At 41.8% G+C, this 122082-nt stretch overlaps 2 protein-coding genes and 1 pseudogene across 2 annotated transcripts; 1 reads left to right on the forward strand and 2 right to left on the reverse strand.

Moving 5' to 3' along the window:
• Positions 1-10342: 10342 nt before the first annotated feature.
• LOC121449161 (cytochrome P450 2B1-like) lies at positions 10343-31343 on the reverse strand. Its single transcript, XM_041653418.1, is given in 9 exon segments — positions 10343-11376; positions 18175-18316; positions 18489-18676; positions 20511-20654; positions 21068-21266; positions 22017-22177; positions 24633-24782; positions 24920-25082; positions 31165-31343. Coding segments are annotated over 9 exon segments (1500 nt in total). The 5' UTR covers positions 31336-31343; the 3' UTR covers positions 10343-11194.
• A 16317-nt stretch (positions 31344-47660) lies between these two features.
• LOC121449160 (cytochrome P450 2B2-like) lies at positions 47661-77355 on the reverse strand. The gene is made up of 9 exons (XM_041653417.1): positions 77179-77355; positions 64541-64703; positions 64254-64403; positions 62290-62450; positions 61407-61583; positions 60870-61011; positions 58827-59014; positions 58513-58654; positions 47661-50490 (listed from the first exon to the last, which is right to left on the reverse strand). The coding sequence occupies exons 1-9, from the start codon at positions 77347-77349 to the stop codon at positions 50309-50311; spliced, it is 1476 nt and encodes a 491-aa protein (XP_041509351.1). The 5' UTR covers positions 77350-77355; the 3' UTR covers positions 47661-50308.
• Positions 77356-78703: 1348 nt separating this feature from the next.
• LOC121449942 lies at positions 78704-111651 on the forward strand (annotated as a pseudogene).
• Positions 111652-122082: the final 10431 nt, after the last annotated feature.

A 122082-nucleotide genomic window follows, 5' to 3' on the forward strand; every position in this document is an offset into this window, starting at 1 on the left:
CGAAAACAGGATCCAACATTCTGCTGTTTACAAGAAACACACCTCAACCACAAAGACAGGCACGTACTCAGAGTAAAGGGCTGGGAAAAGGCTTATCAAGCAAATGGACCTAAGAAACAAGCAGGTGTGGCCATACTAATTTCATACAAAGTTGACTTCAAACTTAAATCAATCAGAAGAGATGGAGAGGGACATTTTATACTCATAACAGGAACAATTCATCAGGAGGAAGTCTCAATCCTGAATATCTATGCCCCTAATATAAAAGCAACCACTTATGTAAAAGAAACATTACTAAAACTCAAAGCAGTCATCAAAACACACACACTAGTAGTAGGAGATTTTAACACTCCTCTCTCACCAATGGACAGGTCATCAGACAGAAATCTAACAGAGAAATTAGAGAATTAATGGAGGTAATGAAGCAAATGGACTTAACAGACATCTATAGAATATTCCACCCAAAGAGGAAAGAATATACCTTCTTCTCTGCAGCTCATGGAACCTTCTCAAAAATTGACCACATACTCGGTAACAAAGCTAACTTACACAGTTACAAAAAAATATTAGTAACCACCTGTGTCTTATCAGATCACCATGGATTAAAGTTAGAATTCAACAACAATGCTACACCCAGAAAGCCTACAAACTCATGGAAACTGAACAGTCAACTACTGAACCATACCTGGATTAAGGAAGAAATAAAGAAAGAAATTAAAGTCTTCCCTGAAATTAATGAAAATAAAGAAACAGCATACTCGAACTTATGGGACACTATGAAAGCAGTCCTAAGAGGAAAGTTCATAGCACTAAGTGCCCACTTAAAGAAAACAGAAAAAGCACACATTGGAGACTTAACAGCCCACCTGAAAGCTCTTGAAAAGAAAAGAAGCAGACTCACCTAGGAGGAGTAGAAGACTGGAAATAATCAAACTGAGGGCTGAAATCAACAAAATAGAAACACAGAAAACAATCCAAAGAATCAATGAAACAAAAAGCTGGTTTCTGGAGAAAATCAACATGATTGATAAACCCCTATCCAAATTAATCAAATGGCAGAGAGTGAATGTGCAAATTAATAAGATCAGAAATGAAAAGGAGGACATAACCACAGACACAGAGGAAATTCAGAGAATCATTAGATCTTACTACAAAAGCCTCTATGCGGCAAAACTGGAAAATGCAAAAGAAATGGACATTTTTTTAGATAAGTACCATATACCAAAGTTAAACCAAGACCAGGTGAACAATCTAAATAGACCTGTTAGTCGTGAAGAATTAGAAGCTGTTATCAAAAACCTACCTTCCAAAAAAAGCCCAGGACCGGATGGTTTCAATGCAGAATTCTACCAGAACTTCCAAGAAGAGCTAATACCTATACTCCTTAATGTATTCCACAATATAGAAACAGAAGAGTCATTACCAAATTCCTGTTATGAAGCTACAGTTACTCTGATACCAAAACCACACAAAGACTCAACCAGGAAAGAGAATTACAGGCCAATCTCACTCATGAAGACTGATGTGAAAAATCCTCAATAAAACACTGGCAAACCGAATCCAAGAACAAATCAGAGAAGTTATCCATTATGATCAAGTAGGCTTCATGCCAGAGATGCAGGGCTGGTTCAACATACAAAATCTATCAATGTAATCCATCATATAAATAAACTGCAAGAAAAAAACCATATGATCATTTCATTAGATGCTGAAAAAGCTTTTGACAAAATTCAACATCCCTTTATGATAAAAGTCTTGGAGAGATTAGGGATACAAGGGTCATACCTAAATATAATAAAAGCTATATACAGCAAGCCAATAGCTAACATCAAAATAAATGGAGAGAAACTGAAAGCCATCCCACTAAACTCAGGAACACGACAAGGCTGTCCACTCTCGCCATACCTCTTCAATATAGTGCTTGAAGTTCTAGCAATCGCAATAAGACAACATAATGGGATCAAGGGGATTCGACTTGGAAAGGAAGAAGTTAAACTTTCGTTATTTGCAGATGATATGATAGTGTACATAAGTGACCCCCAAAACTCCACCAAAGAACTTTTACAGCTGATAAACACCTTTAGTAATGTGGCAGGATACAAGATCAACTCCAAAAAATCAGTTGCCCTCTTATACATAAATGATATGGAAGCAGAGAGGGAAATCAGAGAAGCTTCACCTTTCATGATAGCCACAAATAGCATAAAATATCTTGGAGTAAATCTAACCAAGGTGTTGTAGTACGGAGCTGCGGGCTGTGTCCCGCCACCCGACTAGCTTTACCCGAAATAATTACACGGAAACTGTATTCTTTTAAACACTGCCTGACCCATTAGTTTCAGTTTCTTATTGGCTAGCTTTTACATATTGATCTAACCCATTTCTATTAATCTGTGTAGCCCACGAGCTGGCTTACCAGGAATGATCTTAACCTGCGTCTGTCTGGAGTGGGAGAATCATGGCAACTCCCTGACTCAGCTTCTTTCTCCCAGCGTTCCATTCTGTTTACTCCGCCTACCTAAGGGTTGGCCTATCAAATGGGTCTAGGCAGTTTCTTTATTAATAAGAAATCACTCCCACATCATTTCCCCATTTTCTGTTCAAACAAAAAAGAAAGGCTTTAACTTTAACATAGTAAAATTACATATAGCAAAACAGTTATCAAGCAAGAATTACAGTTACAATATTTATATCTATTTTATCTTTTATCATAACTAAGGAAAACTATAACTATCTATTCATTCTTCAACTCCATCAAAGACTCCAGAAGGATATAATACTACCTAAGTAAACAAGAAATAAGAAAACTCTAGAAATGACAGAGACACCTTGCTGCCTGGACAGTCACCCAAAGTTCTTTTGTATGGTTGGGGCATCCATCTTCAGCCTTCAGGCCCATAGTATCCAGCAGACATTTCCATGAAGCAGGAAATTTCAAAGACAGTTCAGTCATTATCTGCTGTGTCCTGCAGAATGTCTCGCAGACTCTTTCATGAGTCATGAACCCCAAAAGACCGTCTCACCTTTAGGCAAGTTCAGCAGTCCTCTTTCTGCGGGTTCTCTGTGTCCATTTTATGCAACAGTCCAGGCAAGAGCAGTTTCTTGCCCAAATGGCTATCCAACTCCATAAGGATCCTCTTCGATGCCCATCTTCCTCTCGAAGTAGATTGGTGCCACCAGGAGCAGATATGTCTCATTGTCATGAAAAGTCCTAAGTTATTAAAACATTAAATGCCATATTCTGTCAATTCTAGAGTTTTGGAAGTTGCTTACAATGCATCTCCTGTTTACTTAAATAATATTGTATCCTTCTGTAGTCTTTGAAAGATATGAAGAATGTCTGTCTAACTGAAATGCATCTCTATATATCTAGAAAATCCAATTAACATGACTACAAGCTTGACCATTATTGATGATTAACCATTAACCTACATTTTTTAATTATACATTACATTTTTAAATGAACTACACAATCACAATACCCCAATCAAGATCAGAAATACATATACATATAACAAAATTGACTGTAAAATCCACACCAATGCAAATTACTTATACCTATATCATTTCCCCCTTTAAATGTAAAAGAACATTTACAAACAATATTTTGGGAACATGGGCGCAGTTTTTTCTCTCCAAACTACTTTCTGCTGAATGGGGGCGCTGTTAATCAGATCGTTTAGGGTGTAACCTGTGTGTCAGGTTCATCTCAGTTGGCAGTTGAGTGAAGTAATTTTGTGAAGATGTTCACAGCAACTTTTCGGGAGGTCGTGGTCTATCATACCAAATTGGGATAGAAGAAATCCACAGGGTCTGGTCCTCTGTGAAAACAAAAGAAGACCCTTTCCAAAGTATCATATCCTTAGACCCAAATTTTGAAATCGTAATACCTTTATATCCATTATGGTTTAGCTTGGCAGCCCATGTAATGAAATGTCTGTCTGTACTTAGCTCCTTTACAGTCAAAAATTTTAAAGAAAACACAATGTACATAATCCAGACTCTCTGTGAATTTTCCATTTTTACGTGGCTTATTTTTCTTTATTTCTTTTAATCTTTTAACTATCTGTACTCTGTCTTTTTAAAGACTTTACCCTTTTTTTAAGACATTTGCTTTATTCTCTATATTCTTATTCTTCTCTCTCTCAAGCCTATGTACATTTATCCAACTCTGTGATCCACTGAGGTCTGTTATGTCTGAATCTGTTTTATTGTGAATCTGTAATATTTTTACTATCCAGGAGCATTTCTTAAAATGTTAAGCACTTCTTAAAAACTTAAGTTGCACCATGTACAGGTAATATGGTACCACCTGTGTCCTGCCCAGTCTAAACCTTAACTGTGCTGTTATTATGGTAATTACGGTAGTTCCTGCCAACCAGCACAGTTTAGCAAGGAGCAGCCGCTCATGCCTCAGATCCATTTGGTGCCCCTGAGCTGTGCACAGTTCCAGGCGCACAGCAAGTCCTCATTGGAGCTGCACTCAGTAGTTTAATTTTGAGACTGAGCATGCAGCACAGAAACTCTTTTTAACCAAGTTACAACCAAATCTGACACGCAGAGCACTGCGCAGTCTGAAAACACGTCTCTTTCACCATGCTCTTTCGCCTTCCTAAGCCTGATTCTGCCATCTGCCCAGGTGCAGGCGGGGAGCGCTGAGAGCACTCTCCTTCCGATCCCAAGCGGGAACACAAACATCCAGTCCCATAAAATCCATTGAAATGCTTTAAAGCAAGAGTTTGCACTGGCGGCACAGTCCCAAGAAGCCGCACTTTAAAATGACGCAGCTTTTTTTTCTGTTGCTGTTGCCGAATCAGGAAATCTCTCTACAGCACGCCACCAACAAACAGCAAAAATCTGTGTTAAAGTCTCTCTCCCTTATTTTTAAGCCTTTTCAGGTTTTTAAGTGGATTTAGCCCCACGTTGGGCGCCACTCTGTTGTAGTACGGAGCTGCGGGCTGTGTCCCGCCACCCGACTAGCTTTACCCGAAATAATTACACGGAAACTGTATTCTTTTAAACACTGCCTGACCCATTAGTTTCAGTTTCTTATTGGCTAGCTTTTACATATTGATCTAACCCATTTCTATTAATCTGTGTAGCCCACGAGCTGGCTTACCAGGAATGATCTTAACCTGCGTCTGTCTGGAGTGGGAGAATCATGGCAACTCCCTGACTCAGCTTCTTTCTCCCAGCGTTCCATTCTGTTTACTCCGCCTACCTAAGGGTTGGCCTATCAAATGGGTCTAGGCAGTTTCTTTATTAATAAGAAATCACTCCCACATCACCAAGGAAGTGAAAGATCTATTTGACAAGAACTTTAAGGCATTGAAGAAAGAAATTGAAGAGGATACCAGAAAATGGAAGGACCTCCCTTGATCTTGGATTGGGAGGATCCACAGAGTAAAAATGGCAATTCTACCAAAGGCAATTTATAGATTCAATGCAATCCCCATCAAAATCCCATCAAAATTCTTCACAGATCTTGAGAGGACAATAATCAACTTTATATGGAAAAACAAAAAACCCAGGATAGCCAAAACAATCCTATACAATAAAGGATCATTTGGAGGCATTATCATCCCTGACTTCAAACTCTATTACAGAGCTACAGTAATGAAAACAGTGTGGTACTGGCATAAAAACAGAGAAGTCGACCAATGGACTCGTATAGAAGACCCGGATTTTAACCCACAAACCTATGATCACCTCATTTTCGATAAAGGAGCTAAAAGTATACAATGGAAAAAAGAGAGCATCTTCAACAAATTGTGCTGGCAAAACTGGATGTCAATCTGTAGAAGAATGAAAATAGATCCATATCTATCACCATGCACAAAACTCAAGTCCAAATGGATTAAAGACCTCAATATCAATCTGAACACACTGAACCTGATAGAAGAGAAAGTGGGAAATACCCTACAACAGATGGGCACAGGAGATCACTTCCTATGTATTTCCCCAGCACCACAGACATTAAGGGCAACATTGAATAAATGGGACCTACTAAAACTGAGAAGCTTCTGTAAAGCAAAGGACACTGTCACTAAGACAAAAAGTCAACCCAGTGACTGCGAGAAGATCTTCACCAACCCTGCAACAGACAAAGGTCTGATTTCCAAATATATAGAGAACTCAAGAAATTAGACTTTAAAATGCTAATCAACCCAATTAAAAATGGACACTGAACTGAACAGAGAATTCTCAACACAAGAATTTCAAATGGCCAAAAGACACTTAAGGTCATGCTCAACCTCCTTAGCAATCAGGGAAATGAAAATCAAAACAACTTTGATATATCGTCTTACACCTGTCAGAATGGCTAAAGTCAAAAACACCAAGGATAGCCTTTCTGGGAGAGGCTGTGGAGGTAGGGGTACCCTCATCCATTACTGGTGGGAATGCAATCTTGTGCAACCACTGTGGAAATCAGTGTTTTGGTTTCTCAGGAAATTCGAGGTTAACCTACCCCTGGACCCAGCAATACCACTCTTGGGAATATACCCAAGAGATGCCCTATCATATGACAAAAGCATTTGTTCAACTATGTTCATAGCAGTTTTATTTGTAATAGCCAGAACCTGGAAACAACCTAGATGCCCTTCATTGGAAGAATGGATGAAGAAAGTATGGAATATCTACACATTAGAGTACTAAGCTGCGGTAAAAAACAATGACTTCTCGAATTTTGCATGCAAATGAAAGGAAATAGAAAACACTATTCTGAATGAGGTATCCCAGACCCAAAAAGATGAACACGGGATGTACTCACTCATAATTGGTTTCTAATCATAAATAAGGGTCACGGAGACTACAATTGGTGAACCTAAAGAAGCTAAATAAGAAGGTGAACCCAAGGAAAAACATATAGTTATCCTCTTGGCTATGGGAAGTAGACCAAATTGCCGGGGAGAAAATTGGGATCTTGGGGGTGGGGTGGGATGGGGGTAAGGGGAGATGGGGAGAGAAAAGTGAGAAGGGGAGGATGGGGGGAACTTGGGGAAACAGGAGGATTGGGATAAAGGAAGGTTGGATAGGGAAGCACAGAAGCACAATTCTTAGTTAAGGTAGCCACCTTAGGGTTGGCAAAGAGACTTGACCCTAGAGTGGCTCCCAGGAGCTCATGGTGATGTCCCCAGTTAGTCACTTGGGCAGCTGAGAATAGGGAACCTGAAATGACCCTATCCTAGAGCAATACTGACGAATATCTTGCATATCACCATAGAACCTTCATCTTGTGATGGATGGAGATAGAGACAGAGACCCACACTGGAGTACTGGACTGAGCTCCCAAGGTCCCAATGAGGAGCAGAAGGAGGGAGAACATGAGCAAGGAAGTTAGGACCATGAGGGGTCCACCCACCCACTGAGACAGTGGGGCTGATCTATTGGGAGCTCACCAAGGCCAGCTGGACTGTGACTGAAAAAGCATGGGATAAAACCGGACTCTCTGAACATGGCGAACAATGAGGGCTGATGAGAAGCCAAGGACAATGGCACGGAGTTTTGACCCTACTTTATGTTCTGGCTTTGTGGGAGCCTAGCCAGTTTGGATGTTCACCTTCCTAGACATGGATGGAGGGGGGCGGACCTTGGACTTTCCACAGGGCAGGGTACCCTGACTGCTCTTTGGTCTGGAGAGGGAGGGGGAGAGGAGTGGGGGGAAGGGGGAGAAGGATGGGAGGAGGGGGAGGGAAATGGGAGGCTGGGAGGAGGCGGATACTTTTTTTTCCTGCTGGCTAGAAATAAACCAAGCTAAGGCTGTGAACTCATAAGAAAAAAGACAACAACAACAACAAAAAAAGTAAATAAACAATCGCTTCTGCCTTTGAAAAAAAAAACGCGTCATTGACTGCTGATCTCTGTGAAGAAAAGGGAGTAAGGGAGAGAGATACCATTGAGCTCTGTAACTCAGAGCCATACTTTCTTGTCCAGAATAAATTATAATGTTTTATGGAAAATTATGCTCCTAAAGGCTATAGTCTCCTATTTAAAGGAGAAGAGGATCACATGAGTTGAAAATACTTCTTCAGCTAGTTTAGAGCACCTCTTAAAATTTTCACATCATATCAATGTCTAAAATTCTTAACATATGCATTAAATCCAAACATTTACAGTATGTGTGAAACCTTTCTGAACATCTATAAGTAATTACAAACATTATCAGGTCAATACCATAATTCTCAGCATTATTGGTCAATACCAACTTTTCTCAACACCTTATATACAGTTACAAATATCATCATTTTTAGGTCAATACAGTAACAATAAATCAACAATTAAACATATCATAATTTTCTTAAGTCCACATTAATCAAAAGAGAAGAAAAGCTTTTCTGATGGGTAAAAGTACAATGACATTGCTGTTATCAAATACCAGTTCCAGTATCTGAGTAGCAGGTAAACCCTTAGACTGTCCCCCTTCTTAACTGAAGAGAGGTTTTAGTCATTCCTTATTCTGAGTCTTTCTTTCCCTAAGGGGAAAGCTTAGGTTTTAGTTCTCGGGTCCAGTATTTTAATGAAAATGATTAACATATGCATTAAATCCAAACATTTACGTCTCAATGATTAAAACAGTCAATGTTCAGTCTGAATCTCAGCTCCAAAGCAAACAGGATTCAAACTGCAGAAAAATTGTAGTCATCATGGTAAGGTCATATCAGCCGGGCCTCTGGGTCTGTGTCAGTGTGTCCCAAGTGTCTGGAAGCAGCTCAGCATCTCTCCCTCAGAGCAGCATGGCACCTTGAAGTGTAGAGTGTTGGCAGAGGTCCTGGGATTAGGCACTCCTCTCTGTGGGGGTGGGAAGACTGGGTCAAGGATTCCTTTCTAACTCCTTTCTTGAACGCCTATATGGGGGAATTTGCAGCTACGATGTCATCAGGTCTGCCACTCCTTTACTGTATATGTAGTCATCTCATCTAGCTTTATTTTATCTCTGTGAAAAATAACACAAACACATTTTCAATGCCAAAATTAATATAGGTCAGGTCTTTTCATAATTCATTGCAAGGGTTATTTTTCACGTTACCTTAGTAACGGTCATCATCCTGCCATTATGCCAGATCTGTCTGCAGAATTTCAGTTTGCAACTTTTATCCTTTTAAGTTGTTTTCACGGAGCCATATTATGCTCCACAATTCCTTTTCATTATTAGCCATACATGCAATCCTTCTGTTGGAAAAGCCATTTGTAAAATTCAGCATAACATCTTTTCATGGATTATTAGCTATACCATTAGCAAAATATAGCTGTGTGAATTGCAGCAATGTTCATTTGGAAAAAGACCATTACTATGGCCATTGAATTGAGCAAATACAATTGTCCAAGAATCAATATCTTAAAATTATTAATTAATATATTGCTTAGTATAAGAAACATTGATCATATTCAATTCTCTGCTAAACTATCTCCTAGACTTTATCCTGTTCTTTTTATTAGACAAGATACTGCTTTAAGTTAAAAGTTTAATAACTTAACTGGCAAAAATGGGAATGTGCAGACATAAAAAGAATCCTGGTTTTTTTTATAAAAGTTCTATAGAATAAGTTTTATACTTAATACACACACTTGGCATAGCTGAATCATAATTGTTATACTGTGCGTGCTGATTATTGTATACTCTACCTGTTGATCTATACTCAACCTGCTCGAGTACCCGTTAGTCAGGTTTTATAAGCTCTCTATTGGAAATTGGCTCATTGCTCCCTTTAAAAATTTTACTTTGTAGCTCAACATCTCCCATAAGAATATTACAACTAAGGCTTTAACCATTATATATTTAGTTAAAAGTTTGTAAACTATCCTCTTCTTAAGTTGCAAGTTTTCCTAGCTGAAAATGGAAAAGGAAAGCATATTTAACTAATGATGCTGACCTAACTAGACGTCAACATACAGAATAATGAAAAAGTTCCAACACTAAACTGAAATCCAAATGAATCAAAGTCCTCAACATAAAACTAACCACATTGAACCTTATAGAATAAAAAGTTAGAAGTACACTTGAATGCATTGGTAAATCTCTAACATAGCCTATGTGGCACAAACATTGAGAGAAATAATAAATGAGATAGATCTCCTATATTGAGAAGCTTCTGTATAGCAAAGGACATAGTCAACAAGACACAAGTCTTCAGGGTGCACACCTATATCAGCAATTTGAGGTCAGGAATGGGTGCAAGAAGTTAGTCATCTGTCAGCTGGCAATAACTGGGCTGTTTTGTATTTATGAATCTAGCCTAAATGAATCAGCAGTTCAGCTATGTGTCTTCTGAATGTTAGATTGATTTTCTGGAGTAGTTTATCTTAAAAGCACAATGATCAAGGCATCTGGTGCAATCCAAAGTTATTTTGAAGCTTTATTTCAACTAATGGTGCACACTAAAACCTGTGACACATTTCTGAGCATTAAGATTCAAGGAATTTGAGACAGCTGGCTCATTGTTTTTCTTAACTTGAGTTGGGATCTGTAGCAGACCCTCAGGAGGAACTCATAGGCAATGTCTGTATATTATCTGCTTGTGCTCACTTTTATTTATCAAAATTCTGTATAAGCTAACATTATATCAATTAGACAGCACAGTTATGGAAGAACCATCTTCTTGACAATCCACAGATAAAAAAGCCCAGTATATCAGGTTTTTTTCATGAGAGAAACATAGTATGTTACAGACAGTAGGGTCTCCTCACATCTACTCATACCAAGCCAGATACCAGGGAAAGATTGTAGCAACAAACATGTAAAAACAAAGTAGAATCAACAGATATTGCAGAGTCTTTGTCCTCATAGTCTGGAATAAAGCATGTTAAGCCATCACAGAGTTTTCCTCATGGTGAAATGACACCTTGAACGTCAATTTCACCTGCTCATCATCTGACATGGCCAGCATCTATTAGATTAGATGATGGACACCAGAAGTCTCTACATGGAAACTGTGGTTGCTGGGTGCAATAGAGGACTGACTCAGCATGAGATGTGGCCTTCTGAAGTCTCTCAGTTCACACATCAAGAAAGACACTGAGTGATTTCCCCAGTGCCATTCTCAGGGCAGAAGAACACCCCTTGGAGCTTTGCAGAAGCTGCATTAAGGTAGAAGGGTGTAAGCAGTGACCTACAGCCTGGTTGGCAGCAGGTCTCAGAGGCAGAAGATGGGGCCATTCTCAACAGGAGTGGGGACACCTGGCCACCGCAGCCCAGTCAGCGGGGCAAGAACTGGATCTGGTATGTAGGAGCCACTTTGGTCAAGCCGCTCTCCTTGGGCCTGAGGTCAATGTCCTTAGGAGCCACGGGACTGGACACAGAGAAGTTCTGGAGGATGGTGGTGAAGAAAAGGAACAATTCGTTGTGGGCAATTCCTTCGCCAAGACAAATGCGCTTTCCTGTGGGCACAGAGAATGAGCCATGTGAGCCCCAGCACAATATATAACCTTCAGACTGTTTCATGCCTAAACTCAGACAACCCTCCCATTTCAATGGATAAGAATAATATTGATCATCAACCTGCAATTCAAGTGAGAACAGTAAGACTTTTACAAAACCTTAAACAATTGGTGCAAGGGTCAGTGAGACTTCTTAGCATGAAAGGCAGCCTCCTATTGTAGATTCCTTGTGTCCCTGTGTCTCTCTCTTTATTGTAATATGTCTCAGTCTCCAGACCTCTCTATTGTTGATTTGTCTCAGTTTATTTTTCACATCCCTGCCTTCCTACACTTGGGACAGTCATATGAACAATTCAGGAGCAGGACTAAGCTCAGGGACACTGAAGTCACTTGGAACTCAGGACTAGAAATTTCCTAGAGGAGACATGGCTCAGCAGGAGAACACTTGCCTGAAATCCCTATGTGAGGGGAAGAGGACAGACATGCTCAGCAGGAGAGCATCTCTAGAATGCACAAGGGGGGATCTGGAGGTGTAGACTCTAGAATAGAAGAACTTGTTTACCATGGTAACACATAGAATTGGGCTCCATCTCTAGCATGATGGGGGGGGGGGGCAACTAAAAGCTAACCAATTGTTTCTAGAACCTTTCTTTCTATTTGTATTCAGATAAGAAACCTGAACACAAATTTTCTGTTTACTCCCATAGAGTCCATTCAACTGAATTAAATTTGGGCAGATGCAGCTTCTGTACTTAACAAAGTAACCAAACACCAGCAACTGAACAACACACTAATTTGACATTATATTCTTCCAGTGAAGAACAAAACTCAGTCACTCACAGCAGTTGACCTATGGCTGCCAATGACCTCAGCATGGCCAAGTGGGGCAAAAGCAGAGCTGGAACCCATCAAGCTGTTTGTCCATGCCCAATGCCCATTGGTCTACAGACACCGATGGGTGCTGTAACTCTGACCTTTCTCTAGTTCAGGAGATTATCCATAATGAATGGGTTCTTAGAAAAAATAAATGTTAGTAATTTTGATCTCTCTTAGAGTTTAACAAGCCAATGAGTATTTAATACAGACAAGTGTGTCAGGACATGCCTCATCTCCCCAGTGCTCACAGATAAATCCCTCCCTAGCCGAATGCCTTACAAGCTCATGGCAGTTCATAGATGATGTCATTTCTTCTTGTTGTTGTTCCCTAAGAAAAACAATTCGCACTCTCTCTGCTAACCCACACTCCACTCCTGCCCTGGGTCCAGGTGGACTGACTGCAGATCTTCACCTCTCCCTCTGTCCCCCAAGAACCAAACCCCAGTCCTCATCCCACCTCTGCAACAGAACCCTTGCTGCAGCCTTCCCTACCCACATTCCCCATCTCTTTGGATTTCCCTGATCTTCCCCATAAGACACCCTTTACTAACCCAAAGGCCACAATGACCAGGGAAGCAGGTAGGCTGACAGAGAATCCACACTTCTCTTTCTGATTCTCCAGATCCACCCCTACTGTCCCCATCTCACCTCCAGCTCTGCAGCAGAATGCCTGGTGTGCTCTCCCTTGCCTCCCTGACCCCATCCCCAATGAATCACAAAGATCTTCTCCTCCAATCTTCCTTCTCCCAACTCAGCCCATTATCCCAGCCTCCAACACCAGCAGGCATTCCTTAGGAACACACCAGGTGGGCAGGGCAGAAAAACAGTTCCAAAGAAAATACACTAAGAGGCAACACACAGCCATCATGCTAACCTAAAACCCAGAAACCAAACACCCACCCAAAAAAGACAAACCCAGAAATCGGCACCTAGATCTATAATTACCCCAAAAGCAGATTCCTGGATGCCAGCATTAAAACACAATCAGGAACAGCCAGGACAATGTGTCTCCACTAGAGCCCACCAAGGAAATCAGACAATTTAAAGAACATATTTAAAAAACTTGTATTCCACCAAATTGAAAACTCTAAAAGAAATGGATACTTTTCTTGATAGGTACTACTTATAAAAGTTAAATCAATGTCAAATAAGGAATTTAAACAGACCTATAGTCCCTAGAAAAATAGAAACAGTCACTGAAAGTCTCTCAACCTCCCCTCCTCCCACATCTCAGGAAAAAAAAAAGAAAACCTAGGAACAGAAAGTTTCAAAACAGAATTCCATCAGACTTTCAAAGAGGAGTTCGGGTCAATACTCCTCAAATTATTCTACAAAATAGAAACAGAACTAATATTGTCCAGTTCATTTTATGAGACAACCGTTGCCCTGACACCCAAACCACAAAGAAAGAGAATCACAGACTAATTTGCCTTATAAAGGCAAAAGCACTCTATAAAATCCAAGAACACATCAAAAAGATCATCTACCATGATCAAAGGTTTCAGTCCAGAGATCTAGGATGGTTCAATATATGAAACATTAATAAATATAAATAAAATGAAAGAAAACCCATGTGCTCATCTTATTGGATGCAGAAAAGACTTTAACAATAACGAATGCCCCTTCATGATAAATGTACTGGAGAGTACAGAGACACAAGGGACATACCTACACATAACAAAGACAGTTTACAGCATGCCTACAGCCCACATCAACTTGAAGAGAGAGGAACTCAAAGCAATTCCACTAAAATTCAGAACAAGACAATGTTGTCTAAAATCTAAACATCTATTCAATTGAATACTTGAAGTCATAGCTAAAGTAATAATACAACTGAAGGAGACCAAGGGCATACAAATTGAAAAGGAAGAAGTTAAAATACACTTATTATCAGATGATATAATTGTGTGTGTGTGTGTCTGTGTGTCTGTGTGTTCCAAAAATTTCCACTGGGTAATTCCTACAGCTGATAAACACTTTCAGCAAAATAGCTGAACACAAAATTAACTCACAAAAACCTTGCAATATACAACTGACAAACGAACTGAGAAAGAACCAAGGGAAACAACACCTTTCACAATAGCTTCACATAATATAAATATCCTGGGGTAACTCTAACCAAGCAAGTGAAAGTCTTGTGCAATAAAAACTTCAAGTCTTTGAGAAAGAATTGGAGAAGACATGAGAAGATGGAAAGACCTCCTATGCTGATAAATCAGTAGGATTAGCATAGTAAAAACAATGTCCTTCCAAAGAAGCTAGAAATACACACTGGGAAAAAAGACAGCATCCTCAACAAATGGTGCTGGTCAAATCGGATGACTGAATGTAGGAGAATGCAAATAGTTCCAAACTCTCCACACTGCACACAACTCAACTTCAGATGGATCAAAACCTTAACATAAAACCAAATACACTGAGTGTAATAGAAGAGAACGTGGGGAATAGATTTGAACTCATTCACACAGGTGATGACTTCCTGAACAGAACAAGAATAGCACAGACACTAAGATCAACAATTTAAAGTGGGAACTCATGAAAATGAAAACCTTTTGCAAGATGAAGGTCATCATCATTAGGTCAAATGTGGCAGCCTAAAGAAGAAGAAAGACTATTACCAACTCCACATCAAATACAAGACTAATATTCAAAATATATTAAGAACTCAGGCAATTAGACATAAAAAGAGATAATCCAATATAAAAATGGCATACAGATTTCAACAGAGAATTCTCAATAGAGCAAACTCATATGACTGAGAAAAATTTAAAGAAATGTTCAGCAGCTTTAGTCATCTGGGAAATATTAATCATAATGAGTTGGGGTTTCCTTCTTACACCTTCAGAATGGCTAGGATCAATAACACAAGTGACAGCTCATGCTGGAGAGGATGTGGAGTAAGGGGAACAGTCCTCCATTGCGGGTGGAGTACAAACTTATACAGCCACTATGCAAATCAGTGTGGCATTTCCCTATAAAGTTAGGAACCCACCTTTTTCCAGATGCAGCTATACCACTCTTGGGCATATACCCAAAGGACGCTTAATCCTACCATACAGACACTTGTTCAAACACGCTCATTGCTGTTCTAGTATTAGAAGCCAGAATTAGAAACAACCTACGTATTACTCAAAAGAAGGATGAATAAAATGTGTTACATTTATACAATGGAGTATTATCCAGCTGTTTAAAAAAACAGACCTGAATGGAGAGGGGAGGACCTTCAACTTCCCACAGGGCAGGGAACCCTGACTGCTCTTTGGACTGGAGAGGAAGGGGGTGGGGAGCGGGGGGAGGGGGAGAGAAAAGGGAGGCGGGGAGGAGGAGGAAATTTTTAATAAATAAAATAAAATATGAATTCTATGTAAAAAAAAAAAACAGCATCATGAAATTTCGGGCAAAGTGATGGAACTAGAAAAGAATCCTATGTGAGGTGGCCCAGACCAGAAAGACAAACATGGCATGTACTCACTTACAAGTGGATATTAACCATTAAATAAATGATAACTAAACTGCAATCCATAGACCCAGAAAGGTTAGATACAGACAAAAGTACTAGGAAGGGAATATGAATCTCCCTGGGTTCATGGATAGAGAAGGGACAGGAATGGGATGTTTAAGTTGGTGGAGATATGGGCTTAAGTAATAAAGTATGTGGAGAGACAGCTAAAATTGAGGGGCTTTGAGTGTTGGTTTGGAAACCTAGTACAGTAGAAACTTCCTAAACTACAGAAAAGCAATTCAAATGAAGTCTCCAAATAATGAGAGAAGACATGGTCCCAACTGGCCATCTCTTCTCACTAAATGAAGCTTCTAGTTTCAGGACTGAGCTACATTCATTTGAGTTGCTGGCCAAAGGGGTCCCATGGAAGACCCCAAACAACCCAAGGCTGTTTCCAAGACAATAGGTTGACTCCACAAACTGACAACAAGGCCCATTGGGGAAGAGAATAACCCAAACAACTCATTGTACTGGAGACATCTAGCTGTTGCCTATATAGAACTTTCACCCTGTGAAATACATAGGAAGGTGTTCTACAGGCTACTAAAAGACAAATGTATATGGTGTAGGAGTTCCTTCTGTTTGTTGCTTTCATTGGTTAACGAAAAAGAAACTGCGTTGGCCTAGTTAATAGGGCAGAATTTAGATAGGCAGAGAAAAGAAAACTGAAGGCTGAGAGGAAGAAGGGCAGAGTCAGAGAGAAGCCATGGATCCTCTGCCTGAGACAGATACCAGTTAGAATCTCCAGCAAGCCAATGCCACGTAGGGAAACACAGATGAATGGAGATGGGTTAAACTAATACGTAAGAGTGAGCCAGTAAGAAGTTAGAGCTAATGGCCAAGCAGTGTTTTAATGAATACAATTTCTGTGTGATTATTTTGGGTATAAGCTGGCTGGCCAGATGGAATGAATAAGAAGAACTTCCTTTCAAACATGTATATACCAACCCAGCCACAAAATCTGTGATGAACCATATGATATACTAGGGCTCAACAGTGGCACAATGCAGTGCATTGTGGGAGTAATTATCCAATGTATGGTTTGAATATGCGGCATTTCTTGAGTGACCAAGAACCAGGGACTAGATAGCCCAGAGACATAGGATAAAAAATGCTATTGCTCAAAAGGAAAAAAATAACAAAAAACTCTTAAAGATATTCTGCTACACTCATGAATCAATGCCTTCCTTATTCTCTGGTGGTGACCAGAGAAGCTTCCTCCTGCACCAGATGGAAACAAATTCACAGAGACACAGCCAGACGTTTCAAGGAGAGAGAAACCTTGGAACACAGAGATCTAAATGGAATGTCTTTGTCAAAACCCTCTCGTCAGAGCTCAGAGAACCCAGAGGAAGAGGAGGCAGAAAGAGGGTAAGAGAGTGGATGCAGAACACCAAGAGAACGAGGCTCTGAACCAACTGAGCAAAGCTCATATGAACTCAGACTGAGGCAGCAGGCACAGGGCCTGCTCGGGTCTGCACCAGGTCCTCTGTGCACATCTTATAGCTTTCAGTTTAGTGTTCCCATGGATTCCTGAGTGTGCAAATGAGTGGGTCTCTGGTTCTAGTGCCTTCTCGTGGGCTCTACTTTTTCTGTTCATTTGCACTGTATAACATTGAAGTGATGGTTTTTGTTTTATCTTCTATTTAATTTCATCATGTTTGGTTGTTGTCACTTAGAAACCAGTTCTTTTCTAATGAGAGACAGAAAAGGACCCACGGTGGGGTGAGAGAGTGGAGAGGAACTGAAAGGAGAAGAGCGAAGGGGAAACTGCAATCAGCATATATTCTATGAGGAAATAATCTATTTTTAATAAAGGTAGAAAATTCATAAACAGAAGTCTAATAGGAAAAGAAAGAATTGATGGATTTGATGTAACCAGAAAACAACAGATGGCTTATTTTGATCATTGCAATTTCTAAAGTGGAGGAACTGTCTTCTACACTTTTGAGGATTTTACGTGGGCATTGCTACATTGATATAAAGACATCCCGAACGTCTTGACCTGGGAATATTTGTGCTCCCTTCCTCTCTATTAATTAATCTGTTTTTTTAAGGCTGGGAGCGGTGGGAGGAGCCTGGTTGTGCTCTAAGCTCATTGTGTTCTCTGTGAACATTCTTTCTTCTTCTGTGTCAGCCATTTAATCATGATTAGAGACAAATAGTTTCACTCATTTAAAAAGGTTCTCCCCTGATAATAAAATAAATAAGAAAATGAATTTGCTCAGATTTAGAGACTTTTCAATACCTCTCCAAAATCCTCCTGAGCAGGATGCACCTTTAGTTCAAGAGACCCCTCCGGGACAGTAGCCAGGTCCAGTGGGTTCCAGGCTGGAATAAACTACACCTAGTCCTGACTGTATCCTGGAGGGTAAGCCTGCCCTCTAGTGTCTGGGAAATGAAGTACAGGTCAGTCTTACCTATAGAGAAGGGCATAAAAGCTTCAATTTTCTTGAGAGCCCCACTGGCATCCAGGAAGTGGTCAGGATTGAAGGCATCTGGTTGTTCAAAGTACCGTGGGTCATGGAGAGCTGAACTCAGGATGGGGTACACTTCAGTGTTCTAGTAGACATTGTGAGAGGCAATGATATTAGCATACCCTGGCTCCCATCTGCTGACAGTCAGTCCTTAGAGATCCAAGGAATGCCCGGAAACCACAAATAGGCCTACAGTGGTGATTGGGAGAGTGGAGAATGACCATGGCATAGAGATGTGGAATGGCATCTGGTCTCACCTTGGGGAGCAGGTACCCTCGGAACAAAGTGTCTTTGGTGACTTTGTGAGGCACTCCAATCGGGAGAATATCTGCAAATCTCTGGATCTCGCGAATGACAGCTTCAGTGTAAGGCATTTTGGTGCGGTCATCAAGGGTTGGTGGGCGGTGTGAGCCAATCACCTGATCGATCTCCTTTTGGACTTTCTCTGCACAGAAAAGGGAGACAGCAGACAATGCTTGCCCCCTTCACAAAGGCAATGCACAGTGACCCTGTTTATTGTAAGCAATACCTTAGGGCAGTGCAGAGCCAGGAGAATCTGTTGAGAAAGACACACTGCACTCTGGGACATGCACACCTACACTTCTCTCAGGCATCTGTCTCTCCAGCCACACTTGGAGCTGTGTTAGAGGCTCTCTCCCAAGCTCCAACCTTGCTCATAAAAGAGAGAAAAGGAAAACCCATAGCAAAGGGCTATTTATATCTATCAGTCTAAGGGCTGGAGGGGAAGATGGTCAGAATTCTCTGCATGTGAAACGGAATTTTATAATTTGTGTTCTTGCATAACAGGAGAGAGAGAGAGTTCTTTGCATGGAATTTATATTTAACAATTTAACAATCCAGGAAGCTGGAGAGAAGATGTCTCAGTGGTTAAGAGCACTGGATGCTCTTGAAGAGGACCCAGGTTAAATTTCCAGCACCATCATGGAGCTCACACTGTCTGTGACTCTGGGTCCAGTGGATCCACCACCCTCACAAAGACATATATACAGACAAAACAGCAATGAACATTAATTTAAAAATTAAAAACACAGGCTAACAATCTGAGGCTATATCCTCAGTAATAAAAGGGAAGTAAATAAATCTGTGTATAACTGAACACAGAATATGAACACATTGGTGAATATGATGGCCGATGAAAGGGCTCAGTCAGCAAATGCGTTGATTTCCATCCTGATTGCCTAGCTTTGACATCAGAACCCGTGTGAATGTGCAGGAGAGACCCAACTGCACAAAGTTGTCCTCCCACCTCCACACATGAGCTGCAGCAGACAAACTCACAACAACATCATATTGATTTCAAATTCTTAGAATGTGAGTGTGTAAGTCAGCCAAGAAATGGATGAGTTGGGTACTAAAGGAAAGATTGCTGAGTGAGTGAAATGAGCAAAGCAAAACTGGATGTCCATATTCTATTTCTTACTCTCTGTATTAATCAATTAACAACTCAAAAAATGGAGCATACACAAATGCATCAATGACTACAACTAACCAAACATAAAGCAAATATGTGGATGAATAAATGAGCAGTTATAGGAAAAAACAGGTAGGTTGTTGAATGATGAGAAAATTACAAATAAATAAATGAATTTGTAAATAAATACATGGAGGAATAGATGGACACATGAAGGGTTAATTCAAAGGCCAGTTGAAAGGCTTAAGGAAGATTTGTATATGAATGAACCAATGAATAAATGACAGAGAGCCTGCTCAAATAGCTGTGAAAGAATAAAACTCACAAACTAATTCATCCAAATAAATGAATGAAATATAAATCATTGTGTCAAACAGAGATGAAAGAATCAAGGATTAAAAATCTATGAGTATAGAGAAGATGGGCAGAGTATTAATGGTGGGTGCACAGGTGTGTAGAGGGAAAATGAATATATAGATGTTAGATAATGGATGAAACACAAATAGAATGGTAAATAGATGAACGGGTGGATGGACAGAAAGAGGAGTGAGTATCAGAAGGATACAAAGACAGAAGGAAGGAAGGAAGGAAGGAAGGAAGGAAGGAAGGGAGGGAGGGAAGGAAGGAAAAGGGGATAGATGAATCAACCTTCAAGTTATAGCAGAAAACATTGGAAATGGACCAGCTGAGTGTTCATTCACACACCGCCCACAGCACTGCCTTAGGTTAGAAGTTGAGCAAAGCCTTCAGAGCTCCAGATGTAAGAGTCTCATGTCTCTCTTATCCTCACAAACCTCTGCAGAAAAGGGTAGCTAGAAGATCCCCCTACTGGCCGCCTGTGGCTCACCTGCTACATGGGGGTATTTTAGCAGAAGCAGGAAGCCAAAGCGGAGCGTGGTGCTGCTGGTCTCGGTGCCAGCAAAGAAGAGAGACAGCACGGAGATCATGAGGTTCTGGTGATGGAACTCTGTGTGTTGGTTGGACTTCTCCTGGTTCCCGATGGGAAAGAGAAGGGAGGGTCAGGGTGCCTGGAGCCTTGCAGGGAGATGCACACACATCCTGGGAACTGTTCTTCTGTCTCACTATCTGGACCACATGGCATTTCTCAGTCTTCGACAATGTTACTTGGTCTCTGCTCTGTCTTCTCTCTCTACTGTGTTCTCTGGTAGTTTATCATTTTTTGTCTCCCAGGCTCTTTTTCCTCAGAGGTCTTTTCTGCTTTTTGTCTTTTGCACTGTGTTCCCTCCCCAGCCTTCTTTCTCCCTACCACATTTTCTCCTTTTTATTTTCATCATTTTCCAGATGCTTCTGCATATCCTCCACTCTATTTCCTGTCTCTCCTCCCCATCCTCTGTCCCCTCTTTTCCTCCATTCACATCCTCAGCCTTCACTCTCAGCCATCCCCTCTCATTCACACAGGACTTACCTTCTCCATGCGTATAAGGTAGGTATCGATGAAGTCTCTTGGATTGTTTGGGTCCAAGGTTTCCTGGTGCTTCTCCACGCTGTGGCCAATGTAGTCAAGGACTTCACGAATCTTTTGGCAGATTTGTCGGTGGGCACCAGGAAAGAATTTCAGGAAACCCGAATAGAGCTCAAACACCTGCGAGAAAGAAGGACTGATGAGATCACCTGGAACGAGCAGGTCTCAGGTGACCAGTGTTTCTAGGTCCACAGATATCATGAAGGAATGTAGACACACACACACACACACACACACACACACACCCACACACATATCCACCCACACCCCCCTCTCATACATGCACACCATACGTACACATGCCTTGAACTGTATCTTCAAATCAGTCTCTAGCCTTCAGTTTACATCTCTGTGTCTCCCTTTCCTCTCCTCTGCGCTCTCTCCCATCTTCCTTGCTGTTTTGTCTTAATTTGTTTTAATTTATGTCTTACTGTATTTTGAACACATTAATGCCACACAGGCTTTAAATTCAACATGTAGCCTAGGATCAGCCTAAATTTCTCATAGCCCAGTCTCCAACACCAAAATGCTGGAATTTCATGTGTTGTACACCACAAAGTCCTGGGGATGAACTCAAGGGCTTGGACATGAAGTACTGTATCCTCTGTCCTCTAAGTAACAGCTGTATCCCCTTGTCATCATTTTCTCATGTCTAGACGGCTCTGTATTTCTATATCCAGGTCTCTCTACCTTGCTCAACATCCCTCTCTCTTTCTGTTCCTCCTTCCTTCCATCCCTCCAGGTCACAGACTCCTTGTTTTTCCATGTTTTCTCTGTCTTTCTTCCAGCCATAAGACACTCCCTTCTATACTCACTAAGCAGCCTTATCTTTCCTCTGCCTTCAATGCTCCTCTCTTCCCACCCACTGACCTGGCTGGAGAATGAGCTGATGAGCGAGAAGATCTGATAGATCAGGTGCAAGAGGCTCAGAAACTGGCGGTCTTTGTAATCAAAGCGCTCTCCAAAGACAATGGAGCAGATGATGTTGGCTGTGATGGACTGGAAGATGAAGGTGGGGTCCAGGGGGGCTCCTGGAGGAGGATACAGGACAAGAGACAGGGAATACAGAATTAGGGGAGTATTTGGCTTCAGCCCCATCTCTGTAAAGCTGTCCCCACCACTCACTGCTCAATGAAAAGCAACACATTTGCACATATGGCGCACATAAGAGCTTCGGCTCTTCACTCAGAGATGCATGCATCCTTTTATTTTACTTCCCTCAGTACTGTACAGAATATGGGATGCTATTTCTATATACAGAAAGGGATGCACCTTCACCAAAGAAGCTCAGCTAATCATGGCTGGAACATTGCTGCAATTAGGATTCTAGGAACAAGACATAAAGTGAGTGTAGTCAGTCTGCACCTGATCCTCCTCCCAGGACGACATCCTTACTCTGAACTGTTAGCTGAGGGGCCACTGGCAGGAATGGTGCACAGAAGAGTTCAGGGATGGCTGTGTCAATAACAAGCCCTGTACACTCCACGGCCATCTGCCTGTCTTCATCTATTTCTTCTTAACTTCCTCCAACCCATCTGTAAATTTCCACACCCTTCTCTGACTTTCACTCTACTTTCCTGATTTCCTCCATCCCTTCTCTGATGTCCTCCATCCCTTCTCTGATGTCCTCCATCCCTTCTCTGATGTCCTCCATCCCTTCTCTGATGTCCTCCATCCCTTCTCTGATTTCCTCCATCCCTTCTTTGATGTCCTTCATCCCTTCTCTGATGTCCTCCATCCCTTCTCTGATGTCTTCCATCCCTTCTCTGATGACGTCCTCCATCCCTTCTCTGATGTCCTCCATCCCTTCTCTGATGTCCTCCATCCCTTCTCTGATGTCCTCCATCCCTTCTCTGATGTCCTCCATCCCTTCTCTGATGTCCTCCATCCCTTCTCTGATATCCTCCATCCCTTCTCTGATATCCTCCATCCCTTCTTTGACTTCCCCCATCCCTTCTCTGACTTCCTCCATCCCTTCTTTGATGTCCTCCATCCCTTCTTTGATGTCCTCCATCCCTTCTCTGATGTCCTCCATCCCTTCTCTGATTTCCTCCATCCCTTCTCTGATGTCCTCCATCCCTTCTCTGATATCCTTCTTCCCTTCTCTGACTTCCTCCATCCCTTCTTTGATGTCCTCCATCCCTTCTCTGATGTTCTCCATCCCTTCTCTGACTTCTTCCATCCCTATGTTCTCTGACTTCTTCCATTTCTCTCTTCTCTGACTTTTGAGCTCCATGGTGTTCCAGAATCCATCAGCCACTGCTGCATGTAGCCTTTGTGTGCCAGGTTCAGGCATGGACTCTGGCAGTGGTAGGGCTGTATCAGTGTAACACTTTTAGGTTACTCTTTTCCTTCACCCTGAGTCTGGCTTGTCTGTGGTCTCTATGAGGATACTTTTCTGGGGCTCAGCAGCTTCACTCTTAGTCCCTTTTGAGCTTGATTCTCAACTTGTTTCTCTTCCTCTGGGTCCCTCCATCACTGACTTCTTTCTCCCATTGTTCTTCTCACCCTCTGCACCTTTCTTCCCTCCACAGTTCTGCACTGACATCCCAGATCTCCAGAGAAAGGTCAATAAGAAATCGCAAATACCCCGTATAAAGAAATGGAGGTGGAAGCAACAGTCTTGTAACCAATGTGCCCTTGATACAACAAACTTAAAATACCCTCAGAGTACCTCTGATTTTTACCAAAATCAAACTCCCATTAGCCTCTGTGCTCACTGCTGCTCACCAACACACTCACAAGGAAGAAAACACAGTTCCCTGCTTAGCCCATGTCTGCAGGTCCTCCTGCTCCCTTCCCTTCATTGACTTAAGGTCTGTGTTTGCCTTTGATGAGACGGTGGAGGGGTGCAGGGATAGCGGGCAATTACGAACATTAAGTCAAAATGGTCTTGAACATTTTGTGCAGTAGAAGAAGAACTTGGATGAACACTTTGTGCAGTAGAAGAGGACCTTGGAAATCTCATCCTCCTGTCTCCACCCCTGGAGTGCTGGGATTACACACATGCAGGACCATGCCCACTGTATATGGTGCTGTAAGCTCTGTACAACTCAGCCACAGCCACATCAAAGGCAGGACCTCACACTGTAGACAGGGCTGGCCTTGATCTCATGGTCATCTTGTTTCAACTTTTGAGTTCTGAGAGGATGGGTGTCCACCAAAACTACCTAATTGACAAAAAGAATTAACACAGAGACTGATTTTCTGAAGAGAATTGACCACCATGGGCAGTACGTGCTTCTGAGTTATTTTGGAAACAATATACCTCACGTTTCTTTCCTGCTCTTGTGATTCTCTCTTTCTACCTGTGTCCTTTTCTCATCCTTTCAATGTCCGTGTGTGTGTGTGTGTGTGTGTGTGTGTGTGTGTGTGTGACTGTCTGTCTGTCTGTCTGTTTCTCAGCCCTTGTCTTTCTCTTTCTTAGGCTCTGCACTCGGATCACTGTGTCACCATCTTCCTTTCTGCTCATTCTCTGGGACTCACCCTGGGATTTCCGCAGCTCCTCCACCATACATCGGGCCTCCTCCTGAATCCGCTCTTCCACACTCCGCTTGCCCATTCCTAAGTCCTTCATGGTGGCCAGAGAGAATCGCCTAAGGGTCTTCCAGCGTTCCCCATTAGCAAAGATCACACCTAAGTATGTAGGGGAAGCATGGCTGGGTTATCATAGAAGTTCAAAGACCCTGAGTCCTTCCCTGCAGCTCGGGCTCCACCTCTCACCCACATCGTCCCAGACCACATCTGCCACTTCATCCTGCCCCGTATCTCACCATATCCCTGCACAACTGGCTCAAGCACAGCAATGGTCCCCCGGCCAGAGAAAGCCTCAGCTTGGTCCACCAGAGCCTCCCTTATGGCCTCTGTCCCACACAGCATGACCACGGGCCTCGGTCCCAGGTGCACTGTGAACACGTCTCCATATTTTTCTCGAAGCTGCCAAGCACAAGGGTATGACGGTTGTGGTTAGTCAGTGCAGACGTTGTTACAGTGTAAAAACACCGAAACACAGACTGGTAAATAGGTATCCCTCCGCTGGCCATCCTTTCTTTCCTGAGGACCTAAAAGGTGAAGGTTAATTCACCAGTCTCACCTACACATGACCCTCTCTCAAAAATAATAGATACAGATGTGGATGCAGATGTTGGGCTATATAAACCCTACAAAAAGGTATAGAGTAGAAAGAAGACAAAAAGAATAGAGAATAAAGAAGGAAACCATTGAGGGAGTATGTGAATGTCTTTCTCCATAGCCCCATTGGATAGATAAATCTTAGGTTGCACTGACACCATGGATTCCTTTCAAGTCCTGTGCTTCAGTAGACCAGACCCCAGTCAGTAAAAATAGAGTTTACTTATTTAAAAAAAATTAAGTGTTATTGTGACACTGTAGAATTCTAGTGGTTTCTAATCCTATTAGTAGCTTTGATGGTCCAGCTCCTCTTTGTGTCTCTACCACTGGTCAAAAGAATGTCGTCATTAAGACTCAGATTTTGTAACAAAAACACCATGATTAAAGTCAACACAATAATCTTACATCAACACAGATGATCTTAGAACAACACAGACGCCTAGAAGAGATCTCAGCTTCTTGAGCCACCAGAGATTTCAAGAGACATTCCAGAGGGCTTCCCAGCTGCTGCCTCACATGCATCAGCAAATGGGTTTGGAGAACACAGAGCTGACACAGTCTTTGGCAGCTGTATTTGAGACAGGCTCCTGGCTCATCCACAACACACTTGAGAGAGTCAATCCGGTTGTGTCTGGGTTTCACCACAGGACATCACTACCACATGGCATCCAGACGCATCTGTCTGGACCAGCTGCTCTTTCCTCTTGCCTGTTCCATGTGCTATGCCTTCACGGATTCTCTGCTGCTGATTTAGTCCCTAAAATGGTTGTGTTGAGAAGTGTCAGAGCCCTGGGGAGCTAGAACCTAGTGAGAGGCACTGGGTCTTTGGGGCAGATCCATAGAATAGGTTAATGCTGGTCTCACAGAGAGGACTGGGTTCTCAGAGAATGGATTATTATTAAACAATACCAATCTACATGGTTCTCCTCTTCTGCATGAACAGGTTTTCCTGTCCTCTACTGTATTGTGACACACGAGAAGGGTTCTCACTAGAAGCTGGAAAAAGAGACTGTTTGATCTTAGACTGTCACACTGCACAATTTTGTGTAGGATAAGCCTTTAATTTATAAAGAACTTAGCCTCTGGAATTTTGTGGTTGCAACAGAAAAGAGATAAAGACATGAGGAAGCTTTCTCTTGCCTACTTAGTTGAATCACTTCAGTTCTTGCCATCTTTGGCTCACACCATGCCAGTTTATCCCCCTGACCTGAAGATTCAGTGCCGGCCTCTCTTCTGTCACACTGTGACCTCATCCACCTGGCTCCACATTTTCCCTAGCACCAGCTGCTGCTCAGGAATGGCTTCTTTTCCGTACCTGTCATCTTCCTAGAAAGTCTCTGTGATTTGTTCAAGTCCTGTCTCTTACGTAAGTCTGTCTGAACTCTCAACCAGTCTTAAAATTCTTATTGATGTGGGATTCTCCTCTGTATGCTGTGAATAACATTGGTTAATAAAGAAACTGCCTTGAGCCCATGATAGGATAGAGCAGAGCTAGTCAGGGAAAACTAAACTGAATTCTGGGATGAAAAAGGCAGAGTTAGGGGGAAGCCATGGAGCCACTGGAAACAGACACCGGGAACATTAGCTGGGAAGCCACAGTCTTGTGGAGATACACAGATTACTAGAAATAGGTTAAACTAAGATGGAAGAGTTAGCCAATAAGAAGTTAGAGCTAATGGTCCAAGCAGTGATTTAATTAATTTCTCTGTGATTATTTCAGGGCTGAGCAGCCAGGAACCAAAAAGCAGCTTCCTCCCACATCTTCTTGTTTTACTTGTATCCAGTATCACCCAGATGAGCAGATAACTTGACTAATTAAATTTTATGAGTTTGTTCTACATCTTAAACAGACTCTTATCTCCTGACAGTCAAGGAGGTCAGCTCAGCTTCCAGACATTGCCACATACACTGAGTCGTGGATTTGAACAATTCTTTAAGGAGTTCTGTAGAGGGTAGCAATTCCCTTCCCAGAGCACATTGCCAACACCTGGTAACCTTGTTTGCAGATGACATGATAACTGTCCCTACAGGGAAAAGATACAGCATGTTGTGCTATCATGAAGGATGTCACCAGCCCTCCCTGTGAGTCTCTGGATAGTTAAGGATGCTGGGGGAAGTGCCACTTTCTTCAGGAATGTAGCTGTTCGTAAGTTGATCAACTTCCAGTCAATTGCACTCACATCCATACTCACTCAGGCAACCATATTTACCTTCAAGTAAGAAGGGCCTTTAGACACAGAGAAAAGGACAGAAAAATGAGAAATGAACGAATTAGACTTTCGAGGAATAAAAATTAATCCCAGCACTCAGAAGGCAGAGGTAGGTGGATCTTGATGAGTTTGAGTCTCTCTACAGAGTGAGTTCTAGGACAGGAAGTACTGTTTCACAGAAAAACCCTGTCTCAAAAAAATCAGAAAGAAATAAAAGGAAAATAACAATAACAAAGCAACCAAATAAACAAACAAAAAATAAAATATAAATATGATGTTAAGTTGACATTTACAACATGTGGGAAGCACATTTTAAAAACACTTCTGGTCAGATACACCACACATCTTTAAATCCAGCATTTGAGATGTTAAGTCAGAAGGATCATTAGCCTGAGAAAAGAGGATGATCTTGTCTCAAAAAAATAAAAAATAAAAAACAAATGAATACATCATTGGTCCACATGGGTGATATATTAAAAAACAAGTGGTATTTTTTAGAGATCAGACCTTTATCTGATGTGGGGTTGGTGACGATCTTCTCCCATTCAATAGGTTGCCTTTTTGTCTTAATGACAGTGTCCTTTGCTTTACAGAAGCTTCTCAATTTCAGGAGGTCCCATTTATTCATTGTTGCTCTTATAGTCTGTGCTACTGGGGTTATACCTAGGAAGTGGTCCTATATCCATGTATTGCAGGCTACTTTCCACTTTCTTTTCTGTCAGGTTCAGTGTGGTCAGATTTATATTGAGGTCTTTAATCCATTTGGATTTGAGTTTTGTGCATGGTGATAGATATGGATCTATTTTCATTCTTCTACAGGTTGATATCTAGTTATGCCAGCACCATTTGTTAAAGATGCTTTCTTTCTTCCATTGTATAATTTTAGCTTCTTTGTCAAAAATCAGGTGTTCATAGGTTTTTTGATTAATATCCTGGTCTTCAGTTTGATTTAATTTGTCAACATCTCTGTTTTTATGCCAATACCAAGCTGTTTTCATTACTGTAATAATGATGTACATCTGTAATAGAGTTTGGTGTCACGGATGGAAATGCCTCTGAACGTTCTTTTATTGTACAGGATTGTTTTGGCCATCCTGGGTTTTTTGATTTTCCAGATAAGGTTAATTATTGTTCTCTCAAGGTCTGTGAAGAATTTTGTTGGGATTTTGATGGGGATTGCATTGAATCTATAAATTGCCTTTTGTAGAATTGCCATTTTTAGCATGTTGATCCTATCAATCCAAGAGCATGAGAGATCTTTCCATTTTCTGGTATCTTCTTCAATTTCTTTCTTCAAAGTCTTACAGTTCTTATCAAATATATCTTTCACTTCCTTGGTTAGTGTTACCCAAAGATACTTTATGCTATTTGTTGCTATCATGAAAGGTCCTATTTCTCTGATTTCCCTCTCCACTTCTTTATCCTTTGTATTTAGGAGGGTTGCTGATTATTTTGAGTTGATCTTGTATCCTGCCACATCACTGAAGTTATTTATCAGCTGTAAGAATTTTCTGGTAGAGTTTTTGGGGTCACTTATGTACACTATCATATCATCTACAAATAACAAAATTTTGACTTCTTCCTTTCCAATTCGAATCCCCTTGATCTCCTTATGCTGTCTCATTGCTATTGCTAGAACTTCAAATACTGTGTTGAAGAGATATGGAGAAGAGTGGACAGCCTTGTCTTGTTCCTGATTTTAGTGGAATCACTTTGAATTTCTCTCCATTTAATTTGATGTTAGCTGTTGGCTTGCTGTATATTGCTTTTATTATATTTAGATATGATCCTTGTATTCCTAATCTCTCCAATACCTTTATCATAAAGGGGTGTTGAATTTTGTCAAATGCTTTTTGGGCATCTAATGAAATGATCATATGGTTTTTTTCTTTCAGTTTATTTATATGATGGATTACATTGATAGATCTTTTTATGTTGAACCAGTTCTACATCTCTGATATCCAAAATACATAAAGAACTCAAGAACTAGACATTAAAATTCTAAATATGCCCAATTAAAAATGGGGCACTTACTGAACAGAGAATTCTCAACAGAAGAATTTCAAATGGCCAAACAATACTTAAAGACATGTTCAACTTCCTTAGCTATCAGGGAAATGCAAATCAAATCAACTTTGAGATACCATCTCATACCTGTCAGAATGGCTAAAATCAAAAACACCAATGATAGTCTATGCTGGAAAGGATGTGGAGTAAGGGGAACACTCATCCATTGCTGGTGGGAATGCAAACTTGTGCAACCCCTTTGGAAATCAGTGTGGTGGTTTCTCAAAAAATTCGGGATCAACCTACCCCTGGACCCAGCAATACCACTCTTGGGAATATACCCAAGAGATGCCCTATCATATGACAAAAGCATTTGTTCAACTATGTTCATAGCAGCATTATTTGTAATAGCCAGAACCTGGAAACAATCTAGATGTCCTTCAATGGAAGAATGGATAAAGAAAGTATGGAATATCTACACATTAGAGTACTACTCAGCAGTAAAAAAAAAAAACAATGACATCTTAAATTTTGCAGACAAATGGATCGAAATAGAAAACACTATCCTTAGCCGGGCGATGGTGGCGCACGCCTTTAATCCCAGCACTCGGGAGGCAGAGGTAGGCGGATCTCTGTGAGTTCGAGACCAGCCTGGTCTAGAGAGCTAGTTTCAGGACAGGCTCCAAAGCCACAGAGAAACCCTGTCTCAAAAAAACAAAAAAAAAAGAAAAAAGAAAAAAAAAAGAAAACACTATCCTGAGTAAGATAACTCAGACCTAAAAGTATGAATATGCTATGTACTCACTCATTAGTGGATTATAGCCATAAACAAAGGACTTTGAGACTATAGTTCACAAGCCTAGAGAAACCAAATAATAAGGTGAATCCAAAGAAAAACACATATAGATCCTTCTGGATATTGGAAGCAGACAAGATCGCCAGGCTAAAGTTGGGAGCATAGGGGTGTGGGTAGGGTGGGGGAAAGTAGAGAAGGGGAGATAAAAGGGAGAAGGGGAGGATTGGGAACAGCTTGGGGGAGTGGGATGGTTAATAAAATATTTTAAAAAAACAAGGGGTAGCAGAAGTCGGGATTACTGTCACTAAATCAGTTCTCTAAACAGGAAGTGGAGCCAAAGATACTAAGTGATTATTAATAGAGAAGCGGTAATTGAACATGAAATCTCAAATGTGAATACTGGTAGAGATGGTTTCAGGGTCGGCTCCTTGGATGGTCCTTGTGTTTATAACTGATAAGCTCTCCCTACCTACTCCACCTCCTGACCTGCCTCTCATCCCCTTTGTTCCTGAACACAGCAGGCTAATCCCTTGTATTGGCAGAAGCAAACCTTATCTGTGGATGCCTGTGACATTTTTGTTTCTTTTTTGAAACAAAGAAACATCAGATAGGAAAACTGTAAGCCCTTGGTGCACGCAATGACACCCCAACACCTTTCACACTCCAAGCACAGAGTCTCACAGTGTTCCACAGCGAGGACACACCTGTCAACCTGAGCACCATCCACCACCAACCAGCACCTCACCTTTCACTCAGCAATCTTCCCACCTGACCCTACTGCCTGGAAGGAGTTCCTTCTTTACCCCAAATGAGTGATCTTCAGGAGTAAACATGGGGCTAATCCCATACATCACAGGCTGTGGGCATGTCTGACCTGAATAAAGGAGTTGAGGAGGCCTCTTCTGTCCATCTGAAGGAGGTTTCCCAAGAGTGGCAGGGGACGGGGTCCTGGTGGAAGGTGGCCACGGGCCTTTGGGTGGCCCCTGACCATGAGTAGTAAGAAACCCACAAGGAGAGCAAGGAGGAGCAGCAAACTGGGCTCCATGGTCCTGGTCTGAGCAGCGTCCACTTCCCTGTACACTCCAGCAGGACTTTTATGCTGGACCTGGATCTCCACCCAATTATGCAACTTCATCTGTTCCTGCCTCCTGTCTCCTCACTGTCCAGGAGTGTGAGTACCATGCTTCCTGATTGGGCTGTCAGTGACCTGCTCACTCCCTATCTTCTTACCTCCAACCTACATGTTGGCAAGAACACCATGATTAAGATACACAGGACAAAGGGCATAGGGAGTAATGTGTCTCAATTTCTGAGGGTGAGTGTACATATGCCATCTCACTTCTGTCTGTTTATTTTCTCAGACATGGAACCTGTGCATATTTACTGTGTGCTTTATTTATAAAAAGTCATTTCTAATATGAAAATGCAGTTTGATGTTTCTGTGTTAGAGTCTAGATGTGCTTTCTGGTCTATTCTTACGTATCTTGGGGGTCTGTTTGCATATAATTTTAAATTGTGTAGGCCTATCTGTATGTTCATAGATTCATATGTGAATGTATTCACATTTAAGTAAGAGAAGAGTGTTGCGTGGTCTTGTGTGTGTCTCTATGTATCTGTGCAGTCCCTGGCCCAAGTCTCCAAGGAGCTGCAGATGAGATTTCTTGAGAGTCCGCATGGTATCTCTGGCTGGTGATGGCCAAAACTGAGAGAAATAGGAGAAGCAAGAGATGCAGGAGTGGGGAGATCGGGAGCCAGCAGAGGAGAGCCTGAAACCTGGCAGAGGAGCCTCTGGAAGCTCTGGGTAGCTCTGATGGGTTGCTTTAATGTCAACTTGATACAAGCTTAGGTCATTTGAGAAGAAGGAACATCAGTGGAGAAAAATTGCCCATAAAATCACACTGTGGTCAATCCTGTAAAGCATTATTTTTAGTTTTAGAAATGGATACTGCTTGTTCATTTCCTGCCCATACAGACTGGAATAATCACAAAGAAACTATATTAACTACAACCCTGTTTGGCCAATAGCTTAGACATACTCCTAGCTAGCTCTTACATCTAAATAAATTCATCTCTATTAATCTGTGTATTACCATGATGATGTGTCCTACCAGTAAGTTTATGGCATCTTTCTCCTTTGGCAGCTACATGGCATCTCCCTGATCGTCCTTCTTCTCCCTGCATTCAGTTCAGTTTTCTCCACCTAGCTCTATTCTACAATGCCATAGGCCAAAACAGCTTCTTTATTAATAAAACATATTTTCATTATACAAAGAAGAATCCCACATCAATACCTTTCTCTGTCTAAATCAAAAGGAAGGGTTTAACTTTAACATAATAAAATTACATATAGCAAAACATGTATCAAAAAAGAATTACACCTACAATGTTTAGTCTATTAGTAACTGCAAAGTTTCATATCTAATTTATTTTTATCATAACTAAAAAAACTATAACTATCTGCCTTCAACTCCATCGAACTTCACAGAAGGATATAATATTGTCTAAATAAACAGTAAATGCATTGTAAGCAACTTCTAAAACTCTAGAAATTGATGGAAACATCTCGCTGCCTGGACAGTAATCCAAAGTTCTTCTGCAAGATTTAGGTATCCATCTTTAGCCTACAGGCCCATAATATCTGGTAGGCTTTTCCATGAAGCAGGAAACTTTAAAGACAATTTTTCCTGTATTGGCAGTTTGTCAGTCACTTTATTCTGTGCCCTGCCAAATGTCTGGCAGACTCTTTCGTGAAGCAGGAACGCTGAAGGATTGTCTCGCCTTTTTTAGGCAAGTTCAGCAGTCATTTTTCTGTGGGTCCTGTGTGTCCGGTTCATTCAGCATACCATCAAGCAGATCAGGCAAGAGTAGTTTCTTGCCCAAATGGCTAGCCTTGTCATATTGAAGGCAAATTCCATAGTGAGTTTCTTCAATGATTAATAATGTCCCTGAAGAAGTTGGTGCTGCCAGAAGCAGACATGTCTTACTGTTGAGAAAAGTCTAAGTTCTTAAAATATTTTTTTGAGACAGGGTTTCTCTGTGGCTTTGGAGCCTGTCCTGGAACTAGCTCTGTAGACCAGGCTGGTCTCGAACTCACAGAGATCCGCCTGCCTCTGCCTCCCAAGTGTTGGGATTAAAGGCGTGCGACACCATCGCCCAGCTCTTAAAATATTTTAAGTGCCATATTCTGTCAGTCTTTGAAGTGTTGAAGATTATCTATCTAACTGAAATGTATTCTGTATACCTAGAAAACATAACTAACATGACTATAGGCTTGACTATTATAAATGACTATTAATCGGTAATTTTAAATTATACAGTTAATTTTAAATGAACTGCACAAACACAATAACTTAAATAAGAGCAGAAATAAAGATATACAGTCTAATGAAATCAGTCCTAAATTTGTATCAATAGTCTAAGATCCATACTAATGCCACGTATGCATCTCTATATCATATCACCCTTTTTAAAAAAGAAATTGACTGTCACCATAAACTATTTATACCCAACCACTTTTCAATGAAAACAAGCATTTATAAACAATCATTCTGAGAATCTGGGTGTTGCTTGCTCCAAACTGCTTCTGGATGTTTATTGGTCAAAGTATTTTGAGGGGTTCTTGGAGACCTTTCAGAGGGTTTTGTTCCATAAAACCACATTAGCTTGGAAGGAATTCACAGATTCTAATCTTCTGTGGAAACAAAAGCAGAAACTCTTTTCCAAAATATTGTATCTTTAGACTCAAATTTTGAAGTCAAGATACTTTAAAAATATATAGGTTAGTTTAGCATAGCAGCCCCCAGAATCAAATTTTTTCAGTTGTTAATTCATTAGCACTCAAAAATTCCAATGAACACACAATGATATACATAATTCAAACTCTCTGTGTATTTTATATCTTTGCATGCCTTTTTATACTCTATTACCTTTAATATTTATCTTATCATCTTTACTTCTTTAATCTATGACTGTCTGTACTCTTTTTTTTCTCTCTCTCTCTCTCTCCTAAGCCCATGAACATTTATTTAACACTGTGATCCATTCAGAGGTCTTTTTCACCTGAATCTGCCTTAATTGTGTATGTGTAATCATTTTCTGATCAGGAGAGCCTTTTTTGTTCAAATGCTAAGCAGGCTTGGCTATGACTAATACTACGGCTTTGTATGTTGGCTTTAACAGTTCAGTATGGCAAAGGTATGTTCACTACCACTGCAAGCCACTTTATCACCCCAGCTCCAGAGACATAGCGGGTCTGTTCATCATTAAGCAGTTTGTAAAAGCTGCTCACAGACCCCTTTTTAAATGCTGAACCTCCCAATAGAGCCAAAGTCTATTGTGACACCTTGCCAAGGTCAGAAAAGTACAGGTGCAATGTCTGAAACCACCATGGTTTCCTTCCATGAATCACCTTTCTCCTTCCTGAATCACTGAACTATAACTCTGCTGCCAAAATCAGAAGGCATTGGCTGAACTTCACAAGAAGGATGCAGCTTTCCCTCCCTCACCCAATCTCTCTCTCTCTCTCCAGTAAAGAGAAGTGAAATCTTTTTAAGGAAGGGACACCTAAGGAAGGACATAGCCACCCTTTCTTCTCATCTCTGCATTAGGAAAGCTGAGATTAAGCATCACCCATTGCCTAAATAACTTAGGAAGACCCTATGTTTAAATAAAATCTTTAAAGACTGGGTGACGAACCACAGTGGTAGAGCACTTGCCTGGTGCCTTAGTTACTTTTCTATTGCTATGAAGAGGCACCATCCTAACCCACAAGCATGAGGCAGAGAGAAAGAGAGCTAACTGGGAATGAGTGGACTTTTGAAATCTTAAAGCTTACCTCCATGACACACTTCCTATAAAGGCCACACCTCCTAATCCTTCCCAAACACTGCCACAAACTGGAGACCAAGCACTCAAACATATTGGGAATCTGGTGTAGTTATAATGAGCTGTATTGTAGTGGGAATCTAATAGAGTCATGGTGTCAAAACATTAGAATGTAACAGTTGTTTCTAGTTGTATCTAATAACAATAGAATGTAATAGTAAGAAGTTCTTAGACCTTGAAAAAATCATAATCTGGAACAGTGATTGTTTTTCATGATTTAAAGAGTTGGGTTTTTTGATGGAGTTTTCCATCTGCTGCATGATTTTGATGACAGGTCCATCTTGGCACAACTGGAGAATCTTAAATTATTGGTTACTGCAGACAGTACACAAGAAGGACTATATTTCAGGAGTCTTATGGTTTCCTTCAGCAAACATGCAGAACAGATCAAGAGGGTGTTGGTACGAGGATTTGTTTTACCCATAAAACAACTTTTCTCTAGCAATCAATAAATATGCTTTGGAACAGCAGTTTGACATTTGGTCCATCAAAGACTGGACCTGATTTCTGCTGAAAAGCCTAAATTGTATTCACCTTCTTTGAATATCCCACTGACTACAGAACACCCATATGCATGAGCATTGCTTTTATCTATAATCTAACAGCTAGTTTCTATCATCATTACAGACATTGTTGGATATAAGTCTAAAAGAATTCATTGGTTTCTTATTTTCTTTTCCCTCCTTCCTCTTTTGCTGTCTTATTTTGGCGTAAGTATTTTTCACTATTCTATTTTGTAACTTATTCTACTAACCATATTCCTTGTTCTGTTGGTGTTGTTAATCTTTTAAGGTACGAAGTTTAAAGTTCCAACTTAATAGATATCTTTATGGCTCTATTTGGCTTACTAGCAGATTGTTCTTTTCATTATTGCTTTGGGGATCATAGTATACATATTAAACTTATCATAACAGGCAATCGAGTAATGTTTTATGACCCCACGTTACACATGGGAAACCCCACTGTAGAAGAGAACATCCTGGATTCTCAGGCTATTCAGTTCATACATTTTACTTCCATAAATATTATAAACTTCACACAGAGACAGGGTTGGAGAGGTGGCTCAGAAGTGAAGAGCACTTACTGATCTCCCAAAGGACCTGCATTTGATCCCTAGCACCTACTTTGTGTCTCATAAGTGCTTCTACCTCGAGTCCCAGTGGCATGCATGTGGCACACAGACATACATGCAGACAAACATACATACATGTGTAATTGAAGCTTTTAAAAACCAGACTTCTCCATTCATAAGGGCATCTCTCACCCCTCATCCAAGAAGTTCCTTTTCGCAATAATCTGAAATCATTACCGAAAGACAAAACTAGTAGAGTATAGAGATCAGCTCACTGTGGGCTGCCTTTCCCCAGTAAATAAACTTACAAAATAACCACACAAATTCCCTGAGGTTCCAGGAACATCACAGAAACACTGTAAGAGCCAGAGGACTAGACAGCTACTTCAAGATAATCTCCTTTACAGCCTGGTCTACAAGAGCTAGTTCCAGGACAGGCTCCAAAACCACAGAGAAACCCTGTCTCGAAAAACCAAAAAAAAAAAAAAAGATAATCTCCTTTAGAAGAAGTGGGGAAAGAAGAGAAGGAGAGAGAGGAAATGACTTTGAGATTTCATCTTAATCCAGTCAGAATTGTCGAGATTAATAAAGCAGATGAGAGCAGATGATGGCAAGGATTCAGGACATGAGGTAGACTACTCACGGCTGATGGGAGTGTAAACTGGTACAGCCACTATGGGAATCATTGTGGAGGTTCCTCAACAAGCTGAAAGTAGATCTGCCACAAGACTCCAGCTCCACCACTCTTGGGCATGTCCCCAGGACACAGCATCTTACTACAGAGATACTTGCTCATCATGCCCGTTGCTGCTTTATTCATAACAGCTGGAAGTTGGAAATAGCCAAGATGCCCATCGAGTGATGAGTGGATAATGAAAATGTAGTTCATTTACAAGGGAATATTATTTGGCCTTAGAGAAGAATGAAATTATGAAATATTCAGGTAAGTATAGGGATCTAGAAATGATCATCCAGGGCAATGTAATGCAGGCCCAGAAAGACATTGCATGTTTTCTCTTCTATGTTACTTTTATTATTTCAATATGGATGTTTCATTTACAACACCCACAGAGATTAAGTAGCTGGTAAGGGACGGAGTGGGGGATCTTTCGGGGATGGGGACATAGCACATGGTGCTATAAGAAGTAAGTGGGAATTAGAACAAGAGGATTAAATGGGGAAGGGGTGACAGCACAGAGTAGAGGGGAATGAGAGGAAGGATAACCAACACTGAAGGCCTTTTGAAAAGCCACATAGAGTCCTACTACTGTGGAAGTGTCCTAAGATATATACATGGATTAATGATGTAGGTGGGTCTTCTATCTATCTGTTGCTTTCATTGGTTTATTAATAAAGAAAACTGCTTGGCCTGATAGGTCAGAACATAGGTAGGTGGGGAAGACAGAACAGAATTCTGGGAGGAAGAAAGCAGAGTCAGGCAGCCGCCATGGAGCCAGCCACCAGGTCAGACATGCTGAATCTTTCCCAGTAAGCTACCATCTTGTGGTGCTATACAGATTATTAGAAATGGGTTAATCAAAATGTGAGAATTAGCCATTACGAGGCTGGAACTAATGGGCAAGGCAGTGTTTAAAAGAATATAGTTTGTGTGTTTTCATTTCAGGGCATAAGGTAGCCATGTGGCCGGGAGCTGGGTGGCAGGAACACAGCCTGCAGCTCCTTCTACAGAGTAAAGGAATTTAAATTGTGTTGCCATATAAGGAGGAAGACAACACCCAAACAGGCATCATATGCCACCCTTAAAACCCCCATATTGATTCTTCTCAACTCCGCCCTGCCCCCATATTCGCCCTTTTGTACACAGTGCCCTTGGGATACCAGGCATCCCTATTTCAGTGCTGAGGAGTTCCATCCAAATGGGTGAGTGTGTGCTATCCCAGGTTGGCCTGTCCTAGAAGAGAGCACAGCTCCCCTCCCCCAGCTGCTGCTGCAGGGGTGTCTTTGTTACACATGACCCTCCCTCCCCCAAGCCTGCCCTATTGTCTACAAGGTTCTTGGCTCAGAAACAGTTTCATGCTCCTGCACTAAGGCCATCCACCCAGAGGGGTGAGTGTCTGCCTCCCAGGAAGGCCTGAAGGTCCCTGCAAGGGAGCGTGGGCACCCTCAGCTTGTGCTGCAGGGTCTGCTATGTTCTACTCAACCCCACCCTGGTTCCACATTCACCCTTTTGTCCCAGGTGTCCTTAGGCTACCAGGCATCCATGTTTCAGTGCTGAGGAGTTCCATCTGGATGGACAGGAACAGTTCCTGCTCCTGCACTAAGGAAATCCACCCAAAGAGTCAGTCACAGCAAAGACTGGAACAAGACACCTAGACTCTCCTGGCTCCATTTGAAGGAAAAGATGGGAAGGCACCAATGCAAGAATTCCTCCAACAACCTGAAAGGCAATATGACATCACCAGAATCAAGGGATCCCAAAACAAGAAGAATTGAACACCCTACTCTAGAAGAAATAGAAGAAATTGACTTTAAGTGGAGCTACATGAAAATAATTGAGGACCTTAAACAGGAGGGGAAAAAAACGCCATAAAGAAATGGAGATGACAAACAAAAAAGTAGATGAAATGAATAAATCTCTCAAAGATACCCAAGAAAAACAAGAAAAAGCAACCAAACAGGTAAGGGAAACAGTTCAAGACTTGAAAAATGAAATGGAGGTAACCAAGAAAACACAATCCGAGGGAAAGCTGGATATGGAAATTCTGGACAAACGAACAGGAACTACAGAGACAAGTATTACCAACAGAAAACAAGATATAGAAGAAAGAATCTCAGACACTGAAGATACTATAGAGGAAATAATCTCACTGTTTAAAGAACAAAACAAACCAACAAATTCTTAACACAAAACATTCAGGAAATCTGGGACACAGTGAAAATACCAAACCAAAGAATAATATGGGTAGAAGAAGGAGATGAATTACAGCTCAAAGACACAGAAAATATATTCAACAAAATTAGAGAAGAAAACTTTCCCAACCTAAAGAAGGATACTTCTATGAAGGTACAAGAAGCATACAGAACACCAAATAGGCTGGATCAAGAGAAAGGGTCCCCACACCATATAATAATCAAAACACAAAACATACTGAATAAAGAACAGATATTAAGAGCTGCAAAGAAAAAAGTTCAAGTAGCATATAAAGGGAAACCTATCCGAATTACACCTGACTTCTCAATGGAAAACATGAAAGCCAGAAGGTCTTGGATAGATGTGCTGCAGACACTGAGAGAACATGGATGCAAGCCCAGACTACTATACCCAGCAAAGCTTGCATTCACCATCGATGGAGAAAACAAGATATTCCAGGACAAAAATAGATTTAAACACTACATAGCCACAAACCCAGCCTTACAGAAAATACTAGGAGGAAAATCACAAACCAAGGAAGCCAAGAACACCCATAATAGCGCAAGCATCTGACAACCCTCCACCAGCACAACTCAAAGAAGGGAAACACACAAACTCTACTACCAAAAAACTAACCGAAGTTAACAACCACTGGTCACTAATATCACTAATATCAATGGACTCAATTCACCTATAAAAAGGCACAGGTTAACAGAATGGATACAAAATCAGGATCCAACATTCTGCTGTTTACAAGAAACACAACTCAAACTCAAAGACAGACACTATCTCATAGTAAAGGGATGGGAAAAGGTTTTCCAATCAAATGGAACAAAGAAACAAGCAGGTGTGGCTATACTAATGTCTAACAAAATTGATTTCAAACTAAAATCAATCAGAAGAGATGGAGATGGACACTTTATACTCATAACAGGAACAATTCATCAGGAGGAAGTCTCTATTCTGAATATCTATGTCCCTAATATAAAAGCACCCACTAATGTAAAAGAAACATTATTAGAACTCAAAGCATACATCAAAAACAACACTCTAATAGTAGGAAATTTCAACACTCCACTCTCAACAATGGACAGGTCAACCAGACAAAAACTTAACAGAGAAATAAGAGAACTAACAGAGGTAATGAATCAAAAGGACTTAACAGACATCTATAGAACATTCCACCCAAACAGAAAAGAATATACCTTCTTCTCAGCATCGCATGGAACCTTCTCAAAAAGTGAACACATAATTGGTAACAAAGCAAACATCCATAGATACAAAGAAATTGTAGTAACCACCTGTGTACTATCGGATCACCGTGGAATAAAGTTAAAATTTAACAACAATTCTAACCCCAGAAAGCCTACAAACTCATGGAAATTGAACAGTCAACTACTGAAACACACCTGGGTCAAGGAAGAAATAAAGAAATAAATTAAAGTCTTCCTTGAATTTAATGAAAATAAAGAAACATCATACCCAAACCTATGGGACACTATGAAGGCAGTGCTAAGAGGAAAGTTCATAGCACTAAGTGCCCACATAGAGAAAATGGAGAAAGCACACAATAGAGACTTAACAGCACAGATGAAAGCTCTAGAAAAAAAGAAGCAGATTCACCCTGGAGGAGTAGAAGACTGGAAATAATCAAACTGAGGGCTAAAATCAATAAAATAGAAACACAGAAAACAATCCAAAGAATCAATGAAACAAAAAGCTGCTTCCTGGAGAAAATCAACAAGATTGACAAACCCCTATCCAAACTAGTCAAACGGCAGAGAGAGATCCTGCAAATTAACAAGATTAGAAATGAAAAGGGGGACATAACCACAGACACAGAAGAAATTCAGAGAATCATTAGGTCTTACTACAAAAGCCTGTATGTCACAAAATTGGAAAATGTTAAAGAAATGGACCTTTTTAGATAAGTACCATATACCAAAATTAAATCAAGACCAGGTGAACAGTTTAAATAGACCTGTGAGTGACGGGGAATTAGAAGCTGTCATCAGAAACCTCCCTACCAAAAAAAGCCTGGGACCACATGATTTCAAAGTAGAATTCTACCAGAACTTACAAGAAGAGCTAATACCTATCTATATTCCTTAAGGTGTTGCACAAAATAGAAACAGAAGAGTCATTGCAAAACTCTTTTTATGAAGCTACAGTCACCCTGATACCAAAACCACACAAAGACTTAAACAAGAAAGAGAATTGCAGACCAATATCACTCATGAACATCGGTGCAAAAATTCTCAATAAAATATTGGCAAACCGAATCCAAGAACACATCCAAAAAATTATACGTTATGATCAAGTAGGCTTCATCCCAGAGAGGCAGGGCTGGTTCAACATAAGAAAATCTATCAATGTAATCCATCACATAAATAAACTGAAGGAAAAAACCATATGATCATTTCATTAGATGCTGAAAAAGCATTCGACAAAATTCAACACCCCATTATGATGAAAGTCTTGAAGAGATTGGGGAAACAAGGTTCATTCCTAAATATAATAAAAGCAATATACAGCAAGCCAACAGCTAACGTTAACTTAAATGGAAAGAAACTCAAAGCCATCCCACTAAAATCAGGAACAAGACAAGGCTGTCCACTCTCTCCATACCTCTTCAATATAGTGCTTGAAGTTCTAGCAATAGCAATAAGACAGCATGAGGAGATCAAGGGGATTCGAATTAGAAAGAAAGAAGTCAAACTTTCATTATTTGCAGACGATATTATAGTGTACATAAGTGATCCCAAAAACTCCACCAAAGAACTCCTACAGCTGATAATCACCTTTAGCAACGTGGCAGGATACAAGATCAACTCCAAAAAGTCAATTGCCCTCTTATACACAAAGGATAAGGAAGGAGAGAGGGAAATCAGAGAAGCATCACCTTTCACGATAGCCACAAACAGCATAAAATATTTTGGAGTAACATTAACTAAGGAAGTGAAAGATCTATTTGACAAGAACTTTAAATCTTTGAAGAAAGAAATGGAAGAGGATACCAGGAAATGGAAGGATCTCCCTTGCTCTTGGACTGGGAGGATCAAAGTAGTAAAAATGGCAGTTCTACCAAAGGCAATCTACAGATTCAATGCAATCCCCATCAAGGTCCCATCAAAATTCTTCACAGATCTTGAGAGGACATTAATCAACTTTAGATGGAAAAACAAAAAACCCAGGATAGCCAAAACAATCTTATACAATAAAGGATCGTCTGGAGGCATTACCATCCCTGACTTCAAACTCTATTACAGAGCTACAGTATTGAAAACAGCTAAGTATTGGCATAAAAACAGAGAAGTTGACCAATGGAACCAAATAGAAGACCCGGATTTTAACCCACAATCCTATAAACACCTGATTTTTGATAAAGGGGCTAAAAGTATACAATGGAAGAAAGAAAGCATCTTCAATAGATGGTGCTGGCATAACTGGATGGCAACCTGTAGAAGAATGAAAATAGATCCATATCTATCACCATGCACAAAACTCAATCCAAATGGATCAAAGACCTCAATATCAATCTGAACACACTGAACCTGATAGAAGAGAAAGTGGGAAGTACTCTACAACATATGGGCACAGGAGATCACTTCCTATGTATTTCCCCAGCAGCACAGACATTAAGGGCCTCATTGAATAAATGGGACCTCCTGAGACTGAGAAGCTTTTGTAAAGTAAAGGACACTTGATGTGGGAGTGTCTTATCAATCTGTTGCTTTCATTGGTTAATTAATAAAAAAACTGCTTGGCCTGATAGATTAGAACATAGGTGGGTGGAGTATAGAACAGAATGCTGGGAGAAACAGCAGATGCCATGCTGCTGCTCTCCAGAGCAGACACGATGAAGCAAGCCGCCAGGTCAGACATGCTGAATCTTTCCTGGTAAGACTGGTGCTACACAGATTACTAAATATGGGTTAGGCAAGATAAGTCACCACTTCATGGTACTACACACATTAATAGAAATGGGCCAAGCAGTGTTTATATGAATACAGTTTGTGTGTTGTTATTTCAGGGCACAGCTAGCCAGGTGGCTGGGAGCTGGGTGGCAGGAACGCACTCTGCAGTTCCCTTCAACAGACATTGTCACTAAGACAAAAAAGCAACGTACTGACATGGAGAAGATCTTCACCAATCCCGCAACAGACAAGGGTCTGATCTCCAAAATACATAAAGAACTCAAGAAACTAGACTTTAAAATGCTAATCAACCCAATTAAAAAATGGGGCACTGAACTGAACAGAGAATTCTCAACACAAGAATTTCAAATGGCCAAAAGACACTTAAGGTCATGCTCAACCTCCTTAGTGATCAGGGAAATGCAAATCAAAACAATTTTGAGATACCATCTTACACCTGTCAGAATGGATAAAATCAAAAACACCAATGATAGCCTTTGCTGGAGAGGTTGTAGAGTAAGGGGTATACTCATCCATTGCTGGTGGGAATGCAAACTTGTGCAACCACTTTGGAAATCAGTGTGGTGGTTTCTTAGGAAAGTCAGGATCAACCTACCCCAGGATCCAGCAATACCACTCTTGGGAATATACTCAAGAAATGCTCTATCATACTACAGAAGCATTTGTTCAACTATGTTCATGCAGCATTATTTGTGATAGCCAGAACCTGGAAACAACCTAGATGCCCCTCAACAGAAGAATGGATGAAGAAAGTATGGAATATGTACGCATTAGAGTACTACTCAGCAGTAAAAAACAATGACATCTTGAATTTTGCATGCAAATGGATGGAAATAGAAAACACTATCCTGAGTGAGGTAACCCAGACCCAAAAAGATGAATATGGTTATGTACTCACTCATACGTGGATTTTAGCCCTAAATAAAGAATATTGACCCTATAATATGAGATCCTAGAGAAATTAAATAAGAATGTGATCCCAAAGAAAAATATAAAGTTATCCTCTTGATATTAGAAGGAGACAAGATTGCCAAGCAAAAATTGGAAACTTGGGGGTTGGGGTGGGGTGAGGGTAAGGGGAAATGGGGAGAAAAAAGTGAGAAGGGAAGGATGGGGAGAGCTTGGGGAAATGGAACGGTTGGGATGGAGGCAGGGTGGATATGGGAGTAGTGGATATCTTAATTAAGGGAGCCATTTTAGGGTTGGCAAAAGATTTGACTCTAGAGGGGTTCCCAGGTGTCCATGGAGATGTCCCCAGCTAGATCCTTGGGCAGCTGAGGAGAGGGAGCCTGAAATGGCCCTATCTTATAGCCATACTGATGAATATCTTGCATATCACCATAGAAACTTCATCTGGCAATGGATGAAGCTAGAGACAGAGACCCACACTGGAGCACTGGACTAAGCTCCTAAGGTCCAAATGAAGAGCAGGAGGGAGAACATGAGCAAGGAAGTTAGGACCATGAGAGGTGTGCCCACCCACTGAGACAGAGGGGCTGATCTAATGTAAGCTCACCAAGGCCAGCTGGATGCTGGAGCATGTGATCAAACCAGACTCCCTGAATGTGGCTGACAAGGAGGGTTGCCTGAGAAGCCAAGGACAATGGCACTGGGTTTTGATCCTACTGCATGTAATGACTTTGTGGGAGCCTAGGCTGTTTGGATGCTCACTTTCCTAGTCCTGGATGGAGGGGGGAGGACCTTGCACTTCGCACAGGGCAGGGAACTCTAACTGCTCTTTGTACTGAAGAGGGAGGGGAAGGGGTATGGGGGAGCGGGAGGGATATGGGAGGAGGTGGAAATTTTTAATTAAATAATAAAAATAAATAAATAAAAATGATAAAAAAGAAGTCAAAGTGTTTTAAAATAAAATAATAAAATTTTAAAAATAAATAAATAAAACATGAAAAAAGATACTCAACCATACCATAAGGACATGTGCTCAACTATGTTCACAGCAGGATTACTTTGTTATAGACAGAATCTGAAAACAACCCAAAATGCACCTCTTCTACACATATGATAAATGAAAGACATCATCTTTACAATAGCCATAAATACCATAAAATGTCTTAGAGTAACTCTAACCATACAAGCTGAAAGTCCTGTATGATAAGAACTTTAGATCTTTCAAGAAAGAAATTTAAGATATCAGAAAATGGAAAGATTTCTTATTCTCTTGGGAAAGTAGAACCAACATAGCAAAAATTACAATCATACTGAAATCATCCTACAGATTCAATGCAAATGCCCATAAATTATAACAAAATTCTTTACAGACCTCAAAAGAACAATCATCAACTTTATAAGAAAAGATAAAAACTCAGGATAGCCCAAACAATCTTAAACTCCTGTACAATCAAGGAACTTCTGAATGCATCATAATCTCTGACTTTAAAATTTCCTTAAAGAGCCACAGAACTGAAACCAGATTAAAATGGATAGATGTATCAAACAAACTGATATCAGTCCACAAAGCAACAAACTACATATTTTTGACAAAGAAGCAAAAATTGTGAAACATAAACAAAGCATATTCAACCTGCTTATCTATTTTTAATTGTCCTGAAGCTTCAGTTCCCTGAGGTTAGCTTTTCTGCAAACATGCCTGTCCAACTCCTAGCTAAGCTGGGCCTCAGGGCAGGGGGAGTAGCACACAGCCTCTCTCCATTTGTAACCTGCCCTCACAGCTCTGGCTGGTGTAGCTGCACTGATTTTAACTATCTTTTTATTTTAACTTGTAATCATAAAATTAGTAGAATTCCTGAATCCTCTCCTTTTTTCTCTTGACTGACTCTGGACATCTGACTGTGTAGGGTGAAATTTGTTCTCTAAACTTACTCTGTCTCCTGCTTGCCTTTCCCCCGCAGGTGGGTTAGATTTATCTGGCTACTGCACCTGCATGTGGCTCCCCAATCTCAGTGGTAACCAAGGCAACTCTTAGGCCAAAAGCAATACTCCCTTCACTTTTCCTACCCATTTAGCAGTAATCAAAGTTGCATTTCTGCAACTATCAGGCTTACAGATGTTAAATATTTTTGCCATTGTTTCTGCTCTTAACTTCCTTTGGCTATTAACATGTATAGCTGAATTTCCTATTATTTACATTTTTTTACTCCTGATTTAAATTTTGTCCCTCTTCTCTATACTTCTTTAAATTCTATTGTCTACTTCTAAGCACTCATACTCACGTACCCTCCTGTGGTAAAATTTTCTCTCATGAATTCCTCACGTTCTAATCTGTACATCTGATCACTTCTTTGGTGCTTTTTTTTTAATTCGCGAATCAGCCTCACATCTGGACACCATTATGTCATGGTTCAGTGGCAGCCTGGGACATAAATTATTTCTCTGGACTGACGTGGAGGTGCAGGAATAAAGATACAACTTATATGGCTTTATTGGGAGGGAAATTCTCAGAGATCCCTCATGAAATCCAGAGTTCACATCCTGAAAAATTCCTCCTCGCATGTTCTCTAAACAGCCTTTATATCAAAATGTAAACTGAGGGAGAAATTCATTAGCATTCTGTTTCTGAGGTAACCAGGTGAATGGCTTTTAGTCACATCCACATCTACCTATGCTTGCTGTCACATCTTCCTGCTCTGTATGATAGCTTTGTCACATAGGCTGAATTAACACCTCTTCTCAGGAATCCTCCAAATTACAAAGAAAGGGTCAAAACAACAACTGATCCCTTGTTAGGTTAGGCACAGCCTGTCTGGAAGGGTGTGCGACTACTTCAGGTGTGGTCTATGGATTGAGAGTCTGGCTGCCATACCAAATAGAAATATGGGTCGCTCCCAGACACATATGTCAGAAGGTGGAAGACAGCAAGCACAGATGAGTCACAGAACTGGGGTCATCCTGGACACTATGAGGACAAGGATTTCCTGTGGTCATCATAAGAGACTGACAGAGATTAGGCAGACAAGGTCCGGCTGCACATGGGGCAAGTTTAAGGAGTTACTCATGGTGTCACTTTATCAAGTTGTTTATTTACTTACTGGTTACTGTTCAACTGTATTAAACACTTAGCACCAGCTACCTGCTCCTCCAGGTTCTCACAATGGAGCAGAGAACAAGGCAAGAGATTGTCCCTTCACCTGACATAGATGTGATGGGAGTTTTCAGCAAGAAGCCCTTCTGTAGAGAACCTTATTACTAGACAACCAAGAGGTCACATGTAAGAATAGCCAGGAGGTCAGGGGACTGGGCACTGTGGTGGTGGCACTTGAGAGTTAACTTGACTGTATCAGGCATCAAATAAAACCCAGGCTGCTGGCATCCAGTGAGGGATTTTTTTTATTAGATTATTAGAAGCAGGAAAATCCACCCTAAATCTGGACCACTTCTTCTGCTGACAGAACACATGAAAGAAGGTATTGTGCTTTTGCTGAGAAAGATCATGAGACAAGCCTAAAGCAATGCATCTAATCTAAAGCCCTTGGATGATGTGACCATGTCTGCAAAGCATAGGAACCTAGATAATAATTGCCATGAACTGGCTCAGGGGAGCCACTCAGACCATGGGAAAAGCAGGGTCTTGGTACACAGGAAGGCACAAGGTCAGTGATGACAGACAGACACAACACACAAAAGAGTGGTTGGAATCTGATGAAATTTTACTTCATTATATAGTATTTAAACAAAGAACAAATCAGAAGAAGGTCATGTATCATTAGTCGGCACAGTATGAAAGCTTCTTTTAGTCACATCAGCGATACTTAAGAAAAGCATATTATCAGAGACAGGTGTTATATATAAAACATCCCCAGAAAAGGAATTCTTGTCTTTGGGAACGTAAACCTCAGACAAGTGGTTTCATCTTATGAATAGAAAGTTTCTGTCTCATTATCGCTATCATGGCCCTTCCTCTTTCTAACCCTTTCTTTATCTCACCTAGTGACCAAATACGCCTAATCAGTTCTCTGCACCTGCTGAAATATACTTTTTTGTACCTTCTTATGCAGCAGACACCATGGGGGTCAAAGTATAATATAACACTCTTTGTCCATCAACATTAACCCATCTATTCCCTTGCTCATCATACACCCCATGTATGACAAGGGTTCTGCTGTGGTCTTATACATTCCCATACTGTGCTTCCTATCCCAGAGCTGTTCCTGAAGAGAGAATCCTTGTCTAAAGAATATCATTATTATAAAAGAGATTGTGCAAAGCCCATATCCTGCATAGCCAGCTAATCAAGAACCCCATTTATGCCTCAGTGGTGGCTAATACCGGGCCATCTGGCATTGACCTCCAGGCAGCCTAGTTCCATAAGCCACATAGCTCCCATCTGGCATAATGACGTATGTCATGCCACACAGACAACACTGGAGTTTGTGTGGCAAATAATGTGTGAAGTAAAAAATTCCATACAGAAAGATCACAGCTATGTGACTCTGTCTACCTGAACCACACAGATTAAGCAAGTCCACAGACACAGAATTCAGACCATATATAGAGTGTGTTTGTTGCAGCCTAGTGGGTCAGCCTTCAGACATCACAAGATTTGAAAGGAAATCCACAGATCCACGTAGCTAAGATTTTTCTGTCTGAGCATTAGGGAAAAAACACTCACACTCTTCTGATGGTTTGATTTTTCATTCTCTTCTCATGTTGTTCTCTCTAATTCTCTCTCTCTCTCTCTCTCTCTCGCTCCCCCCCCCCCCCACTGCTTACACACCCTAACAAAATCTTTCAGGCAATGCAGGAGTCACCAAGGGTTACATTTCATTTCTCCCTGGCAGGGGAAGAGCAATTCAAACTAACCCACAACTATTTAAACTTATTAAACTAATACCCTGTTATCAGAAGTCATAAATTCCAGATTCTCTTTGGATCTCCAAGGTGACTGGAGTGTCATAAATTTGAAAGTTCAAGCTCAAGACAACATTGCAGAGAAAGCATAAATTTCTTAGCTTCACCTCAGTCAGCACTCATGGGAAACTGTGACACCATTATGCTTTAAATCTCAAAATGTACTGCCTACCCTGTGTGTGATCTTGGATCATAAAAAGAAATCTGCAGTTCCTCTTAGGGTTCTACACAGTCACATTACTCTCTGCAGTCCTGACTGAACAAAAGTTGCTTCTATTTCTAGAGTCCGATATTCTACTCCCTGTTAATTGTGCAATACCAGGACCCAACACTTATATACATAAGAAACAGTCAGCTGAACTTGAGTCTTCATATCAGCAATAAAATGCCAGGAAAGGGTGCAAGAAGTTAGTCATCTGTCAGCTGGCAATAATTGGGCTGTTTTTTATTTTTGACTCTAGCCTAAATGAATCAGCAGCTCAGCTATGTGTCTTCTGAATGTTAGATTGGTTTTCTGGAGTAGTTTATCTTTAAAAGGCCATTAGCAATCCAATCTGGTCCAATCCAAAGTTATTTTGAAGCTTTATTTCAACTAATGGTGCACACTAAAACCTGTGACGCATTTCTGAGCATTAAGATTCAAGGAATTTGAGACAGCTGGCTCATTGTTTTTCTTAACTTGAGCTGTGGTCTTCAGCAGCCCCTTAGGGGAAGCTCATAGGCACAGACTGTGTATTATTTCCTTGTGTCCATTTTTTTATCAAAATTCTGTATAAGCTAACATTATATCAATTAGACAGCACAGTTAAGGAGGAATATTGGTCTTGACAATCCACAGATAAAACTACCCAGTACATCAGGCTGTTTTCATGAGAGAAACACACTATGTCACAGGCAGTAGGGTCTCCCCACATCTACTCACACCAAGCCAGATACCAGAGAAAGACTGTAGCAATAAACATGTAAGAACAAAGTAGAATCAAAAGATATTGCAGAGTCTGTGTTCTCATAGTCTTACATAAAACAGGATTAACCCATCAGAGAGTTTTCCTCCTGGCGAGCTGACACTTTGAACTTCAGTTTCCACCTACTCCTCCTCTGACACGACCTCTGGCATTCATTAGAATGTTTCATGGAGGACCAGAAGTTTCTTCATGGAAATTGTGGTTGCTGGGTGCAATAGAGAACTGACTCAGCATGAGATGTGGCCTTTAGAAGTCTCTCAGTTCACACATCAAGAAAGACATTGAGTGATTTCCCCAGTGCCATTCTCAGGGCATAAGGACACAGCTCGGAGCTTTATAGAAGCTGCAGTAAGGTAGAAGGGTGTAAGCAGTGACCTACAGCCTGGTTGGCAGCAGGTCTCAGAGGCAGAAGATGGGGCCATTCTCAACAGGAGTGGGGACACCTGGCCACCGCAGCCCAGTCAGCGGGGTGAGAACTGGATCTGGTATGTAGGAGCCACTTTGGTCAAGCCGCTCTCCTTGGGCCTGAGGTCAATGTCCTTAGGAGCCACGGGACTGGACACAGAGAAGTTCTGGAGGATGGTGGTGAAGAAAAGGAACAATTCATTGCGGGCAATTCCTTCGCCAAGGCAAATGCGCTTTCCTGTGGGCACAGAGAATGAGCCATGTGAGTCCTAGGTGTGTTTACAACCTTTAGACTGTCCCTTCCCTAAACCCAAACAACTCTCCCATTGCAACAGATAAGAATGAGTTTGATCATTAACCTGCTATTCAAGAAAGAATGGTAAGAGTTTCTCCCAAAACCTTAAAGAATTGGTGCAAGGGCCAGTGAGACTTCTTAGCATGGAAGGCAGTCTGACATCGATCCTGAGGAAATGCGTTCACCCCCTGAACCCACATGTTCCAAGGAGAGAACAAACTCCCATAATCTGTCCTCTGTCATAAACACATACACACTCACTAGCACACATGTATATGCATGCAAACATATATACAATAAATTAATTATAAAATGCAAGACAAATTGGTGGTGGATGTCTCACAATTTTTCTGATGGATTTCTAGGTTTTATTCATTATCAGAGTCCTTTGTTTCAGAATTGAAGAACACAATAGAGTAGGAACAAATATGCATGTGTAAACACGTATAATGTAACATCTGTAATGTTCCCTTCTTTCTCATGTGAGGAGATTGGTCCCCATCTCATTGGCTGCCCTGAAGGTGAAGGTGCTGTTTACAGAGACTCTTAGACCAACAACTGAATGGCATTAAGGGTCCTAGATAAGCCAGGCATGGGGGCACATGCCTGTAAGTACAGCACTTGGGAGATCACAGCAGGAAGATAATGGAATAAATACCAAGAGTTCTCTGTCTGCTCCTGTCTCTGTCCCCTCTGTCTCTCATCACCACCACCTCTCCCTCTTTCTCTCTGTCTCTCTGTCTGTCTGTTTCTCTCTCTGTGTGTCCCCATTGCTTATTCAGCAGATCTTCGTCACTCCCTCTGTTCCCCAAAACCCAAACCCCAGTCCTCACCCCACCTCTGCAACAGAAACTTTGCTGCAGCCTTCCCTACCCACACTCCACATCTCTTTGGATTTCCCTGATCTTCCCCAGGATGCACCATTACAAAGCCAAAGTCCACTCTGACCAGAGAAACAGGTAGGCTGACAGAGAATCCATGCCTCTCCTTCTGATTCTCCAGATCCACCCACCACTGCCCCAGTCTCAGCTCCAGCTCTGTAGCGGAATGTCTGCTGTATTCTCCCTTGCCTCTCTGGCCGCATCCCCATTGAATCACAAAGATCTTCTCCTCCAATCTTCCTCCCCCGCCACCACCACTTATCCCATTATTCCAGCCTCCAACACCAGCAGGCATTCCCTGGGAACACACCAGCTGGGCAGGACAGGGAAACATGTCCACAGAAAATTTCCTATGAGGAAACACACAGCCATCATGCTCACCTAAACCCCAGAAACCAAGAAACCAAACATCCACCCAACAAAGACAAACCCAGAAATCCGCACTTAGACCTATAATCACCCCAAAACCAGATCCCTGGATGTCAGCATAAAAACACAATCAGGAACAGCCAGGACACTGTGTCTCCACAAGAGCACACTGAGGAAATCAGAGAATTTAAAGAACATACTTTAAAAACTTGTATTCCACAAATTAGAAGATCTAAAAGAAATGGATACTTTTCTTGATAGGTACTACTTACCAAAGTGAAATCAAGATCAAATAAGGAATTTAAACAGACCTATAATCCCTAAAGAAATGAAAAGAGTCACTGAAAGTCTCCCAAATCCCGGGGGGGGGGGGAGAAAGCCTAGGGACAGAGTTTCAACAAAGAATTCTATCAGACTTTCAAAGAGGAGTTCATGTCAATACTCCTCAAATTATTCCACAAAATAGAAACAGAACTAATATTGTCCAGGTCATTTTATGAGACAACCGTTGCCCTGACACTCAAACCACAAAGAAAGAGAATCACAGACCAATTTGCCTTATAAAGGCAAAAATACTCTATAAAATTCTTACAGACCAAATCCAAAAACACATCAAAAAGATCATCCACCATGATCAAATAGGTTTCATTCCAGAGATCCGGGATGGTTCAATATATGAAACATTAATAAATACAAACAAACTGAAAGGAAGAAAACCCACGTGCTCATCTTATTAGATGCAGAAAAGACTTTGACAATAACCAGTGCCTCTTCATGATAAATGTACTGGAGAGTACAGAGACACAAGGGACACACCTACACATAACAAAGACAGTTTACAGCATGCCTACAGCCCACATCAACTTAAAGAGAGAGGAACTCAAAGCAATTCCATTAAAATTCAGAACAAGACAATGTTGTCTAAAATCTCCACATCTATTCAATAGAATACTTGAAGTCTTAGTTAAAGTAATAATACAACTGAAGGAGACCAAGGGCATACAAACTGAAAAGGAAGAAGTCAAAGTGTACTTATTATCAGATGATATAATTGTGTGTGTCTGTGTGTATGTGACCCAAATATTTCTGCTGGGTAATTCCGACAGCCTATAAACACTTTCAGAAAAAATAGCTGGACACATAATTAACTCACAAAAACCAGTAGCCCTGCAATATACAAATGACAAACGCACTGAGAAAGAACCCAGAGAAACAACATCTTTCACAATAGCTTCATATAATACAAACATCCTGGGATTACTCTGGCTGCTCTATTTATAGAGCCAGAATTGGAAACAACTTGCATGTTCCTCAACAGAAGGATGAATAAAATGTGTTACATTTATACAATGGAGGATTATTCAGCTGTTTAAAAAGAAACATCGAGAAATTTTCAGGCAAAGGGATGAAACTATAAAAGAATCCTGAGTGAGGTAGCCCAGACCCAAAAAGATAAACATTGCATGTATTCATTTATATGTGTATATTAGTCATTAAATAAATGATAACCATAGACCCAGAAAGCTTGCATATAGACGAAACTAATAGGAGGGGAACATGAATCTCCCTGGGAGGGGAAAATAGAATAGAGTTCATGGGTGGTCTAGGGGCATCAGAAGAGACAGGAATGGAAAGATCAGGTGGGAGGAGAGATGGGCTTGAGGGATAGAGTGTGGGGAGAGACAGCTAGAATTGAGGGGCTTTGAGTGTTGGTATGGAAACCTTGTGCAGTAGAAACTTCCTAAACTAAAGAAAGGCAATTCGAATGAGGTCTCCAAATAATGAGGGAGACTTGGTCCCAACTGGCCATCTCTTCTCACTAAATGAAGCTTCTAGTTCCAGGACTGGGCTACATTCAATTGAGTTTCTGGCCAAAGGGGTCCCATGGAAGACCCCAAACAACCCAAGGCTGTTACCAAGACAGTACGTTGAATCCACAAACTGACAGCAAGGCTTCATCGCTGAAGACAATTCCCACACAATACACTAGACTGGAGACATCTAGCTGGTGCCTATATAGAACCTTCACCCCCGTGTTCTAGAATCTTCGGTATAGGAAGTATTCTACAGGCTACCACATGAGAAATGTATACATCAATCCATCCACAAAACCTTTGATGAACCATGTTATCCTGCCTTCATGAAATACTAGTGCTCAACAGCGGCACAATGCAGTGCATTGTGGGAGTAATTATCCAATGTATGGTTTGAATATGCGGCATTGCTTGAGTGACCAAGAACCAGGGACTAGATAGCCCAGAGACATAGGATAAAAAATGCTATTGCTCAAAAGGAAAAAAATAACAAAAAACTCTTAAAGATATTCTGCTACACTCATAAATCAATGCCTTCCTTATTCAGCCACCACCAGAGAAGCTTCCTCCTGCACCAGATGGAAACAAATTCACAGAGACACAGTCAGAGGTTTCAAAGAGAGAGAAACCTTGGAACACAGAGATCTAAATGGAATGTCTTTGTCAAAACCCTCTCCTCAGAGCTCAGAGCACCCAGAGGAAGAGGAGAAAGACAGAGGGTAAGGAGTCGGAAGGGATGCAGGACACCAAGAGAACGAGGCTCTTAACCAACTGAGCAGAGCTCATATGAACTCAGACAGGGCCTGCTCGGATCTGCACCAGGTCCTCTGTGCACATCTTAAAGCTTTCAATTTAGTGTTTCCATGGATTCCTGAGTGTGCAGATGAGTGGGTCTCTGGTTCTCGTGCCTTCTCTTGGGCTCTATTCCTTCTCTTGGTTTGCACTGTATAACATTGAAGTTATGGTTTTTGTTTTATCTTATATTTAATTCCATCATGTTTGGTTGCAATAGTTTAGAAGCCTGTTCTTTTCTAATGAGAGACAGAAAGGGATGTATCCTGTGGGTGGGGAGGGTGGAGGGGAACTGGGAGGAGGAAAGGGGGGGGAAAACTGTCATCAGCATATATTGTATGACAAAAGAATCTATTTTTAATAACAAGGAAAAATTAATAAACATGTTTAGTAGGAAAAGAAAGAATTGGTCGATTTGATGCAACTGGAAAACCAAGTATGGATTACTTTGATCATTGTACTTTCTAAAGTGGAGGAACTGTCTTCTGCACTTGAGGAATTTATCTAGGCATTGCTGCATTGACTTTAAAGACATCCTGACCTCAGACAGTGAACTCCATGAGAGCAGGAGCAGATTCCAGACCAGGGTCATTTGCAGAAGCAAGACTGGGCCAGTGACCTGAGCCAGAGCAGGCCTGATGCAGTGAGCTCCATGGGAGCAGGTACAGGGGAACAACTACTGAGCAAGTGAGTCAGACACAGAGACAAAGACTGCTGCATGTTGGGGTGTGAATTTGGAACCTTCAAGGGAGTAGACCTAAGCCAGGACCCCTGTGGGTCTGGGCGTGAGTCTAGGGCCTTCCACGAACTAGGCCTGACCAGGACCTCTGAGGGTCTGGGCATGAATTTGGGACCTCCAAGGGAATAGTCAGGCACCAGACATCTCTGCGGGTCCAGGCATGAGTCTGGTACATCAGAGGGAGTAAGTCTGAGCCAGGACTTCTGTGGGTCTGGACATTGGTCTGGGATGTCAAATGAAATAGGCAGGAACCATAAATCTTTGCAGGCCTGAGTATGATTCTGGGAACTCTGAGGGAGTAAGCCTGAGCCAGTGCTCTGCAGGTCTGGGAGCATCCAAACCTGGGAACTCCAAGGGAGTAGATCAGAGCCAGGGACCTTTGTAGTACCAACCAAAGTCAGGAACCTACGCAGGAATGAATCCAGACCAATCTCACCCAAGAGAACTAGACAACAAAAAATTATCAAATTGAGAGCTGAAACTGACAAAATAGAAACAAAGAAAATAATAAAGAATCAATGAGACAAAGAGTTGGCTCTTCGAGAATATCAACAAAATAGACAAATCTTTATCCAAACTAAAGAAAAGGCAGAGAGAGAATATCCAAATTAATAAAATCAGAAATGAAAAGGAGGAAAATACAACAGGCATGGAGGAAATCCAGAGAATCATCATCATATTTCAAAAACCTGTATGTACTCCACAAGATTGGAAAACTTAAAGGACATGGACATCTGGATATCGCAGAAACATCACCCTTCACGATAGCCACAAATATCATAAAATATCTCTGAGTAACTCTAATCAAACAAGTAGAAGACTTGCATAATCAGAACTTTAAATCTTTGAAGAAAGAAAATGAAAAAGACATGAGAGGTGGAAAGATCTCCCATTCTCTTGGATAGGCAGAATTAACATAGTAAAATGGCAATCTCACAGAAAGCAATCTACAGACTCAATGCAATGTCCATCAAAATCCCAACAAAATTCTTCACAGACATCTAAAGAACGGTATTCAGCTTCATATGGAAAAGCAAAAAAATGCAGGATAGCCAAAACAATCCTGTACAATAAAAGAACTTCTGGAGGCATCACAATCCCTGACTTTAAACTCTGCTACAGAGCTACAGTACTGAAAACAGCCTGATATTGGCATAAAAACAGACAGGAGGACTGAATAGAAGACCGGGATATTAATGCACACATCTTTGAACACCTGATTTATGACAAATAAGCAGAAAAATATCAAATGGAAAAAAGAAAGTATATTTAACAAGTGGTGCTGGCATAACTTATTATCAACAAGTAGAAAAATGAAAATAGGCCCATACCTATCACCATGCACAACTCAAGTCCAAATGGATCAAAGACCTCAACATAAAGCCAACCACACTGAACCTTGGGAAGTACACTAGAATGCATTGGCACAGGAGACCACTTCCTAAATATAACTCCAGCAGCACAGACACTGAGAGAAACAATTAATACATGGGACCTTCTGGAACCTAAAAGCTTCGGAAAAGCAAAGGACATGGTCAACAAGACAAAATGACATCCTACAGAATGGAAAAAGATCTTCACTAACAGCACATCAGACAGAGGTCTGATCTCCAAAATATACAAAGAAATCAAGAAAATGGTCATCAAAAGAACAAATAACCCAATAAAAAAAATGAAGTACAGACCTAAACACAGAACTCTCAACAGAGGAATCTAAAATGGCTGAAAGACACTTAAGTAAATGTTCAACATCCTTAGCCATCAGAGAAATGCAAATCCAACAACTCTGAGATTCCATCTTACACCTGTAAGAATGGCCAATATCAAAAACACTGATGACTACTTATGCTAGAGAGAGTGTAGGGTAAAGGGAACACTCCTGCCTTGCTGGTGGGAGAGCAAGCTGGTATAGCCCCTTTGGATGTCAGAAAATTAGGAAACATTCTTCCTCAAGATCCAGTAATACCACTTTTGAGTTTATATCCAAAGGATGCTCAACTGTGCCACAAGGACATGTGCTCAACTATGCTCAAAGCAGCATTATTTGTCATCACCAGAATCTGTAAACAACTTAAATGCCCCTCGACTGAAGAATGGATAAGGAAAATGTGCTACATTTACACAATGGAGTACTACACAGCAGAAAAAATAATGACATCTTGAATTTTGCAGGCAAACGGATAGAGCTAGAAAACATCATTTTGCGTGGGGTGACACATACCCAGAAAGACAATTATCACATGTACTCACTCATAAGTGGTTTTTAAAATAAAGCAAAGAAAACCAGCCAACAAATCACAATCCCAGAGAATCTAGACAGCAATGAGGACCCTAAGAGAGATATACATTGATCTAATCTACATTGGAAGTAGAAAATGACAAGATCTTCTGAGTAAATTGGGAGCATGGGGAGTTTGGGAGAGGGTTTAAGGGGGAGGGAGAGTCAAGGAGGGAGCAGAAAAAAATGTAGAGCTCAAAAAAAAATAAATTAATTAAGAAGGTGAGCGTCCAGACAGGCTAGGTTCCCACAAAGCCAGTTCATGCAGTAGGATCAAAACCCAGTGCCATTGTCTTTGGCTTCTCATCAGCCCTCATTGTCTGTCATGTTCATAGAGTCTGGTTTTATCCCATGCTTTTTCAGTCCCAGTCCAGATGGCCTTGGTGAGCTCCCAATAGATCAGAACCTAGCCTGTTTGGATGCTCACCTTCCTAGACCTGGATGAAGGGGGGAGGACCTTGGACTTCCCACAGGGCAGGGAACCCAGACTGTTCTTTGAACTGGAGAGGGAGGGGAAAAGAAATGGTGGGAGGCAGAGAGGAGTGGGGGGAGGGGGAGGAAAATGGGAGGCAGGGAGGAGGCGGAAATTTTTTCAATTAAAAAAATAAAATAAAATAAAAAATAAATTAACAAAAAAGATAAAGCAAAAAAATGCCAAACATCCTGACCTGGGAATATTTATGTCCCCATCGTCTCTATTAATTATTTAATCTGTTGTTTACTTCTGGGAGCGGCGGGAAGAGCCTGGTTGTGCACTTAGCCCATTGTGTTCTCTGTGAACATCCATTGTTCTCCTCTGTCAGCCATTTAATCATGATTAGAGAAAACTGGTTTCACTAGTTTAAAAAGATTCTCCACTCATAAAAAAAAAAATAATTAAGGAAATAAATTTGCTCAGGTTTTGAGGCTTTTCAATACCTCTCCAAAATCCTCCTGAGTAGGATGCACCTTTAGTTCAAGAGACCCCTTCCTGGGACAGTAACCAGGTGGAATGGGTTCCCAGCTGAAACAGACTGGACCTAGTCCTGACTGTATCCTGGAGGATGAGCCTGCCCTCTAGTGTCTGGGAAATGAAGCACAGGTCCGTCTCACCTATAGAGAAGGGCATAAAAGCTTCATTTTTCTTCAGATCCCCATTGGCATCCAGGAAGTGGTCAGGATTGAAGGCATCTGGTTGTTCAAAGTACCGTGGGTCATGGAGAGCTGAACTCAGGACGGGGTACACTTCAGTGTTCTAGGAGACATTGTGAGAGGCAAAGATATTAACATACCCTGGCTCCCATCTGCTGACAGTCAGTCCTTAGGGATCCACAGAATGCTGGGAAACCACAAATCGGCCCAGAGTGGTGATTGGGAGAGTGGAGGATGTTCACGGCATAGAGATGTGGAATTGCATCTGGTCTCACCTTGGGGAGCAGGTACCCTCGGAGCAAAGTGTCTTTGGTGACTTTGTGCGGCAAACCAATCGGGGTAATATCTGCAAATCTCTGGATCTCGCGAATGACAGCTTCAGTGTAAGGCATTTTGGTGCGGTCATCAAGGGTTGGTGGGCGGTGTGAGCCAATCACCTGATCTATCTCCTTTTGGACTTTCTCTGTACAGAAAAGGGAGACAGCAGACAATGCTTGCCCACTTCACAGAGGCAATGCACAGTGACCCTGTTTTCTGTGAGCCAACAGCTTAGGAACAATGCAGATCCAGGAGATTCGGTTGAAAGATACACAGTGCACTCTGGGACATGCACACCTGCGTTTCTCTCAGGCATCTGTCTCTCCAGCCACGCTTAGAACTATGTTGGAGATTCTCCTCACAGCTCAAACCTTGTTCCTAATACAGAGAAAAGGAAAACCCACAGCAAAGGGCTATTTTCATCTATCAGTCTGACTGAGGGCTGGAGGGGAAGATGGTAGGAATTTTCTGCATTTGAAATATAATGTTATAATTTGTGGTCATGGATGAGAGAGACAGAAAGAGAAAGAGAGTTCTCTGCATGGAGTTTATATTTAATAATTTAACAATCCAGGAGGCTGGAGATATGTCTCTGAGGTTAAGAGCACTGGATGCTCTTAAAGAGGACCCGGGTTCAGTTTCCAGCACCCTCATGGCAGCTCACACCGTTTGTGACTCTGGGTCGAGGGGATCCAAACCCCTCACACAGACATATTTGCAGACAAAACAGCAAAGAACATTAGTTTAGCAAAATAAAAATACAGGCTAACAATCCGAGGCTGTATCCTCAGGAATAAAAGGGAAGTAAATTAATCTATGGATAACAAAATACAGAATATGAACACATTGGTGAATATATTAACCAATGAAAGGGCACAGCCAGAAAATGCACTTGACTTGCATCTTGAGAGGCTGACTTTAACATCAGGACCCATGTGAATGTGCAGGAGCTATCCAACTGCACAAAGTTGTCCTCCCACCTCCACACATGAGCTGCAGCAGACAAACTCACAACAACATCACATCGATTTCAAATTCTTAGAATGTGAGTGTGGAAGTCAGCCAAGCAATGGATGAGTCAGTTACTAAAGGAAAGATTGCTGAGTGAGTGAAATGAGCAAAGCAAAACTGGATGTCCATATTCCACTTCTCACTCACTGTATTAATCAATTAATGAGTCACAAATGGTGCACACATAAATAAATCAATGAACATAACTATCCAATAATGAAGTGATGTTAGGCTTAGCAAAGGAATAAATGAATGAATAAATGAGCAAATATAGGAATAAATAGGTAGGCCTATTGAATAAATCACAGATAAATGAATGAATTATTAAATGGATACGTGGAGGAATGGATTGACCCATGAGGGGTGAATTCAAAGGCCAATGGGCAGACTTAAGGAATGAGAAGATTTGTATATGAATGAACCAATGAATAAATGACAGAGAGCCTCCTCAACTAGTTATGATAAAGATTAAAACTCACAAACTGATTCATTCACATAAATGAATGAAGTATATGTCATTGGGTAAAACAGAGATGAAAGAATCAAGGATTAATCATCTATGAGTATAGAGAAGATGGGCAGAGTATTAATGGTGGGTGCACAGGTGTGTAGAGGGAAAATGAATATATAGATGTTAGATAATGGATGAAACACAAATATAATGGTAAATAGATGAACGGGTAGATGGACAGAAAGATGAATGAGTATCAGATGAATGCAAAAACAAAAGAAGGAAAGAAAGAAAGAAAGAAAGGGAGGAAGGAAGAAAGAAAGGACAGATGATCCAACCTTCAAGTTATAGCAGAAAACAATGAAAATGGACCAGCTGAGTGTTCATTCACACACCACCCACAGCACTGCCTTAGGTTAGAAGTTGACCAAAGCCTTCAGAGCTCCAGATGTAAGAGTCTTATGTCTCTCTCAATCCTCACAAACCTCTGCAGAAAAGGGTAGCTAGACGATTCCCCAACTGGCCGCCTGTTGCTCACCTGCTACATGGGGGTATTTTAGCAGGAGCAGAAAGCCAAAGCGGAGCGTGGTGCTGCTGGTCTCAGTGCCAGCAAAGAAGAGAGCCAGCACAGAGATTATGAGGTTTTGGTGATTGAATTCCGTGTGTTGGTTGGTCTTCTCCTAATTCCAGATGGGAGAGAGAAGGGAGGGTCAGGGTGCCTGAAGCCTTGCAGGGAGATGCATCCTTGGAACTGTCCTTCTGTCTCACTATCTGGACCACATGGCATTTCTCAGTCTCTGCTCTGTCTTCTCTCTCTACTGTGCTCTCTGGTAGTTTATCATTTTTTTGTATCCCAGGCTCTTTTTTCCTCTGAGGACTTTTCTGGTTTTTTTCTGTGTTTATTTTCCAGCCTTCGTTCTCCCTACCACATTTTCTCTTCCTTTTATTTTCATCATTTTCCAGATCTCCTCCACTCCATTTCCTGTTTCTCCTCCCCATCCTTATCGCTCTTTTCCTCTGCTCACAACCTCAGCCTTTACTCTCAGCCATCCCCTTTCATTCACACAGGACTTACCTTCTCCATGCGTAAAAGGTAGGTATCAATAAAGTCTCTTGGATTGTTTGGGTCCAAGGTTTCCTGGTGCTTCTCCACACTGTGACCAATGTAGTCCAGGACCTCCTGAAAGTTTTTGTAGATTTGTCTGTGGGTACCAGGAAAGAACTTTAGGAAACCCGAATAGAGCTCAAACACCTGCAAGAAAGAAGAGCCCAGTAAGTCACATGAAGTTATCAGGACTCAGGAAGAGGGCAGTGCTCCTAAGTCCACAGATATGATAAAGAAACACACACACACAAAGACACACCCCTCCCATACATGGACAACATACATACACATGTCTTTTGACCTTTATCTCTAAATCAGTCTCTAACCTTCATTTTACATCTCTGTATCTCCCTTTTCCTCTCCTCTGCGCTCTCTCCCATCTTCCTTGCTGTTTTGTCTTAATTTGTTTTCATTGTGGGGTATTGTATTTTGAACACATTAATGCCAGACAGACTTTAAATTCAACATGTAGCCTAGGATCAGCCCAAATTTCTGATAGCCCAGTCTCTAACACCAAAATGCTGGAATTTCATGTATTGTACACCACCAAGTCCTGGGGATGAACTCAAGGGCTCATGCGTGAAGTACTGTATCCTCTGTCCTCTAAGTAACAGTTGTATTTTCCACATCATCATGTGGATGGCTCTGTATTTCTGCATTCAGGTCTCTCCACTGTGCTCAACATCCCTCTCTCCCTCTGTTCCTCCTTCCCTCCATCTCTCCAGGTCATAGTCTCCTTGCTTTTCCATGTTGTCTCTATCCTTCTTCCAGCCATAAGACACTCCCTTCTTCACTCATAAAGCAGCCTTTTCTTTCCTCTGCCTTTGATGCTCCTCTCTTCCCACCCACTGACCTGGCTGGAGAATGAGCTGATGAGCGAGATGGTCTGATAGATCAGCTCCAACAGGCGCACGAACTGGCGGTCTTTGTAGTCAAAGCGCTCTCCAAAGACAATGGAGCAGATGATGTTGCTTGTGATGGACTGGAAGATGTACGTCGGGTCCAGGGGGGCTCCTGAAGAAGGATACAGGACAAGAGAAAGGGAATACAGAATTAGCGGAGTATTTGACTTCAGCCCCATCTCTGTAAAGTCGTCCCAACCACTCACTGCTTAATGAACAGCAACACATTTATATATATGGTGCACATAAGAATGTGGGCTCTTCACTCAGAGATGCATGCATCCCTTTATTTAACTCCCTCAGTACTGTACAGAATATGGGATGCTATTTCTATATACAGAAAGGGATGCACCTTCACCAAGGAAACTCAGCTAATCATGGCTGGAACATTGTTGCAATTAGGATTCTAGGAACAAGACTTAGAGTGAGTTCAGTCAGTCTGCACATGCTCTTCCTCCCAGGAAGACATCCTCACTCTTAACTGTTAGCTCACTCCCACTGGCAGGAATGGTGCACAGAAGAGTTCAGGGATGGCTGTGTCAATTACAAGCCCTGTACACTCCATGCCTATCTGTCTGTCTTCCTCTATCCCTTCCCTGACTTTCTCCATCCCTTCTCTGACGTCCTCGTTCCCTTCTCCTACGTCCTCCATTCCTTCTCTGATGTCCTCCATCCCTCTCTTCTCTGACTTCTGAATTATATGGTGTTCCAGAAGCCATCAGCCGCTGTTGCCTGCAGCTTTGTATACTAGGTTCTGTCATGGTCCCTGGCAGTTGGGCGACTGTTGTCAGTACAGCAATATTGGGTCACTGTTGCCCTTCACCCTGGGGCTGTCTTGTCTGTGGTCTCTGATCCTATGAGGACACTTTCCTGGGGCTCAGCAGCTTCACTCTTAGTCCATTTTTAGCTTGATTCTCCGCTTGTTTCTCTTCCTCGGGTCCCTCCATCACTGACTTCTTTCTCTCATCATTCTTCTCACCCTCTGCACCTTTCTTCCCTCCCCCTTCCTTACTGACCTCTCAGATCTCCAGAGAAAGGTCAATAAGAGATGACAAATACCCCGTGTAAAGAAATGGAGGTGCAAGCAACAGTCTTGTAACCAATGTGCCCTTGATACAACAAACTTAAAATACCCTCAGAGTACCTCTGATTTTTACCAAAATCAAACTCCCATGAGCCTCTGTGCTCACTGCTGCTCACCAACACACTCACAAGGAAGAAAACACAGTTCCCAGCTTAGCTCATGTCTGCAGGTCCTCCTGCTCCATTTCCTTCATCGATTAAAGGTCTGTGTTTGCCTTTGATGAGATCATGGGGGGGGGGGGGCAGGGATAGGGGGCAATTATAACGATTAAGTCAAAATGTTCTTGAACACTTTGTGCAATAGAAGAGTAACTTGGAATTCTATTCTCCTGTCTCCACCTCTGGAGTGCTGGGATTACACACATGCAGGACCATGCCCACTGTATATGGTGCTGTAAGCTCTCCACAACTCAGCCACAGCCACATCAAAGGCAGGACCTCACACTGTAGACAGGGCTGGCCTTGAACTTATGGCTGTTTTGCCATAAGTTCACCTTCTGAGTTCTGAGAGGATGAGTGTTCACCAAAACTATCCAATTGACAAAGAAAAATAATTAATAATTCACTGGTCGATTTTCTGAAGAGAATTGACCACCATGGGCAGTATGTGCATCTTAGTTATTTTAGAAACAAAATACCTCACAATTTTTCCTGTCCTTATAATTCTCTCTCTCCACCTGTATCAGTATCTCGTCCTCTCCATACTCTGTGTGTGTTTGTCTGTCTGTCTGTCTGTCTGTCTGTTTCTCAGCCCTTGTCTTTCTCTTTCTTAGGCTCTGCACTCAGGTCCCTGTGTCACCATCTTCCTTTCTGCTCATTCTCTGGGACTCACCCTGGGATTTCCGCAGCTCCTCCACCATACATCGGGCCTCCTCCTGAATCCGCTCTTCCACACTCCGCTTGCCCATTCCAAAATCCTTCATGGTGGCCAGAGAGAATCGCCGAAGGGTCTTCCAGCGTTCTCCATTAGCAAAGATCACACCTAAGTATGTAGGGGAAGCATGGCTGGGTTATCATAGAAGTTCAAAGACCCTGAGTCCTTCCCCACAGCTCAGGCTCCACCTCTCACCCACATCGTCCCGGACCACATCTGCCACTTCACCCTGTCCCGTATCTCACCATATCCCTGTACAATTGGCTCAAGTACAGCAACTGTCCCCCGGCCAGAGAAAGCCTCAGCTTGGTCCACCAGAGCCTCCCTTATGGCCTCTGTCCCATATAACATGACCACGGGCCTCGGTCCCAGGTGCACTGTGAACACGTCTCCATATTTTTCTTTAAGCTGCCAGGATAAGGGCGTGAAGGTTGTGGTTAGTCAGTGCAGACATTGCTGTTACACTGTGAAAACACCTAGACACAGACTGGTAAGTAGGTACCCCTCTCCTGGCCACCCTTTCTCTCCCGAGGACCTAAGAGGTGAAGGGTTAATTCACAAGGTAGCCAGGGTCTGCACTGATTGGTTGGATTTTCTAATCAGTACACCAGCACTGTAGAGTAGGGAGACAGGGCAACACTTGTTTATAATTCTGGCATAAGAGAAGTAGAGACCAGAGAATCAGTAGTCATCCATGTCTGCACATCCAGTTTGAAGCCAGTCTCGCCTGCACATGACCCTACCTCAAAAATAATAGATACAGATGTGGATGCAGATGTGCTTTAGTTCCGTGCCCATACTCTTCAGTCTGGCCAGGTGAACCATGCTTCCTGTGGTCCAGCTTCCGCCTGTCCAATGCCTCCTGACAACGTTCAGAGAGAAGAGCCCTGACCCACCCACTGGTTTATATGGGAAGGAAAGTGATAGTCACCTAGTAGTGGTCCTGTATGTGAGTCATGACTACAGTTTGGACATTTGCAAAAATGCCTGGCAGTGCAACCATTGGAATCCTTGAGGAGCATGGTGCAGGGTTTGCAAACAGCCCTCCCATGTCCTTTTGTAACCTTTACTCTCTCTAGATTGCACTGCAGCTAATAGAAATGAACGGCTATGAAAACGATCAGTGCCCAGTGTTGTTTGGAGACAATGCCAAGAAAAAAGCTCTGCATATGTTTGATGTTGATATATTCATTGTTTTTTTTTTGCAACAATGAACTAACAATTCTTAGACCAGACCAATGGTGTAAGTGAAACTTGCCAACTTAATGCTACACAAAAGCAAGTTTTGTTTTTATCTGCTGCATCTAAATGATGTTCAAACACAGATGTAGTTGATGGTGTGTTGGGATAGTGGGAGATAGTGACTACAAGGGGCTAAGAAAGGGACCAATCTTGATGTTAAACATCAGTGGTAAGAAAGTGTTCATCTTTAAAATTCATGGAGGTGGGCTTCTTGAGAGGTGACCCAGTTCAACAACATCTTAACTCAAAACTTAACAGTTGGAGCAGGAGAGGTGGCTCTGTGGGCCAAGAGCACTGCTGTTATTGCTGAGGCCTTGGGTTTAATACCATCTTCCATATCAGAGTGCTAAAAACTGCCTGTAATGCCAGCTTCATGGGATTTGATGTCCTTTTTGGTTTCTTCAGATATCAGATATGTATAATGACACACACAACCACAAAAACATGATGATGATCATGATGATGATGGTGATGATGATGATGAAGATAGATAGATAGATAGATAGATAGATAGATAGATAGATAGATGATAGGTAATAGACTGATAGAGATAGATATATTGATGAATAAAAGGCAGAAACATATATACATACATAAACAGAGAGATGATACAGATCATTTGTAAACATTGTAAGTGGGGCTCAGTGGATAATAGCAGTTGCACAGTTGTGATGACCAGGATTCAGATCTCAACACCAATATAATAAGCTAGTGGGTTATAAGACTATGACTCATGATTAAAATGTTGACGGTGAAGATAGAAAGATTCCTGGAGCTTGCTGACTTCCAGATTCAATTTCAGGAAGGGACCCTGACTGAAGGTTATGGACAGATTTATAGAGGATACCAGGCACCCTCCTCTGGCCTCTGCCTCTATGAGCGGGTGTGCACACAATTAGAAATATACTCTGACAGATGGAGAGACAGATACGGTCATAAATAAGAGTGTTTTAAAAGTTATTGTTAAGGTTACTGCCCTCTACAAGCCCCTTTTTGGTTCCCCTACTTCTGCTCTTACATGCCTAAGAATATTTTCACCACAACCCAAGAGACAGCATTCACTGAAATATTCCTTACTTAATATCCCGAACATGCCCCAGGCCCCTCACTGTACCCTTGTTGCTGAAAATAAGATCAAGGTCTCCATCATGATCACACCACTGTACCTTACCTGATACTGTTGGTCTTCTGAGTCTTCATTCCTCCCTTGTTCCACTTTGACACCAGCCCCGTGTTGCTCCCTGACACTGTTCCCCTTCAGGTCCTTTCTGCAGCACCTGACTCCCTTGGTGCCACCATCTGTGTCTCTCGGAGTCTTTGCTCACAAGGAAAGGAAGACATTCTGTGGCTTCTGTGCCAGCACAACGACTTGAATTCCTGATCCTCCTGCCTCCACCTCCCAAGGGCTAATCACTTGTGTGTCACAAGACCTCAAAAATGCTTAAAAGTTTATATCACTTTCTATATGAATATTTAGGAAATAGGTGGCCTGAACTTTTACCTAATTCTGAAATGTTTGAGCAAATTAAGTGGCTTTATTACAGGAGCATTACAGAGACTTGAGACCTGCAGAACTGGAGGCACTAGATCTTGGCCTCTCCTCTCACTGCCTGTGTTCCTGTGCCTGTGAACCTTCCCTGAGCCTGACCTCATCTTCTGTCTTAGCTTATTTTCCAAATACATAGATCACAGATCACTTTTTAAATTTTTTGAGACCAGGGCTGGAGAGATATAGCTCAGAGGTTAAGAGCACTGGCTGTTCTCTTAGAGGTCCTGAGTTCAATTCCCAGCAACCACATGGTGGCTCACAACCATCTATACTAATATCTGATGTCCTCTTCTGGTATGCAGGCATACATATAGAGCACTCATACATAAAATATAAATAAATTTTAAAAAAGTTGAGACCAGATATTTCGAGTGTGGCATGCATCTGAGAGGACTTTCTTCCCATGTCATCCATGTTAAAAGAAAGGGCATAAAAACATTAATCTGAGAAAAAGGGGGCTGAACTCACTTTGATAACAAACCTACCCTTGTGACAGATGCATTGATCCATTTCTGAGGCAGATCTAATAAAAACAGAGGAGGCAATAGTGATGGCTAAGATGATGATTAAAGAAAAAAATGAGGAGGATAAAAATAGGTGGAGGAGGTACATTCTAAAGGTCCCTACTCCTCTAGGGGCTGAGGATGCATTTGGTTGGCAGAGTGTTTGCCTGGCATACATGATGCCCTGAGTTTATTCCTAGCACCCAATAAACAGGATTTGATGTGGGACCACAACCAGCTAAAAAGCTTATTTTTAAGATGATGCTGAAATAATACTCCCCAATATAAGAGCATCATAAAATAGAATGTTGGAGGCCATGTCAGGGGACCATCAGGTGGCAATTCAAGTTCAAGGTGACAGCCTACCAGGAGGAAATTCTCTCATGGATCAATCTTGGACAGGCAAGACTTGAGACTACACACACATGAACGTCTTTTGTTTCTGCTGTGCTTTTATATGCTTGCTGCATCTATCTTTCTCTGGTATCTGGCATTGTGTGAATGGCTGTGGAGAGATCCTCACTGCCTATAATGTTGTGTGTTTATCTCATGAAAAGATCCCATTTTACCGGGCGATTCTTATCTGTGGATTGTCAAGAAGATGATTCCTCCCTAAACTGTACTGTCTAATTGATATAGTAATAATAACTTATACACAGTTTTGAGGAAGAAAAGTAAATATAAGGAAATGTGACAGAGCTAGGGCCTATGTGTGGCAGCATTCCTGCTGGACTACACCTGATCCAGCACCAGAGTGTTAGCACCTAGCTGTATCCATCTTTTGTTAGCAATTAACATATTGTTTCTCTTGTTCCCCTCTATCTGAGAGTTTCCCAAGGGTACAAAGCTTATGCAAATCTTGGTAAGAAGGAAACCCAGAAAACTGTGGCTCCTCCTGAATCAGGTGTTTACATTTGGCATTGTCCCTTTGGAGGCCAGTCAGGATGTTTTGAGGATATAAAAATCTACTTGCTAGGTGTAAATTGGAGAACAATAAAAGGAGCCCAGCAAAAAGTCCTGAAGGGTCAGTCCTGAAAATTGAGTCCTGAAGGGTTAGTCCTGATAGTTGAGTCTTGATGGGTCAGTCTAGAAGGTTCAGTTCTGAAAGACTGACCTGCCCTACAGCCAAGAAAAGTGAAATTCAATGGGCTGTGGTGGTGCGTGCCTTTAATCCCAATACTTGGGAGGCAGAGGCAGGTGGATCTCTGTGAGTTCAAGGTCAACCTGGTCTACAAAGTATGTCCGAACAACCAAGGCTGTTACCTAGAGGAACCTTGTCAGGCTTTCAGTATTTATCCCTTCCATCTTACCCCCAAGCACCTATTTCAATCTGTGGGATCCTAGGATCCCTCAACTCAGCCTGCTTTGGGGCTGAGGGTCTGGGGAGCCAGTAGTGAGTGATCCTACCACAGGGGCTTCTGTGTTCCACATGACACTGCCCCCGCCAAACCCACCACCCTGTTATCTGCAAGGTCCTTGGACAGCAGGAGGCCTTACTCCTGTACTGAGGAGATCCATCTGGAGGGGTGGGTGTGTGCCTACCCGGGTGGATGGACACACTAGGAATGAAGTACAGGCCCCCTCTAATTCCCTAATCATTTTTGGCCATTTAACAGTGCGTCTCTCCAGCTACAGGCTTTCTCTTTTTAACCCATCCCATTTTGCCCCCAAGCACTCCTTTCCATCTGTGGGGTCCTTAGATCCACCACCACAGCCTGCTTTAAAGCACAGGGGAACTGAGAGCCAACTCCAGTGCTGAGGGTAGACCAATAAAAAAAAAAACCCAAGTGCAGAATCAGCCACAGCAAGATTGAACCAAGACACCTAGACTCTCCTGGCCGAATTTGAAGGAAGAGGTGGGCAGGCACTAATGCAAGAATTCTTCCAACAACCTAAAAAGTAACATGATAACACCAGAATCCAATGAACACACAACAGGAAAACTTGAACACCATAATCCAGAAGAAGTAGAAGAAATAGACACATAATATTGTAAAAATGATAGAGATTTAAAGAGAATGTAGAAAACTCCCTTAAAGAAATGGAAGAAAAGATAAACAAAAAGTTAGAAGAAATTAATAAATCCTTCAAAGATACCCAAGAAAACCAAGAAAAAGCAATCAAGCAGGTAAAGGAAACAGTTCAAGACTTGAAGAGCAAAATGGAGGTAAGAGAAAGCACAAATTGAAGGATGACTGGATAAGAAAAATCTGGGTAAATGAACTGGAACTACTGATACAAGTATAACCAACAAAATACAAGAGATAGAAGAAAGAATCTCAGATGCTGAAAATACTATAGAGGAAATAAACTCATTGATCAAAGAAAACAGCAAATCCAAAAAATTCTTAACACAAAACATTCAGGAAATCTGGGACAACATGAAAAGACCAACCCTAAGAATAATAGGCGTAGAAGAAGGAGAAGAATTACAGCTCAAAGACACAGAAAATATATTCAACAAAATTATAGAAAAAAACTTTCCCAACCTAAAGAAGGATATTCCTATGAAGGTACAAGAAGCATACAGAACACCAAATAGACTGGACCAAAAAAAATCCCCTCACAATATGATAATCAAAACACAAAATATATAGAATAAAGAAAGAATATTAAGAGCTGCAAAGGAAAATGTTCAAGTAACATATAAAGGTAAACATATCAGAATTACACATGACTTCACTGTGGAAGCCAAAAAAGCCATAGATGTGCTTTTTTGGATAGATGTGCTGCAGACACTAAGAGACCATGGATGCAAGCACAAATTACTATACCCAACAAAGCTTTCTTTCACCATCGATGGAAAAAAGAGATATTCCAGGATAAAAACAGATTTAAACAATACATAGCCACAAACCCAGCCTTACAGAAAGTACTAGAAGCAAAGCCACAATTAAAGGAAGCCAACAACACCCATAATAACACAGACATCTAACAACCCTCCACCAGTACAACTCAAAGAAGGGAAACACACAAACACTACCAGCAAAAAAAATAAATAAATAACTGGAGTTAACAACCACTGGTCATTAATATCACTTAATACGAATGGACTCAACTCACCTATAAAGAGGCACAGGCTAAGAGATTGGATACGAAAACAGAATCCAACATTCTGCTGTTTACAAGAAACACACCTCAACCACAAAGACAGACATCTACTTAAAGGTTTGGGGAAACGATTTTCAATCAAACAGACCTAAGAAAGAAGCAGGTGTGGCTATACTAGTATCTAACAAAATTGACTTCAAAGTAAAATCAATCAGAAGAGATGGAGATGGATACTTTATGCTCATAATAGGAACAATTCATCAGGACGAAGTCTCAATCCTGAATATCTAAGCCCATAATATAAAAACACCCACTTATATAAAAGAAAAATTACCAGAATTCAAGGCACATATCAAATCCCACACACTAATAGTCAAAGACTTCAGCACTCCTCTCTCACCAATGGACAGGTCAATCAGATAGAAACCTAACAGAGAAATAAGAGAACTAATGGAGGTAATGAATGAAATGGACTTACCAGACATCTATAGAACATTCCACCCAAATAGGAAAGAATATACCTTCTTCTCAGCACCTCATGGAGCATTATCAAAAATTGATCACATACTCAGTAACAAAGCAAACTTCCACAGATACAAAAAAAAAATTAGTAACCACCTGTTTCTTATTGGATCACCATGAAATAAAGCTAGAATTTAACAATAATTCTACCCCCAGAAAGCCTATAAACTCATGAAAACTGAACAATCAGCTACAGAACCAACCCTGGGCCAGGGAAGAAATAAAGAAAGAAATTAAAGTCTTCCTTGAATTCAATGAAAATAAAGACACAACATAACCAAACCTACAGGACACTATTAATAGAGGAGAGTTCATGGCACTAAGTGCCCACATTAAAAAAAAAGAAACAGAGAAAGCTCACATTAGACACTTAACAACACAGATGAAAGCTCTAGAAAAAAAAGCAGACTTACCCAGGAGGAATAGAAGACTGGAAATAATCAAACTGAGGACTGAAATCAACAAAATAGAAACACTGAAAACAATCCAAAGGATCAATGAAATAAAGAGTTTGTTCTTTGAGAAAGTCAACAAGAATGACAAACCCCTATCCAAACTAATCAAAAGGCAGAGAGAGAACACACAAATTAACAAGATCAGAAATGAAAAGGGAGACATAACAACAGACACTGAGGAAATTCAGAGAATCATTAGGTCTTACTACAAAAGCTTATATGCCACAAAGTTGGAAAAGGTAAAAAAAAAACTGAACTTGTTTTCAGATAAATACCATTTACCAAAATTAAATCAAGACCAGGTGAACAATTTAAATAGACATATAGTTTGTGAGGAAATAGAAGCTGTCATAAAAAAAAAAACCTCCCAAACAAACAAAGCCCAGGACCAGATGGTCTTAATGCAGAATTTTATCATAAATTCCAAGAAGAGCTGATACCTATTCTCCTTAATGTGTTACACATTTATTGAATCTGGCTTTTGAAAATGCCAACTTTAAAAGCAAAAAAATACTTGAGCCTTTAAAGGTCAGATCAGCACTAATGTTGAGTAGTTTGACTATAATAATAAAGCTTAGGTAGGAAAAGCAATTTCCAAAGGTATAAAGAAATATCAAAATACCAAATGTTTTATTTGTGGCAGAATAGGATGCCTGAAAAGGGATTGTAGACAAGGCATTTCTAAAAATAATGTTTCCCCTGGGAATAACAAAAATAGAAGGTGTCAATCTCCTCGATTATGTAGAGGATGTGGCAAAGGCCAACATTGTACCAATGAATTTAGACCAAAGAGAGACAAACAAGGCAGCTTGTTAGCATTAGGAAGCTCTGTAGGGACCTCTCACAGGCCCCCAAGTCAAACATTATCCAATCACTCCCAATCACTGTGGATGACACAACTCCCCAAGAAAAAATTTAAAAATCCAGTGCCTGTTGTTTAAAAAAAAAGCAAACATACAGTTCTAGATGATAGAATGAACATGGAAGATGAATGAAATATTCAAATAGAAAATAGGAAACATATTTTTGACAGACTTCTATAAATGATCAAAGACCAAAGCTGAGAGTACAAATAAATAACATTGTGATTGAAGTATTACTGAACACAAGTCCAGATATGACTATTGTTAAACCAGAATGTGGGCATCAAAATTGGCCCCTTCAGAAGATCAATGTTTAATTCCTAGGAATCGGAACCCTAGCTCAAGTAAAACAAAGCATGAGATGGCTGGAATGTATCAGACCAGAAGGACAGAGAGAAAGGCTGAGGCCATATGTGACTAATATAGCAGTGACTCTATGGGGTCATGATCTCTTGCAGAAATGGAATACTCAGACTAACATTTCTGCAGTCTCAGAAATAGAACATAAACAAACTCATGTTTCTGGAAAGGATATTATAAGGTACTATAAAAACAGTCACCAAACATTCAGGCTGTACAAAAAGACAATATATCTAGCAAACCTTCAGAGGTACCAACAGCCCTTCCTTTAAAGTGGTTAACAAAAGAATGAATGTGGGATAAACAATGGCCTTTACCAGAAGAGAAACTTCAGGATTTAGAATAGCTGGTACAGGGACAGATAGATGCTCTCCATATTAAAGAATCAACCAGCCCTTTTAATTCTCCTGTATTTGTTGTTAAAACAAAATCTGGAAAATGGAGAATGGTGACAGATCTAAGAGCTGTTAATAAGGTGGTTCAACCTATGGGCTCTCTATAATCTGGAATTCCTTTGTCTTCCATATTGCCTAAAGGATGACCTCTTATAGTTATTTATTTAAAAGATTGTTTCTTCACTATATTTATATAAGAAAAAGACAGAGAAAAATTTGCCTTCAAATGGTACCTACGTAGAATAGTTCTCAGTCTACTAAGAGATATCAATAGAGGGTCCTACCACTGTCAATGTTAAATAACCCCACCCTGTGCCAATATTTTCTAAGATAGCCATTGGAAATAATACATAAACGTATAGTTTACCATTACTTGGATGACATTTTACTATCTGATTCAAATGTATATAATTTAGAAAAAATGTTTGAAGAAGTAAAGAAAACTTTTCCTAGTTAGGGATTACAAATTGCTCTCGAAAAAAATAATACAGAGAGGAGATTCTATTATCCAGGTTATAAAAATAAGTTTACAGAAAATTAGAACACAAAAAGTGAAAAATAGGAGAAATCAATTGAAGATTCCTGATGACTTTTAAAGATTGCTAGGAGACATTTTCAATCTATGACCCACTTCTGGGATAACACCTGATCTAATAATTCATTTAAACAAAATCTTAGTTGGTGACAAAGGTTTAAATAGTCCCAGAGAATTAAGAGCTAAAGCAGAGAAAGAATTGACTTTGATTGAAGAGAAATTAGAGGAGGCACATGTGAATTGTGTATATCTGAATCTTAACTGCATTCTAGTGCATATTAGCCTCCAAATATTCCCCTACAGGAATTGTAATGCAGAGAGAAGATATTGCCTTAGAATAAATCTTTTTTTTCTAACTTGGTCTAACCTCTTACAGATCATTGGCTAACAGTGGTTCCCCATCAGTTTGTGCAGGTTATAATTCTAATATTTATGTATGTTTTGCCTCTTCTTTTCCCTGGATAATATTTAATATTTGTTCTTATTGTATATAGTATTATATTAGGCTTAGAACTCTCTTATTTAGACAAAATGGGGAGATGCTGTGGGAACTCTTTCAGCCAGTAGCCTTTAAGATATTAGCCTACTTTGGGCATGGTCTCATGTATTTAAATGCAGACAAGAAGCATGCACAAGCCTCTTGACTGCTGAATTTGGTTCCAGTTCCCAGCAGATCCCAGCGGAGGACGGTGGATTGCTACTATTTCAGTGAGTTTATCTCCAGATAAATAAACCTTTATTATACTCCATTCCAGACTAGTGTGGAACTGTTTTATACACCAGTATGTTGTGTTAAAGTGTTATTGAGACACTGTAGAATGCTGGTGGTTTCTAATCCTATTAGTAGCTTTGATGGTCCAGTTTCCCTTTGTGTCTCTCCACTGGCCAAAAGAATGTCATCATTAAGACTCAATCTTTGTAACAGACACATCATGACTAAAACTCACAAAACCATCTTACATCAACACAGATGCCTAGAAGAGATCTCAGCTTCTTGACTCACAAGAGATGCTTTCAGGAAACATTCCAGAGGATTTCCTGGCTACTTCACATGAATCCACACATGGTTTAGGAGAATGCAGAGATTACACAGCCTTTAGCAACTGTATTTGAGTCAGGCTCCAGGCTCATCCACAACATACTTGAGAGAGCCAAGCTTGTTGTGTCTGGGGTTCACCACAGGTCATCACTACCGTTTGGCATCGAGAGGCATCTGTCTGGACCAGCTGCTCTTTCTTTTTGCCTGTTCCACATGCTATGCCTTTGTGCATTCTCTGCTAGGGAACTAGTCCCTAATGTGGTTGTGTTGAGATGTGGCAGAGCCCTTGGGAGCTGGAAACTAGTAAGAGGCCCTGGGACTTCAGAGCAGATTCACATTATAGGTTAATGCTAGTCTCACAGAGAGGTCTGGACTCTCAGAAAGTAGATTATTATGAAACAAGGCCCACTTGACATGGTTAGCATCTACTGCATGTAACAGGTTTTCCTGTCCTGTATTGTATTGTGACACACAAGAAGGGTTCTTATCAAAGGTTGGAAGACTTGAAGTCTTGATATTAGGCTGCCACATAGGATGATTATGAGCTGGACAAGCCTTTAATTTATAAAGAACTTAGCCCCTGGACTTTTGTGGCAGCAACAGAAAACAGGTGAAGACATGAGGAGACTTTTTCTTGCCTGCTTAGTTAAATCACTTCAGTTCTTACTATCCTTGGCATATGTTGAGCCGGCTCATCCCCATGACCTGAAGATTCAGTGCCTGCCTCTCCCCTGTCACACTGTGACCTCATCCACCTGGCTCCACTCTTCCCCTAGCACCAGCTACTGCTCAGGAATGGCTTCTTTTCCATACCTGTCATCGTTCTGGAAAGTTGTTGTGATTTGTTGAAGTCCTGCCTGTTTGAACTCTCAACATATCTTAAAATTCCTATTGCTTTGCTTATATCCAATATCACTCGGGTGAGCAATTAACTTGCCAAATTTTTATGAGTTTATTCTGTATCTGCAAACAGACTCTCAGCTCTTGAGGGCCAAGGAAGGCAGCTCAGCTCCCTGACATTGGCACATACATTAGATCGTGGTCTGAACAGTTTTTTAAAGAACTACATAGAGGGTAGGAATTCCCTGACCAGTGCACATCACCTAGCCCCTGGGAACCTTGTATGCACATGACATGATGACTGTCCCTACAGGGAAAAGATGTAGCATGTTGTGCTATCATGACAGGATGTCACCAAACCTCACTGTAAGTTCTAGAGGTAAGGGTGCTGGGGGAAGTGCCACTTTCTTCAGTGATGTAGCTGTTCATAAGTTGTTCACATGACAGTAAATAGCTCCTACATCCATACTTACTCAAACAATCATAATTACCTCCAAGTAGGAATGACCTTTAGACACAGAGAGATGGACAGCAGAATGAGAAAGGGAGAAATATTTTCAAAGAACAAAATTAATCCCTGCACTCAGAACACAGAGGCAGTTGGATCTCTGTGAGTTTGAGGCCATCTACAGAGTGAGGTCCAGGAGAGCCGGGACCGTTTCACAGAGAAACACTGTCTCAAAAAACAAAACAAAGCAAAATTTAAAAAAATGAAAAACATATGATGTTAACTTGACCTTTCCAACATGTGGGAAGCACATTTTTAAAACCTTTGTGACCAGGTGTAACACATATCTGTCAATCCAGCATTTGAGATGTTAACTTGGAAGGATCATCAGCCTGAGCAAAGGAGGATGACCTTGTCTCAAAAACAAATTTTTTAAAAAACAAATGCATACACCATGGGTTCAGGTGGGTGATATACTAAAAACCAAGAGATAACAGGAAGTTGGGATTGTTGCCAATATATCAGCTCTCTAAACAGGAAATGAGGCCAAAGAGGCTAATCAATTACTAATAAACAAGTTGTAACTGAACATGAAATCTCACTCGTGAAGCCTGGTAAAGATGGTGCCAGGGTTGTCTCTTTGGATGGTCCTTGGGTTTATAACTGATAAGCTCTCCCTACCTATGTCAGCTCCTGACCTGCCTCTCCTCCCCTTTGTTTCAGAATACAGCAAGCTAATCTCTTGTGCTGCCAGTAGCAAACCTTATTTGTGGATGCCTCTGACATTTTTTTCTTTTGGAAAAAGATGCACCAAATCAAAAATTGTATCCCTTGGCCCATACCTGGATACCCAGACACCTTTCACACTCCAAGCATAGTGTCCCACAGAATTCCAAAACAGTGAGGACACACCTGTTGATCTGAGCACCATCTGTCACCAATCAGCACCTCACCTTTCACTCAGTAACCTTCCAACATGAACCTATGACCTGGAAGGAGTCATTTGCTTCAACCAATGAGTGATCCCCAGGAGCAAACATGGGGCTAATCCCATAAGGCACAGGCCCTGTGTGTGTCTTACCTGAATAAAGGAGTTGAGGAGGCCTCCTCTGTCCATCTGTAGCAGGTTTCCCAAGAGGGGCAGGGGTCGGGGTCCTGGTGGAAGGTGGCCATGGGCCTTTGGATGGCCCCTGACCAGAAGTAGCAAGAAGCCCGCGAGAAGAGCAAGGAGGAGCAGGACACTGGGCTCCATGGTCCTGGTCTGAGCACCATCCACTTCACTGCACACTCCAGTGGGACTTTTATGCTGGACCTGCATCTCCACCCAGTTGAGCAACTTCAGCTGTTCCTGCCTCCTGTTTCATCACTGTCCAGGAGTGTGAGCTCCTGATTGGGCTGTCAGTGAACTACTCACTCCCCATCTCCTTACCCACACCCTAACCCTAGGACACCATGAAACAGATACACAGGACAAAGGGCATAGGGAGTAATGCATCTCGATTTCTGGCGGTGAGTATTTACTCAGGCATGGACCTGTGTATGTGTACTGTGTGCTTTATATATAAAAGGTCACTTCTAATATGAATGTGCAGCTGTGTTTGAGTCTAGATGTGCTTGCTAGTCTCTTGAATGCCCGGGGTTTGTTTTCATGTATGATCTTCAATTGTGGAGACCTTTCTTTATGTTCTCAGCTTTATATGTGAATGTGTTCACATTTAAATGAGAAGAATGGTGTTGCATGGTCCTGTGCATACTTCTGTGTGTCTCTGCAGTCCCCAGCCCGAGTCTTTGAGGGGCTGCAGATGTGATTTCTCCAGAGTCTCCATTGCATTCTCTGGCCTGTGACAGCCACAGATGTGAGAAAAAGGAGAGGGAAGAAAAGGCAAGAGATTCAGGAGTGGGAAGGTTCGGGAATGAGAAAGAAAGAGAGGCTGAAACCTGGCAGAGGAGCAGCTGGGGTCCATGGGTATATGGGCTGGCTAATTTTATGTCAACTTGATACAAGCTAGCATCATTTGAGAGGAAGGAACTTGAACTGAGAAGATATGCTTATTAAACCACATTGCGAGCAAGCCTGTAAGGCATTTTCTTAATTAGTGATTGATGGGGAGGGGCCAGTCCACTGTAGGTGCTGCCACCCCTGAGCTGGTGGTCCTGGGTTCTATAAGAAGGTGGCCTGAACAAGTCCTGAGGAGCACGGCAGTAAAGAGTAACCCTCCGATGGTCTCTGTGTCAGCTCCTGCCTCCAGGCTCCAGCCCTTACCTCTGATGATGAACTGTGAAGTGGGAATGAAAATAAAATAAACCCTTTCCTCCTCGTGTGACTTCCAGTCATGGTGTTTTGTCACAGAAATCGAAACCCTAACTAAAAGAGTCTCTCATCTCTGTGACTAATGACAAATGCTTCCTTTTGTCCTCCTGGCTGTCTTCATAGGACATGAAGCTCTCTGACTCTCTCTCTCTCTCTCTTGCTATCTCTCTTTGACACTGTCCCTGTCCTCCCACCCCGTAGACTGTATGCTTCAAGATGCAGAGACAGCTTTTTCACAACGGGTTTGCCATCAGAACGCAGGTGTTGTAAAAACCACCACTAATTCAAAGCCAAAATGGGAAAGGAAAAGACTCACATCATCATCGTCATCATTGGACATGTCGATTCAAGCAAGTCCACTACAACAGGCCACCGAATCTACAAGTGTGGTGTAATCAACAAACGATCCATCGAGAAGTTTGAGAAGGAGGCTGCCAAGATGGGAAAAGGCTCCTTCAAGTATGCCTGGGTCTTGGACAAACTGAAAGCTGAGCGTAAGCGTGGTATCACTATTGACATCTCCCTGCGGGAGATGTTTGAGACCAGCAAGTACTATGTGACTATCATTGATGCCCCAGGACACAGAGACTTCATCAAACACATGATTACAGGCACATCACAGGCTGACTGTGCTGTCCTGATTGTTGCTGCTGGTGTTGGTGAATTCTAAGCTGGTTTTTCCAAGAATGGGCAGACCGGTGAGCATGCACTTCTGGCATACACCCTAGGTGTGAAACAGCTAATTGTTGGTATCAACAAAATGGATTCCACCGAGCCACCCTACAGCCAGAATACATACGAGGAACTTGTTAAGGAAGTCAGCACCTGCATTAAGAAAATTGACTACAAGCCTGACACAGTAGCATGTGTGCCAATTCTGGTTGGAATGGTGACAACACACTAGAGCCAAGTGCTAATATGCCTTGGTTCAGGGGATGCAAAGTCACTCGCAAAGATGATAGTACCAATGTGACCACCCTGTTGGAAGCGTTGGATTGTATCCTGCCACCAGCTCGTCCAACTGACAAGCCTCTGCAACTGCCCCTGCAGGACGTCTATAAAATTGGTGGCATTGGGACTGTCCCTGTGGGCCAAGTGGAGACCAGTGTTTTAAAACCTGGCATGGTGGTGACCTTTGCTCCAGTCAGTGTGACAGCAGAGGTAAAGTCTGTTGAAATGCACCGTGAAGCTTTGAGTGAAGCTCGTGTCTGTCACACGACCCTCCCCTCCCCCCAAGTTCACCCTTTTGTCTGTGGGGTCCTTGGACTACCAGGAGTCCCTGTTCCTGTGCGGAGAAGATCAATCCAGACTGGTGAGTGTGTGCTATGGGGGGGGGGCGGTCCAGGAAGGGAACACATGGCCCTTGCAGCTCCTGCTGTGGGGGCTTCTTTGTTCCACACCACCCTGCTTCCCCCAAGCTTGCCCTATTGTCTGTGAGATCCTTGGGCCCAGGAACAGTTCCTGCTCCTGTACTGAGGCTTTCCACCCAGAGAGGTGATTGTCTGCCCACTGGGCAGGAAGGTCCTGGGAAAGGGAGTGCAAGGCACCTCCTGCTCCTATTGCAAGGGCTTCTTTGTTCCACAGGACCCTGCCCTCCTCCAAGCCTGCCCTATTGTCTGTGGAGGCCTGGGGGGGGGGGAGGCTGGGAAGGGAGCACAGGGTGCCTCCAGGTCCTGCTGCAGGAGCTTCTTTGTTCCACACGACCCTGCATGGCACAAAGTAGCTGTGATGGCACATGCCTACAATCCTGTCACTCTGGAAATAAAGCAGGAACTTAGAGTCATTTAAAAATACATAATTATCCTCTCCATCTGCGAGGTCCTAAGATCCCCCAACTCAGCCTGCTTCAGGGCTGAGGGTCTGGGGACACAGTGGTGAGTGCAACAGCTGCAGGGGTTTCTTTGTTCCACCAAACCAACACCTACCAAGCCAGCCCTTTTGTCTGCGAGGTCCTTGGCCAGCAAGTGGCTCTGATCCAGTAGCAGGAGATCCATCCAGAGGGTTTAGTGTGTGCCCGCCCGGCCAGCCAGACATCCCAGAAATGGAGTACAGGCACTCTCCAATCCCCTAAACTTTCTGCCCATTCAGCGGGGCTTCTCCCTGGCTACAGGCTTTCTCCACTTATCCCATTCCAGCTTGCCCCCAAGCACTCCTTTCCATCTGCAGAGTCCTAGGATCTCCCAACTCAGCCTGTCTGGTGATGAGGGTCTGGGGACACAGTGGTGTATGCAATGGCTGCAGAGGTTTCTTTGTTCCACCAAGCCAGCACCTACCAAGCCTGCCCTTTTGTCTGAGAAGTCCTTGGCTAGCAAGTGGCCCTGATCCTGATCCAGTACCAGGAGATCCATCCGGAGGGGTAAGTGTGTTTCTGCCAGGCTGGCCAGACACCCGGGGAAAGGAATACAGGCAACCTCCAAACCCCGAAACTTTTTGGCCATTCAGCGGGGCTTCTTCCCAGCTTCTGGCTTTCTCTATTTTTCCTATGCCATCTTGGCCCCAATCACTCCTTTCCTTAGATCCACCACCACACAGCCTGCTTAAGGGAGGAGGGGATCTGAGAGCCAACTCCAATGCTGAGGGGACATAAGAGAGGGCAGAACAAGAAAAATCCCTAAGTACACAGTTAGCCACAGAAAAGATTGAACCAAGCCGCCGAGACTCTCCTGACCACATTTGAAGAAAGAGACAGGCAGGCACCAATGCAAGAATCCCTCCATCAACCTGAAAAGCAACGATAACACCAGAATCCAGTGAACATGCAACAGGAAGACTTGAACACCCTAATCCAGAAGAAGTAGAAAAATATCAACTGTAAGCACAACATTATAGAAGTGATAGAGACCCTAAAACAGAATGTGAAAAACTCCTTTAAAGAAATGGATGCGAAGACTAACAAAAAGTTAGAAGAAATGAATAAATTCCTCAAAGATACCCTAGAAAACCAAGGAAAAGCAATCAAACAGATAATGGAAACAGTTCAAGACTTGAAAACTGAAATGGAGGCAATGAAGAAAACACAAACCGAGGAATGGCTGGATGTGGAAAATCTGGGTAAATGAACAGGAACTACAGAGACAAATATAACCCACTAAATATAAGAGATAAAAGAAAGAATCTCAGACGCTGAAGATACTATAGAGGAAATAAACTCATTGATCAAAGAAAACAGTATATCCAATAAATTCTCAACACAAAACACCCAGGAAATCTGGGACGCCATGAAAAGACCAAACCTAATAATAACAGGGGTAGAAGAAGGAGAAAAATTACAGCTCAAAGGCCCATAAAATATATTCAACAAAATTATAGAAGAAAACTTTCCCAATCTAAATAAGGATATTCCTATGAAGGTACAAGAAGCATACAGAACACCAAATAGACTGGACCAAAAAAAAAAAACATCCCCTACCCATATAATAATCAAAACACAAAACATACAGAATAAAGAAAGAATATAAAGAGCTGCAAAGGAAAAAGTGAAAAAAGTTCAAGTAACATATAAAGGTAAACCTATCAGAATTAAACCTGACTTCTCCATGGAAACCATGAAAGCCAGAAGGTCATGGATAGATGTGCTGCAGACACTAAGAGACCATGGATGCAAGCCCAGACTACTATACCCAGCAAAGCTTTCTTTCACCATCAAAGGAGAAAACAAGATATTCCAGGATAAAACAGATTTAAACAATATGTCACCATAAACCCAGCCTTACAGAAAGTACTAGAAGGAAAACCACAAACCAAGGAAGCCAACAACACCCATAATAACACAGACACATCTAACAACCCTCCACCAGCACAACTCAAAGAAGGGAAACACACAAAACATTACCACCAAAAAAAAATAATAACTGGAGTTAACAACCACTGGTCATTAATATCACTTAATATGAATGGACTCAATTCACCTATAAAAAGGCACAGGTTAAGAGAATGAATGCAAAAAAAAGGATCCAACATTCTTTTGTTTACAAGAAACACACCTCTCTTGTAATGAGAAGAGGGCTGCGTTCGCGGTATCCGGCTAGCTTAAAACCCTAAATAATTACACGGAAACTATATTCATTTAAATACATGGACATGACTCCCTAGGAGAAGGCTCACAACAAAGGTGACAATTCCAAAATACACTATAGCCAGCAGGAAGCAGTATCTTCTGCAGAGTCCTATAAGCATCTCCCAGCAGAAGGATGCGTTTTCTTCACTGTTCACTGTAGAACTTATTGGGTCTCTGGTGTAGTTGTAATGAGCAGTATTGTGGGAATCTAGTAGAGTCATTGCATCTAAACATTAGAATGTAACAGTTGTTTCTCATTGTACCTAGTAACAATAGAATGTAACAGTTAGAAGTCCTTAGAGCTTAATAAAATCATAACCAGGAACAGTGATTGTTTTCTGTGATTTATAGAGTTGTTTTTCTGAGGGAGTTTTCCATATGTTGCATGACTTTGGTGACAAGACCATCCTGGTACACCGGGAAAATCCTGAATTATTGGGTACTGTACCCAATAAGGACAAAAATTTCAGGAGTCTGATGGTTTCCTTCAGCAAACATACAGAATACATCAAGAGGGTATTGGTATGAGGATTTGTTTTATGCATAAAACAACCTTTGTGTTACAATCAATAAATATGTTTTTGGAAGAGCAGTTTGGCATTCAGTCTATCAGAGACTGGACCTGCTTTCTGCTGAAGAGCCTAAATTGCGTTCTGGAATGACTCACCTTCTTTGGACATCCCACTGACTACAGAACTCCCAAAAAAATATATCCATTGGAATTGCTTGTATCTACAGTCTAACATTTTAGTTTGTATCATTATTTCAGACATTGTTGGGTATTGGTATAGGAGGTTTTTCCGTTTGTGTGCTTTCATTGGTTGAATAAAGAGAGTGACTTGGCCTTTTGATAGGGCAGCCCTTAGTTGGGCAGAGTAGACAGAACAGAATGCTGGGAGGAAGAAGGCAGTGTGGCAGATGCCATGCTTCTCCTGCCCAAGACAGACGCTAGTCAGACTCATGCCAGTAAGCCACGACCTCGTGGTGAACACAGATTAGTAGAAATGGGCTAATCAAGATGTGAGAGTTAGCCAATAAGAGGCTAGATATAATGGGCCAGGCAATAATTTAATTAATACAATTTCTGTGTGGTTATTTCGGGGGTTAAGCTAGCCAGGCTCCAGGATGCAGTCCGCTCCTCCTTATAAACAGATTGACACTCCAACGTGACGGACTAAATCCACTTAGAAACCTGAGAGGACTTTTAAAGGAGAGAGAGTTTAATACAGCATTTTGCTGTTTGCTAGGGCGTTCCACAGAGAGATTTCCTGACTCAGAAATAGAAGCAGAAAAAAAAAAGCCATTTTAATACAAAGCTTCCTGGGCCCTGCAGCCGGTGCAAACTTCAGCTACAGAGCATTTGTGGGCCCAGATAATTCTGTGCCCACTTGATGTCGGTAGGAAAGCATCTGAGATCATGCCTGTGGCTCAGCTGTCCTTGCCTGGGCAGGCAGCAGGATCAGGTCTACTAGGCGTGCACACGCAGGAGAGCATGGCAGATTTCTGCCACCATACACAGAGATTTTTCCTGGCTGCACAATGCTCTCCATGACAGATTTGGCTATAACTCAGAAAGGAAGTTTATGTGCTGCATGCTCAGTCTCAAAATATGCTGCTCAGTGCAGCTCCTACCTGGCGGCCCCAGAGCTAGCAGAAATGGTACATCCAGAATTTTGAAATTGAAGAAAGGTGGAGCCAACATCCAGAGAAGCCACAACCTAGCTGCTTAGCATTTTAAAAGCTCTTCAAGACAGTAGAGAATTAAAGAGAATGCAATGGGACAGATTCAGACATAAAAGACCTCTGGGTCATATTGCTAGTTCAAGTACATAGGCTTTGGAGAGAAGAAAAGGAGGAAAGTCATAAAATAAAGTTAATGCTTTTAAAAAAGGGTAAAGTCTTTAAAGAGACAGAGTACAGATAGTCATAGATTAAAAGAAGTAAAGAGAAATAAGCCATGTAAAAATGAAAAATACACAGAGAATCTGGATTATGTGTATTATTGTATTTTCTTTGAATTTTTTGACTGTAAAGGAGCTAAATACAGAGGCATATCTCATTGTGTTGGCTGCTAAGATAAACCAGGACTTATACTATAAAGGTATCTTGACTTCAGAATTTGGGTCTAAGGATATAATGCTTTGGAAAAGAGGTTCATCTTTTGTTTTCACAGAAGATAAGACCCTATGGATTGCTTCTAGACCAATATGGTATGATAGACCACGCCCTCCTGAAAGGTTGCTGTACACACCCTTAAAAATTTACTTTGCCCAACTCCTGACTGAGAGGAACCTAGCAAACAGGATACTCCGTAAAAGACCTGATTAACAGTGCCTCCATAGAGCATGAAGCAGTTTGGAGAGAAATAACTGTATGGATATTCCCAAATATTGCTTATAAATGTTCTTTTACATTTAAAGGGAGATATGATATAGATATGAATAATTTACATTAGTATGGATTTTACTTTGTTGATATAAATTTAAGGTCAATTTTGTTATATGTATATGTATTTTTGTTCTTGGTTAAGGTATTGTGATTGTGTAGCTCATTTAAAATGTAATATATAGTTAGAAAATATAGGTTGATAATGGATAATCATCAATAATAGTCAAGCTTGTAGTCATGTTAGTTAGATTTTTCTAGATATATAGAGATATATTTCAGTTAGATAGGCATTCTTCATATCTTTCAAAGACTACAGAATATGGCATTTAATGTTTTATTAACTTAGGGCTTTTTATGACAATGAGACACATCTGCTCCTGGCAGCACCAAGCTACTTTCTGAGGAAGATGGACATCAAAGAGACTCCTTATGGAGTTGGTTAGCAATTTGGGCAAGAAACTACTCTTGCCTGGACTGTTGCATAAACTGGGTACAAAGAACCCACAGAGAGAGGACTGCTGAACTTGCAAAAAGGTGAGATGATCTTTTGGGGCTCCTGCTTCATGAAAGAGTCTGCGAGACATTCTGCAGGACAAAGAAGAAAGTGACTGAATTGTCTTTGAAATTTCCTGCTTCATGGAAATGTCTGCTGGATACTATGGGCCTGTTGGCTGAAGATGGATGCCCCAATGGTACAGAGTTAACTTTGGGTGACTGTCCAGGGAGCGAGATGTCTCTGTCATTTTTAGAGTTTGAAAGTTGCTTATTTCTTGTTTACTTAGGTAATATTATATCCTTCTGGAGTTTTTGATGGAGTTGAAGAATGGATAGTTATAGTTTTTCTTAGTTATGATAAAAAGATAAAATGGATATAAATATTGTTACTGTAATTCTTGCTTGATAGCTGTTTTGTTATATGTAATTTTGCTATGTTAAAGTGAAAGCCTTTCTTTTTTGTTTAAACAGAAAAAGAGGAAATGGTGTAGGAGGTTCTTCTGTTTGTGTGTTGCTTTCATTGGTTGAATAAAGAGACTGCCTTGGCCTTTTGATAGGGCAGCCCTTAAGTGGGCAGAGTAGACAGAACAGAATGCTGTGAGGAAGAAGGCAGTGTGGCAGATGCCATGCTTCTCCTGCCCAAGACAGACGCTAGTCAGACTCATGCCGGTAAGCCACGACCTCATGGTGAACACAGATTAATAGAAATGGGCTAATCAAGATGTGAGAGTTAGCTAACGAGAGGCTAGATATAATGGGCCAGGCAGTAATTTAATTAATACAATCTCTGTGTGGTTATTTTGGGGGTCAAGCTAGGGAGGCTGCAGGATGTACCCTGTTCTCCCTTATACAACAGGGATAAGTCTAAAAGCAAATAATTTGTCCCTTATGTTCCTTCCTTCCCCTTCCTCTTACCCTGTCTTACTTTGTCTTAAGTATTTCTCATTATTCTATTTTGTAACCTAGTCTACTAACCATTGTCCTTTATCTGTCAGCATTGTTACTCCTTTAAGGTACAAAGTAAAAATTTCCAACTTAATAGATGTCTTTGTGGTTCTATTTGGCTTACTAGGTGCTTGTTCTTTTCATTATTGCTTTGAGGATCATAGTATACACATTTAACGTATCACAACCGGCATTGTAGTGATATTGTATCACTCCACATGACACATGAGAACCCTACTATAGAAGAGAACATCCTGGATTCTCGGGCTATTCAGTTCATACATTTTAATTCCATACATATCATAAACTTCATGCAGAGATAGGGTCAGAAAGAAAGCTCAGAAGTGAAAAGCACTTGCTGATCTCCCAAAGACCTGCATTTAATTCTCAGCACTTACTCTGTGTCTCAGAACTGCTTCTACCTCCAATCCCAGTGGCATGCATGTTACACAGAGACATACATGCAGGCAACATTCATACACATACAATTGAAGCTTTTAAAAACCAGACTTCTCCATTCATAAGGGCATCTCTCATCCCTCATCAAAGAAGCTCCTTTTTGAAATAATCTGAAAATATTACAGAAAGACAAAACTAGTCGAATGTAGAGGTCAGCTCACTGTGGGCTGCCTGTCCCCAGTAAATAAACTTACAAAACAACCACACAAGATCCCTGAGGTTTCAGGAACATCACAGAAACACTGTAAGAGCAGGAAGACCAGACAGCAACTTCAAGATAATCTCCTTTAGAAGTGGAGGAAAACGAGGAAGAGGGAGAGGAAATGACTTTGAGATTTCATCTGAGTCCAGCCGGAATTGTCGAGATTAATAAAGCAGATGAGAGCAGATGATGGCAAGGATTCAGGACATGAGGTAGACTACTCACGGCTGATGGGAGTGTAAACTGGTACAGCCACTATGGGAATCATTGCGGAGGTTCCTCAACAAGCTGAAAGTGGATCTGCCACAAGACTCCAGCTCCACCACTCTTGGGCATGTCCCCAGGACACAGCATCTTACTACAGAGATACTTGCTCATCATGTCCATTGCTCCTTTATTCATAGCATTCAGTAGTGGGAAATAGCCAAGATGCCCATTGAGTCATGAGTGGATAAGGAAAATGTAGTTCATTTACAACAAAATAGTATTTTTCTCTAGAGAAGAATGAAATTATGAAATATTCAGGTAACTATATAAAGCTGGAAATGATCATCCAGCGCAAGGTAATGCAGGCCCAGAAAGACATTGCATGTTTTCTCTTCTATGTGGCTTTTGGGCTTTCAGTATGAGGGTTTTGTTTAGAACACCAACAGAGGTTAAGTAGCTGGTAAGGGACAAGGTAGGTGATCTTTCAGGGATGGGGACATAGTACATGGTGCCATAAGAAGTAAGTGGGAATTAGAACAAGAGGATTAAATGGGGAAGGGGTGACAGCACAGAGTAGAGGGGAATGAGAGGAAGGATAACCAACACTGAAGGCCTTTTGAAAAGCCACATAGAGTCCTACTACTGTGTAAGTGTCCTAAGACATATACATGGATTAAAGGAATTTAAATGGCATTGCCATATAAGGAGGAAGACAACAGCAAAAGAGGCATCACATGCCACCCTTAAAACCCACAGACCAAGAGGCTACATCTCATCGAGCTGACCAATGGGTCCCATAGACTGTCCCACCCAAAACATCAGAGTCTATTTCCAATGCCATTGGTTGATTTGACAACCTGATGGTAAACCTGTTTTGCTGAAGACACCACATTCTCACGGTGCAGAAGAACATGGAGCAATCTAGGTGGTACTCATCTGGAAGCCTCACCCCGACTTACTAGTGTTCACAGTGCTAGAAGGTGCTATGGAGAAGAGCCATCATCAGCCTCACCCAGCTATGAGCCCTGTGAGGTACAGTAATGACTGCCTGCAAGAGATACACACTGGCGCAATAGTGGCACGAATGTCAAGCACATTTTTAAAAACTGGATTTAGGCCCAATCTGCACCTATGCATGTGTGTCTCTCTATGTGTGCGTACGTGTGTGTGCCTGTTTGATTTTGTGCATGTCATCATGCACGTGGAGTTCAGGGGATAACTTGTGGGAGTCTGTTCTCTCCTTCCACTGTGTGGGTGCCGGAATTGAACCCAGGCTTAGTGGCAAGAACGTTTATCCCCTGAGCCATCTTGCCAGCTCTTTAACTTACTTTTCCAATGCCGTTCGTTGCCTTTCACAACTTGACAGTAAACCCGTATTGCTGAAGACACCACATTCTTGTGGTGAAGAAGAACATGAAGCAATCTAGCTGGTACTCATCCAGAAGCCTCACCTAGACTTACTAGTGTTCGCAGTGCTAGAAGGTGCTATGCGTGCTACTGGAGGAGAAGAGCAACCATCAATCAGTCTCACCCAGCTATGAGCCCTGTGAGGTACAGTAATGATCCACTTGCGAGATATGCCCACTGGCACAATAGTGGTATGAATGTCAGGGGTAACCAAACACATTTTTTAAAATTTGGATTTAAGGCCAACTTTGCACATGTGCATGTCCGTGTGTGTGTGTGTGTGTGTGTGTGTGTGTGTGTGTGTGTGTGTTATCTTTCTCCTTTACTTCTCTTCTGGAACAACCATAGACACAGATGAGAAAAACAGAGAGAAGGTTCGACTGTGACTTGGGATCCAGAGGAGGATTCAAAACAGGTAGAGAAGACACTAAAGCAGGGATCTGACAAGACAGGAACACAGCTGTTAGTAGACATGTCTCCACGGTCTCCTGCATCTCTCTGACTGAGGTGGTCACTCTCTCCCTGTCTTGTTCTGCCTTTATCCTTCCCTGTCTGAGTGCCTTTTTCTACTCCTTGGGGCATGGTGTCCTCTGTTGTTCTTTTCTCTCCACTCCTCCCACCACAGCCCCACCTTTCTTCTCTCCTCTGCATCTATGTCCTTCCTCCATCCTCTGAGCTCAAGGAACTGAGCTGCTTCTAATGTGTAACTGTGGACTAGCAGGAAGGGGTCTGTCTCCTTCATCAAGATAAGCCTGCATCCCGTCCTTCTAAATGGAACTTGGGCCCTAACTCCTGGTTGTGTGGCCAATGCGTTCACATTTTCTCTATTAAAATGAGCAAACAGCAGCTTGCTGTGGTAAACAAACCTGTTCGTGACAGTCCTGATTAGGGTGTGGCTGGAGAAAACAAGGCTAAAGAGAGAGGAATGCTGTGTCTAAGTCTAAAAGTCAGTGCTGGCACAAACAAACTTCTCTGACCCCATGGGGAAGGACCAGCAGTACACTGGACCTTCACACACTGGCAAGACGCCACCATGAACTTTTATGAACCAACGATCTTCCTCTTACTGGGCAGGGCAGGTTCTCATTCCATGCCCAGAGAGCATGATGGGAAAGCATTGCATCCTTTGCACAAAATAATCTATTTAGTCATCCACTACCTTATGGTGTTGCTGCACCAACTGGACTTGAAAGTTTTTTAAAAAACAGAAAGAGGACACAGACTTGTGTGGTTAGAGAACAGCCTTGGTTCTAGGAGGAGCTGGCTCAGGGGTATGAATGTTACCATACCCAACATGAGAAAATTTTCAAGTAATCAGGAACTCTTGTGTGGCGGGTCAATCTAACAGATGTGTATCACTGACTGTGACCACAATTTCGTTTCCTTACCAAACAGCAGGATGTAAAATTGGTGGATAAGGAACATAGGCCCAATGGGTCTCACTCTGGCTTTTCTGGATTCTCAGCAGCAACATCAGGATCGGTATATCTCTGCTCCACACAACGTACCAATTGAGATTTATTTTCATCCGGTAAAAACCACAAACATGCCCTCTCCCCATACCACAACAGTGTCAGAACCCTTTCATAAACCAGTTGATGGATCTTTTCATAGGCCTGAGAAAATTATGTGGTGGTGTTTTCATGCAAAAATCTATTCATGGCAGATTGTTTACAGACAACCACATTAAAAAATTTTTAAAAAACCCACAAATATGGTGACTGTGTATATAACCCTAACTCACCCATTTTATTTTATTTTTAATTTATCCTTAAGACTCAAATGTGCCATTTCAAAATTCCTTGCCACTGAATAGTATATCATCCCAAATCCCTGAGATGAGTTTGTTCCAGAGGCTGATATTGGGGTTTTAGCATCAATAGTTTAATGGTACCCAGACAGGAATTATCATTTAATCAAGGCATCAATGACCAAACTCTCTGTGATGCCTGAAAGAGAAATTCTGCCCTCCCCTTTTTCCAGTTCTGTAAGCTTTGTTCTTTAACAAACCATGCAGTGATTTATTCAGAAACCTGCTTTTGTGTAACCATACAGTAGATATTCTGAGTGACTCAAATGCACTTCCTACAAAGTGAGCCCACAAAGAGAGCAAGGAGGAGCAGAACACTGGGCTCCATGGTCCTGGTCTGAACACCGTCCACTTCACTGCACACTCCAGCCGGACTTTTATGAAGGACCTGGATCTTCACCCAGTTGAGCAACTTCAGTTGTTCCCACCTCCTGTCTCCTCACTGTCCAGGAGTGTGAGTACATACTTCCTGATTGGGCTGTCGGTGACCTGCTCACTCCCTATCTTCTTACCTTCACCCTAGATGTTGGCAAGAACACCATGATTCAGATCCACAAGACAAAATGTCATAGGGAGTAATGTGCCTCAATTTCTGAGGGTGAGTATACATATGCCAGCTCAGTTATGTCTGTTTATTTTCTCGGACATGGACCTGTGTGTAGTGAGGAGCAGCAGGGCTGTGTCCTGCCACCTGGCTAGCTTTATACCTGAAATAATTACAGGGAAACTGTATTCTTTTAAACACTGCCTGGCCCATTAGTTATAACCTCTTATTGGCTAGCTCTTACATATTGATCTAACCCATTTCTAATATTCTATGTAGCACCACAAGCTGACTTACCAGGAAAGATCTTAACCTGCGTCTGTCTGGAGTGGGAGAATCATGGCGACTGACTGATTCGGCTTCTTTCTCCCAGAATTCTGTTCTGTTTACTCCGCCTACCTAATTTTCTGTCCTATCAAAGGGCTAAGGCAGTTTCTTTATTTAACCAATGAAATTAACACAAAACAGAAGACTCTTCCCCCATCACCTGTGCATATTTACTGTGTGCTTTATATAGAAAAAGTCATTTCTAATATGTAAATGCAGTTCTATGTTTCTGTGTTAGAGTCTAGATGTGCTTTCTAGTCTATTCTTACATATCTGGGGGTCCATTTGCATGAATATTCTTATATTGTGGAAGCCTATCTGTATGATCTTAGATTCATATGTAAATGTATTCACATTTAAGAAAGGGAAGATTTTTGCATGGTCTTGTGTGTGTCTCTGCAGTTACTGACCCAAGTCTCCAATAAGCTGCAGATGAGATTTCTTGGGAGTCCCCATGGTATCTCTGGCTGGTGATCTCCAAACCTGAGAGAAATAAAAGAAGCAAGAGATGCAAGAGTGGGGAGATCGTGAGCCAGGGGGAGAGAGCCTGAAACCTGGCAGAGGAGCCTCTGGAACCTCTGGGTAGCTCTGATGGGTAGCTTTATTGTCAACTTGATACAATCTCAGTTCATTTGAGAGGAAGGAACTTCAGTGGAGAAAATGAACCCATAAAATCACACTATGACCAATCTTGTAAGGCAATTTTTTTTGGGAAATGGAGACTGCTCATTCATTTCCTGCCCACACAGACTGGAATAATCACACAGAAACTATACTAACTACAGCACTGTTTGACCAATACCTTATACATATTCCTAGCTAGCTCTTACATCTTAAATCAACCCACCTCTATCAATCTGTTATTACTGTGATGCTGTGTCCTACTGGAAAGTTTCTGGCATCTTTTTTCTTTGACAGCTACATGGCATCTCCCTGACTCCGCTTTCTTTCTCCCTGCATTGAGTTCATTTTCTCTACCAAGCTCTATTCTTCCATGCCATAGGACAAAAGAGCTTAATCATTAATAAAATATATTAACATCATACAGATCATTAACTTTTCTGTCTAAATACAAAGGAAGGTTTTTAACTTTAGCATAATAAAATTACACATAACAAAACATGTATCAAGAAAGAATCACACCTAAACAAATAAACGTTTAGTCTATTTGTAACTCAATGTTTCATATCTAATTTATCTTTTATCATAACTAAGAAAAACTATAACTATCTGTCCTCAACTCCTTCAAAGTTCCCTGAAGGATATAATATTGTCTAAGTAATCATAAAATGCATTGTAAGCAACTTCTAAAACTCTAGAATTTACAGAAACTTCTTTCTGCCTGGACAGCCATCCAAAGTTCTTCTGAAAGATTGAGGTATCCATCTTTAGCCTACAGGCCCATAATATCTTGTTGTCTTTTCCATGAAGCAGAAAATTTGAAAGACTATATTGCCTATATTGGCAGTTTGTCAGTCACTTTATTCTATGTCCTGCCAAATTTCTGTCAGACTCTTTCTTGAAACAGGAACCCTGAAGGACTGACTGTCTCACCTTCTTTAGGCAAGTTCAGCAGTCATTTTTCTGTGGGCCCTGTGTGTCCAGTTCATACAGCATACCATCAAACAGTTCAGGCAAGAGTAGTTTCTTTCCCAAATGGCTAGCCTTGTCATGTTGAAGGCAAATTCCATAATGAGTTTCTTCAATGACTAATAACCTTCCTGAAGTAGTTTGTGCTGCTGGAATCAGAAATGTGTTACTGTTGAGAAAAGTCTAAGTTCTTAAAATATTTTAAGTGGTATATTCTTTTGGTCTTTGAAGTGTTGAAGATTATCTAACTGAAATATATATTGTATATCTAGAAAACGTAACTAACATGACTATAGGTTTGACTATTATAAATGACTATTAATCTGTAATTTTAAATTATACACTTAATTTTAAATGAGCTGCACAAACACAATAACTTAAATAAGAGCAGAAATAAATATACACAGTCTAACAAAATCAGCCCTAAATTTGTTTCAACAGTTCAAGATCCATACTAATGCAAAGTATACATCTCTATATCATATCACCCTCTTTTAAAAACAGAAATTGACTGTGACCATAAACTATTTATACCCAATGCCTTTTAAATGAAAAGAAGCATTTGTAAACAGTCATTTTGAGAATCTGGGTGGTGCTTGCTCCAAACTGCTTCCTGTTGTTTATTGGTCTAAGTAGTTTTAGGGTTCTTGGAGACCTATCAGAGGATCTTGTTCCATCAAACCACATTAATCTGTGCATTGCCACATGACTATGGCTTACTGGCAAGGTTTTTTCATGTCTGTCTCTGGCATAAGCTACATGATTTCTCTTGACTGCACCTTCTTTCCTCCCAGCATTCAGTTTATTTTACCCTGCATACTTCTAGTCTGCCCTGCGAAGGCCCAAGACAGCCCTTTATTAACCAATAGTATTCATAACATACAGTATGTGAAGGCGTAAGTCACAAACAATTCAACACCAGTTTGGAATTATGATTAATAGAATGGTTATTTATTTAAAGGGGAAACATTACAGATCACCATCCCAGACAACAGCCCTCTGCACAGTCAGGAAAGGAGCCTAGTCGCTGAAGTGGCTGCTTTTTAGGGAGAGAGACCACACCCCAATGGGCTGGTATCTCAGCCGCTATTGGCTGAAGGAGCAGAGGGAGCACCTGCAACACCTATGGAGTCCCACATCAAATACATTTGGATGTTGGTCTCTTTGTTTGTTTGTCTTAAACAAGTCTCCCTCTGTATCCCAGGCTGATGTTCTAATCCACTTGTGGCCTACGAAAGAGGTTCTTAACACTTAGGTACTTCTATTAGTAGGTCAAGGCAATATATCTCCCCCAAAATGTGAAGATTATGACAGCTACTGTATGAAATGCAGTTCATGGCTCCCACGGGGAATCCTGCATTAGAATAATGATGCAAGTTCAGAGCCAGATAAACCCACTTGGCAGGACAAAGGTCCCAGGGTTGTTAAAGTCTATTGTGGCACCTTGCCAAGGTCAGAAAAGTACAGATGCAATGGCTGAAATCACCGTGGTTTCCTGACCTTTCTCCTTCCTGAATCACTGAAGTATAACTCTGCTGCCAACATCAGACAGGCATTGGCTGAACTTCACAAAAAGGATGCTGCTTCCCCTCCCTCACTCCATCTCTCTCTCCAGTAAAGAGAAGTGAAATCTTTTTAAGAAAGGGAGGTATAAGGAGCTGCATGGCCACCCTTGCCTCTCATCTCTGCATTAGGAAAGCTGAGATTAAGCATCAACCATTGCCTAAGTAACTTAGCAAGACCCTATGTCCAAATAAATCCTTAAAAGAGTGGGCCATGCACCAAGTGGAAGAGCAGTTAGTTGCCTGGTGCCTTAGTTACTTTTCTATTGCTATCAAGAGGCACCATCCTAATCCACAAGCATGAGGCAGAAAGAAGGAGCGCTAACTGGAAATGAGTGGACATTTGAGATATTGATGCTACCAAGAAAACATGCTTTACTCTATTCTTTCCCAAGCTTTCTCAGGCTTTCAGTAGATTCAGTTATCCATGTTGGGTTGCCATTCTGTAACATGAGGGCCTGCTTGTTGGGGTATCTGTCCCACCTGGTACCCCACAGCCAGCAAACCTCAAAGAAAATCACACAGAGATCTCCATAAGTTATAAAACTGATTGGGCCCATTAGCTCAGTCTTCTTATTAGCTATTGTAGCTTATATTAACCCATTATTCTGATCTATGTTAGCCATGTGGCTCAGTACCTTTCACAGTGGGGCAAATCACATGTTGCTTCTTCGAAGTCTGGGCAGGAGTATGAAGGGAGCTTCCTGCTTCCCAGAATACTCCTGTTCTCATTACCCCACCTCTACTTCCTGTCTGGTTGTGTTGTGCCCAGATTACGACCCCCAGAGAGAGACCACCAGAGAGGCCCAGACTGTAATAAGCAAGGTTTAATCAGCATAATACAAACATGTTTGGAACTCATCTCCATTCGCGTTACAACAAGGTAGAGAGGAGTTGAATCTCCTCTGTGGGGTAAGCTTTTAAAGGCATAACTACAAAGAGAATCTTTGAAGATGCTTTGGGACGGGTACAAGGATTTTGCTCCCTCCCATTCTGTTAAGTTAGCTTTTTCCTTGTTTTTAGAGCAAGGCCACTGTTCTTGAGTTAGGCCATCTTTATCAGCCTGTACCAGGTGACTGGCTGAGCTGAGCTAAGTGACCTTGTGCTCAGAATCTCCTGGGTGGGAGAGGGGAAGACCACTATCTTCCTGAGAAAACATTCTGCTAGGAAATTTCTTCTTGCCCCTTTGAGAATAAGGGGTGAGGGTCCCATGGTGTGGGAGAATTGTGTATATTCTGTCAATCATGTTATAAATAAACGCTGATTGGGCCAAGCAGGAAATATAGGCGGGAAAACCAAACAGTAGAAATGATGTAATGAGAACAGGAGAATTCTGGGAAGGAGAAAGTTGATTCCTCCCACTCCTGCTCAGACCACCGAAGCAGCAGGATGTGATCTGCCCCACTGAAAAAAGGTATTGAACCACATAGCTAACATAGATCAGAAAAATGGGTTAATCAAGATGTGAGAATTATCCAGTGAGAGGCTAGAGCTAATGGGCCAATCAGCTTATAATTTATGGAGACCTATGTGTGATTTTCTTTGGGGATAAATGGCTGTGGGGTACCGGGCAGGACAGAAACACAAACAAGCAGGCCTGGCCCCTTCATGTTACAGACCCACAGTTGACCCACCTATACTTCCTGCCTGGCCAATCAGCGTTTATTTAAAATATGATTGACAGAATACAGACAATTGTCCCACACCAGTCAAAGTGGTTTTTTTTAATATGTAAAGTTTCATTTACCATTTTTTTCATGGATTATCCACCAGCGACAAAACTGAATGCCTTCCCTATACACAACTGCAAATGTTGGACACTTCTAGAAGTTTTATAGTTTGGTGTTCCATTTTGGTTTGTGATGCATTGTGAGTCAATGTTTGTATATGGTAACATAAATGAATCAGTGTTCCTTCTTTGGCATAGTGATATCCAATCAATCAGCGATATTGTTTGAAAATGTAATTTCTCCTCCAGATTTGTTTTGCAACTGTTAAAAAATCATTTTAATGTATGTGCTGGTCAATGTCTTTCATTGAGGTGAAGATGTCAAGGATTGAACCAGGGTGTTCAGAACATCTTAACAAAAGCATTATGTAGATTAAAACCAGCCATCTCATGGCCTCAGTCAGAAAAGAGAAAGAAGAGACTGGGCTCTCACTACTCACTCACAGTGGGCAACAACAAATATGAAGCCCTCCTACTGAGCCCCACCTCTTAAAAGTCCCATCACCTCCTAGTATCACCACACCGGGACAAAGCCTTTAATAGACAGCCTGTGTAGCTATTTCCTGTGACTTGAAACATTCTCTCCTGGAAAGAGGAAGGAAACACAGGAATATATGAAAACACAAGGCTCAAAAAAGTCAAAAAGTTACAAAACTCACAAATACCTCTCTGAAGGATAGAAGCAATAAGCAGCACTGATGGAGAGGGAGGTACTCTCTGGTGTAGCTGCCTGCAAGTTGTGCACAAAGTGCCAAGGAGGTAGCTTAGATGAGCCACTGCCCATGCTGTTGTGGGTTTCGGGGTGATGCCGCTGTCTTTCAGTTACATGTGCTCTTCTGAGCAACCGCAATAAAATCACTGGCTCACCAAGCTACAAGATTAAAAAAATGTTCATGTGGTGCCAATAGACATCTGTTCATGATCCCTAGGAGAAGGCTCACAACAAAGAGGATAACTCCAGAATACACTATAGCCAGCAGGAAGCAGTGTCCTCTGCAGAGTCCTATAGGCATTTCCCAGGAGAGGGATGAGTTTCCTCCATTGTTCACCTTAGAACTTATTGGGTCTCCGGTGTAGTTATAATGAGCAGTATTGTGGGAATCTAGTAGAGTCATTGTGTCTAAGGTAATATTAGAATGTAACAGTTGTTTCTCACTGTATCTAACAACAATAGAATGTAATAGCTGGAGGTACTTAGACCTTGAAAAATATCATAGTAGAAAACAGTGATTGTTTTCTTGATTTACAGAGTTGTTTTTCTGAAGGGGTTTTCCATCTGTTGCATGACGTTGGTCACAAGACCATCCTGGCATGCCTGAGGCATTTTGAATTATTGGATACTGCAAAGAGTACAGGATAAGGACTAAGGTTGATGGTTTCCTTCAGAGAACATACAGAATAGGTCAAGGGAGTTTTGATATTAGGAACTTATTTTACCCATAAAACAACCTTCGTGTAACAATCAAGCTGGACCTCCCTGCTGCTAAAGAGCCAAATTGCCTTCTAGAGTGACTCACCTTCTTTGAAGTCCCACAGAACACAGAATACCCAACAAACACATGCATGGGAACTGTTTTTATCTACAGCCTAACATTTTAATTTGTATCTAATGATTACAGACATTGCTGGGTCTAAAAGCAATTTATTTATCTCTTGTGTTTTTTTTTCCCCTTTCCTCTTACCCTGTCTTCTTTTGGCAAGTTGTGTGTGTGTGTGTGTGTGTGTGTGTGTGTGTGTGTGTGTGATTTTATTTTGTAACCTAGTCTACTAACCATAGTCTTGTTCTATTGACATCGTTACTCCTTTAAGGAACAAAGTATAAGCCTTCAACTTATCACATGTCTTTATGGCTCTATTTGGCTTACTAGCTCTTTTCATTGCCTTGGGGCTCATATATACACATTAACTTATCAAAGCTGGTGTTCTAATGCTGTTGTATCACCCTACATGACACATGAGAGCCCTACTGTAGAAGAGAACATCCTGGATTCTCGGGCTATTCAGTCCATACATTTTACTTCCATACATATTATAAACTTCACACAGAGACAGGGCCATAAAGATTGCTCAGAGTTTAAGAGCACTTGCTGATCTTCTAATGGGCCTGAAATTTATCCCCAGCACATACATTGTGTTTCACAACTGCTTCTAACTCCAGTCCCAGGGAACCTGATAGCATGCATGTGGCACACAGACATACATGCAGGCAAACATTCAAAACCAGACTTATCCATTCATAAGTGCATCTCTCACCCCTCATCAAAGAAGTTCCTTTTTACAATAATCAAAGATCATTACAGAAAGACAAAACTAGTTGAATGTAGAGATCAGCTCACTGTGGGCTGCCTATTCCCAGTAAATAAACTTACAAAATAACCAAACAAATTCCCTGAGGCTCCAGGAGAGTCACAGAAACATTGTAAGAGCCAGAGGACCAGACAGCTGCTTCAAGATAATGACTTCTAGAAGAAGTAGAGGAAGAGGAGAAAGGAAAGTAATTTGAGATTTCATCTTAACCCAGTCAGAATTGTCAAGATTAATGAAGCAGATGACAGCAGATGCTGGCAAGGATTCAGGACATGAGGTAGACTACTCACGGCTGATGGGAGTGTAAACTGGTACAGCCACTATGGGAATCATTGTGGAGGTTCCTCAACAAGCTGAAAGTGGATCTGCCACAAGACTCCAGCTCCACCACTCTTGGACATGTCCCCAGGACACAGCATCTTACTACAGAGATACTTGCTCATCATGTCCGTTGCTGCTTTATTCATAAGAGCCAGAAATGGGAAATAGCCAAGATGCCCATCAAGTGATGAGTGGATAATGAAAATGTGGTTCATTTACAACAAAATAGTATTTGGCTGTAGAGAAACACGAAACTATACAATGATCAGGGAATTATATGGAGCTAGAAATGATCATCCAGCGCAAGGTAATGCAGGCCCAGAAAGACATTGCATGTTTTCTCTTCTATGTGGCTTTTACTCTTTCAATATGGGTGTTTCATTTACGACACCCACAGAGGTTAAGTAGCTGGTAAGGGACGGAGTGGGGGATCTTTCAGGGATGGGGATATAGCAAATAGTGCTATAAGACGTAGGTGGGAATTAGAACAAGAGGATTAAATGGGGAAGGGGTGACAGCACAGAGTAGAGGGGGAATGAGAGGAAGGATAACCAACACTGAAGGCCTTTTGAAAAGCCACACAGAATCCTACTACTGTGTAAGTGTCCTAAGACATATTCATGGGTTAAAGGGGTTTAAATGGCATTGCCATATAAGGAGGAAGACAACATCCAAACAGGCATCATATGCCACCCTTAAAACCGCCAGATCAAGAAGAGGCTACATCTTCTCAAGCTGGCCCATTGGGTCCCATAGACTGTCCCACCCCAAACATCACAGTCTTTTTCCAATGCCGTTCGTTGCCTTTCACAACTTGACAGTAAACCCGTATTGCTGAAGACACCACATTCTTGTGGTGAAGAAGAACATGAAGCAATCTAGCTGGTACTCATCCAGAAGCCTCACCTAGACTTACTAGTGTTCGCAGTGCTAGAAGGTGCTATGCGTGCTACTGGAGGAGAAGAGCAACCATCAATCAGTCTCACCCAGCCATGAGCCCTGTGAGTTACAGTAATGATCCACTTGCGAGATATGCCCACTGGTCCAATAGTGGCACGAATGTCTATGGATAACGAAGCATATTTTTAAAAATTGGATTTAAGGCCCACTCTGCACGTGTGTGTGTGTGTGTGTGTGTGTGTGTGTGTGTGTGTGTGTGTGTTATCTTTCTCCTTTACCTCTCTTCTGGAAAAACCATAGACACAGACACAGAGAAACAAAGAAGGTCCGACTCTGACTTGAGATCCAGAAGAGGATGCAGAACAGGTAGAGAAGACAGTAAAGCAGGGATCTGATAACACAGGAACACAGCTGTTAGTAGACATGTCTCCATGGACTCCTGAGTCTCACTGACTGAGGTGGTCACACTCTCCCTGTCTTGTTCTGCCTTTATCCTTTCTCTGTTTGAATGCCCTTTTCTGCCCCTTGGGTCATGGTGTTCTCTGTTTCCCTTTCTCTCCATCCTTCAACTCCCCAATCCCCTACCCCTACTCCTGCCTTCCTTTCTTCTCTGCATCTCTGTCCTTTCTCCATCCTCTGACCTCAAGGACTGAGATGCTTCTAGTATGTAACTGGTGTCTGGCAGGAAAGGTCTGTCTCTTTTATCATGATAAGCTTGCATCCTGTGCATCTCAGCAGGACTTAGGGGCCCTAATACCCCATTGGGTAGTGAATGTGTTCACACTGTTGCCTCTTTCTCTGTTAAAATGAGCAAACAACAGCTTGCAGCAGTAAACAAGCCTATGTTACTGACAGTCCTGATCTGGGTGGGGGTGGATAAAACAGAAGTGGGGAGGTCAAATAGAGACAAGCTGTTTCTGAGTCTAAAAGTCAAGGCTTCCAGAAATTGGCACACACAAACTCCTCTGGCCCCATGGGGTAGGACTAGCAGTACACCCGACCTTTGCACACTCATGGACTTGGCAAGACATCACTATAGACTTTATGAACCTACAACCTTGTTCTTACTGGGCAGCTCAGGACCTCATTCCACCCCCCAAAGAGCATAGAGCATGATGGGAAAGCATTGCATCCTTTGCACAGAATGATCTGCTTAGTCATCCACTGACAGAATAGTACTGCTGCCCCAACTGGACTTGAAAGTTTTTTAAAAAGCAGAAAGAGGACACAGACTTGGGTGGTTAGAGAAGGGGCGTGGTTCTAGGAGGAGCTGGCTGGAGGCTGTGAATGTGATTAAATTGCACGGTATGAAAATCTCAAAAAATAATCTTTCAAGTGAGGAAAATACCTACCTACGGTGCTGCTGTCCTCTGACATTTCTCAGTGGACACAGTAAAGCACAGAGTGGCTGACACCCTGCTCTGGGCCACTGTAGTCCAGAAGTAAAGTCGGGTGTCAGCCCTGATCAGTCTGGCTCAGAGCCTGCTAATGGTGAGTGTGAGGCAGACAGACAGACAGACAAGGACAGTGAGAGGTGAGGAGAGAGCGTTCTATGGGTTCTGTGGGTGGATAAGCAACAAAGAGACAGGGATATGAAAACATTGTTTTTACTACAAAAACACCAGATTTAAGTCTGATGGACCTGAGTCCACATCACAGTTCACTGTTTTGTTTGCTAAAGAGACCCAGGTAAGTGCCTACTCAGCTTTGAGCCTTAAATTTTCTCATCTGGAAAAGTAAGGGATGCTAATAGTACAGGTGCATCATGGGATGGAAACAAGTGCTGGAAAGTGCCCGACCTGGCTTTTTTAGTAGGTGCACAGTGTTATGCCCAAATCCGCAAGGTCCCCGCAAAAGCCAACAAGGAAAGCAAGAGTCCCATATGTAAAAACAAAGAGCCTTTATTTTAATCAAGTTCACAAACTCGGTCTCTCCTTGTCCAACATATTAGAACAACCAGAGAGCCTCAAGCTCAATTAGAACAGGGTTTTATAGTAGTAAAGGTCGGAGTGAGGGGTCTCTGAGGTTCAGGACCTCTGATTGGCTGACATTTGCCTAGGGGTGTCCTAGTGAGGTGCGCTGCCAAGTGATCCTATCTTCAGCGCTTAGAATGACAGGCACTTCCTTTGAATGGTCTGTTCTTGGGTGGGGGTCTGGAAACTCAGCTTGTGGTTCTTTCTGCAGCCAGGCATTGTCTCAGAGTAAACTATTGAGGCCCCAGCCTCCATTTTAATTTATGCATGGCCAGAGTCCCAGGTGATAATGGTTAAAAGTAAAGAACTTCCCTTGGGTGACCTGCCCAGACTTAGCCTATGGTCGCTGGCCACCACACTCAGTAAGCACCTGGTGCCATGCAGAAATACAAAGACATGGGAAGCTAGAGACAGCCTGAGAGAGACAAGGTTGACAGAGAGACAAGGGTGACAGAGCTGGGGCCTAGTGAGAGAGCTGGGGATAGGGGGGAGAGAGCTGGGGATGGGGGGAGAGAGCTGGGGATGGGGGGAGAGAGTTGGGGACAGGGGGAGAGAGCTGGGGACAGGTGAGAGGGATGGGGACAGGTGAGAGGGCTGGGGACAGGATTAGAGAGATAGGGCCAGGGTGAAGATGTTTTGTTAGCATGTGTGCCTGCAGCGTGTGTGTGTGTGTGTGTGTGTGTGTGTGTGTGTGTGTGTGCGTGTGTGTGTGTTGCCCTAAGAGGCTGGAAGAGTGAAACGTAGCTCCTAGAACTGGAGTCACAGATGGACGTGAGCCACCATATGGGTGCTCGGAATTGAACCAGGGTCGTCTGCAAAAGCTGCCATGCCACATCCATGGCTGTCTTGCCTGTGTGACAAAATGCCTCTCAGGTAGTAGCCATCTCAAAATGAGGGGCTCATGCTTCTTGGAGCTTGGCCCCCGGCGGTTCCCGGGCAGTCTGCTCGAGTTGAGGTGACTGATTAGCCTCAAAGACCTCTTTCACTTTGTTTCTGGGGATGGTTTCTTGCATTGACTCTGCTATCTTCTTCTTCTGTTCTATTTTTCTCTTGACAAAAACTTAATCTGTTCAAGGAACCAGGAGACATTCCCAATGGCTCCTTGAATACGGAGGAACTGATGCGTCAGTTCCCTCCCTTGATTCAGGCCATTAATGTTATGATTAAGACTCTGGCTCGCTCTCTGGGGGAATTTACAGATACCCTAGAACAGAAAGAGCTCATGATAGGAGATTTGGTCGAAGATTGGCAAATTATGAAGGAAAATGTATGGAATGGCATGAGTTACCATTTATGGAGAGGCTAGCCAGAATGAGAAACCCCTGGTACATATCAGATAGGAAAGAAAGGCAAGATATTCTTCATAACATGAAGCCAGCCATTCAATATTGGAACAAACCCTGGGGGTGGAATCCTGAAGAATGGTGTTTGGGTTACCTTGGTTACCTTGAGGGCAGATATGATTTAGGGCCATGAGAAAGCACAGTTAGTTGGTGGTGTGAGACGAATTTCAAAGAAAAGCTCTACCCACCTGGCCCTGACCACAAGACTTGCTGAGAATAATCAATTGTCTGTAATCATTTTTCTATGGAAACTTTTATGTCTGCCAACTTCCTTCTGTAATCTCTTAAAAGTGGATGCTTGAATTTTAGTAAAGTTGCAGCAGATTCAAATCACATTAGAGTTGTGTCTGTCTGTCATTTGCCGAATCCTGGGTTCTCCTAAGCCTTCACCCCTGTTCTCCCTCGGTCTTCGATCTCCAAGAGAGTCAGTCCACGGCACTGCCAGGGCTTTTAACTACTGAGCCATCTCTCTAATCCCTGACTTTGGACTTCTTAACTGATCGTGTAATATACCAGGCTGTTTCTCAACCCAGGGTGAGCCGGTCATGGCTTCCATCAACTACACAATCACAATGCAGCATCAGAGTGCCCTGCCATCAGATACATATTTTACCTCCAATGAGGTTATGGCCATTGGTTGCCTCATTCTAAGACAAGACACATCTGCAATTCATTGGCTGAGCTGGATAGACATCGCTATACTCACCTTGCAAAGGGAGAAGCCTGCAGGAACCCTGCTGGGAGAGAGCAGACCTCATAGCCCATGCTCTTACACCTTCTGTCCCTAGGCTGAGTAGGCTCTAGAGCTTTAGGGGACATATGCCAGGAGGCCACCTCTGTGTGCTGCCCTGGGTAGGCAGCCATGATCATCTGTGCCAACTCCTCCTGCAGAGACCACAGTTCCATCCTTCATGGCCCTGAGCAGTTCCAGGACCTGCTTCATTCCAACCTGAGAAGTTTCTAGTTACCAGTGGAGCTTTCAGGAGGAGCCCTGCCTTCTTGTCCTTCTCTGGACAGGTGTCCATGCTGAGTGACTCTGGGGAGCATTAAACCCTCTCTGTTCTTCCTTCTTTAGCATAAGCCAGTTCCTGTCTCCTTAGATGGCTCAGGTAACTAGAGAAAAGGGAAGACCATATCTGTTCCAGTCACACTTGTTCCTGAGCATGCCCAGTTCATTCAGGAGCTGCAGATTGTGCCAGGCAATGAAAACACCCAAAGGTATCAGTTAGAACAGTGTCCATTTGCTTTTTAAAAATCTAAATGCAAGCATACCCCAAATGCTCTAAATGAAAGCCCATCTAATCCAAAATAAAATAGTTTTTATAAGTTTTATTAGAGTTGTACAAAACTTCCATAACAATGCAAACATTAGGAAATAGTTTAATCTTAATGACCATGTGAAATGCAAACACTTGTTAAAAAGAAAGAAAAAGAGAAAAGAAATCAGGAGTTGGAGAGATGGCTCAGTGGTTAAGAGAACTGGCTGCTCTTCCAGAGGACACAGGTTTGATTGCCACCCCCATATAATAGCTAAAAATTATTTGTAATGTGACTGAAGAAACAACTCTCAGCAGCTCAAGAACCAAAGAGGAGGCATGAAGTCAGCAACTGATCACACAATAGATGTTTTTTTTTTCTTGAGAGAGCAAAACATAATTCGCTGGGGCAGGTAAAAAGGGAGAGACACATTCACATATGCGTGCACACATGCATGCACATACATCTCCAGCATGCCAGGGTCTCTCTTTTTCTCCTTACAGCTTATATACCCCAGCAATGTTGGAGGAGATCACTTGTTGGTTCCCAGCCACCTGACTAACTTCGACCCAAAATAATCACAAAAAAACTATATTAATTAAATCACTGCTTGGCCCATTACCTCTAGCTTCTTATTGCCTAACTCTTATATTAATTTAACCCATTTCTATTAATCTGTATATCACCACATGGCTGTGGCTTACCGGGTAAAGTTCCCAGCGACTATCTCCAGTGGCTCCATGGCTTCTCTCTCCCAGCATTCAGTTTAGTTTTTCCTGCCTAGCTAAGTTATGCCCTGTTATAAGTCCAAAGTAGTTTCTTTATTCATAAACGGTAATCACAGCATACAGAGGGAAATCCCACATTACCCCCCCCTTTCTATTTAAATAAAAAAGGAAGGTTTTAACTTTAACATAGTAAAATTACATATAACAAAACAGTTATCAAGGAAGAATTTACAATATTTATATCTACTTTATCTTTTATCATAATTAAGGAAAACTATAACTGTAAATTCTTCAAGTCCATCAAAGACTCCAGAAGGATATGATATTACCTAAGTAAACAGGAAGCATACTGTAAGCAACTTCCAAAGCTCTCAAATTGACAGAGACATCTTACTGCCTGGACAGTCACCCAAAGTTCTTCTGTACCATTGGGGCATCCATCTTCAGCCTTTAAGCCTATAGTAACCAGCAAACTTTTCCACAAAGCAGGAAATTTCAAAGACAGTTCTGCCTGGATTGGCAGTTTGCCAGTCACTTTCTTTTGTATTCTGCAGAATGTCTAGTAGGGTCTTTTATGAAGCAGGAACCCCAAAGAACTATGTCACCTTTAGGTAAGTTCAGCAGTCATTTCTTTATGGGTCCTGCATGTTCAGTCAAGTAGCCCAGGCAAGAACAGTTTCTTGCCCAAATCAATAACCAACTCCATAAGGAGCCTCTTCAATGCCCATAATCCTCTTGAAATAGCTGGTTCTGCCAGGAGCAGATGTGTCTCACTGTCATGAAAAGTCTTAAGTTCTTAAACATTTTAAATACCATATTCTGAAGGTCTCTGAAAGATTTGAAGAAGACCTTTCTAACTGAAATATATCTCTATACATCTAGAAAATCTAATATGACTACAAGCTTGACTATTATAGATGATTATCTATTAACTTATATTTCTTAATTATATATTGCATTTTAAATGAGCTGCACACAATACCTTAATCAAGAGCAGAAATATATATACACAGTATAACAAAATTGACCTTAAATTTGTATCAATAAACCAAGATCCATACCCTTGCAAATCTCTATAGCATATCCCCCTTTAAATGTAAAGAAACATTTATAGATAATATTTGAAAATATGGATTTAGTTCTGTCCAACCTTCTTCCTGCTGGGCAAAGTAATTTTTTGAAGGGTGCTTAAGGCAACCTTTCAAGGTGTTTTGGTCCATCAAACCACACTAGTCTGGAATTCTTTTACAGGTTCTCATCCTTTGTGGAAACAAAAGAAGAACCTCTTTTCCAAAACAACATATCCTTAGACCCATATGTTGAAATCAAGATACCTTTAAAATATACATGCTGGTTTAGCTTAGCAGCCCATACAATGAAGCATCTCTCTATACTTAGATCCTTCACAGTCAAAAAAAATCAAAGAAAACATGATAATATACATAATCCAGACTCTCTGTGAATTTTCCATCTGTACATGGCTTGTTTTTCTTTACTCCTTTTAATCTGACTATTTTGTTATATAACTCTCTGTACTCTTTTATGTCTCTCTCCCAAGCCTACATCAAATACTGTGACCCATTGTAGGTCTTTTTTATCTAGATTTGTCTTTATTGCATATCTGTCATTATTTTCTGACCAGAAGTGCTTCTTAAATGCTAAGCACTTCTTAAAAACTTAAGCTGCAGCATTACTTGGAGAAATATAGTACTTTCTGCTTGTTCCTCACAGCCCAGCATGGCAGAGCTGCTTGCTGCCATGAGAGCCATGCACAGTGCCCCATTCTAGGCACAGAGATGGTCCATGTTGCCACAAAGCAAGCTGTAGCACATTTCTCAAAACCCCCATTCAAATGCTAGGTGTCCTGGAAGAGCCAGAGGTCACGATGGCAGCATGGCCCAGAAAGCTGGCATTTCAAAATGACACAGCTTTGTTCCTGCTACTGCTGAAGCAGGAAAACCTCTCTTAAACGAGCCATGCCTCTGCTTGCTTCTAGCAAACAGAGCCCACCCAAGGAAATGCTGCTACCAACCTATGCTTAACTCTTTTCTTTTGTCTCTAGGATTCCTTTTTAAGCTTTCTCAGGTTTTACATGGATTTAGTCCACCACATTGGTGCACCAATTTGTTGAAGGAGACTGCTTGTTGGTTCCCAGCTGCTCAGCTAGCTTAGACCCAAAATAATCACACAGAAACTATGTTAATTAAATCACTGCTTGGCCCATTACCTCTAGCTTCTTATTGCCTAACTCTTACATTAATTTAACCCATTTCTATTAATCTATATATCACCACGTGGCTGTAACTTACTGGGTAAATTTCCCAGCATATGTCTCCAGCAGCTCCATGGTTTCTCTCTAACTCTACTTCCTTTCTCCCAGCATTCAGTTTAGTTTTCCCCACCTAGCTTAGTTCTACCCTGCAAAGCAGTTTCTTTATTCATTAGTGATAATCACACCATACAGAGGGAAATACCACATCACAGCAAGATCTTTCAAGCAGTACAAAAATCACAGTGTGGAAACTTTCTATTTTTCAGGTGAAGGACTACAATGAGTACAAGTGAAAAACAGAGTGGTGCTCATGACCCTTATGTGATTAAACCTTTTACGTATTACATGTGAAAAAACAAATGTTTCCAAAGATCAACCTACATTCCTATCTGAGCAACTTGTTATACATTAACAGAGTATAACCAAGCAAGAAATTTTTCTCAGCCAGTTCTTTTGCTGGAAGGCTGCATTTTAGTGTTACAAGAAAAGGATTGATCATTTTATTATTTAACTCAAAAGGGAATTTTATAAAAAATCTTATAAGAATCACAAATCTAGACTTTTATATATGAAAACAGTCACTATTACTTTAAGTCCTTAGGTTGTATGCCCATTTGCCAATAGATTTTTAATATATCATATCAGGAAGCTGAGGATGAACATGGCTACAAGTAATTAATCATCACCTTTGATCATGAACCCATTCTAGCAAGAAAGGTTCATCAGCCAGCAATAGTCAGGCTGCCATTGTTTTTCTTCCCTGACCTCAGTGAGTGCCTTGTGTATGTTTCTAAACTTTAAATTGCTCCCCAAGATTTTCTACAGCAAAGCCATAAACAAAAACATCTTAACCTAACTTTACTAACAATCTACATGTCTAGATTCTTTCCAAGAATGGAGATTGAAGCATAATACTGCCTCAGCAACAATGCTTGGGAAAAGTCAGTAATTATTATTTTAAATACCAGTAACAGTGACCAGTGAGGGGCTAGAAAACTCCTGAGAGTTTTCATACAACCCATAGATTATGAGGGACATGGTGACCATGAGGGAAATACGCAGAGCTATGGTCAATAACAGCATGAGGTCCTCAGAACACACAGTCCTAGGGCTCTGCTTCTCCAAAGCTCACCCAGCCTGTTTACGCTGACCCCCAGAGTGTAGTCCAGGCATGCCAGAGCTGTTTGCTGTTCCTCTTCCATGGCTCCCCGACACTGCAATTCCAGTTTCAAGGGATCCACTCCTCTCTTCTGACCTCCAATGAACAAGAACATATACATGGTACAGGTGCAAACTACACAAACATAATTGCACCAAACTCTCAAATACATAAAATATTTTTTCAAAGACAAGAGGCAGGAGAAGTGGCACACACCTGTAGTCCCAGATATTGAGAGACTGAGGAATTGTTGCAAGTTTACGACCAGTCTGGACTGCAAAACAAAAACCTGTCTCAAAATCAAAACAAAAGCATAGAGAAGGGGATGATGTAGATTTAAAGTAGATCCCCTGTCTAGAATCCTCCAGTGAGGGGCTGGGGTGTGGCTCAGTGGTAGAGCCCCTGCCTAGAATCCCCCAGTGAGGGGCTGGGGTGTGGCTCAGTGGTAGAGCCCCTGCCTAGAATCCCCCAGTGAGAAACTGTGGTTGCTCAATGGTAAAGCACCTGCCTAGGATGTGTGAAGCTCTGGGTTCAATCCTCACTACTAATTTTTTAAGCAGAATAAGAATACAAAATGAAAGCACAAGCTCTCTCCTGAGGGTAAGATCTACAACCTAGTGGCAAATATGATTTACGGTTTCATGTGTGTCCTTCTTAATCCTGTCTAAGTAAATATACACATGAATATTTCGACTAGTTATTCTGTGTGCATGTTACATGTACATTTGGGTCTGTACATATGAACGTGATATGGAGGCCAGGGCTTGACCTCGGGTGTCTTCCTCAACTACTCCTCACCCCATATCCGGTGCCACACTTGCCACAGCGCAGAGCCATTACCAGATGCTAACACCATGCTCCTGGGCTCCCCTACCATAACCCAATAACTTCTGGTACGATAAGCATACATCTATACACCCAGGATAGGGCCACCAGCAACAGACCAAAGAAACAACTCCACCTAGCTTGGTGAACCAATGAGTTTATGGGGGTGACTTACAGGCAGATAGATGAGTTATTGACAACAGCGTAGATAACAACTGCAGCACTGAAAAGTCCACCCCAGCATTGACTCGGGGAAGCCGCACCCCCCCCCCCCCCCCAGCTCTACACGGGCTGCAGGCAGCTCCACGAAGAATCTCCTCCGGTAGCAACCCCAGAGCTCTACACAGGTTGAACGCGGCTCCACGAAGAGTCTCCTCCGGCAGCAATTGTTTGCTGTTTCTATAACTTTGGCTAGGGGCTTTGTGACTCTGACAGCTTTTGGAGCATCTTGGGCGTAGTAAGTTTCGGTAGCTTTGGGCATCTTCCTCCAGGAGCGTTTGAATTCAGAGGCAAACGTTATTCAGCAAGCTCCACCTTTTTCTGTGACCCCTCCTTCCCAACTGCCCCTCAGTCTCCTCGGATTCCTACTTCCATAGTCAGCTGGGAACCGAGCTTGTCCTAAAGAGTCTCTGTCCCCGTCTATCTCTTTCCCTCACCGACATGTTCTGGCACTTCTCATCCACCTCTTTGCTGCCTCCTGGGACCCTGGATCTACAGCTCCACTGTGGTGGTTTGGAAAATTAGGAAACAACCTTCCTCAAGATTCAACAATACCACTTTTGAGTATATATCCAAAGGATGCTCAATTGTGCCACAAGGATATGTGCTCAACTATGTACATAGCAGCATTGTTTGTCATAGCCAGAACCTGGAAACAACCTAAATGCCCTTCAACTGAAGAACTGATAAGGAAAATGTGGTATACTTACACCATGGAGTACTACACAGCAGAAAAAAATAACAACATCTTGAATTTTGCAGGCAAATGGATGGAGCTAGAAAACATTATATTGAATGAGGTAACCCAGACACAGAAAGACAATTATCACATGTACTCACTCATAGGTGATTTTTAAACATAAAGTAAAGAAAGCCAGCCCACAAATCACAATCCCAGAGAACCTAGACAACAGTGAGGACACTAAGAGAGACATATATAGATCTAATCTACATGGGAAGTAGAAAGTTGAAAAAGACAAGATCTCCTGAGTAAATTGGGAGCATGGGGACCTTCGGAGAGGGTTTAAGGGAAGGGGAGAGGCAGGGAGAGGAGTAGAGAAAAATTTAGAGCTCAATAAAAATCAATAAAAAAAAAAGAAAAGAACTCAAAAAAATAAAAATAAACATCCCTATTGCAACAATCCCATTTACTTGAACAAGTATCACAGGCAGACACATGAATGGGAATGTGAACTCACAATGCTGCCTCTTCCTGTCCTTGGCTGAGACGCCAGGATCATCAGGCACAGTGATGTGCCAATATCAGGACAAAAGCACAGTGAACTGCATAACTGCTTATGCCTTTTACCATGGAAACAAGAGAAAGTCTCTCTGGTTGAAATTCATGGATATCTATTAGATAGTAATAGACATACTAAGAACAGCCTAAATGGAAGATGCTGTCTAGTCAGTTATACAGCAGGCCTAGACTGGTACAAGCCAGGAAGCCCCCGTGCTGGTGGAAGGCTAAGAAGAAAAAGAAAGGAATGACAACCAAGCTAACCAAACTGAAGCTTATCTCTTGCCTAGAAGTTGTGGTATTAGTAGTGTTTATGTAGGAAGTAATAAAACTTGGAAGACTGGAGCTTGCCTCACTGCAAACATTTAAAAAAAGAAAGAAAATGCCCCCAAGGGAGTGCCACTGCCTTTGAGCAATGGGATTAAAGGCGTGTGCCACCACCCAGCTGCCAGCACCAACCCTCTTTTGATTTATGTTTTAGAGAGAACTTTCGATCTCTCTGTGCCCAGGGAGCTGAAGGTACCTGCAGAGGAAGAACCCCATAGTCACTCCCAGTGTCTCCATGAGACCCACCCCTCGGATCCCACGGAAGCTGGGTGCCAGGCCTTGGCTCCCACACGTGTTCTTGCTGTGAGCCAAGGAATGTTCAGCAGACACAACTTGACCCTGCCTCTTATGTAACTCAGTCACCTAGCAAAGGGCGCCTGGCACAGGACGTGACTTGGAAACCGGTTTCATAACATCTGCCCACTGCTGGCCCCTGCCAGCCGTGACTTTATTGCAGAAATGACTTTTAGATTGTCTTCCTGCCCTGGCTTAATTACTGACAGTCCGTCTTTCAAAATAATTCCAGTGTGGCCAATCATACGGTCCCTAGTTAGTGCAGTCTAATTTGATTTTACACCATGTGTTCCCTTTAAGGAAAAGCAGGGCTGCGAACTTCAAAGAGTTCACAGCACAAGCAGGTCGCGTCTTAGAAGCACAGCTCTCCCAGGACACAGAGAGCCCACCTTTATTAACTGTTCATTCTGGGCCAGATGACGTGGAAAATGTTTTGTGGTCATCTGATCCTGGGATTGTTTTCATGTTTTTTATTTTGTGTTCCAATTATTTATTGTGTGCTAAGGTTGCAGGCAGAGATCAGAGGACAAACTGTGGACTCTATGCTCTCCTTTCACTGTATGTGTCTGAGGGCTTGAACTCAGGGAGTCAGGCTTGGCAGCAAGCGCCCACACCCACTGAGCCATCCCGTCAGCCCCTTTCCATCATGTTTAAGAGATCAGTTCTCAGACTCCATGTTAGAGATGTGGAGGGTGAGGTCAGAAAGTAGAAAAGTCAGACTTTGTAAGGCCTCGTCACAGTTCTGCGCCGGGTCTTGCTTTGTTGAGGGCTAGCTGTTTAAAACTCCAGAGACCACTGTGGAGAGAGACACTAGCATTTCTAGCACTGAGGAAGAGTCAGGAGAAGCAAAAGTTCAAGATTACCCTTGGCTATGAAGCAAGTTCTAGGTCATCCAGGGCTACATGAAACCCCATCTAAAATAAATAACTATTGACAGAAAATGCCTTGTTCTCAGGGTTGTTTGGAAACAGACAACAACCAAGATAAGGGGTGCCGCAGTATCTCAAAAAGGAAAGAGGGTGCACAGGTGATGGTGAAGGCGGAGACGGTGGGAACACAGAGGTGAAGCCTCCCTGACAAGGGGAGGAATGGAATGAAGACCTAAGGGACGTGATGGTGGGAAAGACTTGGACCTTTGAGGGAAAGTATTCTGTGAAGAATGAACAACCAGCACAAAGGCCCTGAGATGAGGGCCAGAGCTGTGGTGTGTCCAGGATCCAGGCTGGACTTGAGTGGCAGGGAGGAGAAGGGAAGGGTGAGACAGACAGAAGGACCCAGGGCCTTTATCAGTCATTGAGTAGTAGGCTGTAGGCTGTAGACGTCAACGGGGTCCCTCAGACTACAGAACCCACTTTTGTTTTTAAGATGAGGGTCTCATGGAGCCCACACTAGCCCCAAACTTGCTATGTAGCTAAGGATGGTTTTGAACTCCTGCTTCTGTTTCTCAAATGCTGGGATCACAACGTGAGCCCCCAAACCCTGCTTACAGGTGCAGGGTTTCATCCATGATAGACGAGCATTCTCCCAGCGGAGCCCCAGCCCCAGCCCTGGAGCTCACTGTCACTACAGCTTGCTTTGTCTTCCAAACAACCCAGCAAAGGTCCCTCTTCACCCTGTGTAAACACGGTACCACCTGCGCTGAGTGTTTGCTCACACTGTGTGTGGCCACTATCCTGAAAGTGTTAGAGGTGGCTAATGTCACCCTGCTTAGAATTCCGGGGGACAGTTCTGGGAAGGGGAGGAACTTGCTGCCAAGTTCACGCAAGAACTTGGAAAGAAGAGGAAAGAACAAAAGCAGGGGCCTCTGTGTTGATGTTCCTGTGGGCGGGTCTCCTTGGAACAGTCTTTGGAGAGTAGATAAATACTCCAGGCAATAAACTTTTAATCTGCTAGGGAATTTATCTTGCAGCAAAGCCCTGAGGTCAGAATACGTACTCAGGGCTCATCAGCACTACCTGAGGCTGACTGGACTGAGCCATGTTATCTTCCAAAAGACTTCAGCCTTCACTCCGTGCCTTCCTAGGAGGACACTATGCTTTAAGAGGTCTTGTTCCCGAGAGGGTCGTGTCCAGGAAGTTTGGTCCCCAATGTAATGGTATTGAAAGATGGGAGACCTTTATGAGACAGGAGAGAGCCTGGCATGGCGGTGCAACCCTGTAGCCCAAGGACAGGGATGTCAGAGACAAGAGGATCATCCATGAAGCTGAAGCCAGCTAGGGCTGCATAATAAAACCCTATCTAATAACAGGCAGGAAAGCAAGGGAGAAAGTTCAGTTACGAGTAGGTTCAGTTCCCAATCCCTATACAAGTTTTGTCACTACCTATGTTGGACTCTAGCATCCAAACACCGAGGAGGAGTCGCCAGAGACCACCTCACACACCACAGCCGATGCAAAAGCATGAGGATTTTATTAATTCTGTCATGACAGGGTCCCTCAGCATTCGGGAAGCCGAGAGACCCCGAATAGCTGGTACAGTCTACTTTTAAAGGGGCCACAGAAGCAAGGGGGGTTGTTCTTTGACTATTCTGATTGGCTTATTCGAAAGGGCTATTACCAATAATTGACTGGAGAGCTGTTGCCAGATCAGATGAGGTAAGAGGTCATTTTGACCCCATTTCCCAGGGGACCGAACCAAAACATACGTATATGGGTAATTGTTCAGGAACTGAGTACGTGTGAGTGTAGCTGTTAGGTCCTTGGTTCCCAGGGGAGGAGGGGAAGCACTATGGCATAGAGGCTGAGAGGATTCAGAATTGTCAAAATGGCTTCAGGATTGTCTTAAAGTCTTACACCTACTGTAACTCCAGCTCCAGGAGATCAAATGCCCTCTTCTAGCCTCTAAAAGCACTTGCACTCACTTGCACACACACACACACACACGCCTGCACGGATAATTTATTTTTGTTAAACAAGTATTTATTTGGTACACTATCACTTTAAATATTTGAAGCATAGAAAATTGGATTTTCTTTATAGAAAAAAAAACACAAATTGAAATATCTTGAACAGCACCTATCATGCTCTTATTGTGTAACTTACAGAGCAAACATCTTTTCATCCTGCTTTAGAAATGGTGTCCTGTGATTTTCTTTTTTCTTTTTTTTTTTAATTTATTTATTTATTAAGGATTTCTGCCTCTTCCCTGCCACCGCCTCCCATTTCCCTCCCCCTCCCCCGATCAAGTCCCTCTCCCTCATCAGCTCGAAGAGCAATCAGGGTTTCCTGACCTGTGGGAAGTCCAAGGACCGCCCACCTCCATCCAGGTCTAGTAAGGTGAGCATCCAAACAGCCTAGGCTCCCACAAAGCCAGTACGTGCAGTAGGATCAAAACCCATTGCCATTGTTCTTGAGTTCTCAGTAGTCCTCATTGTCCGCTATGTTCAGCAAATCCGGTTTTATCCCATGCTTTTTCAGACCCAGGCCAGCTGGCCTTGGTGAATTCCCGATAGAACATCCCTATTGTCTCAGTGTGTGGGTGCACCCCTCGCAGTCCTGAGTTCACTGCTCGTGCTCCCTCTCCTTTTGCTCCTGATTTGGACCTTGAGATTTCTGTCCAGTGCTCCAGTGTGGGTCTCTGTCTCCTTTCATCGCCTGATGAAGGTTAATATTCAGGAGGATGCCTATATGTTTGTCTTTGGATTCACCTTCTTATTTAGCTTCTCTAGGAACATGAATTATAAGTTCAATGTCCTTTATTTATGGCTAGAATTCACTTATGAGTGAGTACATCCCATGTTCCTCTTTTTGGGTCTGGCTTACCTCACTCAGGATAGTGTTTTCTATTTCCACCCATTTGTATGCAAACTTCAAGAAGTCCTTGTTTTTTACTGCTGAGTAATACTCTAATATGTATACATTCCATACTTTCTTCATCCATTCTTCCATTGAAGGGCATCTAGGTTGTTTCCAGGTTCTGGCTATTACAAACAATACTGCTATGTACATAGTTGAGCATATACTTTTGTTGTATGATAGGGCCTCTCTTGGGTATATTCCCAAGAGTGGTATTGCTGGGTCCAGGGGTAGGTTGATCCCGAATTTCCTGAGAAACCGCCACACTGCTTTCCAAAGTGGTTGCACAAGTTTGCATTCCCACCAGCAATGGATGAGTGTACCCCTTTCTCCACAACCTCTCCAGCAAAGGCTATCATTGGTGTTTTTTATTTTAGCCATTCTGACAGGTGTAAGATGATATCTTAAAGTTGTCTTGATTTGCATTTCCCTGATCGCTAAGGAAGTTGAGCACGACCTTAAGTGTCTTTTGGCCATTTGAAGTTCTTCTGTTGAGAATTCTCTGTTCAGCTCAGTGCCCCATTTTATAATTGGATTGATTAGCCTTTTACGGTCTAGTTTCTTGAGTTCTTTATATATTTTGGAGATCAGACCTTTGTCAGTTGCGGGATTGGTGAAGATCTTCTCCCAGTAAGTGGGTTGCCTTTGTGTCTTAGCGACAGTGTCCTTTGATTTACAGAAGCTTCTCAGTCTCAGGAGGTCCCATTTATTCAATGAGGCCCTTAATGTCTGGTGCACGGATAATTTAAAACAAGGAGCTGGAGAGCTGGCTCAGTGGTTAAGAGCACTGGCTGCTCTTGCAGAAGACCCAGCTTCAGTTCTCAGCTCCCACACGATGGTTCACAGCATCCATAACTCCAGTTTCAGGGGATCCTGTGCCCTCTTCTGACTTCCTAGGAAACCAGGTATATACACAGTGTGCATAATATATGCAGCAAAACACACACATAAACTAAAACAAGCAGGCCTAATAAAATGTAAATAACTAAATCTTAGAGAGAGGAGGAGGCAAGTAGAGGAAGAGAGTCCCTGAGTTAGCACAGCAGTGGAATGGATGTGGAGAGTGGGCTATGGTTGGCTCCCTTGTCACCAACCCGCTCTCAACCTGCACTTGAGGGGACTTGAAGCAGTCTTGACACCAAACCTGTGGGGACCACATGTGACTCAGCTACCAACTGGAGTCTATTCTGACTTACAAGTCAATTAAGTCCCTGTTTCGGTCTCCCTGAAGAGCTAGGAGAATGTTCTGATAAAGCCCATGGGATAAAGCATTTTGCCCATGAGAAATAGCACATTATCTTAGAAAACACAGGCTGGTGAATGCCAGCTGAAGGCACGTCCAGATAGAAAAAGAAACTGCTTGCTGCTAGCATGACTCACATCATAGCAAGCCTGCTTGCACTTTCTCCCAAGGACAGTGCAGGGAGGCAGTTATCTGATAATGCTGCTCTTTGTTCTGCCTTCTGCCTTTAATATGTCTAAAAGCAAGTACTGAAATGAACTCTGGGCTGGGCAGTATTTGCTGACAGACCTCCCGAAACTGTCCTGTGTTTCTGTCTCAGTTTCTTTCAATCTGCCATTTCCTCAACCTTGTGCCCACTTCCAGGTACCCTGGCTGATTGGATGGAGCAGGAGCAGGCTCCAGCACACCCTCAGTCTGACCAGCTGTGTAGTGTTTTGCTTTCATGCACGATATATAAACTAATTCCTTTTTGGTTGGGTGTGAACTGAAAAAGCTTCTGCTGTAAATTGAAATATGAAGTTGAAACCTCAGTTTCTGAGAGATGAAGAAACATAAGGATGGAAAGAGAGAAACAGGGAGAAGGAGAATACAAATGAGAATGAATTAGGTCATGGCAGCTCCCACCTTCAAAAACAGAATAATAACGGAGCGTGGTGGCCTATATCTATAGTCCCAGCACTGACAAGGCTACCACAGGAGAGTTGACTTAAGTTAAAGACCAGCTAAACTACATCATGAGTCCAAGGCCTTGTATCAAAGACAAGCAGAGGAGAGATGGCTTAGTGATTAAGAGGGTGAACTCCCCTTCCAGAAGGCCTGAGCTCAGTTCTCAGAAACCATGCCTGGCAGCTCACAGCTGCCTGTAACTCCAGCTCCAGGAGATCTGGTGCCCTCTTCTGGCCTCTATAGGCACCTGCACACACATAGACACATTAATAAAAATAAATACTTTTGCCAGACAGCAGGAAGAAAGGAAAGACAAAGGAGGAGGAGAAGGAGGAGGAGGAGGAGGAGGAGGAGGAGGAGGAGGAGGAGGAGGAGGAGGAGGAGATAAGTGTTTCTCTCAGGAGACTAAATTAGACCTCTCAGGGCTGGATTACTTGTTGCAGAAACAGGCTGTTATAACACAAGGCTACCCCAGAGGTTTGGCCTCTTCCCCACACACCCACTTGCTACTTTCTCATATTCTCCCATGGTGTGACATGCCATCATATGATTGAGACCTTGGCATGTCATGTGGTGTTTCATCACAGCAGTAGTAACCCAGAATAAGATCACCTGACTAGAATCCCCCAGTGAGGGGCTGGGGTGTGGCCCAGTGGTAGAGCCCATGCCTAGAATCCCCCAGTGAAAGGCTGGGAGTGGTTCAGAAGTAGAGCCCTTGCCTAGAATCCCCTAGTGAGGGACTGGGGTGTGTCCCAGTGGTAGAACATTCATCTAGTATGTTCAGGGCTCTAGGTTCATTTCCCAATATGGAATGATAAAAGAAGATTCCCCCATCCTTGAGGGAATTATAAAAACAGAAATCATGAGAAAATTTCAATCAGGAACCACAAATGCAAGCATGAAAAAAAAAACAGAATACAAAAGATGGAAGAGAGAATCTCAAGCTCTGAAGATACAATAGAGGAAATAGACTCATCAGCCAAAGTAAACATTAAATCAAACAAAAGCTTAACACAAAACATCCAGGAAATATGGGACACCAATAAAAGGTCAAACCTAAATAGAAGAAGGAGAGGAAGTTCAACTCAAGAGCACAGAAAATATATTTAACAAAATCATAGAAGAAAACTTTCCCAAGCTAAAGAGAGATAAGCCTGTGAAGATACAAAAAGCATACAGAAAACCAAATAGACTGGATCAAAAAAAGAAAGTTCCCTTGCCACAAAATAATCAAAACACTAAACATACAGAATAAAGAAAGAATATTAAGAGTGGTAAAGGAAAAAGGCCAAATAACATAAAAAGGCAGATCTATCAGAATTACACCTGAATTTTCATTGGAGACAATGAAAGCCAGAAGGTCCTAGTCAAGTGTTATGCAGACATTAAGAGACCACAGATGCCAGCCCAGACTACTATACCCAGCAAAACTTTCAATCACCATATATGGACAAAACAAGATATTCCATGACAAAACCAGATTTAACAAATACCTAGCCACAAATCCAACCCTACACAAAGTACTAGAAGGAAAACTCCAACCCAAGGAAGTTGGCTACATCAACAAAAACACAGACAATTGATGATCTCACAGCAGCAAATCCCAAAGAAGGGAAAACACACAAATTAACATCACCAGCAATGAAAACTAAATTAACAGGAGATAGCATCACTGATCATTAATATCCCTTAATATAAATGGATTCAGCTCACCTATAGAAAAACACAGGCTAACAGATTAGATATGAAAACAGAATCCATCTTTCTGCTGCATACAAGTAACACACCTCAACCTCAAAGACAGACATCAACTCAGAGTAAAGGGTTGGGGAAAAAAATTCCAATCAAATGTACCTAAGAAACAAGCTGGTGTAGCTATCTTAATATCTAACAAAATAGACTTCAAACTAAAATCAATCAAAAGAAACAAAGAAGGATATTTCATATGAGTCACAGGAAAAATCCATCAAGAGAAAAATCTCAAAACTGAACATCTAAGCCAGAATTACAATCACATGCAAAAGAAACACTTCTAAAGCTTAAATCTCACATCCAACCCCACACACTAATAGTGAGAGACTTCAACACTTCACTCTCACCGCTGGACAGGTCAGTCAGACAAAAACTGAACAGAGAAATAAGGGAACTAACAAAGATTATGACTCAAATGGACTTAACAGACATCTATAGAATATCCACCCAAACAGAAAAGAATATACCTTTTTCTCAGCACCTCATGCAACCTTCTCAAAAACTGACCACATACTCAGTAACAAAACAAACCTCAACAGATACAAAAAAAAAATTGAAATAATTCCATGTATCTTATCAGATCACCATGGCTTAAAACTAGAATTCTACAGCAATACTAATTCCAGAAAGCCCACAAAAACATGGAAGTTAAACAATGCTCACTGGAATCTTCAATGGGTCAAGGAAGAAATAAAGGAAGAAATTAAAGATTTCTTAAAATTCAATGAAAACGATCACACAACATACCCAAATTTATGGGACACAATGAAAGCAGTGTAAGAGGACAGTTCATTGCACTAAATGCCTACATAAAGAAGCTGGAAAAATCCCACACTAGTAGATTAACAGAACATTTGAAAACATTAGAACAAAAAGAAGCAAACTCATCCAAGAGAACTAGACAGCAGGAAATAATCAAATTGAGAGTTGAACACAAAATAGAAACAAAGAAAACAATAAAAAGAATCAATGAGACAAAGAGTTCTTCGAGAAAATCAACAAAATAGACAAACCTTTATCCAAACTAACCAAAAGGCAGAGAGAGAATATCCAATTTAACAAAATCAAAAATGGAAAAGGGGACATAACAACAGACATGGAGGAAATCCAAAAAATCATCAAGTCATATTTCGAAAACCTGTACACCACAAAAATTGAAAAACTTAAAGGAAACGGACAACTTTCTGAATAAATATCACTTACCAAAATTAAATCAAGATCAGGTAAGCAAATTAAACAGACCTATAACTGCTGAAGAAAAAAGAAACAGTTATCAAAAGTCTCCCAACCAAAAAAGTCTAGGACCAGATGGTTCCAGCTCAGAATTCTAAAAGATTTTCAAAGAAGAACTAATACCAATACTCCTCAAATGGTTCCACACAATAGAAACAGAAGGAACATTGCCAAACTCTTCTTATGAGGCTACAATTACCGATACCCAAACCACAGAAAGACATTGCTAAGAAAGAGAATTACAGACCAATCTCACTTATGAACATTGATGCAAAAATACTAAATAAAATACTGGCAAATCGAATTCAAAAACACATCAGAACCAGCACCCACCATGATCAAGTCGGCTTCATCCCAGAGATGCAGGGATAGTTCAACATACGAAAATCTGTCTAAGTAATCTAGCATATAAATAAACTGAAAAATAAAAACCACATGATCATCTCTTTAGATGCTGAAAAGGTTTTCAGCAAAATACAACATCCCTTCAGGACAAAGGGCTTGGAGAGAGCAGGGATAAAGGAACATACCTAAACATAATTAAGGCAATATACAGCAAGCCAACAGCCAACATCAAACTAGATGGAGAGAACTCACAGCGAAATCAGGAACGAGACAAGGTTGTTCACACTCTCCATACCTATTCAATATAGTTAGTTCTTGAGGTCCTAGTTAGAGCAATAAGACAACAAAAGGGGATCAAGGGGATACAAATCGGAAAAGAATAAGTCAAATTCTCACTATTTGCTGATGATATGATAGTTTACATAAGTGACCCCAAAAATTCTACCAAGGAACTTCTACAACTCATAAACACTTTCAGTAATGTAGCAAGATACAAGATTAACTCAAAAAATCATTAGCCCTCCTGTACACAGATGATAAATGGGCTGAGAAAGAAATCAGAGAAACATCACCCTTCATAATATCCACAAATTAAAATATCTCGGAGTAACTCTAACCAAACAAGTGGAAGACTTGTATGACAAGAACTTTAAATCTTTTAAGAAAGAACCTGAAAGGGGGGGGGGCTTGATCGGGGGAGGGGGAGGGAAATGGGAAGCGGTTGTGGGGACGAGGCAGAAATCCTTAATAAATAAATAAATTTAAAAATAAATAAAAAAAGCAAAAAAAAATAAATAAATAAATAAATAAAAAGAAAGAAAGAACCTGAAGAAGACACCAGAGAGTGGGAAGATTTCCCATGCTCTTGGGTAGGTAGAGTTAACATAGTAAAAATGGCAATCTTACCAAAAGCAACTTACAGATGCAATGCAATACCCAGCAAAATCCCAGAAAAATTCTTCACAGACCTTGAAAGAACAACACTCAACTTCATATGGGAAAGTAAAAAACCCAGGATAGCCAAAACAATCCTGTACAATAAAAGAATTTCTGGAGGCATCACAATCCCCGACTTCAAACTCTACTACAGAGCTGCAGTACTGAAAACAGCCTGGTACTGGGATAAGAACAGACAGAGGGCCAATGGAACCGAATCAAAGACCCGGATATTAATTCACACACTTTCAAACACCTGATTTTTGACAGAAGCAAAAAAATATCAAATGGAAAAAAAGAAAGCATATTTAACAAATGGTGCTGGCATACCTGGATACCAACATGTAGAAGAATGAAAATAGATCCATATCTAACACCATGCACAAAACTCAAATCCAAATAGATCATAGATTTCAACCTAAAGCCAGCCACACTGAACTTCACAGAAGAGAAAGTGGGAAGTACATTTGAATGCATTGGCACAGGAGACCACTTCCTAACATAACCCCAGTGGCACAGACACTGAGGGAAACAATTAATAAATGGGAACTCCTGAAACTAAAAAGCTTCTGTAAATCAAAGGACATGGTCAACAAGACAAAATGGCATCCTACAGAATGGGAAAAGATCTTCACCAACCCCACATCAGACAGAGGGCTGATCTCCAAAATACATAAAGAACTCAAGAAATTGGTAGTCAAAATAATCAAAAAAAAAAGTGGAGTACAGACCTAAACTCTCAACAGAGGAATCTAAAATGGCTGAAAGCCACTTAAGGAAATTTAACATCTATATCCTTAGTCAATAGAGAAATGCAA

Source organism: Microtus oregoni, unplaced genomic scaffold (assembly GCF_018167655.1).
Source record: "Microtus oregoni isolate MIOR12 unplaced genomic scaffold, Mior012 000006F_ref0000085, whole genome shotgun sequence".
NCBI classification, from domain to species: domain Eukaryota; kingdom Metazoa; phylum Chordata; class Mammalia; order Rodentia; family Cricetidae; genus Microtus; species Microtus oregoni.

Coding starts and splice junctions, on each gene's coding strand:
- LOC121449160 (XM_041653417.1), bottom strand. CDS start 77,349: ATGGAGCCCAGTGTCCTGCTCCTCCTTGCTCTTCTCGCGGGCTTCTTG. Junction 64,704..77,178: donor TCCTCAACTCCTTTATTCAG/GTAAGACACACA, acceptor TTATCCTGGCAG/CTTAAAGAAAAATATGGAGA. Junction 62,451..64,253: donor GGAGCTGCGGAAATCCCAGG/GTGAGTCCCAGA, acceptor ATCCTTCTTCAG/GAGCCCCCCTGGACCCGACG.